This window comes from Triturus cristatus, chromosome 7 (assembly GCF_964204655.1).
Source record: "Triturus cristatus chromosome 7, aTriCri1.1, whole genome shotgun sequence".
In the NCBI taxonomy this organism is placed as follows: domain Eukaryota; kingdom Metazoa; phylum Chordata; class Amphibia; order Caudata; family Salamandridae; genus Triturus; species Triturus cristatus.
Window position 1 is genome coordinate 385317357 of NC_140590.1, and position 144179 is coordinate 385461535.

At 46.8% G+C, this 144179-nt stretch overlaps 1 protein-coding gene and 1 pseudogene across 1 annotated transcript; both read right to left on the minus strand.

Moving 5' to 3' along the window:
* Positions 1 to 52864: 52864 nt before the first annotated feature.
* LOC146809749 (uncharacterized) lies at positions 52865 to 106446 on the minus strand. The gene is made up of 3 exons (XM_085614378.1): positions 106289 to 106446; positions 94898 to 95122; positions 52865 to 53077 (listed from the first exon to the last, which is right to left on the minus strand). The coding sequence occupies exons 1-3, from the start codon at positions 106375 to 106377 to the stop codon at positions 52930 to 52932; spliced, it is 462 nt and encodes a 153-aa protein (XP_085470504.1). The 5' UTR covers positions 106378 to 106446; the 3' UTR covers positions 52865 to 52929.
* On the minus strand, positions 99439 to 104311 carry LOC146809750 (uncharacterized; annotated as a pseudogene).
* Positions 106447 to 144179: the final 37733 nt, after the last annotated feature.

A 144179-nucleotide genomic window follows, 5' to 3' on the forward strand; every position in this document is an offset into this window, starting at 1 on the left:
GATGGAATAAGCCGTAACGTGCATTCAAACTGCGTAGAGCTGGTCTCATATCTAAAAACCTTTTTCGACGATCAGCAGTTATTTTGGCATAATCCTGAGCGAAGAAGAGGTTGGAACCGTTCCAGGAAATTTTTCCCCGCTGTTTGGCTGCTTGTAAGACCTTAAGTAAATCCGTATATTCCAGAAAGTACAAAATTACTCCTCTGGGTTTTGTTGATGGAGATGAGGAACGGGGACTCTGGCCCAAACGATGCGCACGCTGGATATTTAATGGAGGAGACTCCGGAAGGCCAAGAAGAGTCGGAAGGAATGACTGAAAATAGGATATAGCGTTAGAACCCTCCAGACCTTCCGCCAAACCATAAATTCGCAGGTTGTTACGCCTATTACGATTTTCCAATTGTTCAACTTGCTGTTGAAGACGCTCAACATCTTTATGGATAAGAGGAACCTTGTCAGCAAACTCCTGAACTGCATCAACACGCTTCTCCAGACCCTCCACCCGCTGATCAGTGTGAGACCAGTTATCTTCTAATCTCAGCAAACGGGTGTTGGTTTCCTCCATATAGGGTTTGAGGGCGCGAATCTCCTCAAGGAGAAGTTCCATTGAAAGAGGTGTAGAAGAGCCAGTAGGAGATGGAGGATTCGCTTTCCCTCTCTTCCTAGGGGTGAGGGGAGCCGAAGATGGAATTTTAGACCCCTGCTTGGAGCCCAAACGAGTCGTAGACGAAGAGGCGTTTTTTATGGCCATAGGGTCGCTGAGAGCTTCATCTGTAGTTTCTGGCAATATAGTAAAAGGGTTGAAGTCCTCTAAAGAGGCACCAGCGGACTGTGGCGCCTCTTTACGACTGGTTCGAGTTGCCGCCATAGTGTAGAAATGTGCTAGACGCAGAAATGGTGATGACGGCTTCAAAAGAGTCAGACCCAGAGAGTATTGTAACACACGGCAAGCTGGTAGAGGTGTGGAATCTGGTTAAAGGAGTATTAACCCACAAGACCAGAACCAGATGCGGAGCAAAATAACTTTTTGGTAAATAAGTTACACAGCTGGAAAGATACGATGACCCAAGCACATCCTACCACTGGAAATCAATGAGGCAGTAGAAAAATTCTGGATAAGCAGACATTTCAGGCGATAATATGCAACTTCTGAGGTAAAATATCAGGATATGTGAAAAACGCCTGAAAAATGAAAACAAAATGGCGGCCGTGAGAGCATTTCAGCCGTTTTGAGGAGAAAAAACTGTTAGGAGCTCACCAAACGGCGGAAAAAATATTGCGCTGCATCAGGATACACTTCCGACGCTGATATATGTCCTTTCCGCGCTCCGAAAAGGAGCAAAAATATCCTGGAGAGGGTGAACTGTGTCACGGTACTGCGGAGCTCCCGAAATCGGCGGCCATCACCGAAGACGTCGAAGCCACGCCCCCCTGAAGGCCACATATATGAGTTCTGAAATATTCCACACGCCATGCTACTGCCAGTGTCTCTTACATTCAGTTTCTGAGACGTAAAGGCATCGGTTTTCTCTGATCTTCAGTGTGTTTGGGATAGTACTGCTCCTGTCTCTAGTGCACGAGCATCCAATGCTCTTATGGTCTTATGCTTGGTGTTGAATGGAATTAAGATCCCAGTGGTACATTAACTTTGCATAGTATTCTATGAGACCATATGATGATCTCAGTTGATCTTTATCTTGAGGGGTGGGAGCTAACTTTATGTCTTTAACAAGTTCAATTTTTGGACTCACTCCTTCAGCAGACAATATTCAATATCTTCCGCCATGAATTTATATTTTACTTTTCACACTGTTAACCCGGCCTCAGCAAGTCTGTCTAAATTTGTTTCAGAGATGTGCTGTGGCTTTCTGCTGACTCCCCAAACACCAATATGTAATCTTGAAAGTTGATGACATTACCCAACTCTTTGAAAATTTCTGTTTCATTCCTCTAGTAGACACCTGCTGCCGATGATAATCCTAAAGACATCCTAGTAAACTTGAAAGTGCCTTCCATAGTTATGAAAGTAGGTATTGTTTTTGACTCTCTATTTTCCACAGAAGAATCCTCTGTCCATGCAATGAAGTATGACCGAATCAGGAACATACGCGGACGGCGCAGACGATAAGTCAGACACCTACTCCACAAACAAACGTCACATACCCGCCAAATGTCACACACACCCAGAGGATCCATATCCTGTCCACTAGCAACAGTCCACCATAGGGGTTGCATGGCCATCACCACTGCCACCCCCACTCATAGGGACTATGTTGCCCATCACTACTGCCACCCCCACTCATAGGGGTTATGTTGCCCATCACCACTACCAGCCCCACTCATAGGGGTAATGTTGCCCATCACTACTGCCACCCCCACCCATAGAGGACCTGTTGCCCATCACTACTGCCACCCCCACTCACAGGGGACCTGTTGCCCATCACACCTGCCACTCCCACTCATAGGGGTTATGTTTCCCATCACTACTGCCACCCCTACTCATAGGGGACCTGTTGCCCATCACTACTGCCACCCCCACCCATAGGGACTATGTTGCCCATCACTACTGCCACCCCCACCCATAGGGACTAGGTTGCCCATCACTACTGCCACCCCCACTCATAGGGGTTATGTTGCCCATCACTATTGCCACCCCCACTCATAGGGGTTATGTTGCCCATCACTCCTGCCACCCCCACCCATAGGGACTATGTTGCCCATCACTCCTGCCACCCCCACTCATAGGGGTTATGTTGCCCATCACTACTGCCACCCCCACTCATAGGGGTTATGTTGCCCATCACTCCTGCCACCCCCACCCAAAGGGTCTATGTTGCCCATCACTCCTGCCACCCCCACTCATAGGGGTTATGTTGCCCATCACTACTGCCACCCCCACTCATAGGGGTTATGTTGCCCATCACTACTGCCACCCCCACTCATAGGGGTTATGTTGCCCATCACTCTTGCCACCCCCACCCATAGGGACTATGTTGCCCATCACTCCTGCCACACCCACTCCTAGGGGTTATGTTGCCCATCACTACTGCCATCCCCACTCATAGGGGTTATGTTGCCCATCACTACTGCCACCCCCACCCATAGGGACTATGTTGCCCATCACTCCTGCCACCCCCACTCATAGGGGACCTGTTGCCCATCACTCTTGCCACCCGTACCCATAGGGACTATGTTGCCCATCACTACTGCCACCCCCACTCATAGGGTGCTGTGTGACTATCAATATCAACACCCCCACCCATAGGATGGGTGATGCGCCACACATCCATCATACACCAACATTGGGTATGTCAGCAAAATACATTCCCCCTAACATCATGACAACAGTGTGTAGTCTGTGACAAATGCCCACAACAGTGAATATGACTTTGAACATACAATGTAACTACCATCACATTTGTGACCAAAAACTGAGTGTGGCCTACACAAGGCAAGCATCACAATAGCATTCTGTCACTGTGCACTAACGCCCCCTCACTGTGTAGAGCAAAAGTTAAGTGTGGGGTTCCAAACTGCAGCAAATGTTGAGCATTGTGGTGATGGGGTCTAAACCCCCCTCATCACAGTGACTAAAAGGTAAGTGTCATCATGGTCAAAGCTGCAAATACCAATGATTCCTGGTCCCAACACATGAAACACTTTTGTGGCAAAGTAGTGGTTGTGTCCCATACCCACAGACATGTGGTGAGGCTAACAGTGCTGTGAAAATCTAACATACTCTTGGCCATGTGCAGACAAGCACCACCCATGGGGGCTGACATTGCATACAGTGTACAATGACACAAAAGCAGAAGTGACCATCATAATGCATACACACATCTCGAAAATAGAAACACAAATCAATACAACCTGTGTAGACTGTATGTGTCAGGTCACAAACTCCCATTCCAGGGCAGCAATGGGACCTAACAACCAGGATGAATGTGCAGAATGATGTGATAGGACTCACAGGGACAGAAGGGAAAATCACCCAAACAACATCAAGACAATGGCCAACAACAGCAATACCAATGCACTTGTCCAGATGCACAAACACAAACAGGCAACCTCACACTGCACATCTGACGGTTCAGTGACTAAATATCGAGGGACAAAATATCGACTATACAAAAAATCGACACTAAAATATCGAGGGACAGAATATCGACTCCCTATCTACAAACAGGTAAGTACTAAAATATCTTTTATTTTTTTTTTGAAATATTTTTATTAAAGTTTTTCAAACAACGCAATGAAGCCAACTACAGAGAAAACCAAAAGGATCCAATCCTCAGTGGACACATCAGGAGAAATCCGTTCTTCCCTCGCTTCCCCCCTAAACCCCCAACCCTCCACCCTCTCTACCCCCACCCCCCCTGTCAGTGTGCCCGCATCAACCCCTTCTTCTCTTCCGCTGGGATGGACCAGGGTCCGAGAAGTCCGAGCCCAAGGTAACCCCGAGGGCATGGCCACTATTCTCAAGATACTGGAAACCCCCCCTCCCCGCCATCCATCCAGACCCCCTCCAGCCACCACGACTATTCAACAGTTACCCATACATTGTGCAAACGCCGAGACCTCCCCAAGCGTACCTAAGTGACTCCATTCAGTGCGGGCTCCCCAGTCGTCCCAGAGGGCCCCACCCCGGGCGCCACATGCCTATCCCCGTCCCCAGGATCCCTATCCTCCACACGTGACTCCTCCGAGGCTTTAAGCCCTTCCACCAGAGCCCCCAAGCCCGTGCCGCCTCCAGCGCTTTGTCATTAGACGCGCGTCTGGCCATCTGCAAGCGCAGCGTCCCCTCGCTCCCCGCCCAGGACAGGAAGCTCGCCTTCCATCTCCTAAAACTCGGCCCAGATCTAGCTTTCCAATGCATAGTGAGCTCCCTTTTTGCCATTATCAATCCTAGATCGCAAAACTTGCTGGTAATCTTGGTTTTGGATGTGTGCGGAAACCACAACAACAGGCAAGTCCCCAGCTCCACCTCTAGCTCTCGCCCCGTCACTTGGTTCAGGCACTCTACCACATCCGCCCAATAAGAGCTCAGTCCCACACAAGACCAAAACATATGGCCAAAATCAGCCCCCTCCTCTCCACACCGAGGGCACGGTGACTGGGAGCCTCCAAAGTACTGAAGGAGTTTGACTGGGGTTAGGTAAGCCCTGTGTAAGGTGTAGAATTGGACCAGTTGGAATCTGGCATTGCGCGTGCCCTTCCATGCCCGCCGCACTATCTGCACCCGCGTCGTCTCCGGAATGGGCCTGCCCAGATCCCCTTCCCATTTGCCCCTCAGGGCATCCATAGGTGGCACCGTCTCCGTGGATAGCCGCCTGTACAGACAGGTGATAGCCTTGAACGTACCCGCCGCCATGGTAATATACTGACACCCCAAAGAAATCGGGGGCTCCGAAAGCCCCTTCTTCCACTGTTTCTGGATCGCCGCCACCAATGCAGTGTGCAACAGATAATCCCCCCTCGGTAAGTCATACGCCTCTCGCAATTCCTGGAACGGCAACAATACGCCATCCCTATATAAGTCCCCTATCATGTGGACCCCCCGCTCTTCCCAGCCAGCCAACGCCGACCAATCCCCGCCATGAGAGAGGGCCGTGCACATGCCCAACGGAATCTCCGGTGCATACGGGGCTGCGAAGCCTGCTCGCTTCTGACTCCGATTCCAGCACAAGCGGAGCGTACGCTCCTCGAGGGTAAGCTGATCCAGCCGGAGGCTCTGCCGCAGCACAATAAAGGACAGCACATGCCGTGGAATGACCCTACCCCGCGGGCCCTCTGGACCCCGAAACTCGCGCGCCACGGCCTGAGTCAGCCACTGTAGCTGCGCCGCCAGATAGTACCATTCAAAGTCCGGGACCGCCAGTCCCCCCTCCTCCCTCTGCCTCATCAAAGTGGACAGGGCCACCCGCCGCCTCCCAGTTCCCCATATGAATCCAACCATCAACGTCCGAAGCATCTTAAAAAAGGTGACCGGGATCCATACCGGCAAAGTGCGGAAAAAGGGCTATCATCTTCAGCAGCGCGGCCCGCCCAGCCACCGATAGGGGAAGGGTGCGCCAGAACGCCACGCTACCCTTGAGCCCCCTCAGCGCAGCACCCACATTCCCCTCGAAAAGGTCAGCTGGGGTATGGAATATTGGGACGCCCAGGTATGGCAAGCAGGCCGACTCCCATCTCAAATCTGTAAGCCCCAAAGGCAGCCGGGTGCCCGGGGACAGAGGAAACAGGCAAGTCTTAGCCCAATTTACCTGCAACCCCGACAATCTCCCGAACTCCCGAAGTAGGGTTCTGGCTCCCAGCAAAGAGCCCTCGGCATCGGCCAGATACAGCAATAGGTCATCCGCATATAGCGATATGTGATGCAGCTCCTCCTGCAGCTGAACGCCCCCGTAACCCTGCCCCAGTCGGGCATGAGCCGCCAGGGGCTCAATCGCCAGCGCGAACAACAACGGGGATAAAGAACAGCCCTGACGAGTGCCCCTCGTCACCTGGCAGGCCGCCGAAATAGTGCGCCCCGTACGAACCCTAGCCGTGGCGGAGCTATATAGCAGTCTGGTCCACCGCACAAAGTTATCGCCCAGCCCAAACTCCTTCAGCACCCGGAACAGATACGGCCACTCCACGCTATCGAATGCTTTTTCAATGTCCACTGATAACACTACTGCCTCCGGCATATCCTCCCTGTCTACCCCCATTATCCGCACCAGCCGCCGGATGCACGTCGCGGTATTCCTAGTGGGGACAAACCCCGACTGGTCCGGATGCACCAGAGAACACGTGACCCAGGAGTCGCGTGGCCAGAATTTTGCTAAGGATCTTAAAGTCCACCGAAAGCATGGAGAGCGGCCGGTACGCCGTCCGAGAGGTGGGGTCCCCGCAAGTAAGTACTAAAATATCGATTCCAAAATATAGACTGTCAAAATATAGTTAGCCAAAATATCGAATTTTTTAAATGTATTAAAAATAATATAAAATTAATTAAATATTAAAAACAATTAAATAAAACATACATAATATAATATAAAATAGCTTAAAATGTTAACATAATATAAGTAATTTAAAAAAGTCGAGATTTTGTTGGATACTGAGAGCGTAAAAATTACTATTCCCACTCCAGTGAGTGCAACAGTAGGGAAAACGTTGGATAGCGTAGGGGTAAAAATTACTATTCCAACTCCAAACAGTGCAACTGTAGGGAAAGCGTTGGATAGCGTAGAGGTAAAAATTACTATTCCCACTCCAGAGAGTGCAACAGTAGGGAAAGCGTTGGATAGCGGGAGGGTAACAATTACTATTCCCACTCCAGAGAGTGCAACACTAGGGAAAGCGTTGGATAGCGCATGGGTAAAAATTACTATTCCCACTCCAGTGAGTGCAACAGTAGGGAAAGCGTTGGATACTGAGAGCGTAAAAATTACTATTCCCACTCCAGTGAGTGCAACAGTAGGGAAAGTGTTGGATAGCGTAGGGGTAAAAATTACTATTCCCACTCCAGTGAGTGCAACAGTAGGGAAAACGTTGGATAGCGTAGGGGTAAAAACTTACTATTCCAACTCCAAACAGTGCAACAGTAGGGAAAGCGTTGGATAACGTAGAGGTATAAATTACTATTCCCACTCCAGAGAGTGCAACAGTAGGGAAAGCGTCGGATAGCGGGAGGGTAACAATTACTATTCCCACTCCAGAGAGTGCAACACTAGGGAAAGCGTTGGATAGCGCAGGGGTAAAAATTACTATTCCCACTCCAGTGAGTGCAACAGTAGAGAAAGCGTTGGATAGTGGGAGGGTAACAATTACTATTCCCACTCCAGAGAGTTTAACAGTAGGGAAAGTGTTGGATAGCGGGAGGGTAACAATTACTATTCCCACTGCAGAGAGTGCAACAGCAGGGAAAGGGTTGGATAGCGTAGGGGTAAAAATTACTATTCCCACTCCAGAGAGTGCAACAGTAGGGAAAGCGTTGGATAGCGTAGGGGTAAAAATTACTATTCCCACTCCAGTGAGTGCAACAGTAGGGAAAACGTTGGATAGCGTAGGGGTAAAAATTACTATTCCAACTCCAAACAGTGCAACAGTAGGGAAAGCGTTGGATAGCGTAGAGGTAAAAATTACTATTCCCACTCCAGAGAGTGCAAAAGTAGGGAAAGTAATGATTTAAATTAAATATAAGATTAATTATCAATACCGATAAAAAGTTAATTAAAAATAATTACCAATTAATAACAATTAATTACCATTTAAAAATATGAATTATCAATTGATAAAAATGTATTACCAATTAATAATAATTAATTACCAATTACAAATTAATTATCAATTATCAATATACATAAATAAAACATTTAATATTTACTTTATTACAATTAATTTACTTCCCACCCAATTCCCCTACAAACCCACAACCCACTCCCAATCATAAAAAATACAATTCACATTATCAATTAATCAATTAATAAAAATATTTTTGCAAATAATAAAAATTATTTAGCAATTCATACAAATTATTTACCCATTAATACAAATGTATTACCAATTATTAATTAATTATCAATTAATTATCAATACACATAAATAAAAAATTAATTATTTACTTTATTACAATTAATTTACTTCCCACCCAATTCCCCTACAAACTCACAACCCGCTCCTATTAATAACAAATACAATTAACATAATTATCAATTAATCAATTAATATAAATTAATTACCAATTAATAAAAATAAATTACCAATTAATAATTAATTATCAATTAATTAATTATCAAAACATATCAATATAATTAACATTTAATTAACCATAATTAAATTACTTCCCACCCTATTCCCCTATAAACCCACAACCCGCTACTGAATTAAATTACGCAATAATTAAATTACATAACATTAATTTGTCTATATAAATGAAACATACATTACTACAATAATACATCATTTTAACACATATACTACCATACATAACACAAAAAAAAATTGATATTATGGTAATCTATATTTTAATATTCGATATTATGGTATTCGATATTTTTAATGTCTATATTTTGGTAATCGATATTTTGTACCCCAATTTCGATATTCTGACCTATCTATATTTTGATGAGTCGATATTCTGTCCACTCTATATTTTAACTTCGATATTCTGGGCAGTCGATATTTTGGATTCGATATTTTGGGTGTTTACCACATCTGACATGTGTGTGTGTGTCTCAGTATCCACAGGCAACTACACAACACATGAGGGGGGCTGAACCACAGTGAGACACATGTGGACACAGTGCCATACAAAAGTAACCGATCATTGGATCCCCCTCAGTGGACAATCAGGCATTGTGAGATGAGAGGGAGCCCAACAGACACATGTGACACAAGCTGGAATGAACAACAACTAAAACAGCAAGAGACTGACACACAACAGTACTACCCCCGGGGACCATACATTTGGGTGACACAAGAATGCATGATACGTCCACTGTGATGACAAAGGTAGATGTACTACAAACTGTGAAACCCAGACATGTGTCCTGTGCCACAAACGTACATCACACCTACACAAACACAAATCACTCAGCATGGCCCGTCATCCATGGACAAACGGGAGGTAGGGGCGGAGCCATGCAAACATTCACATCTGTCCACCCTCAACACCACACACCCTGAACTGCACCAATGTGCATCTGTGAAGCCCACATGGACATGTGACATTGCACATGCACCCATGACAAACACAGTAATGTTGGGAGGAACTAAGGTGCACAGACTGATCACACAAGGACAGTCTACAACCCTGGTGAATGACAGACATTCTGCACAGTATGCGGTACATGGCCATAACGTCAAAGCTTCCGTAACCTTCGGAATCCCTGCCACAGTCCCTGGACAATGCAGAAGTCAAGGAGAACCACAAGGCACACATGCTGACACCTGCCAACATTGCAGCCCTGAACCTGACGAGTGGGAGCAGTCACACACACATACACATGTCTCAGTCACCGAAAGGTACCACCTAGGGACAACTACATGATACTGCGAACAAACAAGTGCCTTGGGGACCCCTGACTGTGTCCCATCTGCATCTGACCACATCATCACCACTCAGAACAAATCCCAATGATGAAACACCAATTACCAGTAGTGTGTCATGCACCCTCACATCTGGTAGCCCAGGACAAAGATGTGGGATGAACACAGTACAACTCAGCAAGCATCAACAACAGGAACATATCAAGGGAACACTGCCTGTGAATAACAAGCAGTGGCATAGCCAATAGGTCTCGCCTTTGGGACCTTATAAGTGTTTAGTTATCCAGCACAATATCCTTGGTGCAGCAACATCAAGTGTTGCATGGCTAAACACTTATGACTTAGGACTAGGCTTCATCGTGGTCACAATGTTACCAGAAGAACCAGCCTGTGTGGGACTTCCACAGCCAGCACATGCAGGGCCTGAACTACCATCATTGAGTCAGAACTGCGAACTCCGTGTCTGTCGGGTGAGCAGCTCAGCAGTCTTTTGCAGAGCACACCAACGGAGCTGCTGGCTGGTGCTCCACCTCTCAGAAGAAAGAGGAGGGGTGAGCGTGCTGAATAAAAATCCAGGTGGTGGCCTGAAGGACAGACCCACTATGTGTGGTAAGAAAATGAAGAATGTGTCATAAGTGACTGAGCACAAGTTTTTCAAGTAGTGAGAACTACATCAGAGTTCTAACCATGCTGATATCTCTTACTGAAAGGAGGCACGTCTGGATCAGAGGAGGGACTACGGGAGATAGCAGTCACAGGCACATCATTGCCTCATAGCATCCAGGGACACTAAAATGTATTTGACTGTGTAAGTTTATAGTATGGCGTTCCAGTGTGCATTAAAGTGCTTTCTTTTTTTAAAGATGAGCACTGGGTTGGATACTTATATATAATAATGTTCTGTGGCTGTTGAGCTCTGAGCTCAAGCCACCCACGCTACATTCTTGAGGTGCCTGTGACTGCTCACCTTCACTACCACTGAGAGCAAAGTGCTGAAGGGGTTGTACTTGGCTCACATTACTGAGACATAGTAGAAAAAGACACGGGACATCAGAGGCAAACAACCTCAACCACCACGGTTGATGCCCTGTAGCCCCTGATTGCCCTGTTAAAATTGAGTCTCACAAGGTTGTTTAATGCACATGTACTATTCAATTTGTTTTATATCACAACAGTGTGTTTGGGTTGGAGCATTCTGTATGTTGATCTCCATTGTCCGTTGGGAATGATTATTGGAAGAGTGTGTTGGTTGTCTAGCTAACTGGAAGAAGACTGTCCATTATATGAATTTTTACCGAAAACCTAAAAGAGTGAGTAGATGAGTTTCTGGTTTAGGGTGGAGCCAGCGTTGCGCATTTTATTTGCTAAGTATCAGTGTTAGGAAAGCTCTAGCTGGTTATGTGTGTGTGCTGTGCTGCCTAGCTTTGTGAAATATATGAGCAACAATTTATGACTGTTGCTAGTATCCTTGTCAGGCTGGCTGTAAGTTGCATTGTGAATTGTTGTAACTGCATATCATTTGAACCACATTTGCATGAGTGACTGCAGTGAATAAGTGCAGCAGTTGTTTAGAGTGTAAGTTGTTTGGAGACTGCATTAAAGAGTTATTGATTGAGTGTTAGTGAGAAACGTGGTGGTTTAAGTGTGCTGTCATATTTTGTCATAAGGTATGTCCTCGAGTACAATTTTCACTCAGACTGATGAAGTATATTTCACTATTTGGCAAAACAATCAAGGTCCTAACCCTAAACACATCTTCAGACTTTGCAGAGATGGCCAGAGCTGAAATCCTTTGTTCGGATGATACAACGTAACATTAAGAATAAACACCCAATATGACTGTACCAAGTAGAAACAAACTAAGAGATATTATAATTAGGGCTCCCTCATTTCCGTTTTTTCTGATTTTTACTGATAAATACAGACAGGAAACCATTTATTTTCTTGCCTGTATTTATTTTTAAATGTGGCTAAAAATGGAAATTGCGTGTTTTTTGAGTGATTCTAAACACACTTTGCCATGACTGCCAGGCCAATAAACCTGGGTGGATTGATAAGTAAGGAGGTTAAAAAAGAAAGGAATTTTAGTAAAGAAGCTTAACAGCAGTAGATATGCACAGGGCTGATACTGAAATGTGCATATTTTCATATAAGTGCATTGATTTATCTTCCGCGGGTGTTGATATCACTGAAACCTGGCAGGCATTCAAGCATGACTGCATATGTATTGGTTAAATAAATGTGGAAATATACCAGTTTCAGCTTTATTTTTTTCACAAATCCGATAATAAGTATGGAAAAATACAGATAAAGTTGACAAAAAATAAATATGGATAAATACAGACGGATATGTCAACAAAACAAAATACCATAAAACCGGGAGCCCTGACTATAATACACAGCATGACAACGGTACATAATCTCTAGCAACAAGTATCCCCAATACCAGAAGGCATAGTATAGGTGTATTCGGTGGACGTGGGGAAGATTGATCTTTCCAAACATAGCCCTCAGCATTTGGCGTTCTCTTGCTATAACTTGGGACTCCTGAACAGTCAGCATTTTGACACATTCTGCAAATCATAGTTTTTCAAGTTCTCTGAATTGCATTTTTCTGAAATCAGTTTGTGTGCATATTTTTTATTTAAAATGTACATTGTGATTTTACAAAAACGTATGACACTGTTGTGCTTGAGCAGGGGCGGCTCTAGGCTCATGGTGGCCCTGTGCAGGGAGCGCAGGTAGGGGGCCCCGGAAGAGGGGGTCCGGGCGGGGCGGAGCTCAGGAAGGTGTTTTAATAAAACGTCCAGAAAAGGCGTTAGATGACCAGTAACATGGTAACAGAAAAACGACGTTTACTTTTTGAATGCTCATCACTTGGATACTTTGTTTTAGAATCTGGTTCTCTGGAGGGACCCTTTTCAACAAGAAAAACACGTTGCCCGTCCGTAAGAGAGTTCGGCCACAAAGTAGGATCCCTCCAATCACATAAATCATATTCAGAACACGGGTCTGTAACATGGTCTTGCTCTTTGGCTTCCTTTTCAATACCAGAATTATCCGTCTGTAAACTCTGAACCTCCTTCAGAATGCCAGATGTTGATGGACCGATGAATGATGTTTCAGTTTCTCTGTCTGAGGGTCTTTTGTAATAATCCTCATCCTGAGTTGGTAATTGCTGCATGTTTGTATCAATTTCAGAGTCACCTTGTTCATTTTCATTGGTCTGCTCATGAGTATCATTCTGCTCATGAAAATCATCATTTTTTTGTTCTTCTTTATGGTCGTCAGCGCCTGTTTTACCTAGTGCATCAGCAGTACTCTGGCCAGAGGATTCTCCATCTTTAGGTTTCCCTTGGGTGGTGATAAAGTTCAGGATTGCTCCTTCCTGTGACACTACGAAAGCCTGCTGAGCCACCTTTCTCTTTCGTTTCGAATAACCAGATTTGTGTACTCAAATTCTCTTCATTTTGCTTGCAAGGCAGCGGGCGAGGCTAGCAGTGGGTAGGGAAAAAAAGAAGACAATCAGCAGTGGCGGCTGCTGAAAGATTTTGATGTGTCATTTTTATTTTCTTGCAAAAACAACAGTTGATGGACAGAATGCAGAACAATGTCATACATTCACCCCAGTACAGAGATCTGGGCCTAAATCCATCGTTTTTTTGCTCACCACACCACCCCAGTTCAGACATGGCCATATGCAAATCAGCCTTGACCCTGTGCCTCATGGGAACAGTCCAGCCCGAACTGCCAAGCCATGTCTTCCCTGGACTACACAATGAAGGACCAGCATACCTTAATGAACGAGTGAATTTCCACCAACCTACCAGGAAAATATGTTCCAGAACCATCTCCCTAGCAGCCACCCAATGCAGCCGCTGATAAACCAGTGGAGGCCGCTACTTCTCCCACCTGGCAGTGAAGACCTGAAAACCCTCCCCCTGCACCTCAGAGCCTCACCATCGCTCCAGCAGTTCAGGAAGGACCACAAGAACAAGACCTCGCTGTTCAACCAACAAGCAGCATGATCCAGCAGCATGAATCCCACACCGCCTCGAGACCCTTATGTGTGAAGCAGCTGAGCTTTACAAACCCTGACTGATTGATAGTAATTACCCTTCCCACTACATGTATGACACATTAGGAGGACTAGCCACATATGGAAGGTTTATTTGAAGAGTGTTATGAAACTATAGGGTAGATCATGTGACTTGGCATACAATGTCTGTTTTCTCAGTCCACTGAGAACAGTAGAGCCTGGAGAATAGTTCATGATCTATTTGGGAAGTGACCTTAGCAGGAAGAGAGTAAGCTACCTTGAAATCATGGCACACAGAGACCTGTCTCAGTACGTCACTAATTGATCCTGAAGACAGCCTACAGGTAACCAAAGACTCGTCCACTTTACCACATTGTCAAAAGACAAAATACAATATATTTAATTAAGGTTTCTTGTATAGTGCCATATTCCAGCAACCAGTTCTGCTCGCTTTCAGAGCACCTATTAAACAAGGATTAATTACAGTGAGTCCTAAGGCTATGAAAAGGCACTAGAGGTTCACTGAAGCAAAATTAATGTGCAAGGAACATCCCAGTCAGGAGACAACTTTCAAGCAGACGTACGAATCACTAGCACAGCGTACCAACGACCCCATTGGCCGTGGCATAAGCAAGGAAAATGGCCCCATTGGCTGCTGCTCAGGAAGTAAAATATAGCAATTATCAGGGTTCAATGGGCCCCTGAGGGTTTTGGGTCTCTGTACCACTGTACTTGCTGAACCAATGGTAACTATGCCCCTAGTATGGACAGAGAAGGCTGCTTCACCAATTGCAAACTGAGGACTAGTTAAACTAGTTTTCTCTGCTAGTCACATGACAAGCACTGGAATGTAATTAAAGAAATGATCAAGAAGCCAGTCTCCTACCAAGGTCTCTGCAAAAGGGCATTAGATTGAGTTAACATGGGTAGGCACTGCCATCCTATTCCAGGCGTCCATCCATAGGTGCTTGCATTTCATGTCTGCCTCAACACCATATAAACAGACATAACCAAATGGCAAGTACATTCGAACACTCGATGTTTTAAAAGATTTGTGCAGGCAGATCCACTCATTAGATCACAAGTATCAGCTTCATACTCTGTTTTCATGATTGTTGATAAGTAGTTGTAATCATTTTAATGAATCCTTAACATTACGTCTAACACCTCGTACCCTGCTCTCCTCTTCCCCCCAATACGACCGTGCCTCCCAAGTTACACCTCCAAAAGTCACCATGCCTCCCCTCAGCCACAAGTAAACACCGCCCCTGCACTCCTGACTCACTCTTCCCTCAACATACAGCGCCGATCTGTACCACTCCCTACCCCTGGCGCACGGTGACCACCTCTCCGACCCGCGCCCTCTCAGAGATGAATCGTGAGAGAGAGGCTCTCTCTCACGATTCATCATGCCCTCCCTTCCCATGACCACCAGAACACCTCCAGCTCGCCACCTCACATGGCTTACCTCCAGCCAGACCCAAAGCACACACCATCTACAATAACATCCTCACCCAACCTTCCCCACGCCCCCGGCTCCTCACCCCCACGGGCTGGGATACATTCCTACGCCTGATCTGCCCTCCTCCCCAGGGCTCCCCACACCCTCGTCCAATGGCTCACCTTCCCTCGGGTTCACTCTGCAGTGGCACACGCTGACCTCCTCACTCCCCCTCCCCATGCCCTTATCCTCGGGCTGCTCACCTCGCAGCTGGCACCAAAGGTTGCACACTGGCATGCTATCCTCTGCAAGGCAGCCTTTCTTGCCCAGGGTCTCTAGGCGCGCCGGTGCATGGCCTCGGCCGGTCTCGGTGCTGCTCGCTGCACGCCGGGCACGGGTGCTGCCACCCCTCCTGCCGCCAGTGATGCGTTGTGCTTCTGTAACCCCTTCGCTGCAGGACTCGCGGGCACTGCGCATGCGCGCGCATGCGAGCCTCCGGAGGTGCCAGATCTGGACTATTAAAACAAGCTCGATTCTCCTGGAAAAAAAGTTCTAAACAAGCACAAGATTTACCAGAAGAGCCCGAAACAAGGCCGACCCCACACAAAGACGAGACTGGGTTAGAAAGGAAAAGAGTAGAAGAACAACCATTCAGCGTGCATCACAGTGGATTTAGCACGCCTCAGTCGTTCATGCGCCAAATCCCTGCCAGGGGCCACCACGAATATGTATTGTATCCGATTCCTCGTGGTGGCCCCTGGGGTTTGGTGGCCCTGTGCAGGTGCACAGCTTGCACATGCCTAAGGCCGCCCCTGGCTTGAGATGATTGCTGTACAGTTCAATGTTCTCTACTGATTTATGAAAAAACCTACTCATGTATCTTACATATAGCATTTTTAGAAGTTGGACAAACACAAAATAATCTGATTCTTGAAAAAAAACTACTTGTAAATCCGGACCAATGTGTTAATGCCCTTTTCTGGGTGCAGATATAAGAATTTGGAAAATGTACATTAGATTTTCAGCGTGCTTCAAAACGTTACTTCAGTTCAACTTTTTCACTCCTGGAAACTTTGATAAAACCACAGTTTCCAGGGTTGGAATGGACCATGGATATGTTTCTCATTAACCTTAAACTCGTGAGTTTGTAGGTGTAAACAAACCTTTAAGGACATCTCCGCCCTGCAGCACTCAGTTTTCGCCCTTGGTACAAGATGTAATCCTACGTAATATTACACACGAGTAAATATGCACACGTACTAGTATAAATTCACGTTTCGTTTCGTGAATTTCCAAAGGGAGCCTGCACTTTTATGTCAAGCCACTGCACATCTAATAACCGATGTACTAATTGTTAAGTTCTTCCAAAGTGTTGTTCCCTGCTCATTAATAATGCCTTCATGTTGACTTTTGTGTCGGGCAGAAAAATGTAACTACAGGACAGCATGTCCTTCTGTCGTGCATCGCGTAAACATTATGGGCCTCATTTATGAAAAGTGACGCATTGCTGTGTGAAAGCAGCGATGCGTCACTTCTCAGTGCGCCCTCCTTGCGACACCAACGATGCGTCATATTTATAATATGACGCATCATGTCGCAAGGAAGGACAGATACGTCAGTATAACTGACGTATCTGTCGGCGCAAAAAGTGGCGCATTGCTGGAGTTCTGTCGGAAGACTGACGCAACTCCAGCAATGTTCCTTTCACTTGGGGTAAGCCCCATGCGAAAGGGCCTGCGTCACCCTTACGCCTGCCATGAGGCAGGCGTAAGGTTTTGACGCATTGGCGTCCTAGTAGTGGCGCAGCAAAATCTCATAGATTTCACTGCGCCACTCCTACGACACTTTCTTGCGGGGTACGCCCACCCTGCATACATTGGGGCAGATTTACAAGCCCCTTGCGCCTCTCTGCGCCACCATTGCGTCACTTTTTTTGACTCAACGGCGGCGCAAACAATGCGCCCTATTTACAACGTGACGCATCTAGGGAGATGCGTCACGTTGTAAAACCCTGCGTCACATTATACCTGCGTCAGGTATAATGTATGCAGGGGGGCGTTCCTACGCAGGAAAGCCTCATAAAAGGGACGCAGTGAAATCTACAAGATTTCACTGTGCCACTTTTAGGACGCCACTGCGTCAAAACCTTACGCCTGCTTGAAGCTGGCGTAAGGAGTGAGGCAGTGTAGTAGGAATAGGCCACAAAATGCATTGCTGGAGTTGCGTGTTGCTTGCGACACCACTCCAGCAATGCGTGACTTTTGCCCCAACAGATGCATCAGAATTTCTGACGCATCTGTCAATTCTTCCGCCATGGTGCACCGTATTGTAAATACGGCGCATCCATGGTGGCGCAAGCATTTTTCCGGGTGGCGCAAGGAAAGTGACGCATCTCAAGAGATGCGTCACTTTCTTGTAAATCTGCCCCATTATACCTGGCGCAGGTATAATGTAGCGCAGGGGTTTACGAAGTGACGCATCTACCTAGATGCGTCACTTCGTAAATATGGCGCGACATGGTGCATGTTTTACGCCACTGGTGCGTCACAAAAAGTGACGCATCGGTGGCGCAAAAGTGACGCAGGGGCTCATAAATGAGCCCCTGTGTGTCTCTATTGCTTACTCGGGTGTCATTTGTTTTCTGACCTCTAATTGATTTTAATCTCGTAATCTATGTAGTAAATTAGTTAGTCCTCCTGATAACTCGCAGAAAAGAAACATCTAATAGTCCTGGTTCAGCTAGGAGTAGACGTACCTCTGAGTGGCAAGCAGCGGGCAAGTTAAGGGCTGCAAGCTTCAGTTCAAAAAGCCCATCCGTCACAATCACTGTCAGCTAGGTGATGAATGGAAGGTGTGGCAGCCGCCATTCCCAGCCAGGGCCAGGCAGAGACAGGCACTCCTGGTACGGGTGGCACTCTTTGTCATCCAGTGCCAGCTGAGTCCCACAGCTGCCATGAGCGATGGCCACGCAGGGCATAAAACATACAGGGGCTCATTTATGAGCCCCTGCGTCACTTTTGCGCCACCGATGCGTCACTTTTTGTAACGCACCAGTGGCGTAAAACATGCGCGATGTCGCGCCATGTTTACGAAGTGACGCATCTAGGTAGATGCGTCACTTCGTAAACCCCTGCGCTACATTATACCTGCGCCAGGTATAATGTATGCAGGGTGGGCGTATCCCGCAAGAAAGTGTCGTAGGAGTGGCGCAGTGAAATCTATGAGATTTCGCTGCGCCACTACTAGGACGCCAATGCGTCAAAACCTTACGCCTGCCTCATGGCAGGCATAAGGGTGACGCAGGCCCTTTCACATGGGGCTTGCCCCATGTGAAAGGAACATTGCTGGAGTTGCGTCAGGCTTCCGACAGAACTCCAGCAATGCGCCACTTTTTGCGCCGACAGATACGTCAGTTATACTGACGTATCTGTCCTTCCTTGCGACATGATGCGTCATATTATAAATATGACGCATCATTGGTGTCGCAAGGAGGGCGCACTGAGAAGTGACGCATCGCTGCTTTCACACAGCGATGCATTACTTCTCATAAATTAGGACCACAGTGTGAACAATGACAGCGGCAGCGCGTAGTTTATTGACGGCCTTATTAATTAGTCTAATGACGCCGAAGGACGCTACGAAAAACACAAGCATTTGATTTCTGCATGCTTTCATTGCTCTCTGGCCAGCGCCAGCTTTCGATCAAAGCAACATTTTTTCCAGTCCTGCTTTGTCACCCTGTTTGTACTTATTTACATTTGAAACAGGATGCGCTGCTAATTTGTGTTTGGAATTGAGTCGTCTTTATTTTCAGAGAGTGTCATTTTTCACGTCGTGGCGGCCTGGCAGCTGATAACGGCATAATCTCGTGTTGCAGCCGCAAATTAAAAGCAGGTTTTTTTTTTTTTTAAACTTATTTTTATTGCCATTTTCACATTTTATATATTGTACATCATACATATTCGTCAAGTGGTCGTATCCGATCATACATCCTGTAAGGTTACTCAACAATGGTATTGATTGATGATTCGTTACCAAGAGTTCTAAACAGTGTATACAATCATCGTGACGTTCACAGCCTACAATCTCGGGTTCCATATATGGCAAAGGAACTGGGGTTCAACAGAGGTGTAAACTAGGGGATGAATATGGAAGAATATATCCAATTGCACTAGGGGGGGAATGCAGCGTCGTGATGGTGAGGTACCTCTAATACCATGTGTGCCTATCCTGGTCGTTGCGACCGAAAATCGTAACAGTGCGCCTGGAGCTAGGGTCTGTCAAGGTCTCGCACGGCTGGGAGCCTACGGGTTCAGGTGGGCAGAGCCTGTGATTGTGTACTCCGGATTAGTTGTGTAGATGCGTCATCTGGCGGGTCCGCCCCCGGGGAGAGCTGCCTAAAAAATTAAAAGCAGGTTTATGGCCACATGCTACTTGGCTCTCGGGGGACGTGCAGCTCTCGGGGGACGTGCAGCGTGCGGCCCGGGAGCTGTTCATTTACTTTGCCCTCCGCCCTCCCTCCGCCCACTTTGGATGATGGAGTTAGAAACAATTGCATCATTTAATTTACTATTGCAACGAGGATATGGCTCATTGGCCCCTCATTGTTTTGAAGACGGATTTAATTAACCGCCAATGAATTATGCCAGTAAGCGCGGCAGCTTTGGCATGGAATGAGATACGCCAAGAACCAGTGAAGAGGAGCGTAACTTGTACAAAACCCGGTTCAAATAAGAAGTCGTCTTTGTGTAGAACATCAACGCGGCCGCAAAAGTGAAAGTGATCGCAATCAAGCGCGGCGAGCCATGCGCTTAATGAGCCATGCGCTCGCAAGCTGTAGGCCGGCAATGGTAACATTTTTTGAAGCCCTTACTAAAAGTCTCTCCAGACCAGCACATGCGCTGGGTCAGGCCGAGACCTAAAAAGGGATGTGGACACACACACACGCTCACACAACACACACCATGGGCCCAAGCAATGTCACGGAACAACACACTTACTTGAGGGGACTCAACTCCTATGGAAGCTCAGCTGTGCCAAACAAAGTCCCAGCAGGTCTCAGTCATGTCAGAACACTTGGGGGCATATTATCAAGGACGGCGTTACAATTATCGCTGGTTTAGCGGCAGAAAACTGCTGCTAAAGTGGCGATAATGGGCTTGATAATATGCCCTGGAGAATTCCCATATAAGCCCATGTTCACACCAGAACATGGACTTCTGTTGGCGATAATTATTAATGCTGTCCTTGATAATATGCCCCTTGGTCAGTCAGCCATTAGTTACCACCCAATGAAGGCTCTGGTCACAAAAGCCTGGGTACGGGAGTGTCCCTTAAGTCATCTGCACATACTCAATACATATGTCCAGCAAGTTGCACAGAGGACCCAGTTGCTCCTACACCAATGATGCCCACACCTGCAGGCCCAGTGGAGATGCGCCCACAGTCAGGGAAATAGACAAATTGGACAATGGGAAGCACATCATATGTGCATGTGTGCAAGCCACAGATGTGACCATGCAAATGAAATGTTTACAGAGATGTTCACAAATTGTTAATCATGACACACCCAGTTAGCTGCAAAGGCTGACATGGATACCGACCAGATTAGGATACATATCTCATGGACCACATGGAGTACATCACATCAACACCTCAGTATTCAACATTGGAAATCCAGCATTGTAACTGCAAGGTCATGGTAAACATCATCAACATAATGTACAGCTAAATCAAATTCACAAGGATAAATACAAATGCTTTATTCAGTAAATTTGACATGCAAATGCAAAGTTCTTTCAAAACAAAGGCCAATGGCCAGTCCATATCCAAATGTCAAAAATGTGATTTGAGTGACAACTGTCACACATTGCTTGCCTGCACTGGTAAGGACAGGGGACACCCACTCGGAGGGGCATATATGGGGGCAGACCAGGCACCGCAGGGACAGGATCAGGGCTCAACAGAAGGACGCACTGAAGGGGTGGTGGATGCAGGAGAGTCACTGGCAACTGCAGTGGAGGTGTCTGACATAGTGGGTGCAGTCACAACTGTGGAGCACAAGTCAGATGGGGTGGGTGCAGGCACAACTGCAGTGGGAAGGTCAGATGGAGTGGACTGGGTCCCCACTGCAGTGCCCAAGTCAGACAGGGTGGTCGTGGACTCCACTGCAGTGCCTAAAACCATGGGAGCGGAATGGGTTCAGGTGAGGTCGGCAGGACAGAGGGGGGGCCACGGTCCCCACACCAGTGGCACAAACAGTCTGACTGGGGGGAAGTGGGGGTGGAAGAGCAAGTGGTTGGGGGAGGGCCTACGCATCTATGATGCGTGCCAGTTGGGGGTCATCATGCAGTCCAGACCCCTCTGCAAGCCGCGACCTCTGCCCACCACCCCTAGCCACATGGGAAGGACCTGCTGTGGCACGCACAGGTGACACTGGGCCCCCTTGGGTTTTGTTACTGGTGGTGTTGTCCGTAGCTTCCTGGGGGGCCTGTGTCCCTGTGCTGTCGGTATTCTATGTCCTTGGTCTGTCCGTGTTGGCGGGGGTGCCCTGTCTGTTAGCAGATGTTGGAGGCGTGGGTACAGGGGGTGCAGATGTTTGTACTGCTGGTGCTGCATGAGGACTCACACCTGAGGTGCCAGGTTGTTCTTCGTCATCCGAAGAGGACAGAGACGGATCCACACCAGAGAGCTGAGGGTCCACTGGAGTCTGGGACAGGGACTCCTCTTCATTTGCTGCTGTGTCCACAGCACCACCTGTGTTTGGAAGTGACACACAATGTAAGTTATGTTTCTACAGGCATCAATGGTTCATATACATGACATTTGCTACTGTACGTACACTGCTTTGTCCAAAGTTGTCACGGACAGAGATTGATATTGTTGTAGCACATTGTCCAGCCAACATAAAGCATTTCAATGTGCATGTCGAAGTGTGTGCAGGACCAGCTCATGTATAGATTTGACTGTACATGGCCATTACTACTCAAGGGCCATCACGTTGCTGACACAGGTGTGTCATCTCTGTACACATTTGACCTTTAGCAAGGACATACGTTCAATTCCACTGAGGATATGTTGTAAGATTGGGGCATGTGTGGTAGCAGATTTTGCTAGTTTTTGTGTGTCAAATTGGTGTATTCGTACGACATGGTCACAGTCTGGTATGCCTGTGATCTCTTGGGAGAAAGTGTTTTTTTCCTGTGTTCCTAGTTCCCATCTCGTTTCATACAAGTGATGATGTCACCATCGTTAATGAGTCTGGTGCTGAGTTTTGTACGTGCATATGTGATTTGACTTGTCAATGTTCTCCATGGTGACATGGATTGGGCAAGGAAGCTCTCTGGCTTTTCAATGCTCATGACAATGAGAGCCGGTGTTGTGTGTGTTGTGGTTTGGCTGCTGTGAGTGGCATGTCTCTTCCAATGCAGTCCAGGTTAGACCTTGTGTCTACAGTGTCTATGACAGTGAGTGGTGTGTTGTGTGAAGGATTCATATGTTGCAGAACGATGTAGGAGTGGAATGTAGCTCACAACAGCGCCGAGTGTGAATGAGACCATGCTATGGTGTCAGCTATATTGGTGTGTCCATTCCATTCACTGTCAGATGTCCCCTGTCAATGATGTATATGTGAGTTCCTGTGTGTTTTGAGCAATGTAGTATATATGGATCTCCACACTTGTCATCTGCAAGACACACCTCCACAGCCAGGCCAGGGGGCACCCCTGGACACTGCATCCCCAGACAGTGAGTTTGAACATATGGTTGCAATGGCTGTGTGTGTGACCGTGTTTGGTTTGGCCAGTGCATATGTGTGATTTTCAGCCACATCATTTATCAGGCCATGCGTCAGACATCTTGCCTGGGCATTATCTTTGTGAGTGACTGGTACCACGTGTGTAATGTGTTTTAGCATAGAAGGTGTATGTATGGCCAGCAACAGAGTTATTTGTTTTCAAGTCAGGACCTCTTTCTCCCCCAGGCCAGTTATCCCATCATGAAGTGTGACACCATTGCAGTGGGTGCAGGTTAACTTTCAGGATGTTAGTCAGTGCAGTCCTGGTGTTTGTTGGTGCCCAGTTCCCAGCAGGGCCTTGTGCTCCCCACAACAGAGCCCAGTGTCAGACATCTTGTCAGTCCCTTTCCACTCCCTGTGAGGTGAGCATGGTTCAGTGTGAGCTTGCTGGGCCATGTGGGTGGGTGTGGATTGTCTGTGACTGCAACTCCCATCATGCTTTTGGCTACACCCCCCTTCCCAGCACGCCCATACTTCCTTCCTTTTATCTCTGCTTCCCTGTGAGGGAGTGTGACAACAATGGCAAGATGACTGACTGTGCAGTACTGGTCATTGTTGGTGCCCAGTTCCCAGCAGGGCCTTGTGCTCCCTACAACAGAGCCCAGTGTCACACATCTTGTCAGTCCATTTCCACTCCCTGTGAGGTGAGCATGGTTCAGTGTGAGCGTGCTGGGCCATGTGGTGTGGGTGGGTGTGGATTGTCTGTGACTGCAACTCCCATCATGCGTTTGGCTACACCCCCCTTCCCAGCATGCCCATACTTCCTTCCTTTTGACTCAGCTTCCCTGTGAGGGAGTGTGACAACAATGGCAAGATGGCTGACTGTGCAGTCCTGGTCATTGTTGGTGCCCAGTTCCCAGCAGGGCCTTGTGCTCCCCACAACAGAGCTCAGTGTCAGACATCTTGTCAGTCCATTTCCACTCCCTGTGAGGTGAGCATGGTTCAGTGTGAGCTTGCTGGACCATGTGGGTGGGTGTGGATTGTCTGTGATTGCAACTCCCACCATGCTTTTGGCTACACCCCCCTTCCCAGCATGCCCATACTTCCTTCCTTTTGACTCTGCTTCCCTGTGAGGGAGTGTGACAGCAATGGCAAGATGGCTGACTGTGCAGTCCTGGTGTTTCTTGGTGCCCAGTTCCCAGCAGGGCCTTGTGCTCTCCACAACAGAGCCCAGTGTCAGACATCTTGTCAGTCCATTTCCACTCCCTGTGAGGTGAGCATGGTTCAGTGTGAGCTTGCTGGGCCAGGTGGGTGGGTGGGGATTGTCTGTGACTGCAACTCCCATCATGCTTTTGGCTACACCCCCCTTCCCAGCATGCCCATACTTCCTTCCTTTTGACTCTGCTTCCCTGTGAGGGAGTGTGACAGCAATGGCAAGATGGCTGACTGTGCAGTCCTGGTGTTTGTTTGGCTACAAGTACAAAGAGAGCCCCTGTACAAGTCCAAACAGAAGTGTCCATCCAGTGATGTATATATTTTCAAATCTTCCTCTTTATTCTTCTTTACAGTTTGATAGTTCATAAGCAGCCAACGCGTTTCGTTCTTTGAAAAAGAACTTCGTCAGGGCTGTAAAAACATTTAAAATAAATATGTAGTACAAAAAGTGGTACAAATTGTACAGCTAACTTAATACATTATTATATGTGAATCACAAAGACCATTCGACAGAAGTTACGATTAGCACCATACTGGAAACTTTGCATGTCCAATGATTGTACTCAACAGTTTATATATATATTGAATTAATAAACAAATTGTATTTTATCTATATTCCTGATAGGGCAAGTCATATAGAAAACACTGTAATATATGATGTCAATACATCATTGAAAATGCACTCATTAAAGGTGCATCCTCCATTAGCTCAACATGGCTTCTACTGAATGTATACATCCGATATCATTTATAGAACATTGGTTTGGTCTAATCAATAGTTGTGCTCTGTTCAAATGTGCAGTTCAAATAAGATTAGATGCACCTACCAATGTTTTCTTGACTTTTGAACAGCGTTAATTATACACTGTGCAAAGCACAGCCATTTGTTTTTCTGGACATTCCATATTGTTGGGTATTATGATCCTTCAGTATTGCATTCTTCTAGAATCAGGCGTTATGAGTCACAAGTCTAATTCCCATCGATTGTTTAAGGGCTAGTGTGCCTGTAATGTAATAACACCATATAGATAATAACCATTGTTGTGTCCTCCAATATTTTACCAAACACTAAATATTACCTTGCTATGCATATCAGATGAAAAAGCCTCAATTTAACAAGCCCTCCACATTTTATAACTAAAAACGTGCAACGTCCTTATATAAGAAAGACTCTATTTTAAACAATGCATCACCACATTTGAAAGCGTTTGTTAAGCCTCTCTCTCCTCCGATACAATATAATGAATTTGCCGATCAGCCAGCAGTTCAATTATATTTCACACACAAACGCACGAAGAACTTTCCGTTTTATTATATTCCGAAAGCCACGTGTGTCTCATAACCTTACGTTTGTTTGTAATTAGCTAGTACCAGTATCTAAACGCCAACTATTGAAGAATACGCACAATAGAAATACAAAGCAACGGAAACTTCATGCTTTATAACTAAAATTTACACCGTCCCTACACAACAGAAGCTCAGATTTAAGCATATGACGTAGTTTTGAGATGCATTTGTTGAACCTCTCTCACCTCAAGAGCCATGTACGCTGCCGGTCGACTAGATGTTCCTGTCGGGTCTCCAACAAAAACGCGCGAACATCTTTCCGTTTTTTATGTTCAGAACCACGTAAGTCACATGACCTTACGTGTGTTAGCAATTTGCTAGGGGCAGTCTCTAAATACCGGATACTAGAAAAAACGTTCAGTAAAAGCCATGCTCGAGAAGAATACCGCTATTTTAACATACATTATTATGCCACACTCACATCCAAAATACCATATTTCACCTATCCTGTAAGGTTACAAAAGTGCATCCCAAAGTCTCACGGGCATCTTTTTGGTTTTGTATTCATTAAGCCACGTGAATCACATGCCTTTGTTTATGTTAACAGTTTACTAGGGACAATCTCACAACTGCCAGGTGCCGAAATCACGTGCCTATCGCATTTTGAATAACAGTTCTTTATAAACAATATAAATGTAGAAACTCTTTGTAATAAATTCCAGAGGCCCTACACACAAGCCCCTAAAGCACTTGCCTCCTGGCATTTGTGAGATACGACCAGCCAGCAGCCAATGATCAAATACTGTTATATTCACAATATCTAGATATCATAGTAATTATATCCAGGTATCATATCTGATGTTCCTGGTCTTGCGGGAAAATTCCAAACTTAAGGGGGACTCCCACCTTAAATACCTTATTGCCACAATATCTTCCAGCTTGTTATTTCCATGGGGTCCCAGATTGTTTTCATAAGAAATAGTATAGTTCCTAATCTTGCAAGGAAACTCCAAACCTACGGAGGACTCCCACAACAGAATAATATATTACCACAATATCATACATTCCAGAGGCCCTACACACAAGCCCCTAAAGCGCTTGCCTCCTGGTGTTTGTAAAAACACGACCAGCCAGCAGCCAATGATCAAATACTGTTATATTCACAATATCTAGATATCAAAATAATTATATCCAGGTTTCATATTTGATGTTCCTGTTCTTGCGGGAAGATTCCAAACTTAAGGAGGGACTCCCACCTCAAATACCTTATTACCACAATATCTTCCAGCTTGTTATTTCCATGGGGTCCCAGATTGATTTCATAAGAAATAGTATAGTTCCTAATCTTACAAGGAAACTCCAAACCTACGGAGGACTCCCACAACAGAATAATATATTACCACAATATCATCCTGCTTATTAATTCAATAGGGTCCCAGATTGCTTTCATAAGAAATAGTGTAGTTCATCATCACTATTGTGTCCCTTGTCAGTGCTCCGCAATCTACAGATCCAACCCGCTTCATTACGTCTTAGTGCAGTCTCTCTGTCACCCCCCGTGGTCTCATTGGGACATGATCTATACCATGAAACCAGATTTCAGGTCTCCCTCCATGTTGTTCGTTCATATGTGATGTCATAGGGTATCTTGTGTCCCTATTGCGAATAGCCCGTACATGTTCCTGGATTCTACTTTTAAGGGGTCTAATAGTGCTCCCCACATAAATCATATCACAACTGCAACCTATTACATATGTCACATATGTTGTTCTACAAGTAATAGTATGTCTAATGGTAAAGGTCCGTTGTGTGTTGTAACTAAACTCCTTTAGTTTGTTCTTTCCGAATTGACAGACATTGTAATTTGTACAAGTGAAAAAGCCATTCAATGGTCCAGGTAGCCAAGTTGCTCCTGTATTTTCCTTGTAGGATACATAGCTGGGACATATCATTTCCCTCAAAGTTCTACCACGTCTATATATGATTTTTGGTTTTAGGGAGATCACCTCCTTGACCCCAGGAATTTCATGGAGCAGGGACCAATGTCGACAGAAAATTCTATATACATCCTGACTCTGCTTATTAAACCTAGTCACAAAACTGATAGGGGCTGATCGATTCTTGTTCTTATTTCTAATGGGGTCAGTATGATTGGTACACAATAACGTACTCTCCCGTGATTTTGCTAGGGTACATTTTTCTGCATTATCCAGAGTTGATTGTTTATATCCCCTTTGTTTGAACCTAAGTTTGGTGTCTTTTAGATTCTCCAAGAAAGATGTCCTGTCACTACAATTTCTGCGTATCCTAATCATTTCCCCATATGGGATACTATTAATAGTAGCCTTAGGATGTGCACTGGTGGCATGTAAGGTGCTGTTACTATGAGTCGGTTTGCGATACAAAGTACTTTGAATCTTGTTGTCGCGAGCCACAAATGTTATATCCAAGAAATCAATCCTGTCAATAGAGTATGACATAGTTAAGGTCACATTGCATGAATTATCATTTAAGAACATGAAATAGCCATCAAGTTCAACCTTGGTGCCCTTCCAAATCACAATGATATCATCGATATACCTCCCCCAGAAAAGGATATTTTCCATCCAGGGGGAGGCATATCTGCCCCAGGCATGTTCCTGTTCCCAAAGTCCCATAAAAAGTCCCGCGTACGAAGGAGCAAATTTGGCTCCCATCGCGGTACCTTGTAGCTGATGAAACCACTGCTTATCATGTAAGAAAAAGTTTTTTGAGAGTATCAATTCCGTCATCTCAAGTAGCATGTCATTGTGTTCATACCATTCAGCTGATCTCGTGTTGAGAAAATATTTTATTGCCCGTAAGCCTGTTTCTTTTTTGATACATGTATATAGGCTGACTACATCAAAGGTAACAAAAGATAGTCCCTCCGCCCATGTAACATCCTCAAATTTATTGAGGATGTCCTTGCTGTCCTGTATATATGCTGGCAGATTTTTTACCAGCGGTTGCAAAAAGGAGTCCACATATTCTGATAACCGTTCAGTAGGTGAGTCAATGCCTGCAATAATCGGTCGGCCCGGGGGAAAAGGCCCCCCCTTGTGTATTTTCGGGAGGACATATATACATGGGAAATTAGGTTTGCAGACCATAAGGTACCTAGTTTCATCTTCTGTCAACAAGCCCCTTTCCTTCCAATCTCCCAACTTGACATTTATGAGAAATGTGAGATCAGTAATGGGGTTAGATCGAATTTGTTCATAACAGGAAGTGTCTGACAACTGCCTTGTAATTTCTCCCATATAGTCTGACTTTCTCATAATTACCACATTTCCACCCTTATCGGCTTCATGTATTACTATATCATCATTGTTACTCAGTGCCTGTAGAGCTAGCTGTTCCCCCTGTGTTAAATTATAGGGGCCCCTATCTCTACGAGTACTCTCATTCAACAGTTTATGTAAGTCTTCCGTTATACGTGTTTTGAAAGACTCAATATTAGGGTGTGTGCAGTGTGGTACAAATTTCGATCTCATTTTCAGACCACTGTCTATATCATCCTTTGCCTTAACTCCCAGTTCTTTGTTTAGATCTTCTAGAGTAATGTTGTTTTCCTCATTGAGTGACATAATTAAATGTATACCTTCCACATCCCCCACCGTATACCCAATGGGTGCCTTACTCACAGTATTAGACTCCTTAATTCCAGGGTTGCAATGAAAAAAATGTTTTAATTTCAAAGTACGTACAAATTTGTGTAAATCAACTATGACATCAATGATTTTACAAGATTGTGTCGGGCAGAAACCTAAACCTTTTTGTAGAACACTATTTTCTTCCAATGTAAGATTATGATCTGACAGATTGATAATTGACAAGCCACTTGTATTTGGCATCACTGTGTCTAAGGGGGCCTCATTCGTTATACTTTCATGCTCTTCAACTACTTCCTCCTCGATGACCTGAAGTCTACTCCTAGTTTTGGAATTTCTTTTTTGTTTTTTAGCCCAGTTCCTACCTCCTTGCCTTGTCTGGTGTTTCTTTTGGGCTGTTTGCTGTTGATGCGTAATCTCTCCATTTCTAATAAAAAAGAACTCTTTTTCTCCTGTGGCAATAACACATTAGGGTTGTCACTCCCTGATTGCAAACTTTCAGTAGATACAAAGGAACTCTCACTAGCTGTTCCAGATCCAGATGTCTCCTCTCTACTTCTCTTAGCTGTTTCTGACGGTTGAGTAATATCAAAACGTTTTACAAATGTATAAATTCTTCCCTCTCGGTAATCTTGTTCATCTCTCCTAATTTTCTTAGCCTTTTTATCTCTCTGATATAATTGATATTCTTCCATCACTTTGTCCAGGATCTCATAATTCTTTTTCACGACCTCAGTAAGTGGACTTGCCCCTATTTCCTTCTCCAATTTATCTATTTCCTCCAAAAGCAATGTCGCTTTTTTCTCAGCATGCACAATAAGTATTTTCATCATTGTATTGGAAGAGTGGGATAAATTCTCCTCCCATTCCTTCAATAATTGTTCATCTAGATCCTCGAATGTTGGGAAGATCAAAATCCTTAATCCCCTCGGCACTCTGTTATTGTCCAGGTACTGTTGCAAAGTGATGCCATCCCACCACCTTGCAAGTTCCTGCTTCTTTATTCGTTCTAGTTTTTGAAATTGTGCTTTTAAGCCTCCCATTGGACATGTTTCAACCGGTTTATCACCCCCTATTTTTTGTGTTGAAAATAAGTTGGATGCAAATTCCTCTCTTCTGTCTTTAAATTTGGCCATAGCGGACACTGATAATGTAACAGTAATGAAGGCAAAAAAAAAAAAAGGGGGGGAGAGTGCAACAAATTGATTATAAATTCTAACCCAAAAAAGAAACGGTTCAATTACTGTACCCTAAGGTTCAGGTTGCACCTCTCCTGACAGATCTCTCACCAGCCCTCCTAAATATTGAATGAAAAAGAAAGCTGTTTAGCTAACGTGGTGTGCAACCTTGCTACCCCCACCGTTTCACGTGGGTGATCAACTTGATCCAAAACTTTTTAGGCCCACTGCAGGTCGCACCACTCTAATAAGTCCAAACAGAAGTGTCCATCCAGTGATGTATATATTTTCAAATCTTCCTCTTTATTCTTCTTTACAGTTTGATAGTTCATAAGCAGCCAACGCGTTTCGTTCTTTGAAAAAGAACTTCGTCAGGGCTGTCAAAACATTTAAAATACATATGTAGTACAAAAAGTGGTACAAATTACAGCTAACTTAATACTTTATTATATGTGAATCACAAAGACCATTCGACAGAAGTTACGATTAGCACCATACTGGAAACTTTGCATGTCCAATGATTGTACTCAACAGTTTATATAAATATTGAATTAATAAACAAATTGTATTTTATCTGTTGGACAGGCCTCACAGACGACTTGCTCCCTCCCCGCTCGACAGGGCCCGGACTCCGGCCCACCTGGCATAACCCCGCGACAAGCACCTGTACTCCGTCTCCCGACGGACCCTTTGCCCTCGGACCCTTACTCATCACGGGGTCCAGCCCCACCGGCTTCCCCGGCCGGGTCAAGCCGCCATCTTGGGCCCTGCACCACGCGGCCGCCTGGCCTCCCCTCGACCCTAACCCCGGGCCTGGCCGGCCCCGACATCCCGGCACCACCATCCACCCAGGAGGTGAGCGGACCACTTGGCAGGTCAATGGGAGAACGAAGTGTCAAGAGCTCTTCCCCCGCCAGGTGCCGATCGCCTCCAGCTCCCCCAGGCGCTGGCTCCACCCCCTGCTGGGTGTCTGGACACCTTCATCCCGGGCCCTCCGACCTCCAAGTGCGAGGGTCCGGACATCAAAGGGCACCAGCCCTATAACTGAGGCAGCTCCGGAGCAGGAAGGCAGTTGTATCCTGGAGTCGAGAGACACCGAGTAAACTCAACCTTGACGGTCTACTGGCGCTGCCATAGCCCGCTCTTGTGAACCATCGTCCTGCCTGCTGGCGCTGCCGCGGCCTTCTGCAACATTCATCTTCCTGGGACCTGCTGGCGCTGCCGCGGCCCGTTGTAACGACCATCCTCACCGGGACCTGCTGGCGCTGCCGCGGACCTTATATCTTCCGGGGACCTGCTGGCGCTGCCGCGGCCCGTTGTATCGACCATCCACACCGGGACCTGCTGGCGCTGCCGCGGCCCGTACCACCAAGCTCGAGGATTGTGAGCTCATCATCATCTCATCCGAACTACCTGATCGGTAAATAGACTGTCCCGCTACCCCCTTCCCTACCTTGCGAGACTATAATCGAGGGGACCCCTGAGTCCAGACCTCCTTGTATCATGCCACCGTACCTTAACTAAGTGCTTATAAAGAACACTGAACCTTATCCTTGTGTGGCATCTGTCTGTGGGGGGGAAGTTACTTATCTGTACGATCGCTGGAGACGGCTCTCCCCGGAGACCTCTCCTCCTGACCCCGGCCGACCCTCCCGGTCCGTCTACCTTTTCTAACATTGGTGGCCAGCGGCGCGATCCGAATCAACGCGTAATCGTACAGAGAGTAGCTCACCCCACGACAAAGCACGATGTCGAGCAAAGATAGCAGCTCCACCGAGAAGTTCCAAATGGAGAAATTAGAAGAATACAACCACCGCGAACTGAGACAATTTTGCATAGAACTTGGCATTGCTACCACCGGCCTGAGTACCAAGGATGATCTAAAGCGCGCTCTTGAGTCATGGACAGAAACTGGGGTCGCAGGACCCTCCGACCAAAACAGCATCACACCAGAGGGGAACGCCACGGCTCCCGAGGAGCGGGGAACGGGCCTCTCGCAGGAGGAGATACGAGAAAGAGACAGAGTCAGATTACACGAATTAGAGATGGCACGACTCAAGATGGATGGGGAACTCAAGTTAGCTGAACAGAAACTCAACCTCGAGCATATGCGGCTTCGAGAGGAACGAGAGGAAAAGCAGAGACAGAGAGAGCTGGAAGAGAAAAAAATAACGCTCGAGCACGAGCGCCAACTGGCGGAAATAGAACTGCGCAAACAGAATAAGGAACTGGGGGTGCCTGAGCGACCACACACCCCGGGGCCAATTGAGAAAAAAGTTCACATCCCCAAGGATGTGGTCCGCGAGTATGTCCGAGAAGACGACATACAACAGTGGTTTAAAGCCTATGAGATCGCAATGACCTCCCACCGGATCGACCGGAGTGATTGGGGAGCCGGACTTTGGGGGAGATTTATCAACGAGGGTCGCGATGCCCTGCTACAGCTCCCCGATCACCAAATGTCGTCCTACGACCACATGAAGGCTGCCCTCCTCACCCGCTACGGCCTCACGCCCGAGATGTACCGCCAGAGGTTCAGAGATTGCACCCGGATCCCAGGTACAACTTGGGTAGAGTACGTGAACTATTTCAGCCGGGCCTTCGAGGGTTGGATCAAGGGAAGTCAGGTCACCACCTACGAACAACTCTTCAACCTTATGGTATGGGAGCACCTGTCAAACAACTGTTTCGTCGAGCTCAGGCAGCACCTACTCGACAGTAAGCTGACTGACCCCCGGCAGCTCGCCGCAGAAGCTGACCGATGGGAAAGCACCCGAGTGGGCCGGAGGGGGCCACACGAACAGAACAGAAACAACCAAGGCCACCACCGTCCTCGGGGAGGAGGAGGGGGCCAGGGGCGAGGGAGAGACGCCTTGCCCGCAACACCCGTAGCCAGCACCCCGGCTCCGGCCGGCCGGGGCAACCCCCCGTTGCGGCCTGGGTACCGAGCCAACGTCACGTGCCACCGGTGCCAGCGACTAGGCCACTACGCCAATGATCCGAACTGCCCGCTAAACCAAACACCCAAGCCCCGCCAGGTAGCTGCCGCTGCCCTAGGGGAAGAGCAATCATCGGAGGGACCCGAAGAGTATGAGCCGGCCCAGCAAGGGTGGGAACCGGCCGCCATGGTCCTGGCATGCTTAGGGGGAAGAGACATGGTTCCGCGGGCCCCCCTACCCGCCAACACCAGAAAATACGGTCAGTGGGTGACCATTAATGGACAGAGAGCCGAGGCCTTGCGTGACACCGGCGCCAGCGTGACGGCCGTCCGCTGTCACCTGGTGAAGCCCGAGCAGATCCTACCGAACATTCTCTGCCCCGTCCGCTCAGCGGACAACTCTGAGAGCATGTGTAAGATGGCCTGCGTCCCGTTTGAAGGGGGAGGGGTCTCCGGCCTACTGAAGGTGACGGTCCGGGACGATGCCCCCGTGGACTGCCTCCTGGGGAATGACCTCGAGAGTTCCCCGTGGGCCACCGTCGAGAGAAGAGAGCACTTGGGGATGCTGGGCCTCCCGGACTGGGCCTGCATAACCACCCGATCCATGGCCGCCCGTGCCGCCCCCCGATCAGAAGAAACCGAATGGCCAGCACCTCCGCCCCCGGTGGCCCCTGTAGGGGACAACGGCGAGTCCGACCTACCGGACCCGACTACCGAAGAAGACGCGCCACACCAGGACCTTCCGGATCTGGCTCAGTGGCGGCAAGAAGGGGGGCCCACCCAAGAACAGTTCCGCCAGGAACAAAAGACCTGTCCCTCCCTCGAGGGACTCCGCCAACAAGCCAGCACCCAAAACGCCGGGGACACCACCGGAACCCACTGGGTCTACTGGGATAACGACCTGCTCTACAGCGAGCAAAGAATCGCCGAGCTGGGGGCCGGTCGAGTTCTGGTGGTACCGCTCCGCTTCCGAGACTTTCTGCTCAACCTGGCCCACGATGTCCCCCTGGCTGGACACCTGGGCCAGGACAAAACGTACAGTCGCCTGGTGACCCACTTTTTTTGGCCGAAAATGAGGAATGACGTCCTGAAACACTGCCGATCTTGCCCCACATGCCAAGCCAGCGGGAAGAGTGGCCGGAAGCTGAAGGCCCCTCTACAACCCTTCCCGGTGGTCACTACCCCGTTCGAGAGGGTGGGGATAGACATTGTGGGACCTCTGGACCCCCGCACGGCACAAGGACACAGGTTCATCTTGGTACTAGTGGACCATGCCACCCGCTACCCCGAGGCGGTGCCCCTACGGACAGTGACCGCTCCGGTGGTTGGCCGGGCCCTGATGGGGATCTTCTCCCGGGTAGGCTTCCCCCGAGAAGTCGTCAGCGACCGGGGTACGAATTTCATATCCAAATACATGAAGTCCCTCTGGCAACAATGCGGGGTCACCTACAGATTCACAACCCCCTATCACCCCCAAGGGAACGGACTAGTGGAGCGTTTTAACCGCACTCTCAAAGGGATGATTGGGGGATTGGAAGAGCCTCTCCGTCGCCAGTGGGATGTACTGCTCCCGTGCCTCCTCTTCGCCTACCGGGAAGTTCCCCAGAAGTCCCTCGGTTTTAGCCCCTTCGAACTCCTATACGGGCACCCTGTGCGGGGGCCCCTCAGCCTAGTCAAGGAAGGTTGGGAGATGGCCCCCCTAACGACCCCTCCAGACGTCTTCAAATACATCCTGGCCTTACGAAACCAGACCCGGCGCTTCAGGGAGATGGCCAAGGCGAACCTCGAGGCCAGCCAGGAGGACATGAAGAGGTGGTATGATCACAATGCCTCCTCCGTTGAATTCGAGCCTGGGCAGCAAGTATGGGTGATGTCCCCCACCGAACCATGTGCCCTGCAAGATAAGTGGACGGGGCCCTTCAAAGTGGTCGAGCGCAAAAGCCCCGTCACTTACCTCATCGACATGGGGTCCTCCCGGAACCCCCTTCGGGTCCTCCACACCAACCGGCTCAAACCACACTTTGTGCGCTCCGAACTGAGCCTCTTGATGGCTACAGACAGTGGCACAGAAGAAGACTCCGAGCCCCTCCCGGATCTCCTGAAGACTCAGGAGAAGGACGGCTCCGTGGACGGGGTCCGGCTCTCTGACGCCCTCACTTCGGAGCAACGCCAGGACTGCCGGGACCTCCTGCTGCAGTTCGCTGCCCTGTTCTCCCTCACCCCCGGGGTCACCCCCTGGTGTTTGCACGACGTAGACACCGGGGACAGTCCCCCTGTCCGGCACCGGGCCTACCGCGTACCAGATCGGGTACGGGCCTGCATACAAGAGGAAGTGGCCAAGATGCTCACGATCGGGGTCATCGAGCCCTCGGACAGTCCCTGGGCCAGTCCGGTTGTACTGGTTCCCAAAGCCGCTGCCCCCGGCACCGCACCTGAACTGAGATTCTGCGTCGACTACCGGGGCTTGAACGCTGTCACCCGGGCCGACGCTCATCCCATCCCCCGGGCAGACGAGCTGATCGACCGGCTGGGGGCCGCCCGCTACCTTAGTATCTTCGACCTAACGGCGGGCTACTGGCAGATCGGCCTCACACCCAGGGCTCAGGAACGGTCAGCCTTCTCTACCCCCGATGGCCACTATCAATTTAAGGTCATGCCCTTTGGCATGAAGAATGCCCCCGCCACATTCCAACGCCTTGTGAACCAGGTCTTGGCGGGGCTTGAAGAATTCAGCGCTGCCTACCTGGACGATATCGCTGTATACAGCCGCCACTGGTCCGACCACCTCCGTCACCTCCAAGAGGTCCTACGAGCCCTCCAGCGGGCCGGCCTCACCATTAAGGCCGGCAAGTGCCAGATTGGCCAAGGGTCTGTGACCTACCTTGGGCACCAAGTGGGGAGTGGGCTGGTGGCCCCACTACAACTTAAGATTGCTGCCATCCAGTCCTGGCAGCCCCCCGTCACCCAGACCGAGGTCCGAGCCTTCTTGGGGCTCACCGGCTACTACCGGCGGTTCGTGAAGGACTACGGCAGCATCGCGGGGCCCCTCACGGGTCTCACATCCAAGAATCAACCGAAGCGGGTCAGCTGGACTCCTGAGTGTCAAGCGGCCTTCGAGGAGCTGAAGGCCGCCCTGTGCACCGCCCCGGTGCTCCAGGCCCCCGATTACAGTCGGGAATTTGTGGTGCAGACCGACGCCTCCGCCCACGGCATCGGAGCCGTCCTCTCTCAGTTGAACCCCGAAGGGCATGACCAGCCGGTGGCCTTCATCAGTCGACGTCTCCTGGCCCGAGAACAGCGTTGGAGCCCCATCGAGAGGGAGGCATTTGCAGTAGTGTGGGCCCTCAAAAAGCTCCGACCATATCTCTTCGGTGGCCACTTCCGGGTACAAACCGACCATCGACCCCTGCAATGGCTGATGCAGATGCGGGGGAGAACCCAAAACTCTTGCGCTGGTCCATTTCCCTGCAGGGAATGGACTTCACCGTGGAGCACCGACCAGGCCAAGACCACGCCAACGCGGATGGCCTGTCCCGCTTTTTCCGCCTCGACGAAGAGAGTCCCCAAGGAGATGGGTGACTCTCCCCGCCTTCAGCTGGGGGGGACGCATGTTGGACAGGCCTCACAGACGACTTGCTCCCTCCCCGCTCGACAGGGCCCGGACTCCGGCCCACCTGGCATAACCCTGCGACAAGCACCTGTACTCCGTCTCCCGACGGACCCTTTGCCCTCGGACCCTTACTCATCACGGGGTCCAGCCCCACCGGCTTCCCCGGCCGGGTCAAGCCGCCATCTTGGGCCCTGCACCACGCGGCCGCCTGGCCTCCCCTCGACCCTAACCCCGGGCCTGGCCGGCCCCGACATCCCGGCACCACCATCCACCCAGGAGGTGAGCGGACCACTTGGCAGGTCAATGGGAGAACGAAGTGTCAAGAGCTCTTCCCCCGCCAGGTGCCGATCGCCTCCAGCTCCCCCAGGCGCTGGCTCCACCCCCTGCTGGGTGTCTGGACACCTTCATCCCGGGCCCTCCGACCTCCAAGTGCGAGGGTCCGGACATCAAAGGGCACCAGCCCTATAACTGAGGCAGCTCCGGAGCAGGAAGGCAGTTGTATCCTGGAGTCGAGAGACACCGAGTAAACTCAACCTTGACGGTCTACTGGCGCTGCCATAGCCCGCTCTTGTGAACCATCGTCCTGCCTGCTGGCGCTGCCGCGGCCTTCTGCAACATTCATCTTCCTGGGACCTGCTGGCGCTGCCGCGGCCCGTTGTAACGACCATCCTCACCGGGACCTGCTGGCGCTGCCGCGGACCTTATATCTTCCGGGGACCTGCTGGCGCTGCCGCGGCCCGTTGTATCGACCATCCACACCGGGACCTGCTGGCGCTGCCGCGGCCCGTACCACCAAGCTCGAGGATTGTGAGCTCATCATCATCTCATCCGAACTACCTGATCGGTAAATAGACTGTCCCGCTACCCCCTTCCCTACCTTGCGAGACTATAATCGAGGGGACCCCTGAGTCCAGACCTCCTTGTATCATGCCACCGTACCTTAACTAAGTGCTTATAAAGAACACTGAACCTTATCCTTGTGTGGCATCTGTCTGTGGGGGGGAAGTTACTTATCTGTACGATCGCTGGAGACGGCTCTCCCCGGAGACCTCTCCTCCTGACCCCGGCCGACCCTCCCGGTCCGTCTACCTTTTCTAACATTATCTATATTCCTGATAGGGCAAGTCATATAGAAAACACTGTAATATATGATGTCAATACATCATTGAAAATGCACTCATTAAAGGTGCATCCTCCATTAGCTCAACATGGCTTCTACTGAATGTATACATCCGATATCATTTATAGAACATTGGTTTGGTCTAATCAATAGTTGTGCTCTGTTCAAATGTGCAGTTCAAAAAAGATTAGATGCACCTACCAATGTTTTCTTGACTTTTGAACAGCGTTAATTATACACTGTGCAAAGCACAGCCATTTGTTTTTCTGGACATTCCATATTGCTGGGTATTATGATCCTTCAGTATTGCATTCTTCTAGAATCAGGCGTTATGAGTCACAAGTCTAATTCCCATCGATTGTTTAAGGGCTAGTGTGCCTGTAATGTAATAACACCATATAGATAATAACCATTGTTGTGTCCTCCAATATTTTACCAAACACTAAATATTACCTTGCTATGCATATCAGATGAAAAAGCCTCAATTTAACAAGCCCTCCACATTTTATAACTAAAAACGTGCAACGTCCTTATATAAGAAAGACTCTATTTTAAACAATGCATCACCACATTTGAAAGCGTTTGTTAAGCCTCTCTCTCCTCCGATACAATATAATGAATTTGCCGATCAGCCAGCAGTTCATTTATATTTCACACACAAACGCGCGAAGAACTTTCCGTTTTATTATATTCCGAAAGCCACGTGTGTCTCATAACCTTACGTTTGTTTGTAATTAGCTAGTACCAGTATCTAAATGCCAACTATTGAAGAATACGCACAATAGAAATACAAAGCAACGGAAACTTCATGCTTTATAACAAAAATTTACACCGTCCCTACACAACAGAAGCTCAGATTTAAGCATATGACGTTGTTTTGAGATGCATTTGTTGAACCTCTCTCACCTCAAGAGCCATGTACGCTGCCGGTCGACTAGATGTTCCTGTCGGGTCTCCAACAAAAACGCGCGAACATCTTTCAGTTTTTTATGTTCAGAACCACGTAAGTCACATGACCTTACGTGTGTTAGCAATTTGCTAGGGGCAGTCTCTAAATACCAGATACTAGAAAAAACGTTCAGTAAAAGCCATGCTCGAGAAGAATACCGCTATTTTAACATACATTATTATGCTACACTCACATCCAAAATACCATATTTCACCTATCCTGTAAGGTTACAAAAGTGCATCCCAAAGTCTCACGGGCATCTTTTTGGTTTTGTATTCATTAAGCCACGTGAATCACATGCCTTTGTTTTTTAAACTTTTTTTTTATTGCCATTTTTACATTAGACACATTGTACATCGTATAGATCATTCAAATAGTTATAACAGATTGTACATTCCATAGTGGTACACATCATCTGCATATATCCGTGATACGTCATCGGAGAGCATGACCCACGTGCAAACTTGATATGAGGTGTATACCCCGGTGTCTCAGGTTCCAGATATGGCACAGAAACTAGGGTAAAACGAAGGCCTAAACTATGGGGGGGGGAGGCATGAACAGGCACAACCAATGACATCAGCGAGGGTATGTAGCGTCGTAGGGGTAAGGCACCACTGTGTCCCATGAGTGTCTATCCTATTGGGGGTCGACCTAGAATTACGTTAGCATAATCGATCTTGGAGTATGTAAGGATATCATGTGGGCGGAGTGTCGAGAGATTGGTTGGGCGGGGTCTGTGACTGCGCGTGCAGGGCCGACGGTGTGAGTGGGTTGTCTATTGGATCTGCACCCGGGGATAGCTGCTTGAACTGGTACAATAGCATGGCCCATTCCATTGATATGTGGTGTTTGCGGACCCCTCTCACCTCCTCCTCCCGCAACGTCTCCTCCTCTGCCGCCGCCCACTTGTGTGTAGCTCCCACCCAAGCCGCCAGCGGTGGACCTGTGGGGGAGCGCCAGTGCATAGCGATGCTGCGTTTGGCCAAAAGCACCGCCAGGGAGAGGAAGCGAGTCCGCACCTTGTGTTGCTTACCCGCGCGGAAGATGCCTATGGCGGTGGCCTCCCATGTGGTCATGCAGGTTAGCCCCGTGAGGGTACCTAGTGCGGTGTGAATGTGGTGCCAGTAGATTTTGATGATGGAGCAATTCCAGAACATATGTTGGAAATCTGCGTTCTGCTCTTGGCATCTGGGACAGAGGAACTGAGTGTCAGGGTAGAACCGTTGCAGGCGTGCGGGTGTTAAATAGGCCCTATGCAGGATGTAATATTGAATGTTCTTGAAGCGTGCGTTCCTAGAGACCTTCTTAGGGTACTCCAAGGCTCTCCCCCACTCCCCCTCGTGAAACGCACGCCCAATTTCGGCCTCCCAAGTGGCTCTCAGCGTCTCCAGTGGTTGGTAAGACAGTTCCCGGATGGCTTTATAGATCCAAGTAGTGAGATGGCGCCCCGCGCCCATGCGTAAGATCGCGTGGAGGACCGGATGTGAGTGTGGCTCCCCTTTGATTAGGTCCTGATGCGGTCGGTAGCTCGCTAAGAGTTGGCGATGTAGCAAGAATTGTCCCGGGGGAAGATCAAACTCTTCTACTAGGCTACGGAATGGTCTTAGTTGCCCCTCCTCAAATAAGGACTCCACCTCAGTTAAGCCGCACGAAGTCCACGTGCGGAGCTCGCTATTGGTGTAGTAGTGTTCCTGTTTGGGCCACCCCACCAGGGTGAGTAGAGGGGAGTACAGGGGAACCCCCGGGGACATGCGGTGTATCCTCATCATGCACTTACGCGCCACCGACACTTGTAAAGGGTATGTGCGCTTTGGTTTAGTGCCAGGGAGGAGTAGGCGACGGATCTCCGGAGCCGATATCCGTCCTGCGACAGTGTGAGTTTCCACAGTGTATCTGTCTGCCGTCCAGTGAGACAGCCATTGCAGTTGTGCTGCCAAGAAGTAGGCCTCAAATGAGGGGGCTCCCAAGCCGCCCTGTGTGGTGGGTAGCTGTAGTTTTGTCAGGGCTATCCTGTGCCTAGTGGATCCCCAAACGAGTGCGCTAAGGAGGGAGTCTAGGTCCCGGAAAAAGGCCCTAGGCGGGATCACTGGCAAATTGGTAAAAAAATACAACAATCTTGGGACTATGATCATCTTGGCTAACGCCACTCTCCCAATTGGAGCCAGTGGAAGACTCTTCCAAAATCCGATCGCAGCCCTAATACTAGCCAGAGCCCTGTTATGGTTACCCTCAAACATATCTATGGAGGAGTGGTAGAGACGGACCCCAAGGTATCGAGGGGCCTCCGCACTCCAGGGCACCCCCTGAGCACCCAGCCGAATCTCCCGTGGGGGTAGGTCCGGGTGCAGCGGATATATCGTGGACTTATCCCAATTCACCCGCAATCCCGAGACCGTCGCAAACTCCGTTAAGGTTTCCCAGAGGGGGGTCAGGTCATCGGTGATGTCCCGCACATATATCAGCAAGTCATCGGCGTATAAGGAAACACTATGCACCGTGCCCGCCACCGGGATGCCCCAACTCTCCCCTTCCTGTCGAAGGCGTATGGCGAGCGGCTCCACCGCCAGAGCAAAAAGTAGAGGGGACAGTGGACAGCCCTGTCGCGTGCCCCTCCGAACGGCGAACTCCGTCGATATGTATCGACCTAGGCGCATCCGCGAGGTAAGCCCAGTATACAGTAGGCGCGTGTAGGCAAGGAGGGTGGGCCCAATGCCCGCTCGCTGCAGTACCGAGAACAGATAGTGCCATGTGAGGGAATCAAAGGCCTTCTCAAGATCCAGGATGAGACAGGCTGCTCGGGGGTATATTCCCCTTACCTGATCCTGAATGTGGAACACCCGACGTATATTCTGGGACGTGCGTCTGCCGGGAATAAATCTGCACTGATCCGGGTGGACCAGGGTGTGTATGATTTGTACGTATCTGTCCGCGAGTGCTTTCCCGAGGAGTTTGCAATCGGCGGACAACAGCGATATCGGGCGATAGGAGGCCATGTGTTGCGGGTCCCTATGGGGTTTTAAGAACGTCACAATGACGGATTCTCGCATGGATTTCGGTAACTCCCCTTTCTTCAGTGCCGCCGCAAACATTTCCACCAATCGAGGGACTAGGTGCACCGCGAATGTCGTGTAGTATTCTAAGGGGAACCCATCTAGCCCCGGAGCCTTATTGCGGGCCAGGGCCTGCAGGGCCCGCTTCACCTCTGCCGCGGTTATTACGGCGTCTAGGGTCTCCCTCTCTGTCCTCGTAATGGTTGGGATAGGGAGAGGATCGAGGAATCGATCCACCACAATTTGCGGGGTGGGGGCAGGGTCGCTGTATATCTCAGCATAGTAGTCCCGGAAAGCCCCTAAAATCTCCGCCTGGGAGCGCACCAGCGCCCCCCCACGGTCTAGTACCTCGGTGATGGGCTTGATGTCCGTGTCCTGCCTGGCCAACCACGCCAAGAGAGTGCCCGTTTTGTCCCTCTCTTTATGCATCCGTGTAGCATACGACCGGAAGTTGTACCTTCGTAGATCCGCGGAGGCAGCCTGATAGGCCGTTTTTGCCTCGGCTACACGTCGCGCCTCCTCCTCGGATGTGACCTCCCGTTTGGTGAGAGCAGCTAAGCGTTGCTCCGTCGTTGCGAGAGCCTGTTCTAGCACGCGTTTAGCCCCCGTTATTTGCTTCAAGCACTCTCCCCGGGCTACCACCTTGAATGCATCCCATTCCACTAATCTAGATGATGCCGTGCCTGCGTTGCTCGTGAAATAGTCTTGGATGCTACTCTCATGATCGTGCCGGAAGACCTGGTCCGCCAGGCAGTCCCGCGGTAAGCGCCAGGTGGGGACCGGTGGGCATGGGGGCCGCCAGTGTAACTGGAGGATGTGAGCATCGTGATCGGATATGATCCTACCCAGGTAGTCCGAATTGACCACCTTGGGTAATATAGCCGCCGAGCATAAAAAGCGGTCAAGACGAACGCGCAGATTGTGGGGGATAGAGTGGAAGGAATATACTCTGATCAAGGGGTGGCGCATTCGCCAAACATCGGCGAGCGACCAGTGATTAATCCAAGCCCGAAATCTACCAGTTTGCTTATGTGCCGGGGAGTGCGGTGGAGGGGGGTGCGAGCGGTCAAGGTGCAGGTCGATCGTGCAATTATAGTCTCCTCCCAGGACCCAAGGTATGGATGCAAACGGGGCAAGAATCCCTGTGAGATGGTCCCAAAACTTGTCTTGATCCACATTAGGAGCGTAAATGCTACCAAGAAGTACCGCCTGCCCATCCAATAAACCCTCCAGCAGTGTATATCTACCTTCTTTGTCAACCACCCTCCGGAGCTCCTGAAAGGGGGTTCCCGGCCGTACCCAGATCAACGCCCCGCGTGCATACGCAGAATAGGTCGTGGCGCATATGAGACCCCTCCATTTTGACTGTAGTTTCCCGACTTCTTTTGCGACGAGATGCGTCTCCTGTAAAAACACTATCGGGGCATTGTGACGCTTGGCGTAAGAGTACGCCGCGTATCGTTTGCGCGGAGTGTGTAGCCCCCGGACATTGAGGGTGAGGATAGTAACGTCGTTACGTGGCGCGTGAGGTGTCATGTCCGTGTGGCTACTCGCCATGCGTAAGGACTGCGCCTACCGAGGAGGGTAAAACTCCATTGCGCGAGCTGGCTAAGGGTGCCGGTGTCCCCCGACGCTGCGCGGTCATAGGTAGTGGATGTGTGGATCTGTGTCATGCCATGCGGGAGGTGAGGGAAATACTGAACTGGGATAAGCAACAGAACCATCGGGGTCGGGGAACATTCCCAATGCGTGGGGCCCATCGTCGGCAACGATGCGCCCAAACCTGTTTACCCAATAAAAGGGGGTACAACAATATAAGAAGGGGGCGGCGGTGCATGCGTACTGGGCCAGAGACTAATCGGGCCATTAGTAGGGAAAATGAGCGTTGCTCCTGCTGTAGCAAATAGTATGTCTGATGTCTAAATACAACGGGTGGGAGGAGAGTATACTTAGCTCCATGTCAGTTTCTAAAGTCCCATCTCATTTCGTTCAAGAGCCAGATTGTTCGTCCAGAATGTGGTCCGCCGTCTGTGGAGTGACCCTGGGGGGCGTCACAGAGTCCTCCCCCGACAGTGTTCCGTCACTTTCATTTTCCCCTTCCGAGGTGAAGATATGCGGCGGTCTATCTATGTCGTCCGGCAGGGGGGATGCTTGCAGATCGATTACAGCTTGCAGGGCCTCCCTCCTTTCTTTCACAATCTGCTCTAAATCCGGAGAGTCCTGGGTGCGTGCCCGATCTCTGCCACCCACTCCGCCTCGTGGGCGCCGCTGTGAACGCCTTCCAGATCGTGAAGGCTTGGGGTGGGGGTCTCTTGTGCTCTCTGCTCTAGACTGCCGCGTGCAATGTAAGTCTGCCCAATCCTGAGCCTCTGTGGCATTAGTAAAGAATACCGTGGATTCGGCGTGAACCACTCTGAGGCGAGCCGGGAATAGGAGGGAGTATTGGATGTTGTTCTCTCGCAGCCGGCGTTTGACATGCAGAAAGGAGGCCCGTTGTTGTTGAACCGCTCTGGCATAGTCCGGGAACACCATAACCCGTTGATTGTCCACCTGCAGGGCGCCTGCCGCTCGTGCCGCGCGTAATACTGCATCCCTGTCCCGGAAATGGAGGAACTTCGCTATCATCGGTCTTGGGGGTGTACCCGGCGGCGGTCTGCGAGCCGGGACCCTGTGGGCTCTTTCCAGGGAGAAGAATGCCGAGCGCTCCTTTTCCGGAGTGAAGGATTTCACCCATGTCTCCAAGAAGTGCAAGGGGTTTGCGCCTTCAATTCCCTCGGGTAACCCCAGGACGCGGATGTTGCAGCGTCGTGAGCGTCCTTCCAAATCGTCCGCACGTTCTTCCATTATCGTCAGGCGATGAAGCACCTCCTGAAGAGTCTGCTGGTGCTTATCGATCGTCGGCTGCATATCCGCCATCTTCTGCTCCCCGTCTTTCACTCTATCCGCCAGTTTCCGATGGTCGTCGCGGATAAGGTTGATGTCTGTCGCTAGTGTCCCGAGCCTCTCCTCCATCGAGACTCTGGAATGTTCAATGGCGGCTAGAACTTGGTCCAACTTGACGGAGACCGATGCGTCGGGTTGTGTCTCCACCGCGCCCACCCATGTCCGGGATCTGGGCATCTTCTCCGGGGCCGTCTCCGGAACCGCCGTCTGTTGGGTCCCCCGGGGCTTCCCCATCGCTGCGACCAGGGCACCTCCGCGCTTCGTGTGCGTCTGGCGCGGGATCCCTCGTCCTCCAGGGAGGTAAAGGCGTCGCCTCGTCGTCGGACCCGCGCTCACCAATGGATTGCGCCCTCCCCGAGCGCTGCCGCCCTCTGCTGCAGGCCACCACGGGTCCAGAAGGCACCCCGGTGCTAGTCCTCTGTCCGCGCACCACAAGGGGGGTATCACGCGGCGGCACCAGGAGTCAGCGGCCAGAGCGGGAGATGTGTACTGTCCAGCTTCGTGACCCCCCGCCAGGTGAGGCCCCAGGTCCAGAGGACGTCCCACAGCGGATCTCCAATGGGGCTGCCCTCCGCAGACTTGCAGGAAACTTTGTAGGGGGGTGATGTCAGGTGTCCTCCAGTCTCGCCGACCCCCGCAGAGCAGGGCGCCTCAGGCCCGATATGAGGAGAGTGCAGGACGCTCACTGTTGCTGCCGGTAGTCTCAGTCCTCCGGGTCACACTCCAGGCACTACCGAGGCAATGTCCCGATTGGGCGCCATCTTGGAATCAGGCGTCTCGATGTTGCGCCGGGACACACCAGGGCTCCCCTCCCGCGCCGCTCTCACCGCTAACGCTGCCTCCGGTAAGCTCACTGCAGGGGATGAGTCGTCTCTTCCCAACACCGGTCTGCCGCTTCACATACTGCGCTGGTCACCGTGTCGGGTGCGCGCCGCAGGCAACATGGCGTCCTGTCTTCTGTGAGCCGATTCCGGCGCGATGTCCCTCGGTCGCCCAGGAAGCCTCCGGGGCTCCACCAGCGCTACTCGGCCGTTGTTGCCGCTTCACACGGGTGCTGCAAGGGGGGTCCGTCGGTCTCTCGTGTGCCCCACAGCCGTCCTCCGGGAGCGCTATTTCTGTCTTTTTTGGGCGCTCGCCGCCATCTTGGGTCACCGGGACTCAGCCTGACCCTGCTTTTCGCCACCGTGATGGTTCTCTCCCTCTGTGCGCCGAGTCAGCGCATCCACAGACTCCGGGAGCGGTCCGGCGCCCAGGGTTGCATTTGTCGGCTGGAGCAACGCCTGGAAACGTTCGTTCTGCTGGCCCGGTCTCGGAGCCCTAACAAGCTGCAGCCGCCATGGTAGCCTGCTTGGCCACGCCCCCATCACATGCCTTTGTTTATGTTAACAGTTTACTAGGGACAATCTCACAACTGTCAGGTGCCGAAATCACGTGCCTATCGCATTTTGAGTAAGTTCTTTATAAACAATATAAATGTAGAAACTCTTTGTAATAAATTCCAGAGGCCCTACACACAAGCCCCTAAAGCACTTGCCTCCTGGCATTTGTGAGATACGACCAGCCAGCAGCCAATGATCAAATACTGTTATATTCACAATATCTAGATATCATAGTAATTATATCCAGGTATCATATCTGATGTTCCTGGTCTTGCGGGAAAATTCCAAACTTAAGGGGGACTCCCACCTTAAATACCTTATTGCCACAATATCTTCCAGCTTGTTATTTCCATGGGGTCCCAGATTGTTTTCATAAGAAATAGTATAGTTCCTAATCTTGCAAGGAAACTCCAAACCTACGGAGGACTCCCACAACAGAATAATATATTACCACAATATCATACATTCCAGAGCCCCTAAAGCGCTTGCCTCCTGGTGTTTGTAAAAAACGACCAGCCAGCAGCCAATGATCAAATACTGTTATATTCACAATATCTAGATATCATAATAATTATATCCAGGTTTCATATTTGATGTTCCTGTTCTTGCGGGAAGATTCCAAACTTAAGGGGGGACTCCCACCTCAAATACCTTATTACCACAATATCGTCCAGCTTGTTATTTCCATGGGGTCCCAGATTGATTTCATAAGAAATAGTATAGTTCCTAATCTTACAAGGAAACTCCAAACCTACGGAGGACTCCCAAAACAGAATAATATATTACCACAATATCATCCTGCTGATTAATTCAATAGGGTCCCAGATTGCTTTCATAAGAAATAGTGTAGTTCATCATCACTATTGTGTCCCTTGTCAGTGCTCCGCAATCTACAGATCCAACCCGCTTCATTACGTCTTAGTGCAGTCTATCTGTCACCCCCCCGTGGTCTCATTGGGACATGATCCATACCATGAAACCAGATTTCAGGTCTCCCTCCATGTTGTTCGTTCATATGTGATGTCATAGGGTATCTTGTGTCCCTATTGCGAATAGCCCGTACATGTTCCTGGATTCTACTTTTAAGGGGTCTAATAGTGCTCCCCACATAAATCATATCACAACTGCAACCTATTACACATGTCACATATGTTGTTCTACAAGTAATAGTATGTCTAATGGTAAAGGTCCGTTGTGTGTTGTAACTAAACTCCTTTAGTTTGTTCTTTCCGAATTGACAGACATTGCAATTTGTACAAGTGAAAAAGCCATTCAATGGTCCAGGTAGCCAAGTTGCTCCTGTATTTTCCTTGTAGGATACATAGCTGGGACATATCATTTCCCTCAAAGTTCTACCACGTCTATATATGATTTTTGGTTTTAGGGAGATCACCTCCTTGACCCCAGGTATTTCATGGAGCAGGGACCAATGTCAACAGAAAATTCTATATACATCCTGACTCTGCTTATTAAACCTAGTCACAAAACTGATAGGGGCTGATCGATTCTTGTTCTTATTTCTAATGGGGTCAGTATGATTGGTACACAATAACGTACTCTCCCGTGATTTTGCTAGGGTACGTTTTTCTGCATTATCCAGAGTTGATTGTTTATATCCCCTTTGTTTGAACCTAAGTTTGGTGTCTTTTAGATTCTCCAAGAAAGATGTCCTGTCACTACAATTTCTGCGTATCCTAATCATTTCCCCATATGGGATACTATTAATAGTAGCCTTAGGATGTGCACTGGTGGCATGTAAGGTGCTGTTACTATGAGTCGGTTTGCGATACAAAGTACTTTGAATCTTGTTGTCGCGAGCCACAAATGTTATATCCAAGAAATCAATCCTGTCAATAGAGTATGACATAGTTAAGGTCACATTGCATGAATTATCATTTAAGAACATGAAATAGCCATCAAGTTCAACCTTGGTGCCCTTCCAAATCACAATGATATCATCGATATACCTCCCCCAGAAAAGGATATTTTCCATCCAGGGGGAGGCATATCTGCCCCAGGCATGTTCCTGTTCCCAAAGTCCCATAAAAAGTCCCGCGTACGAAGGAGCAAATTTGGCTCCCATCGCGGTACCTTGTAGCTGATGAAACCACTGCTTATCATGTAAGAAAAAGTTTTTTGAGAGTATCAATTCCGTCATCTCAAGTAGCATGTCATTGTGTTCATACCATTCAGCTGATCTCGTGTTGAGAAAATATTTTATTGCCCGTAAGCCTGTTTCTTTTTTGATACATGTATATAGGCTGACTACATCAAAGGTAACAAAAGATAGTCCCTCCGCCCATGTAACATCCTCAAATTTATTGAGGATGTCCTTGCTGTCCTGTATATATGCTGGCAGATTTTTTACCAGCGGTTGCAAAAAGGAGTCCACATATTCTGATAATCGTTCAGTAGGTGAGTCAATGCCTGCAATAATCGGTCGGCCCGGGGGAAAAGGCCCCCCCTTGTGTATTTTCGGGAGGACATATATACATGGGAAATTAGGTTTGCAGACCATAAGGTACCTAGTTTCATCTTCTGTCAACAAGCCCCTTTCCTTCCAATCTCCCAACTTGACATTTATGAGAAATGTGAGATCAGTAATGGGGTTAGATCGAATTTGTTCATAACAGGAAGTGTCTGACAACTGCCTTGTAATTTCTCCCATATAGTCTGACTTTCTCATAATTACCACATTTCCACCCTTATCGGCTTCACGTATTACTATATCATCATTGTTTTTCAGTGCCTGTAGAGCTAGCTGTTCCTGTTAGGCCTTGTGCTCCCCACAGCAGGACCCAGTGTCAGCCATCTTGTCAGTCATTTTCCACTCCGTGTGATGTGGGTATGGTTCAGAGAGGTCTTGATGGGCCAATTGGGAGGGGGAGCATTATCTATGACTACAAACCACATCATGCTTTTGGATACACTCACTTCACCTGCATACCCACTATTCCTTCCTGTCAGTCAGCTGCACTGTGAGGTAGTGTGTTTGTGGTGGCAATCTGTCTGACAGTGTTTATTTAGCTTTGTGCCACTGCCTTGCTCTATTTGTTGGTAGGTTTGTACATGTCATGACACAGTTACAAGTCACTATGAGATGGCAGGTATTGTGTTTGTCTGACTAGCATACACATCTTGGGAGGATTATCTATTGGTTACTGTGGCTTTGCTAATGGTGCATGGTTTCACTGTCCCCTTGCCACACAATATTGAGTATATTGGTTGAGTAATCACCAGGATCTGGTATGTCTGATAGACCATGGATGCTCTCTGGAGGTAGGATGTCCCGCACCTTCTCCTCCCAGGACCTGAAGTATACTGGTTTGGCAGGAGGGCCACCACCAGTGCACTGACTCAAGGCGTGATCCTTCTCGATGAGTTTCTTGACCCTCCTGTGCACGTCATACCACCTGTTCTGGATATCATCCTTTGTGCACAACATTGGTGCTTGTGCGTTCACCTTGTCCACAATCCTCGCCCACATCTTTGTTTTCTGTGACATGGGGGTCCTTTGGACTAATGTACCAAAAAAATGTGGCTCTACTCTGATGATTTCATCTACCAGCACTTCTAACTCACTATCTGTGAACTTTGGATTCTGCTTTGGGGGCATGGTGATGGGTTGCGGTGGTGAGTGATGTGTGTGTGAGGGTGCAAGTGAGGGTGGGTGAGTGTCAGTTTTGCTAGGTGTATGTGTGAGTGCTTTTGGTGAGGTGCTAATGGTGTGAAAGTTGTGTGTGTCTGTGGTTGCTGTCTGCTGGTGTTCTGTGCTGGCTGTTATCTTGAATATGCAAAGGATCATGGTAGTGATTAGTGTCCTTTATAAATATAGGTGGAGTTGTGGGTGTGTCTTTGTTCCAAGTTTTTTTTTTTATATTTATTGACTTTTTCATTGCTTGTTTGATCCTTTTTTTTGTATTTTTTCCTTTGGGTTTTCTAGGCATGAAGGAGACGTTCTTATGACCGAGACAGGCGCTGATATTGGCTCGTGCGGTCTTTCACGCTGACTTTCTTCTGTGTTTCATACGTGTCGGTCGCGGAGATCTTTATTGCTTTAGATCCCTGTTTTCTGTGCGTGTCGGTCATGCGGCTTGGGCTCCATGCGAGTCGGTCTGGTTTTACATGCATTGCATCGTACTGCGTGGATTGGACATCGCGGGTATGTGTCAGTCGTGTTCATTCGTGATGCGTGTTGGTCGGTGCGAATCACGTCCCGTTTCCGAGCGAATCACTGGTTTCCCTACGGCTCGGTCATACGGCTTGTATTCCGTACGTGTCAGTTGTAATTCACACGCGTTGCATCGTACTGCACGGGTCGTACGTCGCCGGTCCGTGTTGGTCGCTCTCCGTTCCCGGTCCGTGTCGGTCGGTACGTTTTACGGACGGAATCGGAATCGGCCCCTAAGTGTGTATTCTGCACCAGAATCTACCATCTTTCCTCTGATCTTAAATTCAGCTTTCGGCCTGCATTTCCTGCCCTAATCTTCAGTGTTATTACCCACACACAGAATTCTATCTAATCTCAAGGATCCAAGAAGAGTATCATCTTCATACACCAGCAACCTTACCCCTATTGTTCTCTCTACACATTTGCACAAAATTACCTTTCAATCCACATTTCCTTCTTTGCCTGCTCTAAGTGTAACAGCTGTTTGAGTCTGAGGGTTGGTAAATACTGCCACACGTACCACACATCCTTATTGTAAGATGTGAAGTAGTTATGGTCTTTCTGGGATTGCCACTGTTCCTAGAAGAAACACTTTGCCTTCACTCTTATTTACAACCCCTTTGCTCTTATCTTCACATGCTAGATTTCCCCAAACCTCATACATTTTCTCCTTCATGCAATATTCTGATTGCTCGACTAACTTCGCTGTCTCTACAGCATCTTTCAGCGTGGGATATTTTGCTTCCCTTAATTGATCCTGCATGTTCTTGCTTCTACACTGAACTATTAATTGGTCATTAATCAATTCTTCTGCATAACCCCAAGCTGACATTTTATCGACAGTCCATGTAACCTGGCAACAAACTCAACTTAAGTTTTTCCAACTTTGAGATCATGACTAGGTTGATGTCTTATTTCTAATCTCTTCTTCATCTCTTTTGTAGCATCCAGAAGTGGTTGGACATCTTGTTTCAAAGCCGTTTGTCGGTATTTGAATTCACCCAATATTTCTTTTCCAAGTTCATTAAGCAAAAATGTTTTCTTTTTGTTGAGCTAAAAGTCTAGACCATCCATGCATTCTAAATTGTTTTGTTCAAACATGTTCACCCACTTTTCTCATTCCACTGGTGGGTTGTCTGGCTAAATCAAGAATATTAGTGGTGGGATTATAGTTGAAGATTTCATGTGGAATGCACTGTGTGTAAACCTCTATACTCCAAACCAAATGTATTTGATTGTGATATTCAGTTTAATTACGGTGCAATATAACTATCCTACGCCAAGCATTATTTTTCAGCAATAGCATTACAAAAGTACAGAGCTAATGTATAAACTGGTCTGTAATGGTCTTTCTGTGTTGTAAACCTAACAATCTAATAGTGGAGGAGTCAGAGGAGAGCAGGCTGGGGATGATACAGTGAGTAACAGTAGCTTTTAAGTATAAAATAAATAATAAATTGGTGATGTCGATTGGTTGCTGCCTGTGAGTTCACAGTCGCAGTGGTGTGAGCACCATTGGCCGTAGCTAGTTGAGCTGTGTTATGCTCTGTGCGGATGATCGTGGGTTTGCTGTTGGTGGTCTGAGATCCATGGGATGTGGTCAGTTCAGCTACATCATGCACTCATCGGCTTTGAACACAGATGGCAGTGTATCTGTGTCTATATAGGCACTTCCTTTTTATGCGTAGAGTCACCTTAAACTAAGTAAAGAGCAAGGAACACACTGAAAACGAGTAGACTTAGTTGGTTATACCAAGTTAAAACCACCTCCTGGATTGCTGGATGCTGTGCTGGCTGTAACTCGCTGCAAAAATTATGTTTTAACCACAGGACTCCAACTTGTAGAAAATAGAGATTTATTCAGCAAGTGACCCAAGCATGGTCTACCCCTGCCAGCCAGAATATTACTGGCTCACTCTTGAATCCCACCACTCAAGGCATAATAAATAAGGAACATATAACATTGTGCCAAGGCATTGTCAGAGCAGTCTCACAGGGTGGAAGGTATAAAATGCTAATTAAATTAATCACTAGAGTCCCAACTCACCAATACTGCTCTTAACTCTTACACAACCATGTTATCAAACTAATTTGCAATAAAGGATTTTTGAGAGAAACTGGAGATTAGTGCAACTTAGATAAATGACTTTTTATTGATTTTTGTAAACTGTACCAAAATATGAATACAAAAATGTATCAAAATTAATCTACAAGTGTGAAAAACCAGAAGGGAAAGTTGTGCGGATGGCGGTTATGGCACAGGCCGGCAGCTCCTTACGGATTTTTTTTCCCAGCATCCCCCAGCACCACCTTGTCAGTTGCCGATACGCTGTGTAGCGGAACAGCCGGTAGTTTCTAAAAGAAGAAGCAGAGGAAATTTAGGGTTTCACACCTGGTAGTCCTGAGTATGTGCTTTTGCATGATTTAATGGGGCATAAGATGCTGAAAAGATTGATATCAGTTAACAAAGCACCACCTCCCAAGACATATTACACACCACCTTACAACAGCACGTTAAAACAGAACTCTCATGATAGACTCAACATAGCCCAATTATGCAATTGTCTATTAAGGCATCCAAAAGTCCTTTCTGCGATCACCTACTAACCACACACATTTACTGTGCAAGGACACCTGTACAAACCAAAGAAATATGTAAGCAAGCTGGTGCAGCCCACAAGTCTCCTCCACCAAAAGCTCACACCTTATTACAACTGACTTTCTCACCCTACTGACCACAAATCTCAAAAAAGCCAAATCTGACTTCGATTTGAAATGGGAATATTTGGAAAATCATAACTAGATCATCCAAAAGGCATTGCAATGCTACACTAATAGCGATTTGTGGTCTAAATAAATGCTAATTCCTCTTCAGTCAATAAGCCATTCAGTCAAGCAAATTCCATTCTTGGACTCAAAAATCCAAGCATGCACAGTTCTGTTAGCCCCGTTTCTGAAGGTCTCATAGATTACATGGGGCTATTTGGCAGATTTAAATGTAGCTATGTTTACCATTTCTCAGCAAATCACATTATAAGTCATTGAGGAGCTTTAAATAGGATGGATTTTATAAGCGTCCTATCTAATTTCTATCTACTGGAAAAGTACCCACTGTGGTACATTATAATTACAAATTACCAAGAAGTTCCATCACCATGTAGAGCAGAGGTCTTCAAACTTTTGTAGGTTGAGCCCCCCCAGCTGGATTCTTTTAGAAGTTGGCCCCCCCCACCACCTGACAGAAATTTCTGGAATCTGGTATACTACATAATCGACCGCCACGCGCATATCCTGGGCCATATCCAGCAAATAATGTTCAACACAATAAGAGTGTTTAGTAAACTGCAGGTTTGTGAGTGGGTGTGGTGAAATGACAGAGGCTTATTACACAGCTCAAAACACCATTTTCCAAGATAAAATGTGCGCAAATGGTTTTTAGTAGGATGCTTTGTTTTAGACATGGCATAGATTGATAATAACACCATCAACATAAATGTGACGGATGTGCCTGTTTTTCGCCACAGAGACGGTCAATCTGTGGATGGAATTTTGCTACTGCCATCCTCAGGTTGTGCTCCACATCCAGTCTTGAACGGTACTTAGGGGGTCATTATGATGGTGGATGGACCACCACCGCTGGGCCGGCGGTCCTTCCGCCATCACCAAGCGTATTACCCACCACCAGCCATGGAAAGGCTGGTGGGGATTGGCTTTGGGGGCCTGTTGCAGGCCCCCCTTGTTCGGGGACAGTGTACCCCACTTCATTTCCATGCACCAAGTGGCAGGCACCGCATGGTGCCTGCCACGTAGTGCAGGGAAATGCAGTGCAAGTACTTTTAACATTGAGGCGCCCGCAATGTTAAAAGCCCTGGATGCACCCGCCAGTATCGGGCGCATCCTAATCGCAGTGGTGGGACCGCCACATGTCTGGCAGGTGGTCCCAAACACTGCTACGATGGCAGGCGGACATCAGTCCGACCGCCATCAGTGCGGTGCTGGGACTGACCGCCAGACGTGCGGCGGTCCCACCAAACATATTAGGATGCACCCGCCATACTGGCGGGCACATCCCGGGCCCTCAACATTGCGGACGGTGTTGCTGGATGCAGCATCGTCAGCAATGCCAAATTGGCATGCACTGCATTTCCCTGCACTGCGGTGCCTGCCACTCAGTGCAGGGAAATGCAGGGGAGTACAATGGGTACCCCCCCCCCCCCCAGTGCAGCAACACTCCCCCAAAAAATGGGGGCCCGTAACGGGCCCCAAAACCCAATCCACGCCAGTCTTTCCATGGCGGCATCGTCGCCATGGAAAGGCCTTTTTCTAACTCCATCCTAATTTGGTGGACAGTGCCTGCTAGGCACCGCCACCATTTTAGTGGCCCTGCACCGTCCACCGGGCAATCGGACTTTGTGTCCGCCGCGGTACCCACCGCCATCCTAATTGGGCGGTGGGTAATATGCTTGGTGATGGCGGAAGGACTGCCACCGCCGGCCCGTTGGTGGTAGTCCTTCCGCCATCCTAATGATCCCCTCCGTCATGAATACCGCAAGTGCTGAGAACCCAATTTCACATAAATAGGACGAGCTGAAAGGCAAGAGAGTTTTAATAGCAGTTTCTCTCAAAGCTGAATATTCTGCAGACCTTTTCAGCCAAAACAGGGACTTTAAGGGAGACAGTGTTGTCAGATTTTTCGAGCACTCCCTAGCTCAGAGCTGGTACACGAGAAACAACTCTTCTCTAGAAATCATTAACAAATGTTTTAGGCAGCATTATAATGGGATAATTGCCCACCAACCAGTTATGAATCCGAAGACAAAGTTGAAAGTCCACAGAGAGGGCGCTGAATGAACACCAAATTGAGAATTCCTTAGTGGTACGATTAGTTGCCTGAAGCAGTGGGGGTTTAGAACACGTCGGGCTTATGTTTAAAAAAACATAGAACTAATAATAAATTAATGATGTTGTCTAGTTTACTTCAGAGCAATGATGTCTGACATGTTCAGAATTTTGGGTGCCCTAGGCCAAAACTATTTTGGGGGCCCCTGTTCAGTACAGCTTTGAGTTTAAATGATTTACTTTCAGCTCTGCCATACCCTCTTTAGCCAGGCAACTAACGGTGCACAGGCATTATAGTCGAAATTCTAAAAGCATTTACATCTAATATTCAGAGATAGTGATGTGTTTTCACTGTTGTAACAAAGCAGCAGCCCACTAATTTTACAGCGAATAATATCTGTGATATCCTCCAATTTCTCATATGTGAGGACCCACTTGAATCTAAAAAAAACTTTTTTATGGTTGTTGCATGAAACAAACACATTTCTCTGCAAATAGTAATAGACTCCCTCACATCAATCACATAAAAAAAAATGAAACAAAACGGTATCTTCAAGAATCTGTTTAGGAATTATTCCAGGCCATCAGGGCAAAAACAGAGCTGTCTCTACCAAGGGGCCCCCTGGAAGGCTGGATTGCAGTGCATTTAAATGTGTCCTTTTGTAACTTAGGACAAAAACCTTGATGGGGCACGACATGCCCATACTTGTGTACAGGAGCACAACTAGACCCGAACTTCGGGTGGGGGCGAACACTCCCAAGCCAGGGCTGGCCCTAGCACTTGTCGCACACAGTGCAACAGTCTTTTTTGTGCCCCTCCCCATTTCCTCCTTCTCCATGAATTTCTTCACTACCACTCACCTACGATGCACCTCATCTCTCTATAACACCTTTCTGGTAAACATTTCATTTTTTTTTATAGCGCTACTCAATGTTTACTCACACTCAGTTCAGTGATCTGCATGTTACACGCTCTTTGTAGCAGGCACATTAAACCTCTGCGCTGTGTGGGTGGGAGGAGTGCCCATGTGAGTGCCCTGTGAGCCATGCAACAGTGTGAGAGTACGGTAAGAGGAGTGACTGCAGGGTGAGTGAGGTGACCATATGAATTTGTGTGCGGATGTAAGTGCAGAGTGGGACGAATGAATGTATGGTTAGTGGTGGGCTTATTTGAGTGAGATTGCAGATTGAGAAGTGAGGGGGACAGGTGAGTGAAGTGTCACATGAGTGCAGGTTGAGTAGTGTGCTCGTGTGACAGCATGGTGAGGTACAGGGTGAACAGCGCAAGTGCATTGTGAGTGCAGAGTGATCACTGTGAGTGTAGGGTAAGTGGGTGAATGGTGTGAGTGCATTGGGATCAGTGTGAGTGCATTGTGATCGTTGTGAGTGCATGGTGATCGTGAAAGTGAAGGGTGAGAATGAAGAGCAAGTTGTCTGAATGCAAGGTGCATTAATTCAGACACTTGAAGTAACTCAGCATGTTATTGAGGGCAGCGTAGGGTTTCAAATGTGTTAAACTATTACTATTATGGCAGCAACCAGGGATCAGGGTGGAGGAAATAAATAATGTGCTGATCCTGCAACAAACTCCCAGTCTTGTGATTAGGGTTGCCAGCTCATTATTTTGATGCACCAGGCGGTACAAAAATAAGCAGTCACCTAAATCTGTATTGTCAGCACTTGTCAGTGCATACTTTGAACAGCAAATATAAATAAAAATAACTTTTATTTGTGTGCTAGGGCTGCCTGAATGATCCATGACTATGGTGGTGGCGATCCACCCGCTAAAAACCTCTGCCCGCTTAGAATTTCCCCCGCCACATTACCATGGCGGGGGTACCCCGGCGGACAGAAAGACCGTCCGCAGGTTTTCCACCCGGCCGAAGAGTCGACCGGGCAGAAAAGCTGCTAACATGGTGGCGGTGTCTGGGAGACACCACCATCCATATTAGCATGTAAGCGGCGACATGCCTTTCGTTGCCGCCACGGAAAGGCAGGCAGTTTTTGCAATTGGGGGACCGTAGTGGGCCCCCAGGGATTCTGGGGGGTGGGGTTTGCACATGCGGGGTACCTATGGTACCCCCCTGCATTTCAATGTACAACGTGGCAGGCACCGCACGGTGCCTGTCACGTTGTGCATTGAAAGGCACAGGCTGCCTTTGTGGCATTACGGCAAGCGGTGCTCTCTGCACCGCCCGCCGCAATGTTGCAGATGCGCCATGCGCCCGACAGTGTGGCGGGCGCATACTAATCGGGAGTGTGGGACCGCCGCACCCTCAGCGGGCGGTCCTGTTTCCCGAGGGTATGGCGGGCGGAAAAAGTCCGCCCGCCATACTAATGGGGCCCTAAGTCTCCTTTCTGGGAAGAGTTAACCCTCCCAGAAGGGTATTAATTCATAGAGCTGAAACGCTTCAGAGGCAGGAGGTCTCTTGTGCTTAAACTGAAAGCAAAGGAACAGACAGTCATTTCAGCTGCAGTGGGAGGCAAGGTGTCTCCTCTGCTGATATCGAATGCGAAGGAACAGGACTGTCTGTTGGTTTGCTTTCAGTTTTAGCAGAGGAGACTTCCTGCCTCTCACTGCAGCTGAAGCATTTCAGCTCTATGAATTAACCCCCTCCTGGGACGGTTAACATGACAAACGCATGGGCAAGTCGTGCCCCATCGATTTCCCCTCCAACCATACCGGAGTACTCCAAGAAGACATGTGATGCAGGGAACAAATGTAAGATTAGAGTGGAGTTTGCGCCCCCCTGAGAACTCTGATGTAGAGGAGCGAAGCTGAAGGCCGAGTTCCTTTATACATTTTTGGAACTCCGAAGTGACTTGCAATATCCTTATCATCCCAGTTAATGCCTGGTCACACCATCACCTTTACCTCAAACCACTTAAATCCTTCGTGTGTAGCTCGTTCATGTGAAAAAGTGTACATGTTTGCAAATATGGAGAATAAAAATAGTATCTCTAGTGAAAAAATAAACACATCAAAAAACCTGTTTGTTGCAAAAAGATAAGAATCAGGAATATAAGTCAGTTTTAAAAAAACAGCAATAGCTCGAAATGTATAAACACATTCAGAAAGATTCTAAGTTTTCTATAGTGCAACAATAAAAATTTTGCCTTAAATATCTCCTTTCTGCTTGTCACTGTAAGCTAGAACAAGCATTTGCAATGCAATAGTTCTCGCAACTGCGAGTTTTGGAGCTATTGGTATTGTAAATGGTATTGTAAATGACAATGCCTTTAATTTATTCACAAGCATCAGGCATCAGACATCCACAAGCATCAGACATCAGGCATAAGACATCCACAAGTATCAGGCATCAGACATCAGTCATGAGACATCAGGCATCAGACATCCACAAGAATCAGACATCAGTCATCAGGCATCAGACATCCACAAGCATCAGACATCAGGCCTCAGGAATCAGACATCAGACATCCACAAGCATCAGACATCGGACATCAGACATCCACAAGCATCAAACATCAGGCATCCACAAGCATCAGACATCAGGAATCAGACATCAGGTATCACACATCAGACATCAGGCATCAGACATCAGGCATCAGACATCCACAAGTATCAGACATCTACAAGCATCAGACATTAGACATCAGGCATCAGACATCATGCATCAGACATCAGGCATCAGACATCCACAAACATCAGGCACCAGGCACCAGACATCAGGCATCAGACATCCACAAGCATCAGACATCAGGCATTAGACATCCACAAACATCAGGCATCAGACATCAGGCATCAGACATGATGCATCAGGCATCAGACATCATGCATGAGACGTCCACAAGAATCAGACATCAGGCATCAAACATCCACAAGCATCAGACATCCACAAGCATCAGACATCATGCATCAGACATCAGGCAACACACATCCACAAGCATCAGGCATCAGACATCAAACATCGGGCATCAGACATCCACAAGCATCAAGCATCAGACATCAGGCATCAGACGTCCACAAGTATCAGATATCAGGAACCAGACATCAGGTATCAGGCATAAGACATCAGGCATCAGACATCATGCATCAGACATCAGGCACCAGACATCAGCCATAAGACATCATGCATCAGACATCATGCATCAGACATCCACAAGCATCAGGCATCAGACATCATGCATCAGACATCAGGCAACATACATCCACAAGCATCAGGCATCAGACATCAAACATCAGGCATCAGATATCAGACATCAGGCATCAGACATCCACAAGCATCAGGCATCAGACATCCACAAGCATCAGGCATCAGGCATCCACAAGCATCAGGCATCAGGCATCCACAAGCATCAGGCATCTGGCATCCACAAGCATCAGGCAACATACATCCACAAGCATCAGACATCAGGCATCAGGCATCCACAAGCATCAGACATCAGGCATCAGACATCCACAAGCATCAGACAACAGACATCCACAAGCATCAGACATCAGGCATCAGACATCCACAAGCATCAGGCATCATACATCAGGCATTAGATATCCACAAGCATCAGGCATCAGACATCAGTCATGAGACATCAGGCATCAGACATCCACAAGCATCAGACATCAGTCATCAGGCATCAGACATCCACAAGAATCAGACATCAGGAATCAGACATCAGGAATCAGACATCAGACATCAGGCATCAGACATCAGGCATCAGGCATCAGGCATCAGGCACCAGACATCCACAAGCATCAGGCATCAGACATCCACAAGCATCAGGCATCAGGCATCCACAAGCATCAGGCATCAGGCATCCACAAGCATCAGGCATCTGGCATCCACAAGCATCAGGCAACAGACATCCACAAGCATCAGACATCAGGCATCAGGCATCCACAAGCATCAGACATCAGGCATCAGACATCCACAAGCATCAGACAACAGACATCCACAAGCATCAGACATCAGGCATCAGACATCCACAAGCATCAGGCATCATACATCAGGCATTAGATATCCACAAGCATCAGGCATCAGACATCAGTCATGAGACATCAGGCATCAGACATCCACAAGCATCAGACATCAGTCATCAGGCATCAGACATCCACAAGAATCAGACATCAGGAATCAGACATCAGGAATCAGACATCAGACATCAGGCATCAGACATCAGGCATCAGGCATCAGGCACCAGACATCCACAAGCATCAGACATCCACAAGCATCAGACATCAGGCATCAGGCATCAGACATCAGGCATCAGACATCAGGCATCAGACATCCACAAGCATCAGACATCAGTCATCAGGCATCAGACATCCACAAGAATCAGACATCAGGAATCAGACATCAGACATCAGGCATCAGACATCAGGCATCAGGCATCAGGCACCAGACATCCACAAGCATCAGACATCCACAAGCATCAGACATCAGACATCAGGCATCAGGCATCAGACATCCACAAGCATCAGGCATCAGACATCCACAAGCCTCAAGCATCAGACATCAGGCATCAGACATCCACAAGCATCAGACATCAGGAATCAGACATCAGGAATCAGACATCAGACATCAGGCATCAGACATCAGGCATCAGGCATCAGGCACCAGACATCCACAAGCATCAGACATCAGGCATCAGGCATCAGACATCAGGCATCCAACATCATGCATCAGACATCCGGCATCAGACATTCACAAACATCAGGCATCAGCCATCAGGCATCAGACATCCACAAGCATCAGACATCAAGCATCAGACATGCACAAGCATCAGACATCAGACATCACGCATCAGACATCATGCATCAGACATCAGGTGTCAGACATCATGCATCAGACATCCACAAGTATCAGACATCAGGCATCAGACAGCCACAAGCATCAGACATCCACAAGCATCAGACATCAGGCAACACACATCCACAAGCATCAGGCATCAGACATCAAACGTCGGGCATCAGACATCAGGCATCAGACTTCCACAAGCATCAAGCATCAGACATCAGGCATCAGACATCCATAAGCATCAGACATCAGGTATCAGACATCATGCATCAGACATCAGGCAACACACATCCACAAGCATCAGGCATCAGACATCCACAAGCATCAAGCATCAGTCATCAGGCATCAGACATCCACAAGCATCAGACATCAGGAATCAGACATCAGACATCAGGAATCAGACATCAGGCATCAGGCATCAGACATCAGGCACCAGACATCCACAAGCATCAGACATCCACAAGCATCAGACATCAGGCATCAGACATCAGGCATCAGACATCATGCATCAGACATCAGGCATCAGACATCCCGCATCAGACATTCACAAACATCAGGTATCAGACATCCACAAGCATCAGACATCAGGCATCAGACATCCACAAGCATCAGACATCAGACATCAGGCATCAGACATCATGCATCAGACATCAGGTATCAGACATCCACAAGCATCAGACATCAGGCATCAGACATCAGGCATCAGACATCATGCATCAGACATCAGGCATCAGACATCCGGCATCAGACATTCACAAACACCAGGCATCAGACATCAGGCATCAGACATCCACAAGCATCAGACATCAGGAATCAGACATCCACAAGCATCAGACATCAGACATCAGGCATCATGCATCAGACATCATGTGTCAGACAGCCACAAGCATCAGACATCCACAAGCATCAGACATCAGGCATCAGACATGCACAAGCATCAGACATCAGACATCAGACATCATGCATCAGACATCATGCATCAGACATCAGGTGTCAGACATCATGCATCAGACATCCACAAGTATCAGACATCAGGCATCAGACAGCCACAAGCATCAGACATCCACAAGCATCAGACATCAGGAATCAAACATCCACAAGCATCAGACATCCACAAGCATCAGACATCATGCATCAGACATCAGGCAACACACATCCACAAGCATCAGGCATCAGACATCAAACATTGAGCATCAGACATCAGGCATCAGACATCCACAAGCATCAAGCATCAGACATCAGGCATCAGACATCCACAAGCATCAGACATCAGGAATCAGACATCAGGTATCAGACATCAGGCATAAGACATCAGGCATCAGACATCAGGCATCAGACATCCACAAGCATCAGGCATCAGACATCCACAAGCATCAGACATCAGGCATAAGACATCCACAAGCATCAGGCATCAGACATCCGCAAGCATCAGGCATCAGACATCAGACAGTGTGCTCAGTTGTATTATGTCCGCTGGAATAATAGCAAAGTAAACAAAGCAAAGTACTAACTTGTACTACAAAAAGTATGTGCGCTGCTATTAATATAAAGCTTAGCGTGCAGCGCAGTTATGTGCTCATGGCAACCTAAAAACAAGCAAAAATGTAAAAAGACGCGCTCTGTTGGCATTAAATAATGTTAAAGAAGAACATCGTAAAGCCCTTCGCTCTGACAATAAAGAAACCCATTTCGAACATGCAGGCTTTTGTAAGCACATGATAACGTGAATGTTTAAAAAGACGAACAAGACAAGCCCGGCAGAGCGTGGCGCGCGTGCTTGGCGGGGGCGGGGGAGCGCATTCCAGGCGGGTGAGCGGACCCTTTGAAGTACGATGCCAAACGGATTGCATGGCGGCACGATGCACGTGATTGTGCGCGTGCTCGCCATGCAATCCGCTTTTGGGAGCACTTTTGGGAGCCCATTACTAGAGTCTCGCTGAGCGATTGCTTACGCGATAGCCAGGCGAGACCTAAAAACAGAGCAGAGGAAAGGAAACCAGCATTTCATTTTTCTTTAAACAACTGCTTTAATTATGCTTTGTGACCTGGCCTGCCTTTCCTCCTCGGCTGCTGACTCTGGCAGCAGGCATTGTGACCTCTGGGCTTAACTGTAATATACTAATGTAATAATGCTGCACTTGGTATTTCCAAACTATTTGAAAAGCAACAACAGTTATTTATAACAATTTATGAAAAACATAAGAAACAAGTGACAAGATTTAAAAAAATGCTAAATGCCTTCTATAACCTTACAAAGTTTAGTAGCCTTTTTTGCGAATTTCTAGTATAATTTGAGATAATATGATAATACGATCTTTTTCTTACAAACCTTAAAACAATAATGAAACAATATCTACTTTAAAAACTACTTCTAAATCACCTTTAACTATGAAAGTATTATTGACCTGAGTGGTGAAAAGATAGACATATTTTACCAGTAAATTCCAACTTTTTAGAAGTTATAAAAAAATAGAAACTAAAAAACCTTCTAAAATTTGGACTGAACAGTAAATTATAAACATTTACCAAGTGTTCCTTTTTGTAGTGAATGAAAGTCAAACTGTTTCATTTCAAAGTAGTTCTCCAGCTTTTCTACCTAATGTCTTTGTCATCAGGCTTATATTTGATTTCTGCAGTTTCAGCCTAATAATAGCGAAAACTGGGTCACAAGCACAAATGCAATTACTGATCGTGTATCCTGAGATCTGGTAAATGGCAGGGTTTGCGATCAGTAAGAATTTTTTTTTCCGAATGTATTCAACTAATTTAGGGGCATATCATCAAGGAGGCGATATAAAATTATAGCCGCTTTTGCGTCCGTTTTCGGACGAAAAGCGGCGATAATTCTATTGCCTTATCAGCAAGGTCACGCTATCGCGTGAATCCTTGCATTAGCGCCTGTTTACTGAACGCCCAGCTTTGCATCTCTAATGAGATGCAAAGTGGGCGTTCCTGCCCTGACATAACTGGAGAAATGCCGCTAAGCGACATTTCTCCAATTATCAATGGGCAAGCTAACCTGCAGAGCGACAAGCAAAGTAGCGATAACCTCTGTTATCGCTACTTTCCTTATGCCTGCTTCAAGACTGACTTAGCCATGATATCCTATGTAAGGTGGATATCATGGCTAAGTATGCCTTGCCCTATCATCAAGCTATCACCAAACTTTGTGAGATTATCACTGGATTTCCAGCGATAATCTCACATTTGGCAGTTAGAGCTTGGAATTTTTTCGCCTTTGAGATAAGCGTCGCTAATAGCACGCTATCTCAGCGATAAAATTCCACGTTAACCGGCGATAATTATCCTAGCGCTAAGTGCGCTTAGCGATAATTATCGCCGGTCCTTGATGATATGCCTCTTAGTGATTTGGTAACAGGTTACTGAATTGCTAAAAGAGTTTAGGAAACCATTCCGAATTGGTGTTTGGAAAGGTCTTGTTTATGGCTGTCCTTCCAACTACTGATTACTTATGGTATGTTTTGCGACCGAACGTTGCAAAACATTATTATTTTTCTGACCACTCAAAGGAGGTGGTAACCTATTCGCAAATGGAAAGGGGTTTGCCAAGAGATCCCTTTGCCTTTGTGAATATGGGCAAACACATTTTAAAGTGTAGGAAGTGGTCCCATGGTCCACTGCCTAGTCTTAAAACTTTTTTGGGCCTAGTCTTAAAAAAGATTGTGAAACTTTTTTTTTAATGTATACCGTTTTCATTTAAGGAAAGCAGGCTGAAAAAAATATTCTTATAAAACAAACACATGGATATGTATAGTGACATATAAAAATAAAACATTGAACAGGGATAGCAATGGCTGTTGTATCTCAATTTCATATATGCAAAAACGTTGTTTGGTTCTCTAGTTGTACATATTTTTAAATAGATATAAGAGTAACCGTATCAGGATCTCCACAGTGCAGTGTTTTCCAAACTGTGGGTTGCAAGACGATTTTGATGGGTCATAAAAGTCAAATCAATAAATTAAGATGCCTTTAAATTCTGTATTTAGCTTGTCGCATTTGCTGCGCTTCAAAGACGGAGGTCAAATGTTAGGCTGTTTTTCTTCTGCTGCTTAATTTTGAACATGGGGACTGCTGTTTACAAACCACTCTAACTTTGCAGTCAAAGAAAATAAAGTAAAGTGAATTATGTGACAGTCATGATGGGGTACATGAGCTGTGAAAGGAAAGGCTGTAGGGTCAGCTTTAAGTAACACATAACAAAATTTAAAAACTTGTAAGTTAACAGTACACATTTTTGGTGTAATTCTGAATAGTGATTGAAACAAGCATATTATGAGTTTCCTCTCCACCGGGGTTTACATGAAGGTTCTTACTCCATGGAAACTGTGGCGGAGAGGAAACCAAGGGGGCCATACACGGCCCCCTGTGCCTCTGCGCCGTGTGGATGCACCATGTGTGCATGCACACCAGTTTCAGCACGGCATGGACTTATTAGCTCATGACGTGCAGGAACTGTTTTTGATGTTCCAATTTCGGTGCCTGTTTTTAAAGGCACCACCGTGGGAACCTCTCCCAAAAAACACCAGAATGGATGAAACTCCTAATCCGGCAGGCAGCCTCACCACAAGTTGTGCGGTGCGGCGGCAGGGCGGACCCGGCGCCACCCGCCGAACTCGTAATCGGCCCCGAAAAGGTTACTTGTTTAGTGGACTAGTGCATAGTATTAAAGTACAATTTATTCACATACTGAATACTTTTAATCACATACACATCCCCTTCACTAATGGTGTTCTTGCTGCAACAGTTAGAATCAAAGCGCAGCTCTGGGTGTTTTCACCATTCCATTTGCAAAAGTCTAGTAAATTTCTACAAAATTCTCTCTCCCTGCCTTGTCCCTCTTCTCTTTATATGTGTGTACTTCTCTGGTTAGACAGTTACCTATGATGCAGCGCGTAGCATGTTAAAAATTTGTGTTCACACTATAAACCACTTTGTCTCACTAGGCCCATCTCATTATCAACCCTCTGTCACTCAATAGTCTCATTATTTTTCTTTATACCTACAAGCTATGGTCCTCCGATGGATCTTTTTGTTGAGCTGATAGGGACTGGAATACTAAAAGACGTGCACAATTATTATATGAGGACCTAGAATAAAATAATTGTTACCTCAAACCAAATCTAAACACTTTCTGAATCACAGACACACATGCCTTGTGACAAGAAATATGATCAAAAGAAGGAGAATAAATCGATAAAGATAACTCATGAAAAACATTTATCTAAAGCCTCGAATTCCATATACAAGTCAAGAAAATACAAATACATTTAAATTTAGATTTAATAACAAGATTATTATTACAACTAGCTACACAGCACTAAACAGAACATTAATAGACAGCCGAGAAATCCTCTGTGGAGAGAAACAGGATAAATTTGAGGTTCAGTTATTATTCATACAAACCAAGCAAAGCTAAGCAGTTCAAGTTCGTCCTTAGTTAAATCTGGTCAAGTCTGATCTGCAGCACCATATGCCACAGTCGGAGTGAGTTAACCTCTCAGCCGAAAGGTTATTTCCCTGCACACTTTACCAGCTGGCAAAGCAGAGGATTGCAGGTTGCAGTGAGTTATAGTTCAGTTCATAAAGTCTATTCCAACCAATGTGGATAGAAAGGGGCAATAGAAAAGAAAATATGAATCAAAAGTCTGTCCGTCAGCATGCCAGGCAGGAAAAGAAATGATAGCTAGCAGCCCCACTCCTCCTCCGAGGGCCAATTATACCTCAAATGTTCCAGGTTTACTCCCCTTAACATAACCATTTCATCAGTCTATGGGGTTCTCATTGGTCACTCATAGTGGGCTGTTGTGGGGTGATCAGTGAAACACACAAATCTGAGAGAATTAAGTAATCCGTTTTGCAAATTTCATTAAGTTCCATTAAGTTTATTTGTGTTCCCATTTTGTCATTTCCACTGAAATAGGTGGAGCTTTACTTTGCTTACAGTCCATCCGTTCCCAGGCGCCTTTCCATGGGTTTGCAAAAATACTGTTACATTTCTATCAAATATGCTCCTTAGTAAGAAGTGAGTCCTTTGTTAGCAAATACAGAAATGAAACTCCAGAGAAAGTTCTCATAGGGCTTAGGTGCCTGCCTCGCATGATTTTACATTAACACAGGACAAGAGAAGCATTTGAGGCCTTTATGAAAATCCAGCTGAAATATATATATATATATATATATATAATATATAAATGCATTTCTCTCCATTATAGCCGTTATAATTTCTTTCAATTACTACACCTCACTATTAGGTACTACTAAAAAAGATTTGTTTCCTAAGGCATTATTTGTACATTATCTTTTATCAACTCATATTATTAACATTTCACTCTCAATACATGTGTTATTGAATAGCAGTTACAAAGTTCAAATTTAACTATGTAAAATCACTTTAGTTTACACGATTTTGAAATTCAAGAACTTCATTATGCGTACACAATTTCAGGTGCAATGCACATTTAAATCTTATTATCACACAACTCTCTATGTTAACAATGTTTTATTTTCTCACAACTCGTAAATATGTTCATGTATAGTTTCTCATTTATAGTTTCTCATGCTATTTCTTTTCTTTGGTTCACATTTTCGCATCATCATTTAGAACACTTTGCATGCTTTTACGATGCAATATGTATTCTCAAATGTTTTCGTTGTAGCCCGTTAACATGTATTTATCAGGAAATATTTGATGAACTGATCTTTCACAGGTGAGAATTGATAAGGGCAGACATCAATCAATATCTGCGCTCCATCACCTATGACCCTACAGAGTAAGAGAAATACAATCGAGCAGGCTTCAAAAGATATACATGGACATAAAGAGAATAGTACAGTGAGGGAAGTGAAGCAGAGGGAGAAGGGTTTTGAGATAGAGATGATGAAGAAAGCTATGGAGTAAGCAGAGAAGTAAAGAAAGAATTGTGGGATAACCAGAAGGAAAGATAAGCAGCGGTAGAAAGAGCAAAATCTAGGAATAGAAAGAGAAGAAGAGAAATAGGTAGATTTTAGAGGGTAATACATAGTTAGAAAGATAGAGATAGGAGAAGGAAATGTAGAAGGTGGCAGGTGTAAAGTACTCTTAGGGGTGAGCAAGAGAGGTAATGTTTAAAAAGGCAAATAAGAGAGGCAAAGGGAGCATGAGGTAGAAGTAGACAGAGAGACTTTGAGGAAAACAAAAGCGTTGACAGGTAGAGAGTGAGAAAAAAAGTACAGTCAAATAGGTCAGGTACAGAGAGGGTTGTATGACATTACCACACCATGTTTTTTTATCAGGCATGTCTTCACCACGCATATTCAACCACGCATATCATTACAACGCTTGTACGTCCATTAACACTAAAAGCACACTTAACACGCAAACAACAAGCACGCCTACTTTCACCACGAATACCTTTTCTCTTTCTTGTTATAGAATGTAAAGTTAACTTACTTACCTGTGTGTAGCATACTCTGTTCCGATCGTCCGTCCTGCTTCAAAGTGCTCTATTCTCTGTAAAAAGAGACACTCAAGCCCCTACGTCCTCGAATTTTTATTGAAATTGAAAAAAGACTACTGAAGTCACACAGAAGAAGGACGAGTCAAGAAATATATGCACCTTTATTTAAACTGCGAGGGTAATTATATTTTCTCCTGCTGGCTCTATTTTTATTTTTCATTGCTGTGTTTTACATCTTTACTAAATATGGTGTGCGCTGGGGAACCTGAAACTGTAAAATGAGACCGTATTTTACATAATTTGCAAACCAAAATAGAATATTAAACTATTAATAAATCTTAGGATATTACAATCCAAATGCACCTAAAAACACACCAGAACACACCCAAACTAAGCCAAGACCTATATGGATGAAATAAACACATGCCCTGAGCCCTAAAACACAGGAGCCTTAGCCCACACCAATTCTAACCCTTAAAAACTTGCCACACTAGGGGGCTCGTTAGGATGAAGGGCGGAAAACCACCCCAACCGCAATGGAAGCGGCAAACAACCGTCCGCCGGCACCGTGGGAAAACCGGCGGCCAAATTAGGATCAACCGCCAAAAAACACCGACCGCGGTGGAACGGGGCCAAGAAAAACTGCCCATAGCGGGCGGAGATGGCCAAAATCCGTCCGCCGCGGTCGGATTCGTGGTAGAAAAACACCAACCCGCCGCATGTATAGCGGAGATAGCGCACCGGAAATTAGGATATCCCCGACGGTCCCGGGGTACGTACCGCTCTCTCCGACCGCCGTGGTCGCACAATGGGATAAATGGGAGAGCCAGCAGAAGAGCTGAAGCACAGCCACCGCGGCGGACAATCCATAAAAAATATGGCGGACGAAGCAAGAAACCCACAAGAAGGCCAATAAGTGCACACAGAAAACTATCCATGGCCCCCAAATACACAAAACACACCCCAATGACAGAACCACATGGCAAAAAGAAAAATACAAATCCCAGGACAACACACCTGACAGCAACACCCCAATTGGACACACTCACATAGCTGAGTATAAAACCAGCCCCTTCCCTGACCACAATCCTTTGCAATACTCCATGAGAGAAGGGACACATACCCCAGCTGACAGGAGAGGCAAAGGACACAACAACACTAGCCACACCACACACAGCACCACCACCACCTCCACACCTGCACAACTAACGCCCCTGCACAACACACACCATACACATCACAACCATACCCACCACTCACACTCCTGCACCCACAACCACTTTGCACACCACACACCATGGCCACACAGAAAATGCCCCAAAGCTGTGTGTAAATGGTTTACTGTGCCACATGGCCGGTGTGCCACTTCGAACTAAGTACATTTTTGGGCTCACTTACTCTCTTTTTTTTTCAGGGGTGACAGGGTCTTCAGTTCTTCTTGACGCAGATACTTGAGTGGGCAATGGTGTCAATTTACAATGTATAGCAGTAGTCATTTTTTTATTTTGTTCATGTTGGCTATATTGTACACATGTCAGGTTGGGGGGCACTGCCAGCACAGAGTGGGGTTCTGCACACAGTATTGCAGGCAGGCTGGCCAGGGTCATCATGTATGTGTGTTCTTCCTTTATGTGTGCCCAGTGGTGTATCTGTGTGGTCATCTTGTGATGGCCAGTCATCCTAGTCCCATGGCTTACTTTCCATTTGTGCTCTTGGATGGCCATGTAGTGTGCAGTGTGAAGGGGGTGAGTTTGTGGGGAGTGTTGATGTGTACATGCCTCTGCACTGTCAACTACACACATGTTACCCAGGAGTTGTGAGCTTGTTGTGTTGATTGTTCATCCCTGTGGATGTGGTTGTATGCCCATGTGTGAGTTGAATGTTGTGCACTGTGCAGTGTGTTGGTGTGTCCTTGCAGTTCTATCTGACTCCTACTTGTTCTTTTTTGTCACTTGTGAGTATGCTGAGAGTTTTACTGGCAAGTCAGTGTTGTGTTTTGTTGCACATCCATGTGTCTTGTTGCTGTTTGTGGAGACTGTGTAGACCTGCTGCTCCACACTGCCATTGTGGTTGTGTTTTCTCATGCATTGCTGTCCCATGGTGCCTTCTTGCCTCCAGTGTGGCATGTTGTGTGTGTTGTCATTCCATCCCCTATCTGTGCTTCAGCTGCCTACCCATTGTGGGTCTGCACTCCCTCTCTTTGTGTATGGTACACTCCTGCCATGTACCCTACTGACATGCAGTACACTTCACTTTGGTGTCAGCTGTCCCCTTGGTTTATATGTGTGTATGCCTCCCCATGACTTCATTTGTGACACTGTGCTTTGTGGTGCAGTTCTTTGGCCAGGGTCAATGTGTCACTCAGGGCATTTCCCCAATGGGTCATGTGTGATGTTCTGATGCTGTTTGTCAGTCATGGTTGCTCCTATGTAGTTCAACTGTGTGTGCTGCCCAGTCCTCTGGTCATTTGTTTCCACCTTTGTGTCCCAGACTTGTGCATCTGTTGGATGTTGTGTTGGATGTATGTGTGTTGACTGTGTTATTGCTTCACTTCCTGGGTGTGCTGTTGTCTTTGTAATGTGCTGTATGGTGTTGTGCGGGTTTCTGTTCTGTCACTGATGTCTGTGTGTGGCTGGTATGCTTGGTGTGTACACACAGCTTGTTATGCATGCAGTGCTGTGTGTGTATGTTGCCTTGTGATTGCCTGGAGTGCATCCCCTGATGTCCTGCTGTGTTTGCTATGTGATTGTTCTGCCTGTGCATCTGTTGTTTGTTTGCTGTGGCTGTGTTGTTCTGTGATGGTGCACTTCTTGTGTGTGTTGTGGTATGTTGTCTGTGCATCGTTCCTGAGTGATGAGGTTGTGCACTCCTGTTGTGTCTGTGCTCCCATTACCTTTCCTCAGTTTAGCTGCACAGGGCATGTCTGTTGTTGTTGCGGCTCTGTGTGTTTTTCTGTTGGGTTATGTGTTTGTTTCGACATTTGTGGTGGCATCCCTGTGTGTGTGTGTGATGTTTGTGGCTGACCCCAGGGTGTGTTGTTGTTTGTGTGCATATTGACTGGCAAGTATTGCCAGCCTTCAGTGTGTTTGGCACTGGTGTTGTGTGCTGTTGGTGTGAGGGGGGTATGTGTGTAGATTCCTACATGTGTTTGTCATTCCTGAGGTGTGCAGATGGGCCCTGTGTGTAGTGCTGCTGGTGTACTCCTGTGAAGTTGTTGTATGGATGTGTGGCTGTTCACAGTTTGACTTCAGGGCCTTCCTTTCATCCTTGTGCCTATAAGTGGTTTGCCTTGCTTTCTCCCTGTGTTGTTACACTGAGCTGTCTGTGGTTGGAGTTCACTGACTGCCATGTGTGCTTTGATGGTGTGAGGGTGTTGTTCTCAGTTCCTTGTGTTGATGTGATGTACACATGATTGTTGTGTGTCTCCATGGCCTTCCATTTGTGTGCAGCCCACTTTGGTTTCCCTATTTGTTGTGCTCCATTGCTGTTGGCATGGGGGGGGGGGTGTATGTGTGTGTGTGTGTCAGTCTGTGGTATGTATGTGTGACTGTGCAGGCTGTGTGTCCATTTGGATGTTAATTCCTTGTATGTGCTCATTTGTTGCTTGTCCTCATTTTTGTAGCCCTGAGTGTGGTGTTGTGGTGGTGTGTGTGTTTCCCTGGCCCTGTGCTACTGTGCTGTGTGTTCCTGTGCAGCCACTCCTGATGTGTCTGTTTCCATGATTGTTTGTTGTGTGGTGCAGGGTGTGTATTGACCTGGCTTGTTGTTGTGCATGGGGTGCACAGGAGGGGTACATGGCATGTGCCTTCATGGGGTGTGCTAGTGTGTGGTGAAAGGGGGTGTGGCCCTGTGGTCTTTGTGTCCTGCCCATGCCTGCCACTGGCCCTGCCTTCTGCATTGTGCGCATGTATTTCCTTGTGTTCGCCGCTGCGGTGACGTGACCGGGACATTGCTGCATGGTGGTGGTAGCTGTGTGTCCAGGATGCAGAGGGGTGACTTTGTGGCAGGTGGGTGATGTGTGGGTGCCCTTGTGGATGTGTCCCTGTCCCCCCTAGGGTGTCTGATGTGGATTTGGACCCTGTGTCTGCATGTGTGTTGTGTTTGTGTTGTTGCGTACCTGCGGCGGAGTCCGCGGCGGTCCATGAGTTCATGGTGATGTAGCAGGTACAGCGCCGGAAAGACGTGTAGAGCTGGGTCCATGGCGGTCGTGACCAGGACTCTCGTTTCGCGCTCCGCTGTCGAGCTTCCGCCGTCTCTGGTTGGGCGGTGTCTCCGCTGCGGTGCGTGGCTGGTGCACTTTGATGGCGGTGCACATCGCACCGCGGCGGTCGGGAAATGGCCTATGTTTGGACATACTAATATGGTGGACGCGAGGACCACTGCTCGCGGGTGGAAAAAGGCATTTTTCTACACTGCCAGCGCCGCGGTGGTGTTACACTGCCACCTACTGATCAATTGAGTAATAAAATCTTGCGTTGTAAACAATCTTTTCGTAGAAAAAAAATGCGTGGTAAATATCATCCGAAGTAAAAACTTCGGAATAAAGGTTGTTTCCCTGAGTAGTGGGGATGAGAAAAAGGTAGAGAGTGGGTGAATGGTAGAAGAAGAAAGGTGATCTAAAGTGAACAGAGGAAATTGAGAGACATACGTGAAATGGAGAAAGAGAGGCTCATATAGTTGTAGAGTTTTGAGATAGAAAAAGAGTAAGTGAGGTTGTGGTTGAGAGATCTATAAAATAAGGGTTTGGGAGAGTGAGGTGGAAGGGTGAGTCCAAAGACCGATATGTGTTTGTCTGTGAGAGACAAAAAGACAAAGGGAGAGGGAAATGAGCAGATGATAATGAAAAAGTGGGAGATAAACAGGTAGTCAGAAAGGAGTATGATATTTATAGAGGCGAAGGGAACAGAGGGAGAATGGAGGAGGTGGACAGGCAAGGTACTGATCTAATGATGAGATAAATTCAGAGGTTAAGTAGTGAGAGAAAGTGATGGGATGTGGAGAGAGGAGATAGTGAGGAAGTTGTGAGGCAGAGAATGAAGGTAGAGAAATGGCTAAAAGAGAGGTAAGGTAGCAGAGACATGGAGAGAGATAGGTGAGTTAAAGCTAGAAATAATATTGAGAAGTGAAGTAGATCGAGGACAGATATAGGGGGTGAGAGAGACAAGCATTTGCAATGCAATAGGTCTCGCATTTACACAAGTTTCAGCTATTGACATTGCATATAACAATGCCTTTTATTTTTGATTTGTTTTAAAAACATAAATAAAAGGCATTGTCATTTACAATACTAATAGCTTAAACTCGTGTAAATGCGAGACCGATTGCCTTGCAAATGCTTGTTAGGTACATATTCTCAGCAGCAGATGAGCTACAAAGACACACGTATGGTGTGGAAGTCTCGATTGATGCCTACATACACATCTTCAGGAGGGGAGGAGGTAATAGACTTGGTGGGAGACTGAGAGTCCTGCCTAGCCACACATTTTCAGGAAAAGATGATCAACAAAGACACCCAGGGGATGGGAGCCTCGGATTTGTGCCTATGAACAAACCTTGAGGGGATATACAGTCACACTAAGTGGGTAGAAGTGTTAGGATTCCTGCCTAGATACACATCTTCAGGAGAGGAGAAGATAAAGACACACACAGGGGGTGGAAGCCTGTGCTGCCCACTTACCTACATAGTCTCTGGAGAAGAGAAGATACAAAGACACATGTGGTAGGAACCTGCAATTCCAGCCTAGGTACAAATCCTCAGAAGCAGTAGAAATAAGAAGGCAAACAAAGGATGGGTGCACTGGATGTCTGCGTGGGTACATATCCTTAGGAGAGAACGTGATACACAAACACATACGGGGAGTGGAAACCTGGGACTCCTGCCTAGGTACATATCCTCCGCAGAGGAGATGTTACATAGACATCCACAGGGAGGGGAAACCTGGGATTCGTAAGAACATGTCCTTAGGGAAAAAGGTGATATATACAGATACTCACACGGGGTGGAAACCTGGAATTCCTACCTAAGAGCAGAGGCGATGCACAGACTGTCATGTAAGGGTGTAGCCTGCAATTTGTGCCTATGTATATGTCCTCAATCCTCGGCAGAGAATGAGGTGGACCCATACAGGAGGGAAGGGGAGCGTGCAGTCCCTGCCTAGGTCCACAAACTCAGAAGCAGAAGAGATTCAAGGACACATACAAGGGAGGACACCTACAAGTCCTATCTACGGAGTGATGCACAGACATACTGTGGAGGGACTGACACACACACATGGCGGTAAACCCTCACAAAGAAAGGAGGGGCACACATACGGGGATGACATACACAAGCATAGCATCACAAGCTCACTGGAAACATATTTAAAAAAACACATGAGCAGTGAGAAGTCTGCACACGCAGGAACGGGTACAAAAAATTAGCGCTATACATAGTGAGGGTTTTAAAACCTGTGAACTACAGGATGAGGAACAGAACAGGCACACTTGGAATGCTGAGATGTGATTTTGGCGCAGGTTCAGATGGGAGGGTATATACAGGTCTGATCTTTGGAAGATATGCACTGGAGTCTAGCGGGTATGTGATGAAACAGGCGGATTTACCCACAAGTTAACCTTACTGAGAGGAGCACTTCATTAACAGTAAAACTAAACATCCTGACGATAATCTGAACAAGAGCGGCTGTGCAGGCCGAAGCCCGCGTACACGTGGCCGGACATGGGGCAGATGACAGGAAAGAGCAGATATACAGAGACAGATGCAAAAACAGGCTGGAGGAAGAGCAGCAGATGCAATGTGGCAGGGTAGAGCAGAGCAGGAGACCGACAGATGCCCCGGAGGCCGGGCTACAGGCGCCCATGTGCTAGGGGCAGACAGAGTCGTGCACACTGCGCTGAGGGCTACACAGACACTTAAGAGGGGGTTAGATACACGCACTAAGGAGGCACGGGCCCTAACCGTGTACAGAGGGATATAAACATGCATGGTTGTGGACGGCTACGCACGCAAGAGCAGCTCAAGATAGAAATTAGATAAATACAATAAGCTAGAAGCAGCACATACGGGATACATTAAGAAGCAGAGAACTCTTCCTTGCATGATGGGGATACAGAGAACAAGTTTGTGTTCAGATATTTGCAGAAAGGAAAGACGGCCCCAACTGACGCACGGAGAGAAAGTAGACACACAACTCAGGGTATACACGTGCATACATGCAAACACAAAGAGCTGCACACTCTTCCCATGCATAGGATATACTGAGGTTCATATGAAAAGGTTCTGTAAAAGCATCCGCGTATTGACACTATGCACCTCAGAAAGAGAATGACGGTCCTGCGCATAAAATCAAAATTCCGGCAACTACTGACCTCGAGGCAACCCTCGAGACTGACACGCATTCCAATGACGACGTCCAATGTGGACATTCACATCACCCAAGGCACCAACGCCTCATCTAAAGCAGCTGCCCACAGAGACCCCTCCTCCCTCCCTCCACACACAACTACAGCCCCTGCAGACCGTGTGCGGTACAAACGAGCCAGTTATTTCCAGCGGTAGCCGGCTCCGCTGTGCAGTATTTTAGCCCACAGCGCACGGCTCATATACCATCACGCTATCTCAGATATGGCGGATACATCACCCTCCACCCCACTTAATCGAAGCCTTTGTTCCTAATGACAAGGCCCGCTGCTTAAAAAACACAGTCGCTTCCAGCCGGGGCCCTGACAGCTTGAGGGAGACAGACTCACGGCAACAGCTCGGACTCTGCTGCTGAGCGCTAGTCAGAACGAAGACCAGGCTGCTGAGAAGTAGAGACGGGGGCTCCCCCGCCTCTGAGAGGTAGTAGGAACAACAAGCTGTCGCCACACCATTGCGTAAAGGGAAAAAAAGGTGCAAAGGAGACAATCTAACGCAGCCGCAAGCAAAATATCCAGTCCGGATGGGCGGTCCGACAAGGAGACAAGGCGGTCACCAAAAAGCCTCACTTTCTATTGGAGGCCAGCGTTTACCATAAAGGATGACGCCGGCCAATCGAAAGAATGGGCGGAGCTTCTACCCCACATCCGAAAGCAACCAGATGACAATAGATCTCGCAGAGTGAGCAGCGCATGCACTGCAACGCTAGGCGAGACCTAAAATATGACAGTGAGGTAGAGAAAGGAATGAGGAATAGAGTAGGTTGAGGTAGAGTGAGGGGATCAAGAGTGATAGGCATATATACAGACACAGACAGTGATAGAGGGAGGAGCAGAGTCATGAGAGTGAGGGAAAGGGAGATAGATTCAAGGTTTCTTGGGGATATTGAAACAGAGGTGAGGTAGGCAAAGGTGAGGATGAGAGAACTGAGATAGAGAGAGGATGAAGGTATACAGAGAAGTGTAAATAGAGAGAAAGATTAAGAGACAGGTTTAATAGAGATAAGGAGTGTTGAAGTAAAGAGAGAGAAATGGCAAAGAAAGACTGAGAAAAGCCACTAACGTTGCGCTGCGTACCATCACTGTGTATGACTTTTCCACAACGAAAAACCTTAGTAAAAGTAGCCTTAAGTTTCTGTTGAGCATGCTCGTATGTGAAATTAAACAAAGAAGCTGTTTTTTATGAGCAACATTGTTATGGGAGGATTATTGATTGTAGACTCACTTTCTGAAGATGGCTCTTTGGAAAGTGGGGTCCCAGGGCAATGGCTCACTTTGCCCATACTCTAAAACATCTCTGGTGGGTCCCAACAGTTTATCATACTAAAAAGTAGGTTGTGGTTCTAAAAGGTTTGGGAATCACTTCATTAGTGTGTAGTTAGATTTACAATAGCATATATGCCCAGACGTGGGTCCTGGGCTCACTGCGCCACTGAATTCAAGCTAGCTTGGCTGATGAGGGGTGATGCCCTGAACTTGGTCCCAGGATACCTTTTTCCGGTCAGGGGAGGACCTGACTTGGCAGTTCGGGCTGGACTGTTTCCATGAGGAACAGAATCAAGAGTGATTTGCATATGGGCCGGTCCAAACTGGTGTGGCGTGGAGAGCATAAGAAAGATGAATTAAACTCAGATCCTTATGACTGGGGGTGAATGTTTGCATTGTTCTGCACTCTGTCCATCATTTGTTGATTTTGCTTTTATTACTTGGGTGGCATGGTTAAAAAGGAGGGGCGAAATATTGAGGAGGATGTTTGGGAGTTCATAGCAGTCAGAAGGTTAGGGATGAGTCAGATGTGGTAGAGATGGAAAGGATGGAAGGATTTTCTTTTTATAATAGCAAACTGTAAACAATGTCCCCAGAAAGTCTTTAACAGACAGATGCAGTGTCTAGTAGACTTCAACATAAAAAGGCCCACAGACCATACAGGAAGTTACAGATTTGGCAGAGAAGCAGGGAAAGGGGAACTGGTGAGGTCATGCTAATCACAAGTGACTAGGCTGTTGGTTAATTGGCATGGCTTAAGACATTTTCCCTTACATCTCTAACCTGTACATTGTACCTCTCCACATGTGAGGGCAGCAACATGCCTAATTGGATCTCTTCAGGCTCCTGGGCACAGAGGCTTCAAGGGTCCTCCATCTTCTACCATTCCAGCTTTGCATGTACAACTAATCATACAGCGCTATAAGTTGTTCTTACGTCTGCTTTCTTGCTATTGTGTGTGCAGAATGCCTTTTGTTGTTTTGCTAGATTCCCTTAGACATTTCACCGCCTATGGATTTTTTTGGGTGTGGGGGTGAATACGTTGTTTCTAAGCCTGATGTGGGAGACAGATTGAGGTGTCAATAATTTCTTAATGCATAAATAATTACAAATGGACCTTTCCTAGGCAAACTGATAGAAAGAGCAGCGTTCGCCCAGATGTCACAATTCATTGAAGACAATGCCATACTTTTAGACTTCCAAACAGGATTACGTCCCTTAAGAGGCACAGAATCTGCCCTTCTTGCCATCTGGGTTGACCTGAAGAACAATGATGACCGCAACGGGGTTGCTGCACTACTCCTCTTGGACCACTCAGCTGCCTTTGCTACGGTTGACCATGACACTGATGCAAAGACTCTATGAAGCAGGCATAGAGGGGACTGCTTTAGACTGAATCACGTTCTACCTTCCAAACAGAACTAATGTCATCCATACCCCACCTTTCTCGTTCAAACCGTAATCCACAAAAGCTGGGGTCCCTCTAGGATCTATCATCTCACCCATGCTTTTCAACATCTACATGAAGTCATTACCGGGACTGATCCATCAATTTCACCTCACGTGCTATAACTATGCAGCTGACACACAAATACTCCTTCAACTGGAATGCCCCAAAGACATTGGAAACTCACTAATTTTCAGTTGTCTCAGAGCTGTGGATCAATGGATGACTTGGAGCCATCTCAAATTGAATGCTTCCAAAACGGAAATACTCACGTGTGGCGATTGGAAGCATTATGAGCCTCTTGCCGCCTGGCCTGATGAACTGGGATCACCGCCTAAAGTATCGAAGCAAGTAAGAAACCTCGGAATGACCATGGACTCCAAGCTATCGATGAATGCCCAAGTGGACAAACTAGCAAGATCCAGCTTTGTTACTATAAAAACTCTGCGACGGATCCCCCCCCCATTTGGGATTTTAACACAAGATCCAGGCTACTATCTCCCTTGTTCTGTCCAAACTCGATTACGTCAATAGCCTCTACCACGGAACACTTTTAGCAACTATGAAAAGACTGCAACGGATTAAGAACCCGGCTGTCAGACTACTCTTGCATATCAAACCGTGAGACCACATCCCCCTGCCTTGAAAGCCTTGCATTGGTTACCGGTTGTTAGAAAATCCACTTTCAAGCTGCTTTGTATCACCCACAAAGGATATACATGGAATGGGACCACTCTTCATCAGGAATAAAATCACCAAACACATTCAACATAGGAACCTCCGCTCTTGAGTGGCACCTTGCCTCAAAATCCCAAGATACAAGAAAAAAAACATGTGTGGCACACCCTTCTGTTGAAGCAGCCAAAATATGGATCTCTTTACCCCCCAACATAAGATCCACCGACAACCACCTTATCTTCAGAAAACTACTCAAGAATTGGCTCTTCCCCACATAAGCACCATACGCAAACAGAAATACACAGCATATCCCTCTGTATATTAGCATTTATTTGTACTATTGATATGTACCTATATTTGTGTATTGCTTTGTATAAACATGTAGAATAATTATGTTATCTTTTAAAATAAATAAAATACATTTTTAAGTACAACACTTGAAAACCAGAGGTTATTGAATGCATCTTTAATCTACATATACTTACTTTCTTTATGCATCTATATACCTTGCATGTACTTGGATCTATATATTTATTACTTTTCTCTTTTAAAAAAAGCATATTCAATGCACTACCCTATTTCTCACCCTATACCTCTATCAATATCTTTAATCTGAATATACTTCCTTCCTTTATGCATCTATAAACTTTCCATGTACTTATGGATCTATATATTTATTTATTTATTCTAATTCAGCATATCCAATGCACTACCCTTTTTCTTACCCTATACCTCTCTCATTAGATCTTCTACCTCAACTCTCTGACTTATCTCCAACCTCTTTCTACTACTCTTTCCAATGCACTACCCTATTTCTCACTCTATCAATATATCCTCTACATCCACTCTCTCATTCATCTCAAACCCCATATCAGTACTATGATCCCCAAAATAGCCCTTTCTAGACTCTTCCCTACTCTACCCCTCCTTTCACCATCTGACACATCTCTTACTATACTGATCCCCCAAAACAAGCCTTTCTAATCTCTTCCCTCTGACTCTTCCCCTCCACATCCCTTTTTACTCATCCCATGCCTCCTACTACTGCTATGACCCCCCCAAAAAAAGTCTAAATCCTTCTCTCTTATATCCCTCCACTGTCCTTTCCTATCAAAATAACAGACTAACAACTAACATGTCCATTTCTCAAATTTCATATTTCACTATTCTAATTCACCACTAATCCTTTATGGGTTCCAAAGTAGCGTCACTGAAAAAAGTGATTCAACACCTTGTCAGGGGCAGCAAGCACTATATAGATGCAAACCTATTCTCCCTCTTCTATCCCTCCACTTCCCTTCTCAATCCAAATAACCGACTAACATATCCACCACTCAAATTACTTTCATATTTCAGTATACTAATTCACCACTAATCCTCTATGGGTTCCGGAGTAGCGTGCTACTCGCCGAAAAAAGTGCTTCAACACCTCATCGGTGGCAGCAAGCACCAAATAAATGCAAACCTTTTTTCCCTCTTCTATCCCTCCGCTATCCTTCTCAATCCAAATAACTGACTAACATATCCACCACTCAAATTACTTTCATATTTCACTATTAAATAACAAGGCTGAAGGTTAGGACTATGCCCAACCCGGACAGCACAGCAGACCCAAAACCTACTAAGGAATGCCTCTACATCGCGATCCTATTAAGGAAGAGAATTTGCTTTTAATTCTGGCGCATGGAGCCCACTAATGGTGAAAATGACTCTTAAAAGACTACATGTTCCAGCGTGCCTCGGTATTCATAGCTCGCTCAGCGCGGCCCACCAGGGTGCAATCAACTAATTATGCACGCCTATAAGAGACTTCTGTGTGTCAGAAAATGGCAGCCAGCCCCTAACGAGAGGCAAATCGGCCTCGAAACGTGTAGGGCTACCACAACAATTATCGGAATGCAGAGGAGACGGGAAAGCTGTCAAGTGACTCCTAAAGGCTCGGACCATTGAAAAAAAAAAAAAATATATATATATATATATATATATATATATATATATATATATATATATATATATATACAAACCTTTGTCCCTCTTCTATCCCTCTACTACCCTTCACAATCCAAATAACTGACTAACATATCCACCACGCAAATTACTTTCATATTTCACTATACTAATTCAACACTAATCCTTTAATGGGTTCTGGAGTAGCATGCTACTCGCCAAAAAAGCGCTTCAACACCCCATCGGGGGTAACAAGCACTATATAAATGAAAACCTTTTTCCATCTTCTATCCCTCAATTATCCTTCTGAATCCAAATAACTGACTAACCTATCCACCACTCAAATTACTTTCATATTGCACTATACTAATTCAACACTAATCCTTTATGGGTTTCAGAGTAGCGTGCTACCCGCCGAAAAAAGCGCTTCAACACCCTATCAGGGGTAAAAAGCGCTATATAAATGCAAACCTTTTTCCCTCTTCTATCCCTCTGCCATCCTTCTGAATACAAATAACTGACTAACCTATCCACCACATAAATTACTTTCTTTTTCACTATACTAATTCAACACTAATCCTTTATGGGTTCCAGGGTAGCGTGCTACTTGCCGAGAAAGTGCTTCGACGCCTCGTCAGGGGTAGTAAGCGCTATATAAATGCAATTACAATGTCCCAAATAGTTACTAAGCACGTAGGACCACAATTATTGTAGATATCAACAATTGTTGTACAGAAAGGGTAATTACATTCAGTGACGGACTGGAGACTTGAAGACCAACATGTATAGCAATTTATGGTGGTTTTGCAAAGTGAGAGATCAAAGTATTCCAGATTGGTCTATTCTGAGGCTTCCATGGACAAAGCTGTACGGAAATATTATCAACAATGCGTTAGCACCCTAGTGTTCTAGTATCAAATAATAGATCAAGGAGGTATCAGAGGCTGTTTTTGACAGTTCTAGACGAACTAAGGAAAGGGGCAGACAAGGGCACCACGCAGCCCTGGTGCTTCTCGTACTCTCTGCAGCATTCGACAAGTTCGACCATGAAATTTTGGTGGACTGTGTCAATAACGAAGGGATACAGGGCCTGACCCTTAAGTGGCTTAACGTCTTTTCTAGAAGATCGCTCTCAAGCTGTACGCCTTGCCCAATTCTCGACCTCCAAAGTCAAATTGACATGTGAGGTGCCGCAGGGCTCCTCCCTGTCACTGCACCTTTTTAATTTGTACTTGCATCCTCTGATTCAATCCTTAGGCCGAAAGGAAGGCATGCATGCACCTTCAACTATGCTGACGATCTTCAATTGATCTTCTACATTGACAAGTCGGCCTCCCCCGTCACTAACTTTCAATCTACCATGCGACATATATATATATATATATATATATACATATATATACAAACCTTTGTCCCTCTTCTACCCTCTACTACCCTTCACAATCCAAATAACTGACTAACATATCCACCACGCAAATTACTTTCATATTTCACTATACTAATTCAACACTAATCCTTTAATGGGTTATGGAGTAGCATGCTACTCGCCAAAAAAGCGCTTCAACACCCCATCGGGGGTAACAAGCACTATATAAATGAAAACCTTTTTCCATCTTCTATCCCTCCACTATCCTTCTGAATCCAAATAACTGATTAACCTATCCACCACTCAAATTACTTTCATATTGCACTATACTAATTCAACACTAATCCTTTATGGGTTTCAGAGTAGCGTGCTACCCGCCGAAAAAAGCGCTTCAACACCCTATCAGGGGTAAAAAGTGCTATATAAATGCAAACCTTTTTCCCTCTTCTATCCCTCTGCCATCCTTCTGAATACAAATAACTGACTAACCTATCCACCACATAAATTACTTTCTTTTTCACTATACTAATTCAACACTAATCCTTTATGGGTTCCAGGGTAGCATGCTACTCACCGAGAAAGTGCTTCGACGTCTCGTCAGGGGTAGTAAGCGCTATATAAATGCAATTACAATGTCCCAAATAGTTACTAAGCACGTAGGACTACAATTATTGTAGATATCAACAATTGTTGTACACAAATGTTTAATTACATTCAGTGACGGACTGGAGACTTGAAGACCAACATGTATAGCAATTTATGGTGGTTTTGCAAAGTGAGAGATCAAAGTATTCCAGATTGGTCTATTCTGAGGCTTCCATGGACAAAGCTGTACGGAAATATTATCTGGTTCCTCTGATGTATGATATCTATTACCTTCATGCAGCAAATTATATATTTGAATTGTTTTTCGAACTGCCAACAATGCTTTAGCATCCTAGTGTTATAGTATCAAATAATAGATCAAGGAGGTATCAGAGGCTGTTTTTGACAGTTCTAGACGAACTAAGGAAAGGGGCAGACAAGGGCACCACGCAGCCCTGGTGCTTCTCGTACTCTCTGCAGCATTCGACAAGTTCGACCATGAAATTTTTGTGGACTGTGTCAATAACTAAGGGATACAGGGCCTGACCCTTAAGTGGCTTAACGTCTTTTCTAGAAGATCGCTCTCAAGCTGTACGCCTTGCCCAATTCTCGACCTCCAAAGTCAAATTGACATGTGAGGTGCCGCAGGGCTCCTCCCTGTCACTGCACCTTTTTAATTTATACTTGCATCCTCTGATTCAATCCTTAGGCCGAAAGGAAGGCATGCATGCACCTTCAACTATGCTGACGATCTTCAATTGATCTTCTACATTGACAAGTCGGCCTCCTCCGTCACTAACTTTCAATCTACCATGCGACATATAAGCTGCTGGATGAACAGTAACCACCTGAAAATAAATCCAGACAAAACAGAATTGATCCTAATGGGTGGGCCCTCAAACCCCTGGAATTCTAACTTCTGGCCGACTGAGTTGGGAAATTCCCCCATTCCATCTAGATCAACAAAAAGCCATGGCATTACAATTGACAGTGATCTGTCTATGAAATCCCAGATTGGGACGGTGGTCTCTACCTGCTTCTTTCAGCTCCGAAAGATCAGGAAGTTCAGCAGATTCCTCACTACTGAAGCCCTGACCACACATCCCGAACTCTCAGAGGGGGGAAGTCACTCTCTGGGAAGACTGCCTGTCTGGTGGGGGCTCCTAGCAGGTTCTCAACACATGCCTCTCGCCCTTGGCTTGTCCCCTCTTTTACTCTCCGTGTTCCCTGAGGAAGAAAAGCGGACTTATATTTCTTTAATTCTCTACTCCGGTATGTGGTGGTGTTTTCCTTATAGGTGTTATGCAGCCCAATACCAAATTTTGGGGCGCCTACTGCTTCCCAATGGTTGGCGATATTGTCACTTTCATTTGCTTGCTTTTTATTCAATGGCTTAACTTCCTCTTCCAGTGTTTGTCTCTCCCCTGGAGTGTATTGTCTTTACAATTGTTTTGATTGTGGCATGTGTTCTTTCACTGCTCACATTTAAGGAACTACTTTCTCAATTTTCATTCAATACCTCACGAGTGTACATGTTTTTTTTACCTTGTGTGCTGGTTCACCCCTCAAATACCCTCCCTCAACTATGTTGCTCCCCACACCTGCCTTCTTGTCTATACAAGCACAGTAAGAGGGCTATAGCCGAAGAGAAGAATTTCTGGGTTATTTTTGTTTTATCTCCTGCATTCTACATATTGTAGGAAAGCACACGCTTTGGCACACAACAGCTTTTATGGTGTTGGGGCACTCACTCAGCTGACGTCTGAGGCAGAAGGTGCACTTGGCATAAAACTTTGACTGGAGACCCATAAATATGCTACCTGGGGTATTGCAGAGAAGCAAATGGTTGAATCATGTGGAAAGTAAATTAGGCCTTGGCAAACTTTTCTCTTTAGATTATGACACTTTCATACTTTTTTTTTAATTGTGTTCAGCGTTCCCATAGTGAAATGTTTTTGAAAAACTTAATCATGTCATCTATAAACATTAAAAATATTGAATTCAGTGCACAGTTTTGAGATACCATAACAAATGTGTTTGCTTTTCCTCCAGTATTTGGAAATATTCTATTATTTTACTTTTTTCAACAATACTTTCTAAACACTGGCAACCCCAAGAGCTCAGCACTTGCATTATACAGGTGAGACCTATTGGTTTTGCCAATGCTTTTTAAGCATGTAAATGTGACTTTGGACCTGTGCTACTATAAAGTCAAAGCCCAAGATAGTTATAGGTTTGTACTCAGTTTTTCAGAGGCCAGCCTCCAATGTAATGCTGTCCTGCATTTAACATACACTATTATTTTTTCCCCAACAATTAACAAAACTAAGTGGGCCAATCATTATGTGTCTTGTTTTTATTGCCTAAAGGGACTTGTTCAAGTCAGTTCGAGTGGTGTCCAGAATGGCTGCGTCATCAGCATCTTGAAATAGTACATGTTCTCCCCATATTTGGTAGAAACTTGATCACCCCCTTCAAACTCTCCCCATATCGGCTGTGTACAAATTAAAAAGCAAAGGTCCCAACAAGCATACCCGCTTCAGGCCTTTGTTAGCTGGTACTGGTATGTTGTGTGCCACCCTGGTCCCAGCTCTGATCGCAACTCAAAGCCAGGTATTCTAAAGTACTAGTTAAATTGCTCTGAGAAAAAGTGTAGAAATCCCACAATCTGATACTTTATCCCGATAAAATGAATATTCTAAAAACGAGGCAAATAATCTGTTACTTTGAGTTTGTTTTTCAGATCCAGTATATTCAGAGCCACGTATATTGTCTATAGCCTCACTGCCCTGATGAAAACAAAGTTATCTTCCAACCAGGTTTTGAGCTTGTCCCAAAAACATGGGCACAAAAACTTCGCTTCACTATTGTGCAATAGTTTTGAAGGTTGTTTATATCTATCTCCTTTTTAGGTCGAGTCTAGCGCAGCGCGCATGCGGTGCACTAGGAAAACGACTTCTTGGAATCGCTCTGGGCTTTCTACATGCTTGTGCGTGTGGTTTTTTTTCTCATTGGTCTATGCGTGTGTCTTTCTGACAAAGACATCACGCAATTGGTCAAAGGCGTCTGCATATATCCGCCCACGGCCTAAGGCTTGCAGTTACGTGCAAGGGCCATCTGTTCGACCACGCGCAGCGCGCACCACTCATGTGTTTGATATTATTACTTCATCGAGCGCGGCGCCCGCTAGGGACACCGCACTCACTTTATTTATTTATTTACAGTGTCGGCTATGTTAAGTTGAAAGAGACGTGTGCCTCAGCTTAATTTACCGGGACCCGCGTACTTGTTATTATTATGTTACTGAGCGCGGCACCCGCGCTCACTTTATTTATTTATTTACAGTGTCAGGGCTGTTAAGTTGAAAGAGACGCGCGCCTCAGCTTCATTTACCGGGACTGCAGGGATGAGACTAAACGCGCATTCAAATTGTGTGAATATTACACTTTCTTTATGTTTACCGTCACCGAGAAAGGATCGGGTGGGTTCTGACTCAACTTCATTGCGGCCTCTCCAATGCGCATTATTACCGTGGGCACTGTGGTAACGGAGCCACCCGGCCCGTTCCAGCACGCCGTTCACGCATCCACGCACCCGGAGGGCGGGCACGCCCGACGGTATAAATAAAGGGGCGCGAGACCGCTCGAGGTCTTCGGCCCACACAGTAACCCCTGCTGTCGTGTCCTTATTTGTCCCATGCCCCTAGGCCTCCCCTACCCCCCACGTGCCACCGAAGAACACTACATTGGCGACGAGGGCGGAGCCTACCCGCGCCTCGCCTCTCCGGCACTAACAACTTGCCTGGGGGGGTGCCCGGCGCTCTCCGCAGAGGCGGAACGTGGAGGACCTCGCCGCGCGCGTCCTCGCGCTGGAGGGCAGCTGGCGCTCTGCAGGTGAGCTCGTGGCTGGCTCTGGCTCTGCCGGGGAAGGCCCCGAAGGCAGTGTGCAGCAGAGGCGTCCTCAGCGGTGCCTGAGGGGGAGTGATACTACTGAAGCCCATCTCAGAGAGACAAAAAAAAACACAGGACACTGGCAGGTCTCGCCTACGCGCAGCATCCAAGGGGGAGAGAGACTAATAAAGCACATCACAAGAAAAAATACCCAGCAGGTCTCGCCTACGCGCAGCATCCAAAGCAGCGCAGGTCTCGCCCACGCGCAGCACCAGCAGCAGCAGAGGTCTCGCCTGGACACCTGCCACGCAGCGTCGGTCTGGGGGCGCGAGCAGTGAAGGGTGACGAACATGACGACCCCGGCCCCCAGCGGAAGTGGCACGGCGCAGCAGCCTCCGCCGGCAGCCGCCGCGCAGCCCGCGGCCGCCGCGCCTGGACACAGCGCGGTGGCCCCGCTGCCGCCATTCAGCGGGTTGTCGGACCCCTCCACGGCGGCAGTGCGGTGGCGGTCATGGATCGGACGGCTGGAGCACTATTTTGTCGGAGTGCGGGAGACGGACAACACGGTCAAACGATCTCTCCTCATGTGCTACGGGGGTGAAGAGCTGTACGACCTCTTCGAAACTCTGCCGGACCGGGGGAACGACGACGACTATGTGGGCGCCATAAGGGCCCTGAACCGCCATTTTGATCCCCAAACGAACCCCGATTTCGAGTGGTTTAAGCTTCGCCAGGCGCGACAGGAAGAAAACGAAAGCATTGACGTCTTCTATGCACGCCTGCGGAAACTCTCGCTGTCCTGTGTGCTGCCAGACCAGAGGGCAGAGATTCGGGCTCAACTCATACAAGGGTGCAGGTCGGTCCCGTTGCGACGTCTCATCCTGCGGGAGCCAGGTATCACCCTTGAAAACATCCTGGTCCTAGGCCGGTCTCACGAGCTGTCCAATGCTCGGGCGGATGCGATGGAGGCGGCCCTCAATCGGCCGGCGACTGCCCCGAAACCGCCAGTGGTCAAGGAAGAGAGAGTGGACGCGCTGCAGAAGCGACCGAATCAACAGCGAGGAGCCGCGAGAGCTCCACAGGGCAGCACGTGCGGCAACTGCGGCCTGGGTCACCCACCTGGCGGCCGGTGCGTCGCGATGGGACAAACATGCCTGAAGTGTGGCCGAGCGAACCACTTTGCGAAGGTCTGCAGAGGTGGCCGAAGGGGGCGCGGTGGTGCTTCCGGCCCACGGGGGGCAACGGCGCGTGTACACCAACTGACCGCGGAGGAATCCGCCGCCCTGCGTGAAAACTCCAAGCCAGAGTTCGATGAAGAGGGAGAAGAAGAGGAAGTCTTCTTCGTGTCGTTCGTAGGCCGAGAAGGCACGAGGAGAAGACCGCCGCCCATGTGTGACATCATGGTGGCCGGGTCCCCGGTGAGTGCTCTCATTGACACGGGGGCGTCGGTGAACGTCATGGACAGTTGCCAGTATGAGAGGTTGTCGCCACGCCCACCCCTGAGACCCTCCAAAGCCCAAATTTTCACGTACGACAGTGACCGGCCACTGTCTCTGCGAGGGGTGATCGACGTTGAAGTCGTCAGCGAAGGCCGGAAGTTGGCCACGACATTCCACGTGGCGGAAGGCAAGAGGGGCACCCTGCTGAGCTGCCACACCGCCGAAGATCTGGCGCTGGTATTCTTCGCAAATCAGGTGCACGATCTGCATACAAGGGAGATACTGAAGGACTTTCCGATGCTGTTTCAAGGTCTAGGATGCCTACGCGGAAAGCAGTTCAGACTACACGTGGACCCGACGGTCCGGCCCATGGCGCTGCGTCACCGGAGAATACCATTCCTCCTGCGACCACAGGTAGAAGAGGAGTTGCAAAAATTGGAAGACTTGGGGGTGATTGAGAAAGTATCGGGTCCGACCCCGTGGGTGTCCCCCCTGGTCGTGGCGCCCAAACCCAAGCAGCCCGGCGCCATCCGACTGTGTGTAGACATGCGCCTCCCAAACAAGGCAGTCAAGCGCGAAAGACACCTCACGCCCACCATGGACGATATTGTGGCCGACCTCAACGGCGCACAGTGGTTCACAAAATTGGACCTCAACGCGGGGTACCACCAGCTTGAGCTCCACCCCGACAGCCGCAACATTACCACCTTCTCCACCCACGTTGGCCTGCGGAGGTATAAGCGGCTGAGCTTCGGAATCTCGTCAGCGGCCGAAGTTTTCCAAAACGCCATACGGGAGACTCTCTCGGGTCTCCAGGGAGTCATCAACCTAAGTGACGACATTCTAGTGTTCTCACGAACTCTGGAAGAACACCATCGACATCTGCGTGACACGCTGCAGCGGCTGGCGGATAGTGGACTCACCCTTCACGAGGCCAAGTGCTCCTTCTACCAGGAGTCGGTCGAATTCTTCGGCTACATCTTCTCGAGGGAAGGCCTGAGAGTGGATCCGAAGAAAGCGGTAGCGATCCGCGCTGCCCCGAGGCCCACATCTGCCACCGAGGTCAGGAGCTTCCTGGGGATGGCAACCTACTGCGGGCGGTTCATTCCCAATCTGGCGTCCCTGTCGGAGCCGCTCCGGCTTCTCACGAAGAGTGGTCATCCGTGGACCTGGACGGCCAAGGAAGATATGGCGTTCCAAGCGGTCAAGGACGCGCTGATCGATGACAAGGTGATGGCGTACTTCAGGCCCCACCGGCGGACAGAGGTGGTGGTGGACGCGAGCCCCGTGGGGCTGGGCGCAGTCCTGATGCAGGAGACGGAGGCGAAAGAATGGGTCCCGACCGCGTATGCCAGCAGGGCTCTGACGGCTACGGAGATGAGGTACGCGCAGATCGAGCGGGAGGCGCTGGCCATCAAGTGGGCCTGCCAACATTTCCATCTCTACCTGTATGGGCACGACTTTCGGGTGGTCACCGACCACAAGCCCCTGGTTCCGCTCTTCGCTGGCACGGCGAGGCTAGGGCCCCCGAGGATCGAGAGATGGGCGGTCCAGTTACAAGCGTACCAATTTGAGGTCGTGTTCCGACCCGGGGCCAGCAACCCAGCGGACTTCCTGTCCCGCCACCCGGAGCCGGTGCGCCCTGATCAGGCGGAGGAGGCAGAGACGAAGGAGTTCGTCCGACTAGTGTCGCAAGCTGCATGCCCGGTGGCACTCACGTTGGAAGACATCGGCAAAGCCACGGAACTGGACGACTGCCTCGTGAAGGTGAAGCGCACGCTGGCGACCCACCACTGGCGGAACTTCCTGGATGGAGTGCAGGCCCTCACCGAAGAGGAGAAAGTGTATCGACAGCAGGTGTGGAACGCGCGGAGTGAACTCAGCGAGGGGCCGCACGGGGTGGTCCTGCGAGGAGCAACCCTCGTCATTCCGATGAGTCTCCAAGGAGAGGTGGTCAGGTTGGCACATCAAGGGCATCAAGGCATCTCCAAGACCAAGGCAAGGCTGCGGAGCAAGGTGTGGTTCCCGCGGATGGACGCGCTGGTTGAGGAAGCCATCCGCAGCTGTCACTCGTGCAACATCACGGGGGGGGAACCGACGCCTCACCCAGTGATCACGGAGGAACCCTGTCTGGAACCCTGGTCCAAGCTGAGTATAGACTTTGGTTCGTTCCCGGATGGGCGACACACCTTAGTGGTGGTGGACTCACACTCCAAGTTCCCGGTGGTGGAAGTAGTGTCATCGACGGCGTTCAGCCAGGTGCGAGCGGCGCTAGATCGCATATTTGCCATGATGGGCCTGCCTGAGGAAGTCCGATCGGACAACGGGCCCCCGTTCCAAGGGCGAGAGTTCCAGGAATACCTTGCGGCTCGAGGGGTCAGACACAGGAAGATTACCCCGCAGTGGCCCCAGGCGAATGGGGAAGTGGAGCGTTTCATGCGCACGATGAACCGGGCGCTGAGAATTGGAGTCGAGCAAGGAGAAGATGCGGATCAGTGCCTCTCGCAGTTCCTAAGTGCCTACCGGCGGACCCCCCACTGTACAACCAGGTGTGCGCCAGCGCACCTTCTGTTCAAGAAGGCCCCCAGGGACAATATCCCGGCGAGTCATGTGTGGCTGCCCACGCCGCTAGACCAAGAGGCGGCGCAAGGAAGAAGGCGGACCTCCAACGAGAAAGCCAGTCTGAAGAGGAGAGCCCGGGGGAGGAGTCTCCAGGTGGGAGACAGGGTCATCCTGAAGGACCGGTACCCGAATTGGAAGTATCGTACCCCATTCGAACCGGAGGTGTGGGAAGTGACCGGAGTGCGGGGCACCATGGTGTCCGCCAGGAGAGGGACGCGGACGGTAACGCGAAATGCGTCTTGGTTCAAACGAATAACATCTGGCGTCCCCGAGACCGACCAGGAGGAGGAAGAGTTTGAGGCCCCGGAGGGGGGCGGCTCACCAGGATTGCCGGCAAGCCCGTCACAGAACGCACCCCCACTGCCCGGGGCGAACGAGAGAGAAGGCGGGGCCCCCGCCGAGGCCGAGGCGCCCAATGGCCGAGGAGATGTGCCACGGAGTCGGCCGTATGGACTTCGGCCAAACCCGGCCCCTAGTAAGAGACTGAGAGACTTTGCGTGGTGTGCGCAAGAACTGAACTGTCCAGCGAGAAATGATCTCTGTATCTGAAAGATTGGAGGGATGTGGTAACGGAGCCACCCGGCCCGTTCCAGCACGCCGTTCACGCATCCACGCACCCGGAGGGCGGGCACGCCCGACGGTATAAATAAAGGGGCGCGAGACCGCTCGAGGTCTTCGGCCCACACAGTAACCCCTGCTGTCGTGTCCTTATTTGTCCCATGCCCCTAGGCCTCCCCTACCCCCCACGTGCCACCGAAGAACACTACAGGCACCACTACCTGACGTAATCAAAGTCGCTGCCTCTGATTTGTATGCTTTTCGTAAACCATCACCAGAAAGGATCGGATGACCTTTTACTTGACGTGATTGTAGCCCTTTTCATGCACTACCTTTACTATAGACACCACCACCTGCCGTAATGTAATCGCTGCCTTATTCCACTTTCACCTGCCCGTGACTAGAGGTTACTCGTCACTTGTAATTGCAGGAACCGTTTTAGGGACTGAGTTCATTACCGCAAAATATGCTCAGCGCGTACGCCGGTCCCGCCGTTTAATTATTCTCCCACTCACTAGCATTTGAAGGAGCACTCTGGTTATTCAATTAACACGGATGACGCACACTGCGCTAGTTGGTTCCTTTTTTGCATTCATTTTATTTAGACGAGTCCTATGTGCATTGCTGATGCCTAGTTAATGAAGCAGGCTGTCGTGCTCCCTAGGGGCGGGGCGGCCAGCCCCCTCCCTCCTCGTTTATTTTGGAGGTTACACATTGGTAAGAGCTGCTGGTGCTTTGTTGTGCTGGTGTGGGGCTTTCAGTCACTAGTCAGTTGGGCGGGTGCACCCTGCCCCTCCTAGAGGCTTGAAGGACCTCAGAGCTTCACGTGTGAATCAGGAAGTCATTGTGTAATTATAGTGCCGAAGGCTAGCGGCGGCCCCTTACTACCATCTCCAGGGTCTTGCAGATGAGTCCACCAGGGTCCACCGAGATGCAATAGTGTCTGATCAGACTGTTTTTAGTAAGAGCGAAGGAGGAACTAGAACTCGGCTTTCCAGTTTCCAGAGTTCACAGGTTGTATCACCAGGGCTCTGCAGCGCTACATACATTCTGCAGTACAATAAGGCAGAGTCTGCAGCGCCCCCGTCACCCCGGCCCACAAAGCTATTTTGTATATTCCTCCTTAAGGTCGATTCAAAGCTCTGGCGTGGTTTACAACAATGACGAGGCCAGAGTCATAATTATTAATTTCATTATCAGCTTTTCTTTCCTCTCACTTCTACCAAAAGCGAAGTATTCACCATCACCGCCATTTCCCCACCCCCCCAATGACCCACCATTTACAGCGCATCCATTAGGGACCGAAGTAGAGGAGATTCGATTTTTTCCAAAAGAAACCCCATTATTCCTGGGTATTCTCTAATGACTTCTGTCGAATTTCCCGATCACATATTCATTCCCTGAATCGTATTTTCAATGTTTTTGTGAGCATTTTTCTGACTTGCACTTCCTTCCGTTTTGTGGCATTCTTCATCACTAAACCAGAGGAGGCATTCTTATGACCTAGAGCTTTGTCAACAATGCTAAACAAACATGCATTGGTAAAGCTAATAAGCCAATAGGTCTCGCCTTTGGGACCTTATAAGTATGTAGTTATGCAGCAGGTCCCAAAGGCGAGAACTATTGGCTATGCCAATGCTTGTTTACATATGGACACAGAGTAGATGCCTGCCATGATACTTGAGATCACTTTATGGTCCTAGGTAAATAAGTATGTAGATGTCTATTTGACCCTGGAGCATTCAATGAACTTGCCGAAAGAATTTACCAAAAATTGTCTTGACATTTATATCTATACTTGGGGAGGGAGGAGTGATAATAGGTTCCCATAATGTGGTATTGGGATTGGAATAGGGTGTCTTTACATACCAGGCCCACAAGGTTGCTTGATTATTATTCATCCCAACTTGTTACATTGCAATACAATGGTGCTGTTTTTGTTACATTATCAAAAAATCAAAGTGGATAGAAGACAGGAGGGCCTCGGATTCTGTGGATAGCAGAAAGGTGTATTTCTGTTTATAAACACAGTCCAAAAATGTGGAATCTTCCATTAGAGAGTACAATTTACAATTAACTGTTCAGCTGTTGGCTGATCTTGTTCCCTATCATTAGACTTCCTGACATCTGCTAAAGAATCACCTCCTAAAATAATCATACACTGTAGTCCTATGACGATCACTCGTCAGGTTGGTCACAACACAAGTGGTTCATACCTTCAGTAAAGCTTCGATCGTCTAAATGCTGGCTTCATCTTTCCTGCCGTCATTTGTAGCTTCTTTCCTAAAGTCCCTCTCCCGTTACTAGTTGTTGTAAAGTGCTGACAATTCTGGTTTAGGCAGCATTATATAAAAATAACATTTTATTTTTATGTCTGCTCAAGTCTTTGTTGAAGTAAGAGAGCTCATATGCCCAAAAAGGCCTACAGGGAACTGGGATGGAGAAACTTAGGGGCTCATTACGATGGCGGGCGGACATGAGTACACCCGCCAACGTTGTGGTGCTGGGGACTGGCTGACACCAGCATTGTAATCTGTCGGGCGGTGCCTGATAGGCACCGCCACCATTTCCCGGGTCCTGTTGGCTCCGCCAGGCAATCCCAATGATTGTTTGTGGCGGAAGCATGGTGCAGTCTTTGCGGGGAAAATGGGCAAACAGATGGCGGGCAGAGGGCCTGCCACCGCACGGCTGGCAGTGGCGGGCCTTCCGCCATCCTAATGACCCCCTTAATTATTGCCTTCTTTTAGTCTTGCTTGAACAAAAGACGGAAACCTTACCTGCATCAAAGGGAAGCAGGTCTCTTCATGCATTTGAGCAGGTGCTGGGTTTATTTTTCCTTAGGTCTAACTCCCACGGCTACCTAACTTCACTGTATAATACTACTTGTTTGTATTTGTTGGCATCATACTCACGTCAGTTCACCAGTGGACAACTTGCCCCGTCTATACTTTGTCATTCTGTAGCTGTAGAAGGCTGTCTCCAGGACAAATGGATCTAACACCACAGTCTGAAATGCTGGATGGGAGGTAATGCAGTCCACGTCGTAGTCACTCATGTTCTCCAGCATGCAGTTGTGTTGACGGCAGCAGATATTCTCCGTTTGTGCTTCCATGTATTCACACTCGCCACAATAACACCTTCAAGAAAACATACAATACAGCAATGACATCAGCACATAAGGATGATTATCTTCATATCACAGGATGAAGGAAAACATCATGTTAATTAGATAACATTGTAAATCTTTGTTTCATCAAAATGACTATTAGCTCTTTTAGTATTTTATGCTCTTTGCATGGCAGTTCCAGGTGCCAAGAAGGCTTACATGCTTTATTGTACAAATAAAATTTCAATATATACGTAACACATACTAGACCAGACTAATGCTTAATGTATGTCTGCCGTGGGTGCCACTGATTGGCACTCTTGCATGTTTTGGGGATTTGGACTTGTTCTTCATCCTTTGATCCAGCACAAAAGAAAAGCAGAAAAGGGGAAAAGGAAGAAGAGATGGATGAGATAGAGAAAGGAATTTCACTTGTTAATACATTTTCTCAAAGAAATTTCATCTGGCCAGCGTATCAAGTCATGAAAGCCAAGTTTCCACTGAGACAAACGCTTGGTGGAATTCAATGAATCTCTCAGGAGCCAATTAATAGAAATAGGGGGATGATTTATCTTTCGTCATCAGATCAGAGGTTCTTTGAGTTTGGTAAGTAAAGAGTTGGTCATATCTTAAAACCTTACATAGTGGACTATCGGCTAGGCTCTGAGAACATGAAGAGATGCAAAGACGAACCCTAAGTCAGCAAAGAATTGATAAGGATTACAGCAGATGAGAAGGCTACCTTGACACGATACACCCTTTATCAAGAACACTGGGTTACACTGAGCTGTAGTGGCTCTGATAGATGGTCAATAGATTCATACAATATAATCAAGGTCAAATATGTGAAATACTTGGTACCGCTGAAAACATCCAGATAATCCTGCATATTATTCCGGGTAAACAAGACAATATCCATCCTAACATGATGTGATGAATGGAACATGAGCACCTTCACTCTTGCTTTGAGTAAGTGGCATTGATGGTTCAGGATAGGCAGTGAATTCGGCCTCCAGTTTTCCTGCCTGCTGGTAAGGTTTCATGGACTGCGCTAGCGTATTCTTCCCTAACCTGAGTTCAGGCGTATCACTTGATGTATAAAGTTGAAACTAGAGACAACATTCTGCCATGGGATGGTCTTTATTTCAGTTAACTAATTGCATAAAGTGTTACTTAGGGCCTGATTTAGACCTAGGCGGTACAACTGCTGTTCCACCACGGCAGTCCCAACTACACCTTCATCAGCCTGACAGCGGTCTGCCCGCCGTATTTAGATGTTGCAGCAATGGACAGAAGACCACCATGGCGGTGATCTTCTGTGCAGGCTAAGAGTACTCTGTCGCCATCAGGCCGGTTGCTTACGCTGAGCAGATTTAGATGTTCCTGTTGTGCTGGCGCTGTCCTGGCAGTGGTGATGGAGTGAGGCTATGGTATTGTGGAGATAGGTAAGTACTTCTAATTATTTTCCCAATACACATATATGTTGTGAATCTGTCAATATGTATATGTAGGTAATGTGTACTGCCCATATTTTTCAATATAGCATTGCACACCGACAACATACACACACTATTGAATGTACACCCACACCCACCACAAAAGCCTTCCTCAGATCCCGGCGACAACGGTGTGGCTGAGCGTCGTGGACAAGTCGCAGCAGCACAGGAATGATGAAGCTGGACAGTGGCATTCAAGACGGAATCAGTGGTGGGACTGTCGAAAAAAGGTGAGTTTCCAAGTTTTTTTCTTCCATTCCACCAACTCCAGCTTGGAGGTTTCCCCGCCACAGCTGCCTAGACGGAAAGCTGCATCTTAATCTGGACAGTGGAAATCTCGGTGGGACTCCCTCCGACAGCAGCTTCTGCCTCTGACACCGCTAATGCGGGAGAAAGATTCTGGTGGAGCTGGTGGGAGTGCAGCAGTTTTTCCTCCAGTGACCAGCCAACATCAAAATCGAGCGTGCGGACCGCCAAGGTGCGGGCGGGAAGACTGCCAAAAAAGGTGATGGCGGTTCCAGTCCTGCCAAGATCTAAATCAGGCCCTTGGTTTAACCAATCCCACTGCACCTGTGTTCTATCCTGCTTTCCCTGAGGTTCTTGCGTCGCCATGATCATCAATCGCATAAACCATTCCTGCCAGAATCTCCCAGGGTAAAAACAGCAAACTGATGTAGAATTCATAATGGAATGGAGGAATTATCTCACATTCACTATTTAAAATATTTGAATTTCATAGCAATCTATGTAATTTTCAAGTGCAATTAAAGAAAGAGTAAGAGGATGCTTCCGGTATGAATGGTCCAAGATGTAAGAATGTCCTGACACCTGGAGCTGATGAGCTCATTGAGTGGTTTACAGTTGCCAAGTTCCTATGCAGGGTGGACCATACAAGAAATTGTAATGAATGAAAGCACTGAGGGAAACGAAAAACTAAGGGTAGGGGCAAGGGACCGATAAGGAACTAAGAAGCACAGAGGTAAGCTGTGTCGGAGCTGGCACCCACAACAAGTCACCAAGATACCGTAGGCACCCAGAGAAACCCTAGGATATCACTGGAACTACCCCTCGCCCCAACCTTACCCAGACAAATCATGGACCTAAAGTCCTTCATGACAACAGACCCTACTAGGAGGTGGGACAGTGCCAAGGTCACTAAATGGAAAGCCATTGTTAGGAGCTGCTATTCACTGTGACCCCTGGTGCCCATGCAAACCAGCCTTTAAAATCGGAAGGTGGTGCACTAGCAAGGTGGTGGCTGGAAGGGCAATAAGGGTTTTGGATAGGTAAGATACACTAGGAAAACGGCAGGAAAGTCGCCCTGCTTAATTAGGAAGATTTTGTGGTGGAGGATGGTGGATACAGACACTACAACTTTACTATTTATCCTCTTCAAAAAACATTTCCTGTGCTATTCACAAGTGGGGTGAGGTGAATCAATAATCCTGCAGTGGGATAGTGCTTAGATGCTAAGGCAATATGATGCTCAGTGAAACTGCCCTCTGATTTGCTGACAATGTAATGATGAATCAGCACTTTTAGTAATTTCATATGCAAGAATAATGTAAAAAATAAAACTTTATTTTGGGGGTGAGCCAGAAGGACTTTCTTGAAAACTTAGATTCTGCTATGGATGCTGTCTGTTTCTCTGTTTATTTTACTGCTCACTTTAGAATATTTTTGATTTTGTATTTCTCTGTAATACCATATTTGGTGAGTGTCTTCATGGTATTGACTTTGTGTTGCATTTCTTTTGAATTTTTGTAATAAAATTTTAAACCAGAAATGAACGTGTCCATGGGAAATTTAACTGGTGCTCGTGTAAAGTGCTCCAGTACCTTCAGGGCAAGTTTGCGTTTTTTTAACATTCACAAATGGAAAAGGGTCCCAAAGGGCTGAGAGGACGTGGTGTGATGGCCAGGGCTGCCGACCTTGGAACTGGGGAACCAGGTTTGTTGGCTCAAAATCCTGTGATTCTGGGAAATCATTTCTAGTTCCCTGACTAAAAAATAAAAGAAATAAACATGTTGTTTGGCAAGGTAACTGGTGCTCATGTAAATTACTCTAGTAGCTTTAGGTCGAGTTTGCATTATATAAAAAACTGAAGAAAAAAATCCCTTTTCGTGAATGAGTTAACACCCCAACTTGGAGAATTTACTTTTCAATGTGGCAAATAAATGTCCACATTCATACTGTTTTACTTCTAAAACTATATAGCACACTAACAATAATGTGTAGAAATTGGGTTTCCGTGAATATTTACGTTTTGCTTTGATACGTGTTGTCATGGGTATAAATTGGTGATATCTCTGCCTCGACCTTGCTTCCCGGGGTCATGGAGGCAAAGAACGGAAGAACATGCAGGCAGCTATCGCGGCGCAGTACTGTGTCATTCACAGAATAGGGCCAGCTAGGCCAGTGCCGGGGGCTGGGTGAGAGGACGGGGACTGATCCCGCCAAAATGAACTGTATCTGCGTCGTTAGTTTTACTTGCACATCTTTCGTTCACACTATTGTAGTATCATTTTCTTTTTGTGTTTGTACGCCAGTTTCTGTTTCGTGTCTTGTGTGTAATTCGTATACTCTGAAGTCCTTATGTGATGTAATGTAGATTTTCCTAATAATTTATGACGGAAAGTCCTAATTTTATTAAAGACACGGAGGCGAGTATTATGCTTTCTTTTCTTGCTTTATTCCAATAGCAGCAAGATAAACTACTCTTCCCAGAAGGCTTGGAGAAACAACTACCAGCCAATGGGAAACAAAGAAGCAAATACTGACCAATCACAACATAGATAGCAGTATAAGGTGTATCGTGACTGCAAACAGCCCTCTTTTCTTATGCGAGCAATCATAGAGTATGGAAAAATAAAGGAGAAACAGAGAACAAAATGCAAAAGGTCAAAGTCCACGTAAAAAGTTCTTTTCCGAAGACCACCAGAGGAGAGTCGGAGAGAAGATCCAGTCCAAGAACAGAAGGTGCCGTATCAGAAGGAATGATCTTGATAGAATCCATGAGGACCTCAGGATGATGCCGGTGGCAGCGCTGGAGTTCCTGTGGGGAGGGAGAACACCAGTTAGAAGTGTTGTGGCGGGATAATACTCGCCTCCGTGTCTTTAATAAAATTAGGACTTTCCGTCATAAATTATTAGGAAAATCTACATTTTATGGCAAGACCGGAGGCTCCTATTATGCTTGTTTAAAGCATATCAACCACCATAGAAGAAGCAGTAAGAACAGGTTTGCAATAAAATGTACGGAACACTGAATCATTAGACCAATCTGCTGACTTCAGGATATCCTCCAGACGGGAGCCAGCCCAAAAGGCTTTAGAAGCCATGGCTCCTCTAGTGGAATGAGCTCCGAAAACGGAGACGTCAATACCTGCCAGGGACATGACCCAACGAACCCAACGGGCCAAGGTAGCAGCAGAAACAGGATGAAAGGGTTTACGAAAGGAAATAAGGAGTTGGGAGCTGGAGGAAGTCCTGAGAGCAGAGGTCTTACTTTCATAAACTTTTAAACATTGGCCTACACACAATTTGGGATTGGAGGTAAAATAGGGGTAGAACACAGACTGTAAATTGGTCTTGGTACGTTTATGAACATGAAACATTACACCGGTAGGAGTAAATTGTCTAGAAGAAACATCTAAGGCTTTCACATCAGATACTCGTTTAATGGAAATTAAACATAATAACATAGTAAGTTTGGCTGAGATCATTTTTAATGAAAGAGCAGAGTTATCAGGCCAGGTAGAAAACAATTGCAAAACCAAATTGACATCCCATAAACTAGAATACTTAGCCAAAGGAGGTTTTGAAAAACGAATTCCTCTTAGAAGTCTGCATACCAAGGGATGCGCCCCCGCAGGTTTTCCATCAATGTGGGAATGATTGAGTGAAATGGCAGATCTATAGAGATTGATGGTACGATAGGATTTACCCGAGCTAGCCTCAGAGGCTAAGAAGTTAACCATAAAGTTTAAAGAGGCTGAAACGGGATCGACAGATTTCTGCAGACACCAGCTTGACCAAAGAGACCAGGCGGACTTGTAAGCCTTGGAGGTGCCAGGGGCCCATGCTCGACTAATAAAGACTGAAGCTTCCTGTGAAATGACGAAATCAGAAGAGGAAGGCTGGAAATTTTCCAGGCGGACAACGTCAGAGACTGGTTGACCATTAAAGGATGGGGGTTGCCCTGAGGATCCGAGAGAAGATTGGGGAAAGGAGAAAGAAGGACGGGGAAGTCTACCGCCAATTCCAGGAGAGACGGGAACCAAATCTGGGACTGCCAAAAGGGAACCACTATTACCAGAGATGTCATCTGGCGACGCACCTGCGATAAGACCCTGTTGATCAACAGAAAAGGAGGAAAGGCATAATTGAGGTGAAGGGACCAATCTTGGAGGAAGGCATCGGTCGCTAGAGCCAAAGGATCCGGACGCCAACTGAAGAAATGAGGCAACTGGGAATTGAGACGGGAAGCAAAGAGGTCTATTGAGAAAGGACCCCACAACTGAGAGAGGGAGAGAAACACGGAGGGAAGAAGCTTCCAGTCGCTGGAATCCCGGAGGAAGCGAGAATGCCAATCGGCCACAGCGTTGAGATCTCCTGGGAGATATTCCGCGGAGAGCGATAGTCTGTTGGAAAGGCAAAACTCCCAAAGGCTTTTTGCTAGATCTGCCAGAGCCTTTGATTTTGTGCCACCGAGATGGTTTATATAACGAACCGCAGAAACATTGTCCATGCGTAGGAGGATGGTACAGCTTACTCTGTCTTTTGCTAGGCTCTGGATTGCAAAGGAACCTGCAAGCATCTCTAAACAGTTGATGTGCAATTTGGACTCCTCTTTTGACCATGTACCGCCAGTCGATATTGGTCCACAACGGGCGCCCCAACCCGTCAGACTTGCATCGGATTCTAATACAAGATCTGGGGCGGAAGCGAAGATGGTTCGGCCGTTCCAGGCCTCCAAATGGTTTAACCACCATTGCAGTTCCAGGTGAGATTCGAGATCTAACTCTATTTGATCGGAATAAGCGAGACCTTGCCGAAGATGCCTGATCTTTAGGCGCTGAAGAGCGCGATAATGGAGGGGGCCCGGGAAGATAGCCTGAATGGAGGCCGATAAAAGTCCGACTAATCTCGCCAGAGTTCTGAGAGAAATGAGTGGACGGCGCAGAGCCTGGGAAATCTCCGTTTGAATCGTGGAGATCTTGGATTGAGGAAGAAAGAGGGAAGCCAGGGGGGAGTCTACACGGAAGCCTAGAAACTCCATGCTCTGAGTCGGGATGAGAGAAGACTTTTCTAGATTGAGGAGAAAACCTAACTCGAGAAGAAGAGAACGTGTAGTGTTGAGATCGTTCAATAGTGCCGATTTGTCTAGATTCATGAGGAGAATGTCGTCGAGATAAATGATGAGTCTTATCCCTAGAGATCGTAGGTAAGCTACGACAGGTCTCATTACCTTTGTGAAGCACCAGGGTGCTGAAGAAAGTCCGAAGGGCAGAGATTGAAAACGATAAGTGACGTTTTGCCATTGAAATTGGAGGAACTTTGTGTGTGATTCGTGAATAGGAATAGATAGATAAGCGTCTTGGAGATCTATGCGGACCATCCAATCGTTGAGACGCAAAGTGTCTCGTAAGTGAAGGATCGTCTCCATTTTGAAGTGACGATAAACCACGAACTGATTGAAGAATCTGAGATTGATCACTGGTCTCATCTTCTTGTTCTTCTTTTGAACGAGAAAAAGCGTGCTGAGGAAGCCTGAGGGATCGAAGGGGGAAACTAGAATAGCTCTTTTGGAAAGAAGTGCCTGTATTTCCGAGGTGACTAGCAGGGACATTTCGATTGAGAACACTAGAGGAGAAGGAAGAACATGTTGAAAAGGAGGAGCGTAAAGCTCGATACGATAACCTTGGACTGTGTCGAGAACCCATGGATCTGCAGTGAGAGACTGCCATCTGTGCAGGAAAAGGGCTAGACGACCCCCCACAGGAATAACTGCACTCACCTTGTTGGGAATTGTTGTTGTTGTGGCGGAAGCCACGTTGGCCCCTGCCCCTGTAACCTCGACCTCTTTGGGGGTAAAATTGGGGCTTGAAATCCTGTTGATTGGAGTTGAAGGTACCACGGGAGCCTTGGGACTGGAAACCACGGCCGGTAGAGCGGCTCCTGCCTCTTCCGGCCCTGCCAAAAACCCGAGAAGGAAAGACCTTCTTGATGGATTGCTGCGCCTTGTCCAAGGAGGCAAAGGTGGTGACGAACCGATTTAAGTCTTTTACTAACGAATCTCCAAAGAGAAGACCATCAGCCTTGACACCAGGATCGAGGGGGGCAAGGTTGGCAAGCTTGGGATCTAACTTTATTAAGAGACCTTTGCGGCGCTCATGAGTCAAGGCCGCATTAGTATTGCCCAGGAGACAAAAAGCGCGTTGGACCCACAGTGAAATCTCCTCTGGATTAAGGTCCGAGCCATCCAGGCGAGCTGTTTCAGCTAAATCAAATATGCGGGCCAGTGGCCCCACCAAATCAAGCAGTTTGTCTTGGCAGGAGGACCAAGCTTTGTCCACGCCTTTGTGCGGATCCTTGCCAAACTTCGAGAAGAAAGTGAGGAGAGGTTGATCAATGGCAGGGGTAGAAGTTATGTGAGAAGGGAGAGAGGGCTTGGGACACTCGGACTTCAATTTAGCCCGGACAGTTTTGTCTAAAGGGAGACGAAGTCTGGAGGTTATATACTCCCCGACATGGTCAATAGGGAACCATTCGGTAGAATTAGGGTGTCTGATAGATGCAGGGTCAAAAAGAGGGGTACCGTCAGGATCCAGCACCGGTTCCGATGCAAAGGCGTCCAGTTTTAATTTCTTAGGAGGGGAAGAAGGATTTACAATATCAAAAATATCATCAAGGTCAGTGGCGTCACCCATATCGTCATCTGTGTCATAAATTGTTGAAATGACCAATTTTTTGTGGTACCTCCGGGTTGTTAGACTTAGCCTTACGTTTACCAGCTACACTTTTTAACCCCTCCTGAATAGGAGGCCTGGGAGGAACCAAGTCCTCTGTCATATGTGAGGAAGACTCACCAACCACTTTTGACGCCAAAGAAGAAACCTTGGAGTGTACCACTGTAAGTTTTCTGCTATCCCCCGCAGATTGGGCCATTGCTTTGGTCATGACACTTAAGAGAGAGTTCTCCATAGACTTAGAAAAACGCTTCATAGAAGCTTCGACAGCAGTCTCCACTGAGGAATTAATAAAAGAGCTCAAATCCTCTTTGAACTCGTCCCCTTCATTGTCATGAGGCTCATTAGAAACCTGCATTGTGAGCAAAGACAGAGAGTCTGCTCAAAACCTGACCAGAAAGGGTTAATGAGAGGAAAAAGGAGTGGGCGTATGAAAATAGAAACCCCTCCCCTTAGGGGCGTGTGAAATATGGCTGAGAGAAGGAAGAAACGAAGCGTGGAGAGGAGCCGGTAACTGCGCGTCGAGCTGAGGAGCCGGTCTGAAGCGCTGCGCCACAGTTGAGGCGGGGACCGGTGAGAGAGGCGCGCGAGGGGCAGGCAAAGCGTGCAGGGCGCGGGGGGAAACGAAAACTGAAAGATTTATACGCGCGTGAGAGCGCGAAGAAACAGAAGCAACGGAGTTGCGCTACACAGGCCAATAATACAGTTAAACCGAACAATACCAAAAAGTACTTCAAATTAATGCATATAACAGAAAAAGGTACTTATCTTGACTGCGAGCAGCAAGAAAAGAGGGCTGTTTGCAGTCACGATACACCTTATACTGCTATCTATGTTGTGATTGGTCAGTATTTGCTTCTTTGTTTCCCATTGGCTGGTAGTTGTTTCTCCAAGCCTTCTGGGAAGAGTAGTTTATCTTGCTGCTATTGGAATAAAGCAAGAAAAGAAAGCATAATAGGAGCCTCCGGTCTTGCCATAAAATTGGTTCTATTGTAAAGCGCTCTGACACCTACTGGTATTGTACGCGCTATATCAAAAACGCATAAATAAATAAAACAGCAAACAAACCATGGACGAGCTAGGGTGTGAGATGGAGTGAAACATGTATCGTCATTGGGGTACAGTGGCGGGCGCCATCGTTACCCGTGGCTCGGCCAGGGCGACTGACGCTGGAATCTGGTGCTCACGGTTCGATCCCTGGCACCGGCGGCACGTCAGTCAGCCTAGCACCATGCGACTCTGGGCAATAGCTTGCTCAATCTTCCCGACGGCCCCCAGCGCCAGGATGCCTTCGGGTAGCTGTTTGCGCTTTACAAATACTGGATTTCACATTTTAACCCTCTCGTCTTCCTTGCGGCCGCTTTGATCTCCGTGTGACAAGAGTTTAAATGGCTGCCATAAACTATTTGCTGAGGCCTCCACAACCCTCACAACTGCCCTACTCTGGACAGTCTCCTGTGGACCGATGGGCTTTACAAAAACAGAAAAGCGTCACTCTGAGGGAGCTGCTTCTACACTAGACCTACTCCGACTCCGCCGAGGCCTGGTTGGGGCCCAGCGCCGGTAGATATAAAATAATGTATTTCACTGCACACTCGGTCACGCAGACTCTTCTGGGGCCTGCGTCACAACAGTGCTGACTGGTGTTCTAAGTAGATTAGACCTGGAGCAGCGCAAGTCACCTGAAAGAGAGGTAAATGCGTGTTCGTGAAAGGAACTCTAAGGGCATGGGCTAGAAATGTAGCAGAATCCATTTCTTATGTCTACAGTAAACAGCAGAACATAACACAATAACACACGGCGCAAGGTAACGACACAACAAAACAGAATACAACAGATAACCACAGTACAAGCAAATTATCGAACTGCAATAAATCAGCACAAAAACAACAATATAACAAAGCAAACGTGCACAAACGTTCATGTCCCACATTACTACCACCAGTATCCTTCCATAATATACTAGTAAACGATGCCCCAAGCAAGAATAAACAACTATCAAGAGCATACAATAGCGCAATTCAAAAATGTTTTGTGCTCTGCCCCCCAAACTAGGGTATTGGCATATCAATAAGTAGCAATGAAGGGATGGGCAAGCCAAAAAGATAAACTACTGAATATATTATATACACGGATATGGATCACACAGAAACGCCCTCTTGGTATATTTGATAATGCATATATTAGTATTGGTGGCAGGCGCAATTTTGGCCGCTGAGTAAACGATGCACTATTTAATCGGCCACCGGCTAAATGGCAGAGTTTATCCACTTATGTACTATGGGGGAGGTGTCTGGATAAATAGGAAACTTGTATTAGTATTATAAAGACTATTGAGGTTGTTTAATTAAACTTAAACTGTTCCTGAAAGGAGAACAAGAACATTCTCAGAAGGGTAGTAACCAAGCAGGGGACATACGTGTTGCAAAGACCGACTCAATAGCATGTGCATTAACCCACTGAACTATCAGCTTGATCTGGACGACAACACTAGGTTCATGGCCAAAGCCTGTTCTGGTGATGAGTCCTAGCGCATAAAGTAAGTAAAGATGGGGGGCCCTAGAAAACATGAAACCAGCTGAGCTGACTGACTGGGACCGCTTAGAAACTGTAAGGCAGTTTATGCTATATGAACAACAAGTACCGATCCCGGGGCATGTGTACATTGTACAAGCTCCAGGCAGTGCTGCCGCCGCAGGAGGCACGTCTGAGAACCAGCAAGGTACTCACCAATCGGGGACCTCTTCTTGACTACTGTCTGAATCTTCCCAATCGGTGGTCTCTCCTTGACTAGAGTCGTTGTATTCCCAGTCTCCCATCTTGGCCGCGTCTGTCTGTCTGTCTGGTTTCTCCCTCGCTTCGGTCTTCCTGGCCTCTGTGTCCGTCTCGCGGCCTCTTCCTCAGCTTATGAAGGGAAGGGGTCGTTGTGTCTGGAATGAGCCGCCAGCCCCTCCCTACGCCCTCTTTCATCCAGAATCGGAGCCCTCCCTGAAATCTAAAGTTTGCACCGTCCAAGGCCAAAGCTGGAAAAAAAGGGATTGGAGGAGCGGAGAGAGATGCACAATGCTGCTAACGAGTAATGTAACCTTCGTAAGCACGAGCATACTTTTAATGTAATATTGGCATCATGCATTGTCTGAATTTGTCACAAAATCGTAAGTTCCATAATGATGCATCAAAGCTCATTTAGCTCTGATATTTGGGGGGGGGGTCATAATTTACTTCATCAGAAAGGCATACGTGTGCTGATGGATGGCTTTCATGGATGTGGTCAGGCTAGGGAGGTAGCTCAGTGGTTTGAGCACCTGTGAATGGCGTTCATGGATGTGGTCAGGCTAGGGAGACAGCTCAATGGGTCGAGCAACTGTGTGCAGCCTCCGGGCCACCAGTTTAAATTCCTGACTGGCAGGCCTTTCATTCTTTCAACATCATAAAATAAGTACCATAGAGTTGAACAACATTCATACATGCCACCATTTAGAAAGAAGTGGGAGAATTAAAAAAAAAAAATCGGGATAATGTATTTTTCTTCATTGACTTTTATTGTGGCCTGAATCAGCTTTAATGACATGTATGAGACTTGCAAGTGTGCTGCAGGATCGGACAACTGAAAAATGTGCACATAAACCTATTTGTCGTACCTGTCAGGAGCACAGAGAAAGCGCTATGGCAGGCAGAGCGAGTGTGACAAACCTGCTATGCACTGGGCTGCAGGAGCAGGTTACTTTCAGTGCATACTCCGGATCACACAAGACCAGTCCCTGTCGGCTGAAGCCCCAGAGAGTCCAGTACCCTATCCTTGAGCCATGCTCAAGGGACAGAGGGAGACCAGGACACATAGAACATATGATCCCTCATTAGGTCCAGGTAAAAGGAGGCTCCTAGTCTCTGCTTCCAACAAAGGAGTAGGAAAGGATTTTAAGTCCATACTTTCTCTGTCACTTGCAGAGCTGACAATCTTTAAAAGATAGGATAGAGTTAAGCAATAAGAAAGACAGTCGAGCACGAAGAGTTTCAAAGTCAAGATACAGTCCATGATTGAACGATAGCCTGGTTCTGAGAGTGGGAACGGGGGGGCGTGGCCAACCATCAGGGAAGATGGCAGCGTCTTAAGGCGGCTCCGTCCGCGCTCGGCCGTTTTGTCACTATCCGTCTTTCAGTGATCCGGCAGTCTGTGTCCCTTGTCACCGTAATGCAGCTGTAAATACCGGGGATTGTAAGAGCCCATCCCTGTTGCGTTCTGCTCGGCAATTCCAGAGATCGAGCGGTTGACGTACTTGGTGTGGGGAGGGGCCGCCTTTCTCGTGATACGGACTTCGTTGTGCCGCGGCCCCTGCTCTAGCTGACACACAGCGCTTACATTCCTTCCGCAGCGCTGCAGAGGGCTGAAGCTGACTTTGAGGACCGCGGCGCTCCCACCGGCTGCTCAAAGACTTAATTGCCCCACTCGTTGCTGAGGGTGAGTGGGGGCAGTTGCGTGCCCCGATCTGCGGGGTAAATTGTCTGTGCGCCACCTGCTGTCTATGGAGGCTGTGTAGTGTAGTTCCTATTTCCCTTATAGGCTCTGTGCATTGGAATAATATACACTATAGTTTTTGCATAGGACTAAGGTCAGTATGCTCCTATCGAGTACATTAAACTTAATTACTTGTGTGTGCCAGCTAACTCAGAGGTCACTAGAAACTTCTCGAATGAACAATAAGGGATTAGTTTCTGACAACCGCATAAACATGACAACTTTGTTTCTCTTAGAATCGGAACACGTCTCAGAATCGTGGAAACAACAGATAGCAGTTTCACTCAGTCAATCGTGCATGCTCAGTTTCTCCAGAGTTACACAGAAATAGATAGATGGGCGTTTCAAAAAAAGGGGTTTATTGAACAGTCTTGTTTCTCGTGTAAGAGATATGATCTGTTACAATCGTTAGACAGTAAGCAAAATATAATACGCACAGCGTAAGCAGTAAGAAGAAATAATGCTGCAATAGCATTGTCTTTTAGCTTTGACATATAATCATATATACATACATAAATAACACAGGCTAAAAAGTGAATACTTGTCTGATGCTTCTAAATAGTTCTACCCCAGTGTACCTAACCTAAGTGTAGTACGAGGTAAGAAGTAGGTGCTGTTTTCTATAGTATGGTATATACTAAGTTTAGTATGCCAAGAGTCCCTCTAGGTTCTAGTCAGCTTCATACCTTTAGAATAAGAGAGGTTGGAATCTCTATCCGGGTCTCAAACTCTAACACCCCGCGAAGAGAGTCAGAACACTGGAAGCTGGATTCTCTGCGAGCAGGGATGACAGCATCTGGTCAGTGCGTCAGGCCAGGATATGGTCTCTTCCGAACTTGCCGTGGCGAACCGTGCAGTCAAGTCGTGCTGAGTTGTGCCGTGGTTTGCCATGGTAAGGGAAGGTATATTTATACCTGAAAGGTGCTTAGGAATGCAAGCATTGACGTAAAGTCGGGCAGAGGAAGACGTTATGGATGAACCCCTAAGAAATAGTAGTTCATGCATAATAGATGAGTTCTTGGAGAAATCAATAATCCTAGCTAGGGAAAGTCCCGTTCGGCTTAAGGGTCTGGTTTCTAAGAACTCATTGTGACGTGGGATGGACGGATGTAGGTGACCATGCCTGTATTTGGTTAGCATGGCTAATGCCTAAATAAGGACTGGGATTCTATGCCTAAATAAGGGCAAAGCGAGTTGTGCCTATTTAAGGACATGATTCAGGGAAACCTATATACGGGTATCTAAATCGAAACACAACACCTAATCCATTGATGAATGATCGATATTACTAAATGCTAAACATGCTAAACACATAAAATTGGGTATCACATGTTCTCTAAAAACATTTGTAAAAGCATACTAACAGAAGTCGTCGCTAAAAGTTTGCTACACATGAAATGCAAAGGTGCTGTACATATTAAAGCAATGTTGCATTCTAAGCATATATTTACAGTGAATGATAAGAGAATGAACAGAAATATATAAACACATATGTAATGAAATGGACCAGTTTTACAGAAAGGAAAAAAACATTCCAGAGCCATTTCACAACATGATTACATAAATGTGGAAAAAGGTGACAATGTGTCCCTGGAAGTGCTCCAAACAAGTCTGTTCTCTATGAATAGTTATACTGTAAGCAGAGCTTTTAGTCATAAAAGAAAAAAGTCAATATTCACAAAAGTGCGATCTTAGGAAAGTTCCAAATTTAGTCATTTTGTTTTGAAAAAATGAAGGCCAAATTCATAGATTATATGGTACACTGTGAGCCAAATAAAAAGTTATTTGAAGATGCTGGGGAAAACATGAAATCCTCTAATCCTGTAGACAAAAAGTCATCTATTGTTGTCGGTGATAGGTCGATTACCTCGTTTAGAAGACTAACTGCACATAGATGTGATGCATCGTCAGTAGCAGTGTTCGTTGATACCTGTGTGCCTGTTGATCCATCTCATACCCCAGCAGTAGCATGTTGCGTCTGTGAGATCTCAATTAATGCCGTCATCAGGATTGGTAGCCTCTGGGGACAACACAGAGCATGGGCCGTTATCGGGTCCAGCAGAGTATCGATATCCGTTGGCACGACTGATGGGAGTGTTAGACAGATGTCTAGCACACATTCTTCACCACAAAGCAGGCAGCGTAGAACAGGTAAGATGCAATCTTGTCAGATTGGTCTGAACGACAGAAACCATGTGGCATTTAGTTCTCGTAGACGAGGTAAACCCAATCAATAGTTGCGCTATGCGCTCACGTCACTTCCTTTCCAGGAGAGCATTCTCCAAGGTGCTGGGAGTGACGCTGGAGGATTGGCTTGCCATAGCGTAGCAGAAGGAATAAAAACAGGATTCCTGGAACGAGTGCTAGAATTAGCGGCAGACCACCAAACACCGAGTGCATGAAGTTTGGAATGATTCCGAGGACTGCTTGAAAAGGTGTTAACAGTCCCGAACATATAGTCTTAAATACATGCACAATACCGCTCGTATCAGACATGTTTAAGATACGTCCCAACATTTCTGTGAAATGTGTAGGGCAATTTGTCCTTAACAGAGCCTGTATCTCAGCCAAAGTCCTTGCGACTTGTAGATCATAGGTTTCTTAGGCCGAGGTCAAAGGCACGGTTTGTTGTAAAAGAATGGCTTTTATTCTGCTTAAAGTATCAATTCGTATAGAAGAGATGTTCAGTGAAGGCCATAAAGGCGACTCCCTGACTGTCTCTATTTGGGGGAACAAGACTTGCACACAGCAAGTGACCCTGGAAGTAACCGTTACTAGATATGGGATACCTGGCAACATGCCACAACAGCTCTGATCATTCAACATAAGGTAACTCCCATTTGAAAGTTGTCCAAACGTTGGATTAATCACAGCGGCTGGTGAACCTTGCAGGTGGCAGGATAAAGTTGCAGTGGAACCGCTACAAGCCCCGTGTAAACTCATATCCCGACATATGAGTGAACCGCTCAGTGCATTTTTACAGTGTGTACCGCTAATAAACACTTCACGCCCCCCACTCCAACATCTGTGTGTGTAAGGTAAATCCCAGGATGCCCTGATATATTCTTTACCCAACCTTTCATATTTGCCTACTGGCATGTGTTTAAGGCAATACTGAAAATGGAAAGTTGTAACAGGCAGAGTTATTTTGCCATGTATGATCCATTCTGTAGCTGGTTTTTCTGCTACCGTAAATGGCAATTTTTCCAGTTTTTCAATGCTCAGCACTCTACACTGCGCTCCCCTTTGTGCCAGCTCAATCTGTTTATCAGTGAGATTGTAATCAGAAAACAGAGGAGACGTGTTGATGAAACGCCAAGGCACATAGCCTGCACGCAAGTTTTGTAGCGTCCATCCTAATGACAGAATAGAACGTAATTGAGACTGGCCTTGACGCAGCAGGACCAAATCTTGTTCCACAATGTCTATAGCAGACGATACAATGTTGCCCAAAGAATATAACCTGGATGACAGAGTCGTTAACCCATTGTCGACCACAGCAAGAGATTTCCCTAAATGAATATGATCAATTTCTCGTATTCTTTCTGCAGCGTCTGCTTGGGTAACCTTCCATATTTCATTATAAGCAGCATAGATGCCGGCATATATGAAACGTTTTTGACGTGGTTTTCTTGGACCTAGCAAGAATTAAGGTCTGCGTCTTCTTTAAGTAAAGATAAGTGTTGTTTCACATCCTCTAGTGTAGATGACTGTAGCCAATCAAGGCATAATTTTCCTACACTGTATGTTGTTACTATCCTTGGATGCTGTCTTTGAACATAGCGTGGGTCTGGCCTATTGATTGTTAAACCTTGTGTTTTGATCAGGAATCTTTCTTGACAGATGTTTGTGTCTGTGGGCCAAAGCAACCATTTTTTTCCATTCGGAATCTGATCTGTTGTTTTGTAAGATAGTATGTACGTCGACCACCCCCTGTGTAGTGCTATTACTTGCAGGTGTAGGTATGGACGGTTTGTTCATGTCTTTGATCTTGGCTAACCCAAGGCAAGACGTTTGTTGGACAGTGTCATTCAAAAATATTATCTCCTGTGGGATGATGCAGGCTCTAAACAAAGCTTCTATCTCCTGCACTTGTCAATCTTTTGTACATCAGACAGATTTTGTGTCAATTGTGTCTTTCCAAAAGTCGAAACCCTGTCTAGACAGTTGGGCAATAAAGGCTGCAGAATAAATCTGTTTCGTATTGGTTAACATATTTTTCGTTCCTGTTTTGTTCACATTTTTAAAGTAAAACGTTTCTGGATTGGATATATTGTACCATGAAAAATATGGAAACTTCATTTCAAACGTTTTTGAGCTACCCCTTGGTGGTGTAGGACAATGTTCCCATTGGTTATACATAAATACATTTCTAGGTGTTGCAGATTTATGCAAGAAATGATGACCATAGTGGTTGTAACAAAAAGCTGTTCATAGTCTGTTGAACCCTCTAAGTACTCATGGTTAGAGAATGCAGCAGATATTTCTAGATCAGACATCATGTTATTAACAGTCTCAAAGTTCCAATCATCAGAATAGGTACTGGAGGTAATAAAGTCACTTAATAATATCTTGAATAAGTGTAGAATCTTCAAAAGTTCAGACAGACCGAATATATCATAATCCGTTTTGTCCCAAACTATACCATCTTGTATAGGAACGGCTATGATGTTCACTTCTGACAAGTCTCTTGCTTCACGATGGGATGATTTGTGTGGTTTCAAAAGTAAGTTCACATTTTTACTTCCTGTGTCCAAGTGAATATAGCTTCCATCTATCAACATGCTCAGAGTTATTACTAAAGCTAGCCAAAGCAGAAAGAAAAATATTCCAGAAATAATCCATAGTTCAATCCATAGTGAAACCAGATATGTCTTTTTCACGTGATGAAAGAAGTCTTGTGAAAGTTCTTTTCGCTGGCATTGTTTCAGGCTCGCTGGGATCCTCAGAAAACGTATCAAAGTTAATGAAATAGCCAGAAGCAGTTCTGTCAATGGTTGAAATTGCATCAGGATTCGTTGAAATCGCTGGAACCTGTGGATCACTTGTTACGTTGGTGTAGACAGGTGTTTCAGGACAAACTGTTATTTGGGTTTCAAGAGGAATGAGTTCGATAGCATTGCTGCTTAGTCCTTCATTTCTCACTGTTGGATTCTCAATGGTGATGAGTCTTTCATTTTGAACCTCTTGGATAGTAGCTAGAGGAGTGTGTCTGCTACTTGATCGGAGTCCACATGGCCTACTGCTTAGTATTGGCCACATAGTGTGGTTTGATGAGGTCGATGGACACAAATCTTTTCTCCTTTTTACCAGCAAGGGGCGGCAGAAGTACTGTTCTTGATCCGTGGATTGCTAGGACAGGTACCGGTTGTCTGTAAGAAGGCCCAAATTCCTTCTTGTTCGCGATCTTCTCTCTGACTGGATCCCCGAGCTTTGGGATCCAGACAGGCCTTGCTGGGACGGCTGGATTATCCCCAGTGGTGGTTGGCTTCAGGAACACATTGCTTTGTTTTGATCTTAGTTCATTTAAGTCCTGTAAAACAGCCAAACGATCTTTGATATCAAATGGTTTATTTTCCACCACTGTGCCTTTACATTCGAGATCAGGAACCCATATTCTTGTCCCAAATAGGACCTCATATGGAGTGACCCCTCCTAGAGAACTTCTTGGCAAATTGTTTAATGAGCGTTGGACCCCATTAAGATGTTTAACCTACCCATCACCCGAACCTAATACCCTAGCTGTTATAGACCGCTTTATGTCCCGGTTTTTCCTTTCCACAACTGAATTTCCCTCAGGATGGAATGGAGAGGGGTAACGCCATGCAACGCCCAAACTGGCCATGGCTTCTTTGTAAGCCCGAGAGCTAAACGCAGGGCCCTGGTCAGAATGTAGTGTGCCAATTGCGTATGTGCCGATAAAGACTCGCAAATCTTTAATAACAGTTTGAGCGTCAGCAGAGCGCTGAGGCCACATCCATAGGAACCTTGAGCACGAATCCACTGCGACCATGATATATTTATAGTTACCGTCCCTTTGCAAGGGACCGCAGTCATCCAGGTAAACACAAGCTAATGGTTTATCTGAAATTAACAGGGGTGTCTGCGCAGGACGTTTCACTGTAGAGACTTTCATCTTCTGGCATATTTCACATTCCAAAACATAGTTTTTGGTCTGTTTCCTAATACCTGGCCACCAATATCTCAGTTTTAATAACGATACGGTGGCGGAAACGCCTGCATGGGCAGAGGCTATCCCTTCATGTGCTGCTAGGATTAGTCCTAATCTATGTTCCATGTTTGGAATTACCCTATCCCCCACTCCAGGGATTCGAGCAAATGGAACGTTGTTCGCGTCAATTATATATGAGTATTTGAGTGGAAACTTTTTAGGTAACACTGCTCCACTGCCTTTGCTTGAAGCATTGACAGCCAACAATATCTCACTGTCTATTTTCGTTTTTGAACGAGTGATTGCAGCTACGGAAGCTGTTTTCACAGCCCCCTTCACGGCCTCGTCAGCCAATGAATTCACTCTTTCTTTTGATACAGTGGTTTGAACTGCTGTCAGAATTTTTTCTGTTGAAGTGAAGCGCATTTCCGCTTTTGTATAGAAATGTGATTTGTATGCAATTGGTACTTTTTCACCTTCATTAAAAGTTAAGTAGGTGAATCCGCATTGACCCAAAATTATTCAGATCACTAAATTGCGTGTATTTACGCGTGTTTGTAAGTGATTTGTTGCTAACAAGTCAGCTTGTAGTGAACGCAAGATTTCTGTGTGTTCCTGTGTCCAATCTTTGATTTTGAAATCAGGTTTGATTAGTTCGTAGAGAGGTTTAACCCTTTCTGCGTAATTTAGAATGTAAGTTCTTCCAAAATTCAGGAAACCTAGAATCGTTTTTGGAGGTTGGAGCAGCGCATACTTTTCTAAAAAGTTCGCTGCCAGGCTTTTGCCTTCACTTGAAAGTTCATATCCTGGGAAAAGGACATTGAGATGGGCAATTCTTGATTTCTTAAAATTGAATTCATAGCCCTCAGATGCGAAGCCCAGTATAATGGTGTTTACCCTGTTCAAGTGCCTATCCAGGTCAGATAGATATCATCGACATATGATAATGCCTCGTCATCATAAATTTGTAGTAACTCTGTTACTCTTGCTGAGAATAACCCCGGGCTGTTCTTGAACCCTTGTGGAAGTTGACAGAAGTGACGCTGGGTCCCCATTAATGAGAAAGCTGTCAAGTACCTACTTTCAGGTGCTATGTTTTGACAAAAGAAACCATTTGAAATATCCAATGTGGCTTTATATTTTTTACACACAATGCTATACATTAATGCTGTACTGTGTGCATTTTACACAGCAAATGTTTTAGAAAAAGTATTCAGGTGTCTGTAATCCAAAATTAGACAATATGTGTTGTCTGGTTTGGAAACAGGAAAAAAAGGATTGTTCATTGATGAGGTGCATGTTTCAATCACCCCTTGGTATTCAAGTTGATCTAAGATCTCCCTGACCTGTTTTTATTAGCTTCTTGCTTAATTGGATACTGCCTTTGTGCAGTAGGGTTGACATTTTAATTGGATTTTTTGGTGAGGTGAGTCCTTATCCCATCCTACATGATTTTTGACTAACGCTGGGGCCTGGGCTACTGCCCATTTCCTGGCATAAGTATATTTTAAATGTATAGGAACATGGTTGGAGAAGGCTGGCATAATGATGTCTTCGCCATGTGGGCACTCCCTGACAAATTCAGGTGGCCAGTCTTTTTCTGCTAGAAGTATGTCATAACCCCTTGAAAGTTTTTCCCAAAAGAGTGCTTTCACTTTTCTTGGTATGTCTCCTTGCATCAGGAGTGTTATCTCATATAACTTTTGTGAAGAACTAACCCTGGTGTCTACAGTTTCAACTGTTATGTACTCATTCAAGTCCACTGTCTCCAGAAGTTCCTTCAGGTTCTGGAGAGCTAGTGTTACTTCTGCTGCACTGTCCAGCATTTTCTGAGCCCATTCTCCGTTCTTGAGTTGTGTCCTCAGGATTTTCGGCATGTCTGATCTTCAGACCTGCTACCTTTTTCTTGTTGAATTGAGGTTTTGGTTTGTTTTTCTGAACGCGTTGATCGTCTCTGGACTTCATGCGTTCTTCTTTGTGATCTGACCGTCCTCTTCTTTTGGATGTCTGTGAAGATGTCTGAAAGGTACGAGAGGAACGTGTATCAGTATCTTGATACCTGTCAGGTTATTTCAAATTATCCCAATTCCTGAGGTTATACCTCCTATCAGAGGGCTCCTTTTGAGGAGACCTACCTCGGGATTGAGAACGTTTCTCTTTTGAATGTTGTTTTTTGTTTTCCCACTTCTTTTTAGAAGATGTAGGATTGTGTTTAATAGAGTCTTTTTCAGGACCCTCAGACAGTTGTGGTTTAACTGGTTTCCCACCTAAACTGTCTCTGCCTAATTCTTCATAGGATTTTTCTATTATTCTGGGTAGTTCATGTTGATGTTCTTTTACATCAAATTCCCTTAATTTCTGGCGGATCGCCACTGATGCTGCCTCCCCTTTAATATTAGATAATATTATTGTTGAGACCTGGTCGAAGTTTTTCAGTAATTTCATACCTAAGTTCAGAGCAGGCTCTGCCTTGTATTCATTTTGAATTTGTTTCAGGACATCAGGTATTACCGCAATAGACGGAACACCATGTGTTTTAGTATAGATCGCAGCAAAGACTGTGCCCCAAGTGGTGCAGTCTTCCAGATGTGGTGTGATCCCCATTGGTAAACAGATTGTTAGGATTCTGTGTTTCTCATAAGGGCTAGTATTAGGAAATACTGCTTCGATTTGAGTAATTTTTTGAGCTATCCAGAATGGAATTTGTTCACGTTTTGTGGGCATTTTACCCATGACTGTGTGTAACGTCTGTGGAGTAATTTGTAGTGTATTCCCCTGCTGAGGGGTTTGATTCGGAATGGTTATTGGTGGTTGGACTGTTAAAGTCCGCATGACATATTGTACTAACTGTTTGTAAATTTTTATCAACTCTTTGAGTTGAGTGAGTAATTCATTGTCTGACATTCCTTCAATTTCAGGATGTGGTGTGTAGCCGGCTAAAATCGTCCATGTTGCTCCTGGTCTACCTAGTGGACCGAGCCTGGTAATATGATTGTAATGTTTTAGGGCGCCTTTAAACCCGAGCTGATGCTCCTGGTATGTGAGTGGAATTTCAACATCCTCGAAGGGAATGTATTCCTCAGGTGGTTCATCTTCTTTGAAAAAGTGAAACATTTTTGTTACTGGATTTGATTCTGGGAATGTAATCCATGAATAGAATACCTCTGTCTGAAAAGATTCATGTGCCTCTATCACAAAAACTGCTCTACCACCTCTTGGTGTCAGGCCATGTTTTATAAGTTTTAGAGTGATGGCTCTCCTTAAATTTGGATGGATATTTATAACACCCTCATCGGTTTCATTTAAACAGCAAATGTTTTAGAAAAAGTATTCAGGTGTCTGTAATCCAAAATTAGACAATATGTGTTGTCTGGTTTGGAAACAGGAAAAAAAGGATTGTTCATTGATGAGGTGCATGTTTCAATCACCCCTTGGTATTCAAGTTGATCTAAGATCTCCCTGACCTGTTTTTATTAGCTTCTTGCTTAATTGGATACTGCCTTTGTGCAGTAGGGTTGACATTTTAATTGGATTTTTTGGTGAGGTGAGTCCTTATCCCATCCTACATGATTTTTGACTAACGCTGGGGCCTGGGCTACTGCCCATTTCCTGGCATAAGTATATTTTAAATGTATAGGAACATGGTTGGAGAAGGCTGGCATAATGATGTCTTCGCCATGTGGGCACTCCCTGACAAATTCAGGTGGCCAGTCTTTTTCTGCTAGAAGTATGTCATAACCCCTTGAAAGTTTTTCCCAAAAGAGTGCTTTCACTTTTCTTGGTATGTCTCCTTGCATCAGGAGTGTTATCTCATATAACTTTTGTGAAGAACTAACCCTGGTGTCTACAGTTTCAACTGTTATGTACTCATTCAAGTCCACTGTCTCCAGAAGTTCCTTCAGGTTCTGGAGAGCTAGTGTTACTTCTGCTGCACTGTCCAGCATTTTCTGAGCCCATTCTCCGTTCTTGAGTTGTGTCCTCAGGATTTTCGGCATGTCTGATCTTCAGACCTGCTACCTTTTTCTTGTTGAATTGAGGTTTTGGTTTGTTTTTCTGAACGCGTTGATCGTCTCTGGACTTCATGCGTTCTTCTTTGTGATCTGACCGTCCTCTTCTTTTGGATGTCTGTGAAGATGTCTGAAAGGTACGAGAGGAACGTGTATCAGTATCTTGATACCTGTCAGGTTATTTCAAATTATCCCAATTCCTGAGGTTATACCTCCTATCAGAGGGCTCCTTTTGAGGAGACCTACCTCGGGATTGAGAACGTTTCTCTTTTGAATGTTGTTTTTTGTTTTCCCACTTCTTTTTAGAAGATGTAGGATTGTGTTTAATAGAGTCTTTTTCAGGACCCTCAGACAGTTGTGGTTTAACTGGTTTCCCACCTAAACTGTCTCTGCCTAATTCTTCATAGGATTTTTCTATTATTCTGGGTAGTTCATGTTGATGTTCTTTTACATCAAATTCCCTTAATTTCTGGCGGATCGCCACTGATGCTGCCTCCCCTTTAATATTAGATAATATTATTGTTGAGACCTGGTCGAAGTTTTTCAGTAATTTCATACCTAAGTTCAGAGCAGGCTCTGCCTTGTATTCATTTTGAATTTGTTTCAGGACATCAGGTATTACCGCAATAGACGGAACACCATGTGTTTTAGTATAGATCGCAGCAAAGACTGTGCCCCAAGTGGTGCAGTCTTCCAGATGTGGTGTGATCCCCATTGGTAAACAGATTGTTAGGATTCTGTGTTTCTCATAAGGGCTAGTATTAGGAAATACTGCTTCGATTTGAGTAATTTTTTGAGCTATCCAGAATGGAATTTGTTCACGTTTTGTGGGCATTTTACCCATGACTGTGTGTAACGTCTGTGGAGTAATTTGTAGTGTATTCCCCTGCTGAGGGGTTTGATTCGGAATGGTTATTGGTGGTTGGACTGTTAAAGTCCGCATGACATATTGTACTAACTGTTTGTAAATTTTTATCAACTCTTTGAGTTGAGTGAGTAATTCATTGTCTGACATTCCTTCAATTTCAGGATGTGGTGTGTAGCCGGCTAAAATCGGCCATCTTGCTCCTGGTCTACCTAGTGGACCGAGCCTGGTAATATGATTGTAATGTTTTAGGGCGCCTTTAAACCCGAGCTGATGCACCTGGCATGTGAGTGGAATTTCAACATCCTCGAAGGGAATGTATTCCTCAGGTGGTTCATCTTCTTTGAAGAAGTGAAACATTTTTGTTACTGGATTTGATTCTGGGAATGTAATCCATGAATAGAATACCTCTGTCTGAAAAGATTCATGTGCCTCTATCACAAAAACTGCTCTACCACCTCTTGGTGTCAGGCCATGTTTTATAAGTTTTAGAGTGATGGCTCTCCTTAAATTTGGATGGATATTTATAACACCCTCATCGGTTTCATTTAAACCTGTAGTATTTAAACCTGTTGCGACTTGGTCAGCCGGAGCCTCTGTATCAGACATTTTTCCTTAATGAAAAATGTAGAGCAAGTTTCAATGGAAGAAAGATAAGGTGCACAATATTTTGGAACACTGTATCCTTCAACATTGAACAAACCAAACAGCTAATACATAGGATTTTCGTCCTACTCAGCGATGGCGGATATTATCCCTACCCACTCCAGACGTCTTATGGAGTATTGTGAGTAGGGGTCTCTGAGAAAAGCACGACTGAGTTACTTCAGTATCTAGCGTTAAATTAGTGCCTTACCAAACCGTTGGACGCCATGTAGTGTCGTTCCTATTTCCCTTATAGGCTCTGCGCATTGGAATAATATACACTATAGTTTTTGCATAGGACTAAGGTCAGTATGCTCCTATCGAGTACATTTAACTTAATTACTTGTGTGTGCTAGCTAACTCAGAGGTCACTAGAAACTTCTCGAATGTACAAGAAGGGATTAGTTTCTGACAACCGCATAAACATGACAACTTTGTTTCCATTAGAATAGGAACACGTCTCAGAATCATGGAAACAACAGATAACAGTTTCACTCAGTCAATTGTGCATGCTTAGTTTCTCCAGAGTTACACAGAAATAGATAGACAGGCTTTTCAATAAAAGGGGTTTATTGAACAGTCTTGCTTCTCGTGTAAGAGATATGAGCTGTTACAATCGTTAGACAGTAAGCAAGATATAGTACACACAGCGTAAGCAGTAAGAAGAAATAATACTGCAATAGCATTGTCTTTTAGCTATGACATATAATCATATATACATACATAAATAACACAGGCTTAAAAGTGAAAACTCGTCTGATGCTTCTAAATAGTTTACGCCAGTGTACCTAACCTAAGTGTAGTACGAGGTAAGAAGTAGGTGCTGTTTTCTATAGTATGGTATATACTAAGTTTAGTATGCCAAGAGTCCCTCTAGGTTTTAGTCAGCTCCATACATTTAGAATGAGAGAGGTGGGAATCTCTATCCGGGTCTCAAACTCTAACACACCGCGAAGGGAGTCAGAACACTGGAAGGTGGATTCTCTGCGAGCAGGGATGACAGCGTCTGGTCAGTGCGTCAGGCCGGGATATGGTCTCTTCCGAACTTGCTGTGGCGAACCGTGCAGTCAAGTTGTGCTGAGTCATGCCGTGGTTTGGTAAGGGAAGGTATATTTATACCTGGAAGGTGCTTAGGAATGCTAGCATTGACTTAAAGTCGGGCAGAGGAAGACGTCATGGATGAACCCCTAAGGAATAGTAGTTCATGCATAATAGATGAGTTCTTGGAGAAATCAATAATGCTAGCTAGGGAAAGTCTCGTTCGGCTTAAGGGTCTGGTTTCTAAGAACTCGTTGTGACGTGGGATGGACGGATGTAGGTGACCATGCCTGTATTTGGTTAGCATGGCTAATGCCTAAATAAGGACTGGGATTCTATGCCTAAATAAGGGCAAAGCGAGTTGTGCCTATACAAGGACATGATTCAGGTATCTAAATCAAAACACAACAGCGGTGCAGAACTGACCGGGTGTGATTCCTCAAAGGCGCGGGTGCCGGCTGGTGTGCATAGGTTCCCCCTCTGGGCCCCTTGTCCCCTGCGCTCCACGAGGTTTCTTCTGGCTGGCTCCTGGCATACCTAATGAACACGCTCATGCGTTGGATGGGCCATAGACATGTGTGAAGAGCTGGACCTGATATAGCTATCCCTGTGGGGCGGTGCATGACACATATCGCACAGCAGTTATCTTGGGCCCGGTGTGGTCTACTGGTGGACACTGCGGGAGGGGTGCGGGGCCCCATTGTCACTGGGGGCTCCGATGACTGCCTGGCCTAGTTGGTGGTGGGCCAAGATGGATGCATGGCCTTGCAAGGGGCATTGATCCTGACACCCTGTTGAGAGAGGCCTGTTCTGTGGTTTGTGCCTGGATTTCTGTGCCCTTTCACTCTTACGTCTGACACTGTTTGGCGTTGTGTGTGTGACGACTCCAGCGAACCCCCCAACTGCACGGGACAGCCTTGTTATTCCTTACTTTGGGTCTACGCCGGCATGGCCAGTTGCATCATGGCTGGGGGTCGCAGCTCTAAGGCAGCAGTGCAGGCTAAACTGATTAAATATGCGTGGGATGGAGGCCCGGGCAGTCCGAAGGAGGGTCCCGCCGTGCAAGAGAAGACGCAACCAGGCGGGAAGAAGAAAGAACCAACGTTACAGGATATTATGGAAGCTATCACGACCGTACGCACGTCGCTGGAGTCTCGCATAGACGCTGTGTCCTCGGAGGTGTCCCTTATCCGGGTTGACATGCTCTCAATGAACTCACGGCTGAAGGATGTCGAGGTCAAAACGAGCTCCCTGGTTGAGGACGCTTCCGACCTGCAGCACAAGATGGAGGCCATGCAGATCGATACTGCGAAACTTGAGGCACAGCTGGACGATTATGAGGGGCGCTCCCGGCGCAATAACGTCCGCATTTTGGGGGTGCCAGAGCGGGCGGAGGGGCCATTGGCGGACCACTTTGTGGAAGACTTGATCACCACCTATCTGAAGCCCATGGGTCTCTCCAACTTCTTTTCTGTTGAAAGGGCGCCTCGAGTGCCGGGCGGCCGACCCAGACCCGGGGTCCCCCGCAGCCCTTGCAGGCTAGGATCTTCAACTTCCGGGATAGAGACGCCATCCTGCAGTGTGCCCGGTTAGCGGCCCCGGTGGAGTATCAGAACAGTCGCTTCACCTTCTTCCCGGACTTCACCCTCAAGGTGCAACGTCAAAGACGCAGCTTCCTGGATTTGAAGAAGGCGTTGTGTCAGCAAGATTTGAAATATGCCATGCTCTTCCCCGCCAAGCTGAGGGTGGAATCGGAGGGGAAAGCCTGTTTTTTTACTACCCCTGAGGAGGCCTGGGAATCGCTAGATGGATGGCGTTCGGCTGGCCCGCGGAACGGCCGTGTCCTGAGAGCGAGAATGGAGGAAGACGTTGGCGTATCTGGCAGGAATACCCCACCCGACGAGCAGGAGATAGCGACCGGCGGATCAGACTAATTGGTCTGTCTGCTTAGTTTCTTGAGTGTGGTGGACTTCTTCTCTACGTGGGGGTGGGTCGGGGCCCTGGGCTCCCCCTGGTGCTGCGGTCCTTGTAATCGAATTGTGATGAGGTTTTATTGGGGACTTTTTCAAAACAGACTTACGTTGACATTTCATGGGTTTCAGGCCCTTTTGTATTGGTCCTTTAACGGTATTGGGGGTATTTATAGTTGCTCCTGGACCATCACAGTTTGTTGAAATGGGTCACCAGCTGCTCTTTTTCACAATGGACTTACAGTGACTTTTCGGGGGTCCTGGGTCTTTTTGTATTGGTCCCTCAACGGGTTTTGGGGGGATTATTAGCTGCTTCCGGATAATCTTGGTTTGTTAACTGTGGTCACTAACTGCTAATATTAATGACGGGTGCCCGGCTGGTCACACGCACCCACAAGTTTGGTAGGGGTGGGCGATAAGCACTCTGCTAATTTGGGTGGGTGGGGTGTTTTGACATCGTCAAGGAGGGAGGCAGGGAGGGGGTTTTGAGGGTTATTCCTTGGGTGGGGGGGAATGTTTTTGTGTGTATTGTATTGTTTTTGTTGTACGGGCATGACATATTTGATGAGTCACACGTGAATACAGGTGCAGGTTCCTCTTCTTTGTGGCACCCTTTGGGGATTGGTTCATAGTGCTCGGGATGGGCTCCCTTTGGGATCCGTTCTAGGTGGTTTCCTCTGGTTGGTGTAATGGCCATGGGGACTAGACAGAGGCTTAAGTTACTGACATGGAATGTCAACGGGCTGGGAGATAAAATCAAGAGGGGTGTGGTCCTCCAATTTTTAAAGCGCCACGCTCCTGACGTTGTGTTACTGCAAGAAACTCACCTGTTAGGTAATGCATGCAAGGCCCAGTCCCGCTGGGGGTTCCACTTGGCAGCCCACTCGGCTTTCAGTTCAGGTTCCCGGGCGGTGGGCGTACTGCTCCGTAGATCGTTTCCCCTGACCGTTGCCTCAGTTCGCACGGACGCTTTGGGCAGATTTGTAGCCGTCACTGGGACATGGGAGGGAGCACACTGAATCTTATCTCGGTTTATATACCTCCGGGCTTGCATACCCAAGCTTTTGTTGATCTCGGGGACCTCCTCCTCAGCTTGCCGAATGGCAGATTGCTGATTGGGGGCAACTTTAATTCCATTGTCTCTGATTCACTTGATCCCTGGCTCCAGAAGACGTTGCCGTCCTCCCGCAAGCAGATCCATAGCTTTATTGGTGCCCTGGCCTTGTCAATATCTGGAGGGGCTTGCACCCGACCAATCTCCAATACATTTATTTCTCTGTGCCTCATCGTAGTATGTCCCGGATTGACTATGTGCTGACGTTGGCTCATCAATTTCCACATTGTTAAGGATATACAGCATCTGGCTAGGGGGATCTCTGACCACTCGCCTATTCTTTGTCATGTGGAGGTTGGGGAGCCCACGGTTGGCCGGGTGGCCCCGATCAGATCAGACAGATCTCTATTTTCAAGAAAATGAGGGTTCAGTTGACTCGTCTGTAATACTCTGGGAGGCTTACAAAGTGGTTATACGGGGGGTGGTCTTGGCACAGATAGCTGGACAGCGTAAGGAAAGGGGGTTGATATGGCACGACTAGAAGCAGAGATCCTTGACTTGGAGAACGCAGGTCGCACCCAAGATTCGGCAGAAACGCGCCAAAACTCCGTATTAACATTAAGGAATTCTCCAACTTAGCTACGGAGGCTGCTAAGATGCACCACCGTGCCACACTTAGTAAAATTTATGACTTGGGACAAGGCGGGCAAACTACTGGTCTGGCTAGATCGCAGGGATAGGGCCCAGCGCATGGTGGTGGAGCTTGTGATTGATTCACCTCCTCCTCTTACTGCGCTGCAGGACATAGCAGATGCGTTTGGCCACTATTACCGCTCGCTCTACACATCCCGTACAATGTATACTGAGGAGGATTCCGCCTCTCTCCTCCACGACATCTCGTTGCCGCTCCTTACCGAGGAGGAACACTCCGATCTAGACCGTGAGATTACGGTGGCAGAGTTTGAAAAGGCCAACCATGACCTGCGGGGAGGGAAAGCATCAGGCCCTAATGGTATCCTCATAGAGGTGTTTAAAATCACGGCGAGCAGGAGCGCGCCCTTTCTTGCAGCCATGTACTGTGAATGTAAGGAAAGGGGTACCTTACCTGAGGACCAGAGACTGGCAAACATCGTCGTCATTCCTAAAGCGGGTAAGCCTGCTGATAAATGCTCGTCTTATAGGCCTATTTCACTGCTCAACTGTGAAGTGAACATCTTGGCGAAGGTTCTCGCCTCTCCGTTGCTCGGGGTCCTTACCCACTTAGTCCACCCGGACCAATCGGGGTTTATGCCTGCGAGAAACACCTCTCTCAACCTGCGACGGCTTCATGGAGTTCTGGGCCGTGTGGATACGATCAGGGAAGACGCAGTTATGGTGTCCCTGGATGCTGCATCCGCTTTTGACACGATCGAGTGGCCTTATATATTTGCCGTTCTCCGCAAATTGGGGTTCGGACCTGTATTTATTGATTGGGAGCGGCTTCTATACTGCCAACCGCTCGCGCAGGTGGTTGTTAACAACAGGAAATTCCCCGTGTTTACTCTCGGAAGAGGCACCCGACAAGGCTGGCCTCTGTCACCGCTCCTTTTTGCTCTGGCCCTGGAGCCCTTGGGAGCGTGGGTCCATCAGGACCCTCCGATCACGGGCCTGCAATGGATGCACGGTTGGGAAGACCGCATTTCATTGTATGCAGATGACATCCTGCTTTACCTGGCCTCCCCGGTGGCATCCCTTAATGTAGTCATGGACATATTCTGTATGTTTGGCAAGTTTGCGGGCTACACGATCAACTGGTCTAAGTCCGTATTCTACATCCTTTGTGGCAACCGGCACTGAGTACCCCGGAGCTGTCAGTTAGCGGAAGCGACTGACGGCTTCAAATACTTGGGTATTTGGATCTCTAAAGATCTTTCCAGATTCTATGAAACTAATTTCCTGCCGCCTTTGGTGCATCTTAAATCCAATGTTCAACACTGGAAATCGCTCCCGTTAACTCTCTTGGGGCACGCAGCCCTGTTCAAGATGATGTCATTTCCCAGACTGTTATACGCATTACAGAATGCTCCGCTTCCTGTTTGCGCCACATATTTTAGGGACCTCGACGGCATTGTTCGGAATCTCCTGTGGGAGGTCAAGCCACCACGTATCGCCACACACAAACTCACACTGGGTTGGTTCGACGGGGGTCTAGGGCTCCCAGATATTAGGAAGTATTACTGGGCTGCGCAGCTCACAGTCATTAACCACTGCACCGACAGATCCCATGATGATCCGGCCTTTCAAATCGACAGATGGCTCCTCCCGGGGGGTTGCTTTGGGGGTGTGTTGTACGTGCGGCCTTTGCGGCCTGCCCTGTCTGGCCCGACTGGGCATGCAGTTACCGTATGGAAGGTGGTCAACAGGAGTTTGGGCTGGGAGGGTAGAATCACTCAGGCCACGCCCCTCTGGTACTGTGAACAACTGGGCAGGCTGATTCATTCGAAGGGTTTCGACAAATGGGACCTCATAGGTATCTCTAGAGTTAGTGACTTATGGAAATCGGGTGATGTGGTGCTCTTTTCCTGACTGCAGCAGGAGTACGGCCTCAACCAGTCTGAATACTTTAGATATCTTCAAAGCAGACACGCCCTGCTCGCAGTTATTCCGAGAGGCAGCGATCTCCCTGATTCCTCTCCACTTGAAAATAGGGTTCTCGACGGGGACCTGCCAGAAAAAGCCATATCCCTCATATACAGGAAGCTCATCAATAATATGGCGGATCCTCTGACCCGTCTGCGTGCCCGATGGGATCACGACGTTGCTGGACTAGAGAACAAAGAGTGGCGGTCAGTGGTGGCTTCTCCTCGTGAGGTGGCCATTTCCTCCCGGCTCCGACTGGTCCAATTAAAGTTATTTCACAGATCCTATATGTCGGGGCCTTTACTGGTTCGTATGGGTTATGTTCCGGAGGGAGGCTGTGTACGACAATGCGGGCAGGATGGCACGTTTATTCACACTCTCTGGGAATGTGTTGTTATCCAGGAGTACTGGGAATGGGTGGCGGGCCGAATGGAGGATGCACTAGGGCAACAGATCCACTGCAATATAAAGTTAGCGCTGTTGAATATTTGGGATCCTACAGATCTAAACTCATGATTGCCAAACGAAACATCGCACGGCTTTGGAGGGCTTCTCACCTGCCGAGAATTGCGGACTGGTCCAATGATATGGATTGATGCATGGTGACAGAAAGATCCATCTATGAAGCTAGCGGGTGCCCGAAGAAATGGACACAAGTCTGGGGACATTGGAACGCGTACAGGGGCGAGATCTGTGAGCCGCCATGAGCTCGAGAAGATATTGTGGGGGGCCTTGATGTCATGTAATGAACACTGTCTTCCAGGAATTGTAGTGTGTACACCGAGAGGAGGTTTTCAGTGTATATCGTGTATGACTAACTGATTACCACTGCTGTGACTTTGTAACATGCCCTTTTTTGTTTTCAATAAAAATAAAAAAAGTGAGTGGGAATGGACTCTTACTGTGTGGTGATGTAGTGTTCTTTAAAAAAATGTACCTTCAGAATTCGCCTAAACCACAACAGGTTCAGGCTGGACTTAATGGATACTACGATGCAGTTCCAGAACCTGTTGCCTTGATTTTTCTGCTTTTTGCACACTGGTCTGGTCTTTTGGTGCAGGACCTCACTGTTTGGAGTATCTGTTTGCTCCTGTGAAGTGCCAGCACTCTACCATTAAATGTAGGGCAGCAGTGCTGAGAAGTGCAGGTATATTCCCGTTCAAATTAAAGAAGTGCAATTATTCAGTACCGGACCGCACCTGCCCATTTAAAGCACTGGCTTTTACATTTATGCATCTGGAATATGTTCTCTGTATAACTCTCTTCCTTTCAGTCTCTCGATCTTGAGACCTTGCGATGCATCGCAACCAAAATTAAATCGGGATCACCTGCAGATCTGTGCCCACCGAGGATCTTTAAACTTGCTCTCCCAGCGATTGAGGAAGAAATCTTCTCCTTGATGAACGTCTCGCTGGAAACTGGGAAAGTCCCTAGGCAGTTCAAAGAATCTATAGTAATCCCCCTTCTTAAAAGGACAGGAGCTGACACTTCTCAAATATGAAGAATTACAGACCCATTTCTCAGCTTCCTTTTCTTGGCCAAAATTATGGAGCAACATGTCCTGCAAACTCTCTCCAGGTTCAAGGAGGACCATCAACTACTTGGAGATAGGCAGGCTGGCTTCAGGGCTCACCATAGTACGGAGCTGGTGATGCTATCTGTACTTGATGAAATTAGGATTAAAGCAGATAACAAGAAGCCATGTATTCTAGTCCTACTAGACCTGTCGGCAGCGTTCGACACAGTCAACCATTCACAACTCTTGGACAGAATAAAAGACATCGGCATTGGAGGGTCGATTGTCCAATGGATCAAGTCATTTCTGACAGATCGCACCCAAAAAATTCAGATGGGGGACTGGGTGTAAGAGAGGGGGTTTATCCCCTGTGGAGTTCCACAGGTGTTGGCACTGTCCCCCCTCCTGTTTAACATATACCTCAGACCCCTGATAAAGGATCTTGCCTTGATGAATTGCCAGGTATTCAACTATGCGGACAATACGCAAATCATTGTCCAAATAGATAACACCCCTCAAGCCCACTCTCGGGTAAAAGACAGGCTGAGATTTGTGGTCAGCTGGATGACCGCCAACTCACTCAAGATTAACCCAGACAAAACGGAGGTGTTGGCTGTCACTAATGACAGCAATCCATGGAACTCCCATTTCTGGGCGGACGAGCTGGGTGTTACCCCAGCCCCAGCTTTGGTGGTGAAAAGTCTGGGAATCAAGATAGATGTCAAACTCTCTCTTAACAATCAAATCCCCACCGTTTTCGGAACCTGTGTGAGCCTACTTAGGCAGCTGAGGAGACTCTCCCCCATCCTCTCCTTTTCAACGATGAGGACAGTGGTGGCCACCCTGATCCTGGCCCGGCTTGACTACGGGAATTCGCTCTATATCGGAATACCGGACTCATTGCTGCATAAACTCCAGGTGGTGATGAACGATGCGGCCAGGCTGATCTTCAAACTACCCAGGCACACTCGGGCTTCACCCCTACTGCAACATCTGCATTGGTTACCCATCAAGCAGAGGGCCAAATTTAAAGGCCTCTGCATTACACATAAGGCCTTGTCTGGGCAAGCGCCCAATTACATGAAGGAACGCCTGGAAAAATATACCCCCTGTCGCTCACTAAGGTCCTCCACGGAGGGCCTTCTAAAATGTCCACGATTTCACTACACTTCTAAAGGCGGTCGAGCCTTCTCAGCCCTCATGCCGCAACTCTGGAACAGGCTGCCAGGTCAGCTTCACTCTGAAAGCTGCCTCCTGCCTTTCAGGAAGAAACTAAAGACCCTTTTATTCACAGAAGCCTGGGTATAATACTCCCCTTTGCGATACAACCCCTCCTGGAACTTCCGTAGATCTGCTCGCAGCGCTTAGAAACCTGCAGGTATTAAGCGCTCTATAAACTAAAATTAACAATAATAACAATAACAATAACAATAACTGGAGGGTTTGAGGGTGTAGACGGTGTTAGTGAGTGCAAGTTGTTTGAAGGTTATACAATTAGGTATGTTGCTTAGATGTACTGTGGTTTTCTGGTGTTGTCAATGTACTATCTAATCTTTTCCATTTTCACGGTGAAGGATTGATTGATTTGTTTGCATTTGTTGGCTGAGTATCCTATTGTGAAGTATGGAACTGGACTAATGCAGAGAATAATTCTTTGATATGGAGTTTGCTTCTGTTATTGAAATTGGTGTGGAGGTGTGGTGGTAGCTGTGGTGTGGTGATGAGATTTTAAGTGAAGACCCAAGAGCTTTCAGGCTTGTTAAATCAGTGGTTCTTAACGTTTTGCTTTCTGTGGACCCATACTTTATCATTACTGGAATCAACGGGCCCCCACTTAATCATTATTGGAATCCAAGGACCCCCAATGAGGCATTATTTGGAACTGGACCCAGGCCTAAACAATTTTGATGATTTGAACCACAAAACAATACACACAGTTACAGAAACAAGCATTAATCAAACAGATACACAAATGATAAAATATTTTATTTTATTCACAAATATAAAGATACCAAAATGTTAATTTTAATTGGAAGGCTGGAGTTTTTCTAAATTCAATTGAGTCCACCCATCAGCCACACAATGGGGCTGATTACGATCACGGGGAACCCGCCACCAACAGGATGCCGGTGGCAGGTTCACCGTAATCACAAGACCTTTTCCCGCCCGCCATATTTTGATGGCGGGCGGGTTAGTGGTGGTCGGGAACTCCGACTGCCATAATTCCAATGGGCTCCTTGAGTCCGCCGGGGTGGTGCAGGCCGTCGGCATCCAATGCATGCTGGTGGTGCCTAGCAGGCTCCGCCGGTCTGATTACGATGCTGGATCCCCACCAGCCTTTCCATGGCAGTTCATCTTCCATGGAAAGGCTGGTGCGGATGGACTTTGGAGGCCCGTTTAGGGCCCCCCTTGTGCAGGGGCAGTTCGGTTTTGCACTTCCCTGCTTTACATTTCCCTGCACCATGTGTCAGGCACTGCGTGATGTCTGCCACGTAGTGCGTGGAAATGCAAAACTTGCATTTTTTCCATTGTGGTGGGTGCTGAAGCCAGCAGCACCCGCCGCAATGGAAAACATGGCACTTGTTCGGGCTGGACTGTTCCCATTGCGCACAGGGTTAAGTCTGATTTGCATATGGCTGGGTCCAAACTGGAATTGCATGGTGAGCGAAAAAACGATGGATTGAGGCCCAGATCTCTGTACTGGGGTGAATGTATGACATTGTTCTGCATTCTGTCCATCAATAGTTCTTTTTGCAATGGAAAACATGGCACTTGCAGCTGCCGTAGTGGCGGCCGCATTGTAATGCCATATGTGGGACCACCACCTTATAGGCGGGCGGTTCCTATCCCCAGGATGATGGTGGACTGACAGAAGTCCGTCCGATATCGTAATTAGGCCCTATATTCTGTTTGATGCACTTGCACTGCTCCCATGAGTCAATTTAAGGATACTAACTTTATTTTTAGCCACAAGTTCAAATTCCTTCACATTTACAGAGTGTTTTAAAACATTTCAATTTTGATATTCTATTTATACACACATTATTAATCTGTTAATGTTATTTAACTTTATAAGCAGTTGAGGATCTCTTGAGTAGGTGTCATGACCCCCAATGTGTCCCCAGATCACATGATAAGAATTGTTGTGTTAGATCTTAAAATCTTTTTGCTCATGACTGTATTGTACACCAAGCCACCTGGCCTTGTGCTGTCTACTTGACCTTTTCAGGTCTCGCCTAGGCAGCTCGAAGAGACATGTAGTATCTAGATATGGGCTTCAAAAAACGCCCATCTTTTTCACTGCTTCTTCTTACTGTCCTTTAGAAATGCTGGCTTTTTTTGGTGAATACGCTTAGTAGTCCCGCCTTTTGTTCCGCCCTGGAGACGGGCACTGCTACATGAATACGTTCACTATAGGCCATATGTTTTGCTTCAGTGCACTACTTTGTCTTTCCCTCTGTCCTTGCTGCTGCTCCTAGTTCACTTAATCTCCTGTGCCTCACAGAACAACACCTCCCGCCCCAGGCAGCTGCTCTTCACTCCCTCTCATGGGCTGCAGCTGCCTCCTCCTCCCTATGCCTCCCGTGATTGACGTGAGGAGGAAGTTGGAATTTTCTTTTAATCAAATACTTTCTGCTGTTAAATTACTAAAATAAAAGCTGGTTCATCCAATTCCAGCTACAGTAAGTGTACCGCGTGCCCTACCTTCGATACAAAAAATGGCAACTACACCACTGTCTGAATGTACAAAACCATCATCTCTTTGTGAAATCGACCTCGGAAACTATATTTAGTGGTTAGATAGAACCTATGTGTTTCTAGCATGACTATGCAACAGTGCAATTTTAAAGCACAGATCTCCACCGACTGTCGCCAGTGTGGTCTGGTGGCTCCCGCTGTTAGGTATATTAAACACAAACTGGGTTCGCTCTGCGGCGGAAAGTAATTGGCTTTGTCTTGTTTTTTCAGTTAGATAATGAACAAGCATTTGCAATGCAATAGGTCGAACATTTACAAGAGTTTAAGCTATTGGCATAGTAAATGACAATGCCTTTTATTTTGGCTTTAAAAACCAACACATAAATAAAAGACATTGTCATTTACAATGCCAATAGCTCAAACTCTTGCAAATGCGAGACCTATTGCATTGCACATGCTTGTTTTAATTGTAGATGTGTTAGATGTAGTGTGTACTGGTGCACTAACATCCCAGGACAGGCGATACCTTTTCCCCCACACACGCATAAAATAAATGAATCTATGATGTTTGGGCAACTAGGTTACTGTCAAACTTACTTATAAATAAAAATCTATTATGGACAGTGAAACAACGGAGCGTGTCATATTCCAATTGCACACAGAAGTATTGCAAACAGAAAGGATATTTTCTTACAGTTGGCGAAGCATAAGAGCACGTTATGTTGCACTAAGAGCCAGGCTCTGAGCAAAAGTTTACATTAATATAACACAAAATGTCTTAGTGTCAGAAAAACAAAAGAGCGTGTCACGGTGCATTTAGAGTCCATTGCTGATGAAAACATAACAAACGCATAGAGCAAATTAAAAAGCAGAACTGTAGGGGAATTTGGATGAGGATATGAATGGAAGCGCTAGGGCATGTGAAAACTTTCCCCCTAAACAATAGATAAAAATATGTTCCTATAAAACGCACTTTAAAGCAAAGTAAAATTCAGTTTAATTTAATATGAATGCTGCATGTGTACAATATAGTATTCTGCCAAATTACCTGCTTACCTTAAGGTTAGACGTATATAAATGCTACAAGCCCTGCGAACAATGACTGGAGGGGAGCGCTAGGATCTGCATGAAAGGACGAGAGCAGCGTGCCATACTGCTTAAATAGCCCAAAACCAGCCAAAGGGTAGCCCAATCGTAACAATACTTCAGGGAAGGAGCTAAAGGGCTTGTGATCGCATACCCATAAAGTGCTACGGTCGGAAAGCGCGTGTGTACATGGTACAATATTGTATGACGCGTGCTCCCCTTGACCCCGTTGTCCCGCACGCTTCTGGCCACCATTGGTATTGATTATGAGCAGCATTGCGAGGCTGCTTAAAAAATAATTGCATAATGAAATATTAGAGTTGTGTCAGCTGCTATTGTTGAGGTTTAAAGGCGGCGTGCGGTGCTATTAAAATAAATTCAAAGATAAAAACAATAGAATTGGGTGATCCATCCAAAAGAAACAAGGCATGCATGGAACCACTGCAAACACAGGCACGTGTGTGAAGAGCGGTTTCCAATTTACAACAAGAAGATATGGAGCGTGTTAAAGTGAAAGCGTGCATAGCGCGCTAAAAATGAAACTGAAAGCCTGCATGACCACACTGAAAATTGTACAAGAATACGAAAGCAAAAACAAAAAAAACAAGTGCTTCCATTAAAACACAGTCCGATACATCTCCCCAGACTGGCGCCAACACACATTACACATCGCCCAAACTCCCTGGCTTCTCCATTGTGCAATGTCAGTTCACCAATCTTAACAGTGGATACTCAACATTCGTCACAATACTGAACATGCACGAGAGGGTATATTTTTCTAAACACATGTAACATTTGAAATACGTGAACAGGATGTTAAAATCCAAATAGGTTAGCAAAGTAACAGACATAAGTAACAAAACACATCCAGCATACGAAACCGAACACGCTCCGTGGACGGAAAATATCCTAAACAAATATTGGCAGCTGAGGTGGCCGCTGTAGCCAATGATCTCACTGTGACATAAGACAAAAAAAGCTCTCGCCATTGCGCAAAGGCAGCCGCTTGTTTATTTTTCCATCGTGCTTTCACTTTAGCACGATGCAAAAATAAACATGCGGCCGCCATTGCCAAAGGCAACTGATGATATCAGGCATGTAGGTTTTATAACTAATTCAGAAGGGAATGAGGTAACAAAGATGCTTTTTTATTCTGAATTTGTAAAGCAGATGGTGATAAGGGCAGAGGAAGACTTGGAAAAGGAGGGAATAACTCTTGCGTATGATAACCAACTTGGAATAGATGAGGGTAATCCTGGGGACTCTGGAACCCTCACCTATCATGCAGGTTTACACCCGAAGCAAATACAGTATCATATACTAGGTGCCCAATACAGAAGAATACGCACTGATAAAAATCAAGAAGGGTTAAAAGTACAATAACAAATACCGCAAAGGAGCCAGCTCTGAGCAATCGATTTTATCTACTGTCCAAATCCTCAATAAATTGGGGGAACAGTATGGACGAACGGTTGAGTGAGCTGGATTAGGAATTAGGGTCTTCACACAGCCTACGGACACTTTCATGAAATATAGGGAGATACAGAGGACAGCTATCCCAAGACACTTTTAGAGAAATGCTGGGTAGCTACGATATTTTGTGTCTGCAAGAGTCCTGGCTGTGTGAGGTACCCAAACCTATAGATGGCTTTCTCATGCTTACCAAAGAGGCAGTACAAATGAATTTAGGGCGTCCCTCAGGGGGGTTGATCACGTTGGTGTCATCAAAAAGAGCCAATAAAATAACTAATTTAAAAGTGAAATGTAGGTGGCTATTAGCCTGTCAGGTAGAATTGTACAGTGGTATGCGGGCAAGGGAACTAATAGTAGTGATCAACGTATATATTTAGCCAGGTGCAATAATAGATCATGAAAAGCAACGGGATTTGCTATAGCAGGATCTAGAGGCTATTAGTACAATAAAAGCCATAACTAGATCCTTCCCATAGCGATAAACTGTTTAAAGACATTTTAACCATTGCACAAGTACCGACAGCAAATTTTGCTGGTGCTGGTAGTTCCGCACGCGATAAACAGTTAGTAAAATTCCTTGGATCCATAGGATTATTTTGTGCCAATGGACAGTCGTATACTGACTGCCCTGCAAGGAAGAACTTCTGAATAGGGAATCAGAACTGCCCAATTGATAATGCTTTCATAAATGCATGGTATTTTAAGGAAGTAGAACGATTTGAAATACTGCATTGTGAAGGTAGCGACCACTGGCCCTTACAATTACTAATAAAGATGGAACAAGAGTTGGAAAGAGAAAAAGTGGTCCCCTTACAGATTGAACATCCTAGACATATAACTACGCGCATAACCGAGGACAGCCTGAAATTGGTTAATAATCTAATAATTGATTATAGGGCAGTGGATAGATTGGCGCAAGGAGATACAATTTTAACCCGGTACGAGCATACAATTGAGCAGGTTGTAAACTTTCTAAGGATACAAGTAAAAGCAGGGCCCGCCTTTTAGAAAAAAGAGAGAACAAATGGTTGGTTCAATAATGAGTGCAGGAATTTAAATTGAGGGTACGAAAATGGGAAAGACAATTAAGGAAAAGACCGGATACGGGAATTATGGAGAACCTTCGAGTGGCAAACTTGGAATATAAAAATAAGCTGAGAGACAGGAAACTAGAATATATGTCCAAAAATTGGGATACAATATTAGAAGTGATAAACACAAATAATATAAGATCATTCTGGCGTCAGGTAAAAGAGGGAAACGTACAAGAGAAAATGCGGTGTTTAGTGGCTGAAGACGATTGGGTCAACCATTTGAGTAATCTGTATAATGTATTTAAATAGGGAAAAGATCCGGGAAATAAGGTATGAGGAGACAGAACTACTAAGGCCGCACTTCTCCTTCCAAAACATAAAAGAAACTGTTCAATCCCTAAAGCTAACTAAAGCGGCAGGGCCAGATAATCTACCCGCAATCATATTAAAAAATAGTATAGATTGGTGGGCAAGCTTCTTAAATGCGACCTTCCAAAATATTTGAACTTCTGGGGATTTCCCAGAAAATTGGACGGGGGCTATTGTTAGGCCAATTTATAAAAAAGAGGATGCTACATTACCTCAGAATTATCGCCTTATAAGTTTGTTGGCAATGGGGGAGAAAGTTTTTTCGAAAATATTACTAGGCATAGTGAAGACCTGGGCAGAGCAGAATAACTTGATACCAATAGAGCAAGGTGGGTTCAAGGAGGGCAACTCAACCATCGACCAATGCCTTAGCCTATAGCCAATGGCAAAAAAGGCAATAGAAGTGCGAAGTGACCTGTTCTGCTGCTTTGTGTACTTCCGAGCTGCCTTCGATTCAGTAGATCGTAGTCTACTGCGGAGTATGCTGGCAGAGCTCGGAATCAACAAGGCAGTACTTGCTTTAATCCAGGAAATGCACTCAATTGGAAATGGGCCATGGTTATCTTGGATACCCATGGAACCCTAGCTAATAAAATTCAGATAATGAATGGTTTGCGGCAGGGCTGTGTTCTTGCCCCATTGTTATTCTCCCTATTTTTATCCAATTTGCTAATATATTGAGCAGGGCAGGTGGTGTAAGCCCCAAGATGGGGGGGGGGGAGGGTTTAATAATCTTGTCTGCTATATGCAGATAATTTAGTGATAACAGATATGACAGAGTTGGGCTTGCAAAAAAAAACCTGGATGCTTTTATGAATATTGCCTAAAGAAATGCCTCACGGTCAACCTAGAAAAGACTGAAATAATGGTACTGGGTAAAAAGAAGAGCTCCTTGTACTAGGAATTGGGAGAGGTTAGAGTCGAAGAAGTGGATAGATATAAATATTTGGGTATGTGGTTCGACAGTAAGCTAAACTGGAGGGATCACATACAGTCGCTTGAATCAAAGGCTCTCTCTTCAGTATGGGGCCTTAAACAATTTAAGCAAAAGTATGGAGGCCCCTCTCTGCGGCCAATTCTATCGGTTTTTAATGCAGTGGTTTGCCCACAGTTCCAATATGCCGTAGAGGTTTTATTCATGGGAGGTAAATCGGATTTGAACTTAGAGGAGGGCAAATGCGTTAAACAGTTCCTTGCACTCCCCTTGTCAACTATGATACAGGCTGTTCGAGTGGAATGTCATCTTACAGCCTGGAATTTTCAGGGTATGCAAGCGCCATTGAACTTCTGGCAGAGAATGAATGGAGAGGGGTCCCCCGAAATCGCAAACCTCTGTAAAAAAGAAATAGAGGATAGCTAATTAAATTGGGCATCCCAAGCTAGAAATAAGCTACATAAGTTATGTGTTAAACTTTCTCTAGAACCAGATCAATGGAGTTTGGGACAGCAACTTCCCAAGTCGGTGTTTCGTGCTATCATTAATACAAAGGCCCGAGAAGAAGATTTGGGTTATTTGAGAAGCACCCCGTCCTCCCAGTTCTTGATAAACGGGTGGACCAATGATCATATATTCCCCTATATAGAGGCTATGCCTAACCCAAAGCTTAGAAATATAATCCTGAAATTCAGAATTGGCTTGAACTCATGCAACACTGACTGGAAGATAAAATCCGCAATGATGAATGAACAGGGTCTGTGCACATGTGGACTACAAGTAAAATGTAACGGCCCACATTTTCTGATGGATTGTTTGTGGTTCTTAGAAGAACAGAAAAAAAAAAAACTTTTTATTGCCTATGAAACTATTAGGAAGGATCAAGCTCTCAGTTTATTGATAAATATGAGATTTTTAAATGTGACATGTGCAATGGGAAGATTTTTAATTGCAATACAGGAGTTGTTGAAGGAATTGGTTATATAATTTAAAACAGGCGGGGTAGAAACATGATCTTACCCATGATTGGGAATATCCCTGGCTCTGGATAATCAGGGCGGATGTACAAATGTACACCCAATGTATAAGTGATCACTTCCCCTCGTTGATGATGAATTAGGTACTCCTTATGGCCTGGTAGAGTTCCCATTGTTTATTTTACCAGGATTTTATTGTGTTTTATATTGTTTTATAGGCACGCACAGTGTCTGTATAATTCATATTTTATTTGTATGTATTGTGGTACTTTTTTATGGCTATATATGCCAAATAAAAATATAATAACAACAACAACAACAAAGGCGACTGAAAAAACATAGTGCCCACTGACTAATAAAGGAGACCGTATAACACCTCAAGTAAACGATTGAGTCCGGATGGGCCGTCTAAAAAGGAGACAGGGCAGTAACAAAGAAGCCTCATTTTGAATCACAAGCCTGCGTTTAGCATAAACGGTGACGCCAGCCAATCAAAATGATGGGGGGGGCTTCAACCCCACTTCTGAAATCTCCTTTAAGACAATATGCCTCGCAGAGTGAGCAGCGCATGTGCGCTGCAACGCTAGGCGAGATCTAAAAATGGGGAGAGGGTCAGCCATGGCCACTCGTCAATGGAGCAAGCCTGGAGACTGTCCAGCTGGGTCCCCAGACTCCACAGCCTGAGACGGAGGAAGGTGCCTCGGGGGTTGCAACCACAGCCCTCCGGTCTGCTGGAAATTCCTTAATGCACCATGCCCTTCATTTATATTTTGCTACTGGACATTTGAGAGCTGTTAAGAACAATACGTTTTTTCCCCTGAGTAGTTTCCTGATGATGGATCACACTGCTTAAAAATAATTTTTCTTCGGTTGCGAAGGACAGGTAAAGACTACCATCTACAGTACAATTACGAAAATGAGTGTCTAAATCTGAGAAATGGCTTCTGATACACAAATACACGTGTGTGGGAGCTTATAGTAGCTGTTGTATTTCACTCGTTCGAAAAAACGAGGCATTTCACATCTTCTGTAACTCCCTATACAACGCAAATTACATATAAGAGTGGGTCCTTGACAAACTAAAGGAGACTATGCAGTATACAAAATTATAATAATAAAACAAGTTTTAGAACTGAATGTAATAACATTAGAACGATATTTGGTGCTTTTTTCTAGGGAGCATTCTATGCTTTCCATCTAGTGCAGGTTGTGGACTTTCGAACTGGGAGATTTCGGTTATGGACCCCAAATCCTAGCTGCTTTATGAATTCATCGAGAAACCGTGTGACTGTGGGTATTTCACGTCACCACCCTGCTTGCAAATGCATAATGCGCATGCATACATTTGTGCAACTGCACCTAACATAAGATGAAACCAATTACATAGTGCGCCGCCCCAGAACAGGGCCAGGGAGTCAACGGTCCATTAGAGGTCACCCTTCGTGCCATCGTGTTTCTTCTTCAGAGGAACGGTCAGTACATGTACATTGAGAAGGGGTCTTGGTATGTTTGTCCTTAGGTTTCAAAGGAATCTGAAATCATTACTTTTTCAGATGGAGGATGGTCTTGTAAATCTACCTTGTCAATTAACCCAGTAGGGCTATATTGGTCCGTCGGCTCTGCATCCCTTTCAATGTCCTCCTAGCCCCCTGAATCCTTCGCTGTCATGGGGGGCGTAGTGAGTCCATCTATGATCGCACCTCTAAAGTGCAGTCTTTATTATTAAACTGCATGTTAGTTGTACTTGTAATCACGAGAAAGACCCAATTTACAAACCTGATGCCAACCGGATTGTGTCAACTTCGAATGGCATTTAGTTCAGTATAAAGGCATCTACACCATAGCTACCTACCCATTCGATTGAGTGCCCTTTGACCTGGAGTCATAGAACAAATGGTGCGACGATATCAAATCCACAGCAAGAATGAAGCCTTCATCTTTATGAGGTCTGCAAAAGTAGCACCTGGGCCTGTTTAATAACATCCTTCGCAGAGCTCCCAGATTTTGAGCGAGTTACTGTTTTATAAGAGCCTGGTTTATTTTATTGTTAAGTGTTTTCAATCTGAATTGCAGAGTTAATGTACAAGATAACAAACATTGCAATTTGTATGAACTTAAAAGAGAAGTAGCGAGCACCAACATAACCCGAATGTAAAGGAGTCAGTCTGGTAGCTTACCTTCTTTCTGAAGCTGACTGATGTAACCTGGGATAATAAACCTAACAGAACATGAGTGCATGACATGAAATCTTCATTAAAGGCTGCAAATACTCCAGATTTGCCTATACTGAGTGCAATTATCCCACAGCAGCAGCAAGATGTGTTTTGGTGGCTACATTTTTAGGTCGAGCCTAGCGGCAGCGCGCTTGCGCTGCACGCTCTATGAGGCATACTGTATTAGAGTATGCACTGGAAGCCCCATACTTTTGCTTAAATTGTTTAAGGCCCCATACTGAAGAGACAGCCTTTGATTTAAGTGACTGTATGTGATCTCTCCAGTTTAGCTTACTGTCGAACCACATACCCAAATATTTATATCTATCCACTTCTTCGACTCTAACCTCTCCCAATTTCTGTCCGCCAATATTTGTCATTAGCTTGTGTCATTGTACTTCGTAAATGCTGGCTACTTATTCATAAATAGGCTTGCTAGTCCTGCCTTGGTACTGCCTTGTCTGCATTTATTACCTCCCATAACGACTGGACCTTTTATTGGTGGTGTTACACGGTCTGCTTTATAAGTTGGTGAGCACTATTTTCTTTAATGCTCTTCCCATATTCCACCCATTTCATCGCTTCTTTAATGCTCTTCCCCTATTCCACCCACCCGCTTTTATATTATTAATGTATTTATTTAACATCGAGCGTGGTCCGCTTCAACTATAGCGGCCGCGCGTATTTATTTAATTAATTTACGGCGCGGTCTGCTTACAAGCGGCCACGCGCCTTTAATAGTTATTTATTTAATTTACCGACCCATCCATCTCCATTCATAACACGGGCAAAAACCGTTTCGGACTGCAGATAAAAAAAGTTAAAGTAAGATCCACCAAAGTGCTTTAAAGATACAGAGCTCTTACTCCGGCGGCTTCCCCTCAGTACAAACACAAATGCACAGGATGTTCCTGTTTTCACCTGTTCTCTCGCAATGTAAAAAGTGCCTCTTCACAGGTTTTTACAGTGCAAAAGGGCCGCTTTGTTGCTTGCAACAGTGGAAAAGTGTCTCTGCAAGGGCACTTTAATAGAAAATTGCTTCTTTGATTACTTCTAAGGTATAAAATTGATGCTACTGTGACTTGTACTGTAAAAAGCACATTTGCAACTGCCTTTATAGTAGTGACGTGTGCCTTCATTGGCTTGTGAGTTGAAAAAAGCTTATGCATTGACTTTGAACATTACTTGCCCATGTTGCAGAGTATGTTCTTTTCTGTGAACAAGTGCATCCAGTTTGACTTGGATGATAGAACCTTAGGCTTCCTTTGACCTAAGCGATTATAATGGCTGGCAGAGAAGGGCTTGACATAAAGTGCTGACAGAGAAGTACATCACAATGGATTTGTGTGATAAATAGAGACTGCCATCGGTTGACTTGTACATCACAAAAAGAATTCAGCATTACTTTTATGTGAGAAAATGCTTTGCAATTAAGTGAAGCACATTTAGTTATATGGGTCAGCTGGGCTTCAGTGCATAGAAGAGATTAATTTTCATGCTGATTTTGGCAAATAGAAAAATGCGTCTTTGATTAATAAAACACCACGTACAAAATGCTTCCTCGATGACTCTGTTGTGTCCTGCTGGACACAGTCTAGTGTTTCTGCCAGTCACTCCCCCGAGGGCTGGCCTACACATACTCCATCTCACCCATTCAACATGGGCATCACCAGTCAGATGACCCCGCAAATAAAAGAGCCGGAGTGCACGTGCTCTGGGCTAGTTCACAGTACCATATTCACTGTGTCCGTGTCGTCCTTCCAACATTATGTGGGCCTAGGGCCCAGAACCTAACACGAGGGGGGTCTGAACCCGCGTGTATGCCGACTGCAGTTTGAGGCACCCTGCAGCTGTTCCCTGGTGCCCCTACAACCGTATGGTGTGGGCGGGCGCATGATTGGCCTGAAGGTGGCAAGAGGGTGAAGTGCCACCCCAACATCAAGTACATTTCTCAGCACCTACATCGCCTACATGAGGCAAGTGTCTGTGCCCAAGTGCCTGCAGCGAGGAGCAGTGCAGCCATCCGGCGAGCAACACTACCTGCAGGCGAGACGTGCGTGGGTGGGTCCATGAGTACGATAGCCACAGCAGCCCTACAATACGCCAACAAAGAAAAGAAATCGGCCCACAACAGTGAAAGGCGGCCTGCCGAAATTGGCCCGCAGTGGCAAAAAGACACGGTACAGCATCTGCACGCCAGACGGGACTGTGGGATTCACTGCAGTTAATAATGAAGACACCACTGCGGGCGGAGGACTGTAAACGCACCACCACCATGTGACTGTTGCTCAACGATCCCGCGAAGTGTGCGCGGTCCCATAAAGCCGGCGGCCCCATGGTGAGTGCCACAACCGACTTACAGAAAGCTGACACAGGGAAAAAGTAGTGATAAGCGCCCCCGGTGCATAACTTGCCTACGGAGGTGACCGATGCACCTTGTCCTGTTGCTCCGAAGAGAGGTGCTGTGCCGGAGGGCACCAGCGGTGCTAGTCAAGTGACGAATGAATAAACATGCCTGCCACCTCACAGCCGTCATGAGCCTGTGGTGTCCTGAGACCGCTTCAACTCTGTGACAAGCCCTGCACAGGCGTGTCAATAACATACACCACTCACCAACCCCCTAGAATACTGCCAGGAGCTGCAGTGTCCTTAACTGGGAGTGAGACAGCCGCCCTCCATTTTAGCCGCCAGCCGGGGAGAGCGCCTATTGTGTGTGGCGACTCCGATGTTTGCTTTGCCTGCCTCGTCAGCCCTGCACGGCCTGTGGATGCAGTGGGTCTGCCGCTGCATCCGTCCGTGTGTCTTGTTTTCGCCTGTCAGATTCCATCTGACAGCGGTGAGTTTTTGGATACCGAGGCGATAGCCTCATTACTCCACATTCATTTTGAGTTTTTTAGTCGCTGTTTCGGTTGTCTTATTGATGTGTGACGCTTTGTCACAGTTGAGGTTGGATCACAAGGTCAGCGCTGTGAAAGGCCGCAGGTTGCGGTCAATATGGTTTGCGGAAGTGTCAGCAAGTTTAGTCGCAGAGTCTTGTATTCGTCTGCCAAATGTCTTCTGGCGGTGATGAGCTTTTGATGGCTGCCGCGGCGGTTGCCTTCTGACAGTGATGAGTATTGGGTACCTGCCGGGGCGATTTACCCTCAGGCAGTGATGGGTTTTTGGATGCTGTGTTGCTGTTTCAGTTTCACAAGTTTAGCGCTTCGATGGGCCTCGGGTAGCGGTCAAATGGGTTTGTAGAAATGTCTGCAAGTTTCCTGATCAGTGGGTTATCTTTTTGATCCAGTCCTTTGTAGAATGTCCTGTTGAGTTTGCGGAGATGGTCGTCCACCATCTCAACGCCTAGGTCTCTGTGGAGGTCTGCTGTTCTTGTGAAGAGTGGAGTGCAATCCGTAAGGCCCTGCTCTGTAGTCTCTGCAGGTCTTTCCGAAGCTGCGGGCGGCAGCCACTCCAAACTGGTGCAGCGTACGTCATGGTTGGCCGAATTATTGCGGTGATTACTCGCACCTTGCTCTGCAAGGGCATCGACTTGGTCTTCAGGAGTGGGTATAGTGCAGACAGTTTTGTTGCTGATTTCTGGCAGGTCTTCTCTATGTGGTTTCTCCATGTGAGTTTAGAGTCCAGAGTCACCCCCATGTAGGAGCTGCTGTTTTCCCATTTGATCTCATCCCCATTGAGGAGGATCGCTGGGTGTTTTCTGTTCAGCTTCCTGGTGAATAGTGTTGCTGTGGTTTTGCTAGTGTTCAGGATGATCTGCCAGTCGCTGTACCATTCAGAGAGTCTGCTGAGTGATGCCTCAAGGTTCTTAGCCACTTCCTGTTCGCTGAAGGATTGGGAGATGACTGCAGCATCATCGGCGTAAAGAGCCAGATCAGTCTTTTTTAGGTCCGTGGGGATGTCGTTTGTGAATATGTTAAAGGGGAATGGTCCTAGGATTGATCCCTGGGGCTCCAGCAAGGATTGGGCGTGGCATTGAGCATTCGTCTCGTACCGACACGTGAAAGGTCCGTTTTGACAGGTAGCTAGACAGCAGTTTAATCAGATAGCTTGGAATCTTGAGCTTGATAAGTTTGCAAAGCAGTCCCTCATGCCATACTCGGTCGAATGCTTTAGCTACATCCAGAAAGACTACTCCAGTGGACTTGTTGATGTTGAATCCATGGCTGATGATGTCCACAACTCTGAGGAGTTGGTGATTTGTCGAGTGGTCTTTCCGGAACCCAAACTGTTCTTTGGCGAGGAGGTTTTCGCTTGTCACAAAGTCCACAAGGCGGGCAAGGATAACTTTTTCGAAGAGCTTTGATAGGCCAGACAGCAGACTTATAGGGCGGTAATTTGCAGGATCTCGTAGTGGTTTCCCAGGCTTGGGGAATACGATGACTCTTGCTTCTTTCCAGGCATTAGGGAAATACTGGTGCTGCATGCAGGCGTTGA

Excerpts from the sequence above, each read along its gene's own strand:
- LOC146809749 (XM_085614378.1), bottom strand. The coding sequence starts at position 106,377 with ATGGGAGACTGGGAATACAACGACTCTAGTCAAGGAGAGACCACCGAT. Across the intron at positions 95,123-106,288 it reads CAAGAAGAGGTCCCCGATTG|GTGTTATTGTGGCGAGTGTG; the intron begins GTGAGTACCTTG and ends GTTTTCTTGAAG. Across the intron at positions 53,078-94,897 it reads TTGTCCACTGGTGAACTGAC|AAACTACCGGCTGTTCCGCT; the intron begins GTGAGTATGATG and ends TTCTTCTTTTAG.